The 114,071-nt window shown below is 44.3% G+C and overlaps 2 protein-coding genes across 2 annotated transcripts; one reads left to right on the top strand and one right to left on the bottom strand.

Moving 5' to 3' along the window:
- Positions 1-29,174: 29,174 nt before the first annotated feature.
- Positions 29,175-82,052, bottom strand: IWS1 (interacts with SUPT6H, CTD assembly factor 1). Its single transcript, XM_077290934.1, has 14 exons — positions 81,789-82,052; positions 66,842-66,954; positions 65,020-66,748; positions 63,743-63,935; positions 61,696-61,753; positions 55,527-55,627; positions 53,851-54,001; positions 45,873-45,955; positions 45,087-45,216; positions 43,136-43,253; positions 38,325-38,436; positions 32,547-32,603; positions 32,178-32,289; positions 29,175-29,604 (listed from the first exon to the last, which is right to left on the bottom strand). The coding sequence occupies exons 1-14, from the start codon at positions 81,820-81,822 to the stop codon at positions 29,479-29,481; spliced, it is 3,117 nt and encodes a 1,038-aa protein (XP_077147049.1). The 5' UTR covers positions 81,823-82,052; the 3' UTR covers positions 29,175-29,478.
- A 13,295-nt stretch (positions 82,053-95,347) lies between these two features.
- LOC143808368 (uncharacterized) lies at positions 95,348-98,347 on the top strand. The gene is made up of 5 exons (XM_077290933.1): positions 95,348-95,743; positions 95,825-95,893; positions 96,089-96,281; positions 96,442-96,598; positions 96,719-98,347. Exons 1-5 carry the CDS (start codon positions 95,672-95,674, stop codon positions 98,307-98,309), a joined length of 2,082 nt encoding a protein of 693 aa, XP_077147048.1. The 5' UTR covers positions 95,348-95,671; the 3' UTR covers positions 98,310-98,347.
- The last annotated feature ends 15,724 nt before the right edge of the window (positions 98,348-114,071 follow it).

Genomic DNA, 114,071 nt, shown 5'->3' with positions numbered 1-114,071 from the left:
CCTAACCCAAACATGCCCCTAACCCTAATCCCAACCACACCCCTAACCCCAACCACACCCCTAACCCCAACACACACCTAACGCTAATCCCAACCCTAACCACACCCCTAAATGCAACACACCCCTAACACTAATCCCAACCATAACCCTAACCACACCCCTAACCCTGACACACCCCTAACACTAATCCCAACTGTAAATGTAATCCAAACCCTAACTTTAGCCCCAACCCTAACCCTAACTTTAGCCCCAAGCCTAACTGTAGCCCTAACCCCAACCCTAGCCCCCACCCTAACCCTATTCCAACCCTAACCTAACCCTAGCCCTAACCCTAATGGGAAAATGGAAATAAATACATTTTTTTAATTTTATTATTTTTCCCTAACTAAGGGGGTGATGAAGAGGGGTTTGATTTACTTTTACAGCGGGATTTTTAGCGGATTTTTGTGATTGGCAGCTGTCACACACTAAAAGAAGCTTTTTATTGCAAAAAATAGTTTTTGCGTCTCCACATTTTGAGAGCTATAATTTTTCCCTATTTTGCTCCACAGGTCTTGTTTTTTGCAGGACAAGTTGACGTTTTATTGGTACCATTTTCAGGCATGTGACTTTTTTGATAGCTTTTTATTCCGATTTTTGTGAGGCAGAATGACCAAAAACCAGCTATTCATTAATTTCTTTTTTGGGGGGCGTTTATACCGTTCCACATTTGGTAAAATAGATAAAGGAGTTTTATTCTTCGGGTCAGTACAATTACAGCAATACCTCATTTATATAATTTTTTTATGTTTTGACGCTTTTATACTATAAAAACTATTTTATAGAAAAAAATTATTATTTTTTGCATCGCTTTATTCTGAGAACTATAACTTTTTTATTTTTCCGCTGATGATGCTGTATGGCGGGTCGTTTTTTGCGGGACAAGATGACGTTTTCAGCGGTACCATGGTTATTTATATCTGTATTTTTGATCGCGTTGTATTCCACTTTTTGTTCGGCGGTATGATAAAGCGTTTTTTGCCTCTTTTTTTTTACGGTGTTCACTGAAGGGGTTAAATAGTGGGACAGTTTTATAGGTCGGGTCGTTACGGACGTGGCAATACTAAATATGTGTACTTTTTTTTAATTTAGATAAAGAAATGTATTTATGGGAACAATATATATATTTTTTTCTTTATTTAGGATTTTTTTTTTTTTTTTTGCTCCGGGGGTCTGAGGGATGCACGCAGGGAGACCCCTCCGTGCGCGATGCTTCCCTATGCCGCCGGAACGCTGCAGTGTTCCGGGGGTTAGTGTGCCAGGAGTGGTCCGTGCCGGATGTCAGCTGCGATAGTAAGCCAACACCCGGCGGTGATCGGCCGCGCTTCCCCCGTGAGCGTGGCCGATCGCATATGACGTACTATCCCGTCACTGGGAATTTAGTCCCAGGTCACCTCGACGGGATAGTGCATCATATGGGATTTAAGGGGTTAAGGTTGAAGGAAGACTATAAGTCCATCTAGTTCAACCCATATCCTGACATGTTGATCCAGAGGAATGCCAAAAAAATCCCATGTGGCAAACAGTAACTCCACATTGGGGAAAAAAAATTCCTTCCAGACTCCACATACGCCAATCAGTTCCCTGGATTAACGCCCTATCAAGGAATCTAGTGTATATAACCTGTAACATTATACTTTTCAAGAAAGGCATCCAGTCTCTTCTTAAATTTTAGTAATGAATCACTCATTGCAAAATCACACGGCAGAGTTCCATAGTCTCACTGCTCTTAGGCTGGTTTCACATTTGCGTTCAGGAGGGCTGTGTACTTCCTCCCTTCTTCCTCCATGAAGCTCCGCCTACTTCTGTATGCGTCCTGCGTTCTTATCTTTAACATTGGGTATGCAGGGACTTGTGTTGTATGCAGATGCATCGATTTGACTTGTGCGGTGACCGCACGGAAATGCAAAATTTTTCATCCTCATCCACCCAGACTATTTTAAGGGGGCCAACACTATCATTTTTTAGTTTCTTACTATTTATGTAGTTAAAGAATATTTTGGGATTATTTTTACTCTCTCTGGCAATGAGTTTCTCTGTCTCAATCTTTGCTGCCTTGATTTATTTTTTACAGAATTTATTTAATTTTCTGTATTTATTTAATGCCTCCTCACTACCCTTACAGCTCTATTTAGCCATATTGGTTTCCTCCTATTTCTAGTATGTTTATTCCCAGACGGTATATACTGTGCACAGGTCCTATCCAGGATGCTAATAAACGTCTCCCATTTTCTTTGTGTATTTTTATGTCTCAGGATATCGTCCCAGTTAATTGCACCAAGATCCTCTCTCATCCGTTGGAAATTTGCCCTCCTGAAGTTTAGTGTCCTTGTCACCCCTCTACTACACATCTTATTAAAGGATACATGAAAACTTATTATTTTGTGATCACTATTCCCCAAGTGACCCCCAACCCTTATATTTGATATGCGGTCTGACCTGTTGGTTAATATTAGGTCTAGCAGTGCCCCCCTTCTTGTTGGGTCCTTAACCAGTTGTGAAAGGTAATTGTCTTTAGTTGTCAAAAACCGATTACCTTTGCTGGAACTGCAGGTTTCTGTTCCCCAATCTATTTCAGGGTAGTTGAAGTCCCCCATAATAATGACTGAAACAGACTAAGGGACCCTTTTAAATGCTTAGGAAGCCTTTGGAGGTGTTTTTTGTTAATCTAATTTACTGAGATAATGACTTTTGGGTTTTCATTGGCTGTAAGCCATAATCATCAACATTAACAGAAATAAACCCTTGAAATAGATCACTGTTTGTAATGACTCTATATAACATGAGTTTCACTGTATTGAAGAACAGAAAAAAAATAACATTAATTATATCTAATTTTGTGAGAAGCACCTGTATGTCTTTATAGGATCTAAAACGTTGCAAGGGCCCATATATCTGACCAACATGCAGGCCAGTGCCCAGGTTTAATTTTATCTGATAGCATTTTCTCCCACTCCCCAATTCATTAAAAGACCCTGATATCATCATAATTAATTAGGGGGTGGAAGAAGACATCAGGGACTTATAACGAATCTGTATGTGGGTACTGGACACAGGCCAGGGACTAAGTCTATGTGAACACGTTCAGGATTTGTAGCAGTAAAATTCTGCTGTAAATTCTGATGTGTTGGCAGGAAAAACACCGCATAAAATACTTTTTTTTACCATTTTTTTTTTTACATTTGTTTTTGTTACATATTTATCCCCACATGAAATATGCTGCCAAGAATTGACATTATGCAGATTTTAATCTGCTGTAAATCTGAAAAGAAAAAAAAGCAACATGTGCATGAGACTTCAGGGATCTCATTTACTTTGCTTGTACTGTAAAATGCTGCATATTTTCCACAAATCTGTGATGGAAAAAGCAACAAAAATGCTACATCTGCACAGTCTTCAAATAAATTGGGGGAGAGTGAGAGTGACAGATCAATTTTTATTTACTGGGCACCGGAAACTATAGTAAATGGGGGGTGGGGTACAGTGCTGGCTAATCAGTTTATATTTTGATTGGTGAGTGCCTAATATATTAATAGCGTAGTACATATTTGTACTCAAGGGTGCAGTGCACGGGAAACAAATGTATGTATACGATATATACAAGATGGCTATTTTCAGAGCTGCAGTGATCAGTGTGACAAGATGGGATGTGGCTGGAATATGTGGACATGAAGGTCTGACCAGATGGAGAAGAAACAACAGAAAACGTCTCTGATCAGACGAGACATCAGCGGTCATTATTATTCTTTATACTGTGAAACATGGAGTAATTCTGTCATCTGTAAATAACTTCCCTTAGGCCACATACTCACATTCGTGTGAAGTATCAGTGCCCTGTCAGATTTCTTTTTTTTATTGGGCAGTACACGGATTCACAAAGATCCATTGACAAGCCTACAACCGGCAGTAACCACCGATCCACCAAACCGCTGCAGGTCCAGCTCTACCCTCACCTATGGTATCCTCATCCCTTGTAGATTGTGAGCCCTCGTGGGCAGGGTCCTCTCTCCTCCTGTACCATCGTGACTTGTATTGTTTAAGATGATTGCACTTGTTTTTACTATGTATACCCCTCCTCACATGTAATGCGCCATGGAATAAATGGCGCTATATAATAATAAAAAATAATAATTCACACATCTGTGAAAATCACGCATCCGAGAACGAGATCTGCGAAACTCAGGACATGTCCTTTTTTGGTCCGATTTTGAGGACCGGATTAAGACATTCTGAAGGGGTCTGTGTGCTGTCCAGAGTGACAGGAGTCAGGTTTGAAAAAAATGGGGTTCAGTCAGGAAGGTCAAAACAGGCCTTGGTGGTAAGGGTTAATAAGCCAAAAGGTACAGAAAAATGCCACTTCTGTATTCAAGTGTCTATCTTGCCAAGAAACTCCCCAATGTTGTTCAAACAATTAAGAAATCCTTTAACAATATTCTGAAGATACAAATTTACATAGACCGCCAGGGCAGAGAGTACAGAATTAACTCCAGGTAGATTTTTGGCAAGAAGTCAAACAATGGCACCTTTGGAAATTTGTTGCCTCATGGCTTTCTAAGATGGATGTCAATAACACCACTTGTCTTTTAGCATACAATGGCTTGCATAAATATTCACCCCCTTCCCCGTGGCGTGTTTTGTCTTTTGCTACCTCACTTTAAGTTTTGCATCAGTTCACGTAAAAGAACATGCCTATAACTGTGAACATTTTGTTTTAATATTTGAATCAAATAGGACAAAACTAACTGAAAACTTCAGTGTGCAAAACTATTCACTCCTCCAAAGTCAATACTTTGTAAAGCCTCCTTTTGCTGCAATTACCGTATATAAAAAAAAAAATGGCACCATTTTCCCGAGACCTGTAGCGTCTCCATTTTTCGTGACCAGGGGCTGGGTGAAGGCTTAATTTTTGCATGCCAAGCTGAAGTTTTTATTGATACCATTTTGGTGTAGATACGATCTTTTGATCACCAGTTATTGCAATGTAGCGGTAATACGAAATATGTGTATATTTTATTTTTTAAATTATCTTATTTTGAGTGGGGCGAAAGGGGGGGGGTGATTTGAACTTTAATATGTTTAAAAACTTTTTTTTATTTTACTTTTTGCATGCTTCAATAGCCCATAGGAGACTAGAAGCTGCAGTTGTCTGGTCGCTTGTGCCACACACAGGTGATGATCAGATCACCTGTGTGTAGCAGAAATAATCACTTGCTATGAGCACTGACGACCGGGCAGCGCTCATAGCAATCCGGCTATGACAACCATAGACGTCTGCTGGAGACCTCTGGTTGTCATGCCAACCCATCGGTGACCCACGATCACATGACGAGGTCACCGATGGGCGGGATTTCTGGCACCCTTCCGGTAAGCGCGAGTTAAATGCCGCTGTCAGATTGACAGAAGCATTTAACAGCCGCGGGTGGATCACGATTCCACCTGCAGCTGTTAGAGGCACATGTCAGCTGTTCAAAACAGCCGACATGTGCCGGGAAAGATGTGGGCTCAGCGACGGAGACCACATCAAAGGGAGGGATTCCAACATGGGCGTACTATTAACCCCTTTACCCTCAAGGGTGGTTTGCACATTAATGACCGGGCCAATTTTCACAATTCTGACCAGTGTCCCTTTATGAGGTTATAACTCTGGAACGCATCAACGGATCCTGATGATTCGGACACTGTTTTCTCGTGACATATTGTACTTCATGATAGTGGTAAAATTTATTTGATATTACCTGCGTTTACTTGTGAAAAAAATGGAAATCTGGAGAAATTTTTGAAAATTTCGCAATTTTCCAACATTGAATTTTTATGCCCTTAAATCACCGAGATATATCACACAAAATACTTAATAAGTAACATTTCCCACATGTCTACTTTACATCAGCACAATTTTGGAACCAACATTTTTTTGTTAGGGAGTTATAAGGGTTAAAATTTGACCAGCAATTTCTCATTTTTACACCACCATTTTTTTTTTTAGGGACATCACATTTGAAGTCATTTTGAGGGGTCTATATGATAGAAAATACCCAAGTGTGACACCATTCTAAAAACTGCACATCTCAAGGTACTCAAAACTACATTCAAGATGTTTATTAACCCTTCAGGTGTTTCACAGGAATTTTTGGAATGTTTAAAAAAAAATAAAAAATGAACATTTCACTTTTTTTAAAACAAAAACTTTGCTTCAGCTCAAATTTGTTTTATTTTACCAAGGGTAACAGGACAAATTTGACAACAACTTTTGGGGTCCATATTCTCCGGAGTACGCTGATACCCCATATGTGGGGGGGGGGGGGGGGAAACCGTTTGGGCGCATGGCAGAGCTCGGAAGGGAAGGAGCGCCGTTTGGAATGCAGACTTCGATGGATTGGTCTGCAGGTGTCACGTTGCATTTGCAGAGCCCCTGATGTACCTAAACAGTAGAAACCCCCACAAGTGACCCCATATTGGATACTAGACCCCTCAAGGAACTTATCTAAATGTGTTGTGAGAACTTTGCACCCTCAAGTGTTTAACTACAGTTTATAACGCAGAGCCATGAAAATAAAAAAATCCTTTTTTTTTTCCACAAAAATTATTTTTTAGCCCCCGGTTTTGGACCCCAAAAGTTGTTGTCCAATTTGTCCTGAGTACGCTGATACCCCATATGTTGGGGTAAACCCCTGTTTGGGTGCACAGGAGAGCTTGGAAAGGAAAGAGCACTCTTTTACTTTTTCAACGCAGAATTGGCTGCAATGGAGATCGGACGCCATGTCGCGTTTGGAGAGCCCCTGATGTGCCTAAATAGTGGAAACCCCCCAATCTAATATATAAAGCTGAATGTGTGTGTGTGTGTATGTCCGGGATTGGCATCTGAACCGTCGCAGCTACAGCCACAAAATTTTGCACAGTCACACGTCTGGACCCCGAGAGCGTCATAGGCTATGTTGTGAGGTGAAATTTTAACCCCGCGCTTTCCAATTCACCAAACAATTTTGCCCCTATCTACATAATGGGGAAAAAGTGAAAGGAAAAGTGTTGGAGGCGTCGCAGCTACAGGCACAAAATTTTGCACAGTCACACGTCTGGACCCTGAGAGCGTCAAAGCTATGTTGTGAGGTGAAATTTTAACCCCGCGCTTTCCAATTCACCAAACAATTTTGCCCCTATCTACATAATGGGGAAAAAATGAAAGGAAAAGTGTTGGAGGCACATTAACAGCTGCCAGATGTGAACAAGGGGGACTTAAAGAATGACAGCGATGGCACCAAAGAGTATATACTGTACAGTTGCTAAGGTGGGGCCCCAACATGGGATAATCACCACACCACCACGGGGATATGAACACACACACAAAATGCGCCACACTACCACGTGCTCAAACACATATACCACCCTCAGCGCACATTTCACCACACATACACCAACCTCGCCATATAAAAGTAGAAACACAAAAGTCGCCGCTCAAAACGCGCCACGCGCAAAACTCTCCACATGCAAAACTCGCCACATGTGCAAAACTCACCTCATGGAAAACTCGCCACACGCAAAACTTGCACACGCAGAAAAATTGCCACATGCACAAAAGTTGCAACACATGCAAAAGTTGCCTCACACAAAACTTGCACATACTCAAAAGGCACCACACAAAACTCGCCACGTGCAAAACTCGCCATGCGCAAAACTTGCTGCACACAACTTGCTACACTAACCTGTCACATGCAACTCGACACACAAAAAGTTGCTACACGCATGTCGCCACACGCAACTCAACACACACAACTTGACACACGAAACTCGCCCTAAACCACACACAAGTCTGGTATTATCCTTCAAAAATAAAAATCTGATTAATAAGCAGACAAACTACAAGAGCAACAAATGTACCATATAGGAATCCGGCAGCTGTCAGTCACATGACCCGTCTATTATGTGTATGTGTGAGCTAATATATACTGCCAGGGGGTGGGCTTACTGTTGGCTGGGGATTTATCAGGCTGCCATTTTAGCTTACAAATACTGAGGTAAAAATACTGACCAAATAACGTGTGAACAAGGGCTAATACAGGAGGAGATGACATACAGATATATACTATATAAAGGAGGAGATGACACACAGGTATATACTATTTACAGGGGAGATGACACACAGGTATATACTATATACAGGAGAGATGACACACAGGTATATACTATATAGAGGAGGAGATGACATACAGGTACATACTACATACAGGAGGAGATGACATACAGGTATATACTATATACAGGAGGAGATGACACACAGGTATATACTATATACAGGAGCAGATTACCTACAGGTATATACAGGTCCTTCTCAAAAAATTAGCATATAGTGTTAAATTTCATTATTTACCATAATGTAATGATTACAATTAAACTTTCATATATTATAGATTCATTATCCACCAACTGAAATTTGTCAGGTCTTTTATTGTTTTAATACTGATGATTTTGGCATACAACTCCTGATAACCCAAAAAACCTGTCTCAATAAATTAGCATATTTCACCCGTCCAATCAAATAAAAGTGTTTTTTAATAACAAACCAAAAAACCAACAAATAATAATGTTCAGTTATGCACTCAATACTTGGTCGGGAATCCTTTGGCAGAAATGACTGCTTCAATGCGGCGTGGCATGGAGGCAATCAGCCTGTGACACTGCTGAGATGTTATGGAGGCCCAGGATGCTTCAATAGCGGCCTTAAGCTCATCCAGAGTGTTGGGTCTTGCGTCTCTCAACTTTCTCTTCACAATATCCCACAGATTCTCTATGGGGTTCAGGTCAGGAGAGTTGGCAGGCCAATTGAGCACAGTAATACCATGGACAGTAAACCCTTTACCAGTGGTTTTGGCACTGTGAGCAGGTGCCAGGTCGTGCTGAAAAATGAAATCTTCATCTCCATAAAGCATTTCAGCCGATGGAAGCATGAAGTGCTCCAAAATCTCCTGATAGCTAGCTGCATTGACCCTGCCCTTGATGAAACACAGTGGACCAACACCAGCAGCTGACATGGCACCCCACACCATCACTGACTGTGGGTACTTGACACTGGACTTCAGGCATTTTGGCATTTCCTTCTCCCCAGTCTTCCTCCAGACTCTGGCACCTTGATTTCCGAATGACATGCAAAATTTGCTTTCATCAGAAAAAAGTACTTGGGACCACTTAGCAACAGTCCAGTGCTGCTTCTCTGTAGCCCAGGTCAGGCGCTTCTGCCGCTGTTTATGGTTCAAAAGTGGCTTTACCTGGGGAATGCGGCACCTGTAGCCCATTTCCTGCACACGCCTGTGCACGGTGGCTCTGGATGTTTCCACACCAGACTCAGTCCACTGCTTCCTCAGCAATCTTCCTCAGGGTCCGGTCACCTCTTCTCGTTGTACAGCGTTTTCTGCCACATTGTTTCCTTCCAACAGACTTACCATTGAGGTGCCTTGATACAGCACTCTGGGAACAGCCTATTTGTTGAGAAATTTCTTTCTGGGTCTTACCCTCTTGCTTGAGGGTGTCAATGATGGCCTTCTTGACATCTGTCAGGTCGCTAGTCTTACCCATGATGGGGGTTTTGAGTAATGAACCAGGCAGGGAGTTTTTAAAAGCCTCAGGTATCTTTTGCATGTGTTTAGAGTTAATTAGTTGATTCAGAAGATTAGGGTAATAGGTCGTTTAGAGAACCTTTTCTTGATATGCTAATTTATTGAGACAGGTTTTTTGGGTTATCAGGAGTTGTATGCCAAAATCATCAGTATTAAAACAATAAAAGACCTGACAAATTTCAGTTGGTGGATAATGAATCTATAATATATGAAAGTTTAATTGTAATCATTACATTATGGTAAATAATGAAATTTAACACTATATGCTAATTTTTTGAGAAGGACCTGTAGTATATACAGGAGATGACATACAGGTATATGCTATGTATAGGAGGAGATGACACACAGATATATACTATATATAGGTGAGATGATACACAGGTATATACTATATACAGGAGATTACATACAGGTATATCTAATATCTAATATATAAAGCTGAATGTGTGTGTGTGTGTATGTATGTATGTATGTATGTATGTCCGGGATTGGCATCTGAACCGTAGCAGCTACAGCCACAAAATTTTGCACAGTCACACGTCTGGACCCCGAGAGCGTCATAGGCTATGTTGTGAGGTGAAATTTTAACCCCGCGCTTTCCAATTCACCAAACAATTTTGCCCCTATCTACATAATGGGGAAAAAGTGAAAGGAAAAGTGTTGGAGGCGTCGCAGCTACAGGCACAAAATTTTGCACAGTCACACGTCTGGACCCTGAGAGCGTCAAAGCTATATTGTGAGGTGAAATTTTAACCCCGCGCTTTCCAAGTCACCAAACAATTTTGCCCCTATCTACATAATGGGGAAAAAATGAAAGGAAAAGTGTTGGAGGCAAATTAACAGCTGCCAGATGTGAACAAGGGGGACTTAAAGAATGACAGCGATGGCACCAAAGAGTATATACTGTACAGTTGCTAAGGTGGGGCCCCAACATGGGATAATCACACCACCACGGGGATATGAACACACACACAAAATGCGCCACACACTACCACGTGCTCGAACACATATACCACCCTCAGTGCACATTTCACCACACATACACCAACCTCGCCACATAAAAGTAGAAACACAAAAGTCGCCGCTCAAAACTCGCCACGCGCAAAACTCTCCACATGCAAAACTCGCCACACGTGCAAAACTCGCCACACGCAAAACTTGCACACGCAGAAAAATTGCCACACGCAGAAAAATTGCCACATGCACAAAAGTTGCAACACATGCAAAAGTTGCCTCACACAAAACTTGCACATACTCAAAAGGCACCACACATAAAACTCGCCACGCGCAAAACTCGCCATGCGCAAAACTTGCTGCACACAACTTGCTACACTAACCTGTCACATGCAACTCGACACACAAAAAGTTGCTACACGCATGTCGCCACACAAAACTCATCTCACAAAAGTCCCTACATGCATGTCGCCACACGCAACTCAACACACACAACTTGACACACGAAACTCGCCCTAAAACACACACAAGTCTGGTATCCTTCAAAAATAAAAATCTGATTAATAAGCAGACAAACTACAAGAGCAACAAATGTACCATATAGGAATCCGGCAGCTGTCAGTCACATGACCAGTCTATTATGTGTATGTGTGAGCTAATATATACTGCCAGGGGGTGGGCTTACTGTTGGCTGGGGATTTATCAGGCTGCCATTTTAGCTTACAAATACTGAGGTAAAAATACTGACCAAATAACGTGTGAACGAGGGCTAATACAGGAGGAGATGGCATACAGCTATATACTATATACAGGAGATGACACACAGGTATATACTATTTACAGGGGAGATGACACACAGGTATATACTATATACAGGAGGAGATGACACACAGATATATACTATATACAGGAGAGATGACACACAGGTATATACTATATAGAGGAGGAGATGACATACAGGTACATACTACATACAGGAGGAGATGACATACAGGTATATACTATATACAGGAGGAGATGACACACAGGTATATACTATATACAGGAGCAGATTACCTACAGGTATATAGTATATACAGGAGGAGATGACACAGGTATATGCTATGTATAGGAGGAGATGACATACAGGTATATACTATATACAGGAGATGACACACAGATATATACTATATATAGGTGAGATGACACACAGGTATATACTATATACAGGAGATTACATACAGGTATATCTAATATATAAAGCTGAATGTGTGTATGTATGTATGTGTGTATGTCCGGGATTGGCATCTGTACCGTCGCAGCTACAGCCACAAAATTTTGCACAGTCACACGTCTGGACCCCGAGAGCGTCATAGGCTATGTTGTGAGGTGAAATTTTAACCCCGCGCGTTCCAATTCACCAAACAATTTTGCTCCTATCTACATAATGGGGAAAAAGTGAAGGGAAAAGTGTTGGAGGAAAATTGACAGCTGCCAGATGTGAACAATGAGGACTTAAAGAATGAGAGCGATGGCGACAAAGAGTATATACCGTACAGTTGCTAAGGTGGGGCCCCGACATGGGATACTCACCACACACGGGGATATGAACACAAACACAAAATGCGCCACACACTACCACGTGCTTGAACACATATACCACCCTCAGCACACATTTCACCACACACACACACCAACCTCGCCATATAAAAGTCGAAACACAAAAGTCACCACTCAAAACTCGCTACATGCAAAACTCGCCATATGCAAAACTAGGCTCACGCAAAACTCGCCACACGTGCAAAACTCACCTCATGGAAAACTCACCTCATGCAAAACTTGCACACACAGAAAAATTGCCACATGTACAAAAGTTGCACCACATGCAAAAGTTGCCTCACACAAAACTTGCACATACTCAAAATGCACCACACATAAAACTCGCCACGCGCAAAACTCGCCATGCACAAATCTTGCTGCACACAACTTGCTACACTAACCTGTCACATGCAACTCAACACACAAAATGTTGCTACACGCATGTCGCCACACAAAACTCATCTCACAAAAGTCGCTACATGCATGTCGCCACACGCAACTCAACACACACAACTTGACACATAAAACTCGCCCTAAAACACACACAAGTCTGGTATTGTCCTTCAAAAATAAAAATCTGATTAATAAGCAAACTACAAGAGCAACAAATGTACCATATAGGAAATACGGCAGCTGTCAGTCACATGACCTGTCTATTATGTGTATGTGTGAGCTAATATATACTGCCAGGGGGGAGGGCTTCCTGTTGGCTGGGGATTTATCAGGCTGCCAATAGCAACCAATCACAGCTCAGCTTCTATTTTGCTACAGTTAATTAACCTGAGCTCTGATTGGTTAATATAGGCAACAAAGACATTCTCAGTATAACAAAGCTAATATATGTTGTGAAATGCTTCTATTTGCTTAGTTTTTGCCTTTTAATAATTACATTTCTATCTATTTGTTTTGTGTTTTTTGTGTGCAGAATAAATTTTTGTTAACACATTCTATTTTGCTAACAGCAGTCATTAACCCGGGCGAAGCCGGGTAGTACAGCTAGTCTAATATATAAAGCTGAATGTGTGTATGTATGTATGTATGTATGTATGTGTGTATGTCCGGGATTGGCATCTGCACCGTCGCAGCTACAGCCACAAAATTTTGCACGGTCACACGTCTGGACCCCGAGAGCGTCATAGGCTATGTTGTGAGGTGAAATTTTAACCCCGTGCGTTCCAATTCACCAAACAATTTTGCCCCTATCTACATAATGGGGAAAAAGTGAAGGGAAAAGTGTTGGAGGAAAATTGACAGCTGCCAGATGTGAACAATGAGGACTTAAAGAATGAGAGCGATGGCGCCAAAGAGTATATACCGTACAGTTGCTAAGGTGGGGCCCTGACATGGGATACTCACCACACATGGGGATATGAACACAAACACAAAATGCGCCACACACTACCACGTGCTTGAACACATATACGACCCTCAGCACACATTTCACCACACACACACACCAACCTCGCAACACAAAAGTCACCACGCAAAACTCGCTACATGCAAAACTCGCCATATGCAAAACTAGGCTGACGCAAAACTCGCCACACGTGCAAAACTCACCTCATGGAAAACTCACCTCATGCAAAACTTGCACACACAGAAAAATTGCCAGATGTACAAAAGTTGCACCACATGCAAAAGTTGCCTCACACAAAACTTGCACATACTCAAAACGCACCACACATAAAACTCGCCACGCGCAAAACTCGCCATGCACAAATCTTGCTGCACACAACTTGCTACACTAACCTGTCACATGCATCTCGACACACAAAATGTTGCTACACGCATGTCGCCACACAAAACTCATCTCACAAAAGTCGCTACATGCATGTCGCCACACGCAACTCAACACACACAACTTGACACATGAAACTCGCCCTAAAACACACACGTCTGGTATTGACCTTCAAAAATAAAAATCTGATTAATAAGCAGACAAACTACAAGAGCAACAAATGTACCATATAGGAAATACGACAGCTGTCAGTCACATGACCTGTCTATTATGTGTATGTGTGAGCTAATATATACTGCCAGGGGGGAGGGCTTCCTGTTGGCTGGGGATTTATCAGGCTGCCAATAGCAACCAATCACAGCTCAGCTTCTATTTTGCTACAGTTAATTAACCTGAGCTCTGATTGGTTAATATAGGCAACAAAGACATTCTCAGTATAACAAAGCTAATATATGTTGTGAAATTCTTCTATTAGCTTAGTTTTTGCCTTTTAATAATTACATTTCTATCTATTTGTTTTGTGGTTTTTGTGTGCAGAATAAATTTTTGTTAACACATTCTATTTTGCTAACAGCAGTCATTAACCCGGGCGAAGCCGGGTAGTACAGCTAGTTCTAACTAAAACCCTAACCCAAACACACCCCTAACCCTAATCCCAACCATAACTCCAACCGTAAATGTAATCCAAACCCTAACCCTAATGGGAAAATGGAAATAAATATTTTTTTAAATTTTATTATTGTTCCCTAATTAAGGGGGTGATGAAGGGGGGTTTGATTTACTTTTATAGCGTTTTTTTTTTTGGTGGATTTTTATGATTGGCAGCCATCACACACTAAAAGATGCTTTTTATTGCAAAAAATAGTTTTTGCGTCTCCACATTTTGGTTCACAGAGTCATGTGAGATCTTGTTTTTTGTGGGACGAGTTGACGTTTTTATTGGTACCATTTTTGGGCACGTGACATTTTTTGATCGCTTTTTATTCCAATTTTTGTGAGGTAGAATGAACAAAAAGCAGCTATTCATGAATTTCTTTTGGAGGGCGCTTATACCGCCGTTCCACGTTTGGTAAAATTGATAAAGCAGTTTTATTCTTCGGGTCAGTACGATTACAGCGATACCTCATTTATATAACTTTTTATGTTTTGGCGCTTTTATACGATAAAAACTTTTATATATAAAATTATTTTTGCATCGCTTTATAAGAGAACTATAACTTTTTTATTTTTTAGCTGATGATGCTGTATGGCGGCTCGTTTTTTGCGGGACAAGATGACTTTTATTCATTTAGATAAAATATATTTATTTGAATAATATATATATTTTTTTCTTTATTTAGGAATTATTATTATTTTTTTACACATGTAAATATATATATTTAACTTTTTTACTTTGTCCCGGGGGGACATGACTACATAGGGTCATCAGATCGCTGATCTGACACTTTGCAATGCACGGTGTCAGATCAGTGATCTGACAGGCACAGCAGGGAGGCTTCCCGGCGGTTGCTCTGAGCAGGCGCTTGGAAGCCACCTCCCTGCAGGACCCGGAAGGCCCCCCACGGCCATTTTGGATCCGGGTCTGCAGGGAGGAGGTAAGAGACCCTCAGAGCAACGCAATCACATTGCGTTGCTCCGAGGGTCTCAGGGAAGTACACAGGGAGCTCATGTTTGATCGCAGTGTGCCGGGGGTTAATGTGCCAGGAGTGGTCCGCGACCGCTCCTGGCACATAGTGCCGATGTCAGCTGCGATAGTCAGCTGACACCCAGCCCCGATCAGCCGCACTCCCCCCGTGAGTGCAGCTGATCGGTGATGACGTACTATCCCGTCGGTGGTCATACGGGCCCATACCACCTCGACGGGATAGTACGTCCGATGTCAGAAAGGGGTTAATAACCCCTGACTTGTACTTCTCAACAATTTTGTCCCTGCCTTGTTTGGAGATCTCGTTGGTCTTCATGCAGTTTGGTTAGTGGTGCCTCTTGCTTAATGGTGTTGCAGCTTCTGTGGCCTTTCCGAAAAACCGTGTATATACTGACAGACATGTGACAAAGATTGCACACAGAGGGACGTCCATTCAATAAGCATGTGACTTAAGAAGGGAATTGCTTGAACTAGAAATTTTTAGGGGCTTCATAGCAAAAGTGGTGAATATACACTCACTGGCCACTTTATTAGGTACACCTGTCCAACTTCTTGTTAACACTTAATTTCTAATCAGCCAATCACATGGCGGCAACTCAGTGCATTTAGGCATGTAGACATGGTCAAGACAATCTCCTGCAGTTCAAACCGACCATCAGTATGGGGAAGAAAGGTGATTTGAGTGCCTTTGAATGTGGCATGGTTGTTGGTGCCAGAAGGGCTGGTCTGAGTATTTCAGAAACTGCTGATCTACTGGGATTTTCACGCACAACCATCTCTAGGGTTTACAGAGAATGGTCCGAAAAAGAAAAAAAATCCAGTGAGCGGCAGTTCTGTGGGCGGAAATGCCTTGTTGATGCCAGAGGTCAGAGGAGAATGGGCAGACTGGTTCGAGCTGATAGAAAGGCAACAGTGACTCAAATCGCCACCCGTTACAACCAAGGTAGGCCTAAGAGCATCTCTGAACGCACAGTGCGTCGAACTTTGAGGCAGATGGGCTACAGCAGCAGAAGACCACACCGGGTACCACTCCTTTCAGCTAAGAACAGGAAACTGAGGCTACAATTTGTACAAGCTCATCGAAATTGGACAGTAGAAGATTGGAAAAACGTTGCTTGGTCTGATGAGTCTCGATTTCTGCTGCGACATTCGGATGGTAGGGTCAGAATTTGGCGTAAACAACATGAAAGCATGGATCCATCCTGCCTTGTATGGAGCATCTTTGGGATGTGCAGCCGACAAATCTGCGGCAACTGTGTGATGCCATCATGTCAATATGGACCAAAATCTCTGAGGAATGCTTCCAGCACCTTGTTGAATCTATGCCACGAAGAATTGAGGCAGTTCTGAAGGCAAAAGGGGGTCCAACCCGTTACTAGCATGGTGTACCTAATAAAGTGGCCGGTGAGTGTATATGCACATGCCAGTTTCTAGTTATTTGATCCCAAAAATTTGATTTATGCCTAGATTTTTCTCACTTCACCAACTTAAGACTATTTAGGACTGATGCTAATGCATCCCACAAATCAGGCTAAAAAATATTTAAAAAGTTTGCAATGTAAAAATAAAAATGCATTGGTTGTATGGCTTAACTTGGGACGGATACCATTAAATGCTGCTGAATATGCAGTTATATTACCAAAGTGTAAATTCATTTCTTAACATGGTTTAATTAAAAATAAATGATTGTATTCTTGCGCATGTTAGATTCCCTTTAACATCCATATACAGCGGTTGGACAAAATAATGGAAACACCTGGAAACATCAACAAAAGTTAGTTTAATATGGTGTAGGTCCACCTTTTGCGGCGATTACAGCCTCAATTTTCCGAGGTATGGATTCATACAAGGTGTGAATTGTTTCCAAAGGAATTTTAGCCCATTCTGCAGTTAAAACACCCTCCAGTTCTTTGAGCGAAAAATGGCGGCGGAAATCGACGTCTAACTTGTATCTCTAAAATCGACCATAAATGCTAAATAATGTTGAGGTCTAGGGATTGTGGGGGCCAGATGAGATGCTCAACTTCATTAGAATGTTCCTCGTGCCATGCTTTAGCGATTCTAGCTGTATGAATTGGTGCATTATCATCCTGAAAGATGGCGTTCCCCTCCGGGAACAGTGCTTGAACCATTGGATGCACTTGGTCGCCCAAAATGCCTAAATAATCTTGGCTGTTAATTCTTCCATGAAGGGATATCATTGGGTGGATCTCCAAGAAATAGCACCCCAGATCATCACAGAACCTCCACCATGCTTTACGTTTGGGAGAAGGCAGTCTGGATGGAATGCTTCTTTCGGCTGTCTCCAAACGTACACTCGACCGGAGGTCGGAGATAGGGTAAATGATGATTCGTCTGAGAATATCATGTTTCCACTGCTCAGGGGACTGATTCTGGAGGTTTCTACACCACTCAAAATGCTTGGAAATATTTGTCATTGAGAGCAGTGGTTTTCTAATTGCAGCTCTTCCGTGGAATCCAGATATGTGCAGCTCCCGACGAACAGTTTTCGTGGAAACTGGGTTCTGTAGGTGTTCATTGAGCTCAGCAGTGATTTTGAGAGCCGTGGACTTGCGATCCTCTCTCACAATTCGCTTTAGAGTCCGACGGTCTCTCAGTCAACTTTGACTTTCGGCCGGACCTGTGCTTTGCTGCGGACGTTTTTCCTTCTCTTTCAAACGCAGTCATTACTTTGGAGACAGTACCTCTTGACACACCAAGCATTCGGGCACTTTGTTATACTAGCGCCTGCCATACGAGCACCAACAATATGGCCTCTTTGAAAATCCAAGAGGTCTGCCATTGGTATCAGGTTCTCATCAATGTTCTTACAATTATGCAAAACAAACAGTTAATTTACATACACATGTGGAGATCAGACTGAAAGAATCCATTGTGTCTTTCTCCTGAAACAGCTGGCTTATTTCAAGATAACTTAAGCAAAGTTGACATTTCCTTTTATGGACGCATTCCTTCTGTGTTGTAACCTTTTACCTACATACCAGAAATTGAATCTTATCTCTAGTATAGACTGTTATTGTATAAGGATGTGAAATATGAGCGCTTGTACGCATGTCTGTAAAATGTTTAACTTTTTTCTATATAAAAGGAGGGGGTACAGCCCAGTGAGTCAGACGTGCTCCTGGGCTTCCCCTGTATATGATCACACAACCTTTGTGCTGCGTGTCATTTCTATGGGATCCCTACCTCTAGTAAGCCAGGGACTGAGAAGGACTTAACATTACTCTGGCGCACCGAACAGGGACCTGAGGTGAGAGTATTTGCTCGAGATTTACCTGCGGATACGGACAACGGAGATCTGGGATAATGGACGGCAAATGAACTGAAAAACCTGGCCAGGTAAGAGACATTATTAGTTCTCTTTTATCTGCCCTGTATTATCCGAAAGATCTCTATGAGCCGTGTCACGCTGGGTTAGTCTAGTAGTGAGTAGATACCTATAAAACTCGGGTTACCATATTGTATAGACTTATGAGTCCTGTCCCTGGCAGTGTGTAAACAGTGTGAAGGTTGTGGTATGTTGTGAAAGAAGAGCAAAAGTGCGTAGAAAAATAAGCCGAAATAGTTGGGGTATAAGCCTTATACATGGAAGTCAGCCTAACTGGGTCATGTGGTTGCGTTCTTCTTCTCCGCCCATGCTTGACTCTTATTAAGTGCTTAAACCTCCTTCATTTCTGGATAAGGTTTGATAGAATGAGCCCAGGACGCGGAATCATGAGCCTGGGACAAGTATGCTAACTGACACAGAAAGTTTTGTGATCTGTATGGTGTTGCTGAGTCTGTTTGCGTGCATAATAGCACTTAAGTACGTCCTGCATATTAGAAGAAATGGAGCAGACGAGCCTTTCAATATTTTAGCTCCCTAGGAGAGAAGGCAACGAGACGCCACCAACAGAGGAAGTGGTTGTCCAAACGTCACCTAGGGTAGTCATAGCTAATATTGAAAAAGAAAAATGGGAAATAAACAGACAAAAACCGTCTTAGGACAAGTGGAAGCAGCAGATATCATACAGGAAAGATAGTCAGAAGGCAGATTAGGAGGGTAAGAGAAAAATTGGGAATTTCAGAAGCACTTATGTTCAGTACAGAATGGGAAAAACTGAGTAAAGAACGAGGTGGAATTATCAAAGACAATGGGTGGGAAGAAATCATACATTGTATGATAGAGGTCTCAAAAACAGCTAAAGAGGAGAATTGGAAGTACGATCCAGACACTTCCAAATGGATCATGGGGAAGGGAAAAAGTTGTGACATAATCCCGCCACCTTACCTAGATCCAAAAGCCCAATCATTTGTACCATCTGGAAGAGCAGAAGGAGGAAAACAATTTCCAGCCTTGTATCCCAATCTTGGTGGGGTAGGAGGATGGGAATGTTCACACTGTGGACAACAAAATCCAGATTGGAGAAATGATTGCCTAGCCTGTGGTACACCTAGATATGGCGCTGTACTTGCCCCTGTTAGGGTAGTACCAAGACCCTTTAGGGAACCTGGTGCTGACGGGGTAATGAACACCAGATATCACCAGACCAGACAATACTTTCCTTGGTCCCCTGCTGAGGGTATGTCCCTCCTGCATAATGCGCCTGATCCCACTCAATATCCTATCCGATTTGCGCAGTATATACAACAAATCATGCAGACTCATGCTGGGGTCTGGGCGGACGGGGAAGAATTATGTAGAATGAAAATGTCCCCCGGACTTTTTCAGGAATTATTGACACACCTACAGCCCAATAGACCAGTGGCAGAAGGGGGTGCCTTACAGACAGAAGCATCAGGTACCCAGTTCACAGAGGCATTAATAATTTTCATGAGAGGAAAACAGAGGGAAAGGGGGTCTACAGGTGTGATTATGCAGAAATTTGGGCAAAGTATTGAAGAATATAGTCAAGAACTAGAAAATAGCTTTAGGGATGAAGGATTGGATTTGACTGATGCTTCAGTAAGGAGACTTTTTACAAAACAATTGATAGAGGGGCTAGATCCGAAAATCAGAGAAAAATTTAAATCCTCTACTCCAGATTGGAGAACAATTGAACAACCAAATATTGTGAAACAACGATGTTTAGGAATAGTCATGGATATGAGAGAGAATCGTAAGCCTGTTAGAATAGCACAAGCTAATACAGGAGGAAGAGTGAGACACAATTTTTCTTGCCACTACTGTAAAAAGCCAGGTCATTTTCAAAGAGAGTGCAGGAAGAAGTTGGCAGATATAAAGTCAGGCAAATTTGTTCCCAGAAATAACCCTCCCCAAACGGACAACCAGCAGAAATCTACCATCATAGATGGTCCCATACCAGATTCAGATTGACTCGATGTGTTACAAACTTCCCTACCAGCTAGAAGACCTATGATACAGGTGAATGTGGGGGGGAGAGAGATTCCATTTTTGATAGATACAGGTGCAACTTCCTCAATTTTGAATCAAGATTTTCTTCCGAATCCGGAAGATATTTCAGAACAAACAACTTTTGCTGAGGGTTATGATGGGGTAATTCGAACACTGCCATATACTGTGCCCCTAGAGGTCTCATTAGGACCTAAATGTTTTGCATCCAGATTTTTGTATGCCAGAGGTGCCCCAACATGTCTGTTAGGAACTGATGTACTAAAGAAATTAGAAGCTAACATCAATTTTAGGGAAGATGGCACAGTTATGCTGACTATCCCTGATGATGCAGAATCATTAGAACAATATGTCAGAATTCAGGCTTTTGAGGATTATACTGAAGAAAAAGAGTACACTACAGATCTAGACCTCTCAATGATCCCAGAAACACTGTGGGCACAGGGTGACACTGATGTGAGATTATTGCATATTTCTCCTGTAAAACTATCTGTGCAACCAGGAACTGTTCTCCCACAGCTCAGACAATACCCTGTGAGTGCCCAGCAGGAATTAGCAATTACAAAACAGATAGAGGAATACAGAGAGAAAGGAGTTTTGGTAGAGATACAATCACCTGCTAACACTCCTCTGTATCCAGTCAAGAAGAGAACTCTTGATAAGGGTTCTATGCCCAAATATCGTATGGTACATGATCTAAGAGAAATAAACAAAGTTCTAGATCCAATCACCCCAGTTGTACCCAATCCTCATACGTTACTATCACAGATACCAGCCAGTTCTCAAGTGTTTACTGTAATAGATCTTTCAAATGCATTTTTCTCGGTTCCTTTACACCAAGATAGTTGGCATTTGTTTGCATTTACATTTAAGGGCAAACAGTTGGCGTGGACACGCCTTCCACAGGGAATGATACACTCCCCTACTCTTTATTCAAATGCCCTAGAAACAGTTCTTCAAAGGTTTGAACCTGAATCACAGGTAGTAATTTTGCAGTATGTGGATGACCTACTACTTTGCTGCCCAGATCTAGAAACTGCAGAAAGGTCCACTGTGAGTTTACTATGTTTTCTAGAAAAAGAAGGGTGTAAAGTGAATAGACAAAAGCTACAAGTTTGTCAGATCAAAGTGGTCTTTCTAGGTCATTGCATTTCTCAAGGTAAAAAGCATCTTACACCTCAAAGAACTGAAGCAATAAGACAGATGAATGAGCCTAGAAATCATAAACAGCTACGAGCATTTTTAGGAATAGTGTCTCATTGTAGACAATGGATTATACATGCCAGTCAACTAATGCAACCACTGTATGACTGTGTAAAAAGTGAACCTTATTTGTTGACAAAAGAAGGTCAGATTTCGTTCCAACAATTAAAAGATGCCCTTGTTTCAGCTCCAGCGTTAGGGCTACCAGACTACACCAAACCATTTCAGCTTATGGCTGCAGAAGTTGATTCCCATGCTACAGGAGTTCTTACCCAGAAGCATGCAGGGAAACAAAGACCAATTGCATATCTTTCAGCAAGGTTAGATCCCGTAGCTAGAGCAGCGCCAACCTGTGTACGTGTAGTTGTTGCTGTCTCACTATTGTTGGACAAAGCATCAGAAATTGTCTTAGAGCATCCACTCACAGTTCAAACTACACATGATGTTTATGGGATATTAAACCAGGTCCAACCAAAGCACATTTCCATGGCCAGACATTTGCGGCTACAGTGTTCTTTGCTGCTCCCCTCTACTATCACATTTGCAAGGCTTCAGACTCTTAATTTAGCAACACTGCTACCTCTCGAGTCTGAAGGGGGGAATAAGGACACTGATCCACACGCAAATTTTTTCCCTACAGACACACATGATTGTACAGAGCTCATTTTACAAGAAACAGCAGGCTTACCCAATGTATCCGAAACACCACTTCAAAATCCAGATTTAGAGCTGTTTATAGATGGTAGTAGGTTTGCAGATGACACAGGTAACTTCCATACAGGGTATGCAGTTGTGTCAGAATCTGAAACTCTCAAAGCAGAACCACTTCCACCAAAACAGTCTGCACAAGAAGCAGAACTAACAGCATTGATCGAAGCGCTAAAAATAGCTGAGAATCAGACAGCTAATATATACACTGATTCTAGCTATGCACATGGTATTGTGTTTGATTTTGGAGTAATCTGGAGAGCTAGAGGTTACATGACAGCATCAGGACAACCTGTAAAACATGCTTCTTTGATCAAACAGATCTTAGAGGCTGCACAAGAAACAAAAGAAGTAGCAGTAATTAAGGTAGCTGCACATGTGAGACTCGACACTAGGGAATCTAGGGGAAATGATAGGGCTGACAAAGCAGCCAAAGCAGCGGCAGTCAAACCCTTACGACAGGTTCATACTGTAAACCCCACAGAAAATACTGAAGATAGACTGAGACAAGCACAGGAAGATGCAGGAGAAGAGGAGAGGGATAGATGGAAAAAGGAAGGGGCAGAAGAACAAGCAGGAATTTGGAAGAAAGATGGACTAATATGTTTGCCTAGAGCCTGGTACCCGATTGTAGTTGGTGGATTGCACCACCCTACGCATGTGTCTGCAAATGCAATGACACTACTGGCAAAGCAAGTCTGGTTGGCTCCAGGTTTTGGCAACTATGCAAGAGACTATTGTGCTGCATGTGCTATATGCCTGGCACATAATCCCGGACAGACGACAAAGACCCCTATGAAGCACCACGTCCGACCTCTCTATCCGTTTCAGCGATTACAAATAGACTTTATCCAGCTGCCAAAAAGTAATGGGTATGAGTATGTGTTGGTGTGTGTGGACATGTTCTCAGGGTGGCCAGAGGCCTATCCAGTTCGGAAGGCTTCAGCTAAAAACACTGCTGCAAAGCTAGTTGCCGAACTGATACCCCGTTACGGTCTCCCTGAAGTGATCGAGTCAGATAGGGGTACTCATTTCACTGGAGAAATATTTCAAAATGTACTGAAAATGTTGGGTGTTGAAAGTCAGTTACACACTCCATATCATCCTCAAAGTTCTGGTAAGGTGGAACGCATGAATGGAACTTTAAAATTAAAAATACAGAAAGCCATGGCTGAAACAGGAAAGCCTTGGACAGAATGCCTTCCACTGGCCCTTTACTCAATACGCAATACCCCAAGGGGTAAGACTAAACTGTCTCCATATGAAATTTTGTTTGGTAGGACTGCCAATTTAGGATGTTATTTTCCACAGCAACTTGTGTTAAATATTGAGTCATTGACTTCTTATGTGCAAAATCTTCAGAAACAATTAACTAAGGTGCATGCACAAGTTTTTGCTTCCCTTCCAGATCCTGACAACATTGAAGGAAGTCACAAGTTGGAACCAGGTGATCAAGTCTATGTAAAAAGACACACCAGAAAGGCTCTAGAACCAAGGTTTGACGGACCCTTCCAAGTCCTGTTGACAACACCTACATCAGTCAAGCTTGAAGGAAAGGCATCATGGATACATGCAAGCCACTGCAAAAAAGCAGTACAAAACTCATGATATTGATGTTAATAATGTTAATCTCAACGGAGGCATGGGATAGACTAAAATCTCTAACCCCTTTGAACAATAGATTCGTACAACATCATAGAAAATTAGTGCATGACTTGTTAAACAATACACAAACCCTGACAGATTGTTGGATCTGTACCCATTCACCGGTATCAGCCACAAGTATACCTTTTCTAGCAGTTCCCGTATCAGCAGAAGAAATATTCGCTTGGCCTAATTGTTCAGACAAACTGGCCAATAACCAAACTGGTAATGCTAGGCTGTGGAATACTACAATCGCCATACCAATTGTGGGATGGGTAGAATTTCCTTGGTGGCAGGGTAATCTCTCAGGGAGTAATACACATCTACAATATTTAACATTCAAGGGAGGAAAATGGGTACCTAGGAATAAGACTGGATTAACTGATCTAGGACAGGTCCCCACTGAAAATCTACAGCTCAGTTTCAGTACAACCGTCCCTTCCTCTGATGCCTTCAAACCTGTAGTATTGGAAAGATACATACACAATAGAAATTGGGAACATTCTGAGTTGTTCCCTCAAGGTAATGCAAGTGATTGTACAAGCAAACCGGGGAACCTGGTTTGTAATGAATCTGATGAGTATGACATTTAAATTAAAGGACGTACAACGACTCAGAGATCAGTATGACAAAGATAATGACCAGAATAAGGATAACTGGTGGTCAGATACCTTTTCTTTTCTTAACCCAGCCAACTGGTTCAGAGGAATCGGTGGGTGGGTTGCTGGAATTATGCAGAGCATAATACATATAGTTATGATTATTGTAGTCATATACGTACTATTCCAGATTGTGCTCAAGGGTATCTCAGTATGCACAGATAAACTTTGTGTAATAGATGCAAGAGTATAAATTAATATTACCGTACTAATTTTTGTTTTTATATTTTAGTATACTGCTAAAGAAGAAAATAATTTGCGATAGAAGAATTAATACTAGATTTGATTCTCTTATTAATAATATAAGTGTGTACATGTGTAATACCAAAAATAAAGGCTTTGTCTTTAGCCCTGTGGTAATAAATAAAAGAATATGTCAAAGGGGGGAATTGTGGAGATCAGACTGAAAGAATCCATTGTGTCTTTCTCCTGAAACAGCTGGCTTATTTCAAGATAACTTAAGCAAAGTTGACATTTCCTTTTATGGACGCATTCCTTCTGTGTTGTAACCTTTTACCTACATACCAGAAATTGAATCTTATCTCTAGTATAGACTGTTATTGTATAAGGATGTGAAATATGAGCGCTTGTACGCATGTCTGTAAAATGTTTAACTTTTTTCTATATAAAAGGAGGGGGTACAGCCCAGTGAGTCAGACGTGCTCCTGGGCTTCCCCTGTATATGATCACACAACCTTTGTGCTGCGTGTCATTTCTATGGGATCCCTACCTCTAGTAAGCCAGGGACTGAGAAGGACTTAACACACATCACAACACAAATAATCAACTACAAAACATTACCATATGTCACGGTTTGCATGTTTATAAGTGTTCGAAGATTATGATGCCAAATGTTAGGTGTTTCCATTATGTTGTCCTACCCCTGTATGTCAGCAGGTTTTTGAAATGTAGCCAGAGCAGCATGATGTAAGGGCAGAGACCCTGATTGCAGCAATGCATCACTTACTGAACTGCTTGGTGTAGTTTATAGATATATTCCATTTTTTTCTGCTGTAGATGTAGCAATGCTCAGAAAGCTGAGCTGTGAAAAACCCCAGCCACACTCCTGAGTGGAAGCTGTGTACACTGTGCATTGTAATCAAGCTGCCAATCAGTAGTGGGGGCGGGGTTAGACAGATTAGCTGGACCGGCTTGCACACAACATCTAGTCCGGCAGTGATAATCTTCTGCTGGTACAACACTAATTGTATTGAAAATACAGCACACAGCCTAGTAAGTTACACATTGCTGGAATCAGTCTCTGCCCTACATTATGCTGCTTTCAGATTAAGTAGCCAAATACTGCCGCAGCCTCCCTCGAATGCCAGATAAAAAGAAATCAGTGAAGTTAAAAGGATCAATTTTTCTAAACTGTCTATATGAGCATAAAGGTCATAGGATCCTGAATAAAATGATATTTTTATATCTGTGATCCGATGTCATAAGAAAACTGTGGATTTCTCTGGAATATGTAAATGAGCTGTTCCAGGATACGGGCCGGACACTGATCTGCATGAGACCTCCAGAGCTTATTTTAAATGAAAGGCGGCATTACCAGTGTGATGTGTAATAGCTGCTCTCTGCCGAGCGGTGTGCGATTATAACCGACACGTGTGCCGCTTCCATCTCGCATGCAGCCAGTGCTGCACTACAGCAGAGCCGTGAGAACTGCAGACAAAGTTCAGTGCTAATGTCTCACACTTGTAATGCTGCTTTTCATTTAACCCCTTTCTGACCTCATAGTACGTCCGAGGTCAGATCCCCTGCTTTGATGCGGGCTCCGGCGTTGAGCCCGCATCAAAGCCGGGACATGTCAGCTGTTTTGTACAGCTGACATGTGCCCGCAATGGCGGCGGATGGAATCTCATTCCCCTCACCGCTATTAAATAGTTAAATGCCGCTGTCAAACGCTGACAGCGGCATTTAACTATCGCTTCCCGCCATCGGGCCGGAGGACATCGCTGACCCCCGTCACGTGATCGGGGGTCAGCAATGCGTTGGCATGACAACCAGAAGTCTATTGGAGACCTCTATGGTTGTTGATGCCGGATTGCTGTTAGCGCCACCCTGTGGTCAGCGCTCATATCAATGCAGGAATTCAGCTACATAGGTGCGATCTGAGCATTGCTCCTATGTAGCAGAGCCGATCAGGCTATGCCAGCTTCTAGCCTCCCATGGAAGCTATTGAAGCAAGGCAAAAGTAAATAAAAAAAAAAAAAAAAAAAAGGTTTTAAAAAATATGAAATAAAATATAAAAGTTTAAATCACCCCCCCTTTCGACCCATTCAAAATAAAACAACAACAAAAAAATCAAATATACACATATTTGGTATTGCCACGTTCAGAATCGCCCAATCTATCAACAAAAAAATAAGATTAACCTGATCGCTAAACAGCATAGGGGGAGAAAAAATTAGAAACACCAGAATTACGTTTTTTTGGTTGCCGCGACATATTAAAATGCATGTATTAAAATGCAATAACAGGCGATCAAAAGAACGTATCTGCACCAAAATGGTATCATTAAAAACATCAGGTCGGCACGCAAAAAATAAGCCCTCACCCAACCCCAGATCACGAAAAGTGGAGATGCTACGGGTATCGGAAAATGGCACAATTTTTTTTTACATTTTTTGTTTTTAGCAAAGTTAGCAATTTTTCTTTTTACCACTTAGATAAAAAAAATAACCTAGGCATGTTTGGTGTCTATGAACTCGTAATGACCTGGTAAATCGTAATGGCAGGTTTATTTTAGCATTTAGCGAACCTAGCAAAAAAGCCAAACAAAAAAGTGTGGGATTGCACTTTTTTTTTTTTTTGCAATTTCACCACACTTGGAATTTTTTTCGCGTTTCCTAGTACATGACATGCAAAAACCAATGAGGTCGTTCAAAAGTGCAACTTGTCCCACAAAAAAAAAAAAAAAGGCCTTACACGGCCATATTGACGGAAAAATTAAAAAAGTTATGGCTCTGGGAAGGAGGGGAGCGAAAAACAAAAACGCAAAACCGAAAAAAGTTGAGGTCATGAAGGCAGCAGGAGCCCCCTCCCATACTCTCTGGAGGCAGATTCTCAGGGAGATCAGTGCCCGGCCCACAGCCTGGAGGGGCTCATTTACATACAAAAAAAACATGGCTATCTCAGGAATAAGACATTGGATTGCAGATATGAATGTATCATTTTATTCAGCTTCCTATGACCTACATGTCCATACAGCCACCGTGAGAGGGTTGGTCCTACTGAGATTCCCTTTAACCACCTTCATGACTTCTGATGTACACGTATGGCAAAAGACATGTCCCTGCCGTTGATGCGGGCCCACGCCAAGCCAGCATTTTCCCACACATGATGGCTGATTAAATCACTTGTCCAACAGCCACGGGTGCAGCCTGCAGGGAGATGCGTCGTTCCGCGTGCCTGTGACGTAATAGATTGTCATGACAGGTGGGGGTCTGCTGAATATACCTGTATCTGTCATTATGATCCTCCTGTGAAAGGCAGTCAGTGGCTGGCATTCATAGGAGATCGGGATCTTGGCTATACATAGCATGCTGATGTAGTGGAATGTACAAGCTTATGACATATTGCAGCATCTATCTTTCTCCATTCTTCAAGAACCAAGCCTGGATGCTGGATGGAAAGTAATGCTCAACTTGTCTCTTCTAAACCCAACCAAACACTATAAGAAGTTCTGATCAGGACACTTTGTACCGCAGGGTTATGCAGACCACAGATTCTCCTAAGCATGAGCAAAATGAAGACAATATAGACAGTGAAAATAATTTATCAATCAAGCTAGGTGGCCGAAGATAGCGTTTAAGTACACTCAAAACCTGGCAGTGCATATCCGTATTCATAAAATTGTGCGAACCCAAAGGATTATAGAGTTACTCTGGTATGGATTTGCAAAATAAATACACCATCCTCATCAGGGCCACGTGATCCATTGTATGATACATCCAGCTTATATTGAAAGATCTAGTGACAGATCCTCTTTAAATACACCAGAACACAAGTAATTAAAAAATCCAAGATAGAATTTTATTGTCTGAAATCCAGACACTGAGGTACGAAGAGAAATTGATCTGTACAAACAGCATTAAATACGATCCAAAAATAAGGACCAGAGTTGGTTTCCAGAGCTGTGTGAATGGGGAAGCAGAAGAAACCTCGTCTCCTGAAGGAGATAGAACACATTTACAGGGACAGGGGAAACACATTAAAACTATTGCAAAAGGCTCTTTAGAGTCCAATTCATCAAATGCAACAGGACGACTTCATTAAAAGCCCTGTCCCGATATTGGCGTAGAAAAAGAAAAGAGCAGCAAGTGTCACAAAGGCATTTTATTCCCTTCTATGCTGATTTTAACTGCGTGGCCAAAGCGATTCTTTTTCCGGATATCTGTGAACTTCCTCATTTGTTTGTCCAATCGGCTCACCCCTTTCTTTGCGCTTCCCTGGAAAGAGAAAGGCATTTTTATGCTTGTGCAAAAATAAGTCCATTATCACAGATGTTAAAAGCCAATTATTAGAACATAAATCATTATCTAAGAAAAGTTCACGATCAAACAAACATGAAATCTGTTCTTTGTAACATTCTGTTGTGCATGCATAATTTACAAAGTCACAACATTCAATGTCAATGGTGCCCTGTAGAGAACACACATGCCTGGATGCCAGCCCCTCAGAAGATACACACACTTTGTACAGTATTATTGAGAAAACTGGACACAGCTCACACGATCACACAAGACTCCTTACACACACTCCATTTGCCAAACTGCTACATTTTTGGCAAACTCCGGCAAAATTTCAGCAACAAAAATGTGGTCCCCTTCATGTGAGCTGCACGATGACCATGCAAAGCATAGCTTGATTAATTAATATAGACTGGGGCGCAGCAAACTGGGAAATAAGATGCAGCTCAGCACATCCAAGTTAAAGATGCCAAATCCTAACATCATGCACACTGCCCCCATTATCTCACTGTTTTGCAAACAGCAGCAGTGTTAGTAAAGGGGAAAGGAACAGTTCAGACCAATTCAAAGCGCGGTGCGGGGGCCACATGAGGCCCTCTGGCTGCACACCGAGAGCCAAAAAGCTGAAAACACTTGCCCACGGTCTGCATGGTATGGCCCTGTTCCCTTGTCTGGCATCCCGATTTCACCGCTATCTGCATCCTTGAGATGCAGATAACAGGGAATATAACAGTGGAGGACAGTGCCGCCAGCTCGGTCTTCCACTAATCCGTGTGTGTGACTGAGACAGCAGACGCCATGACATCATTACATCGTGTCCACTGTGCGGAGCAGAGCGCTGGAGGAACGGGAAAAATGTGTCCCAGTATAGAGGGGAGGCAGTGTGCGGTGGGGGGCTCCTGCTGCACAGAGGGGAGGCAGTGTGTGGGGAGGGACTCCTGCTGCACAGAGGGGAGGCAGGGTGGAAGGGGGCTCCTGCTGCACAGAGGGGAGGCAGTGTGTGGGAGGAGGGGCTCCTGCTGCACAGAGGGGAGGCAGTGTGTGGGAGGAGGGGCTCCTGCTGCACAGAGGGGAGGCAGTGTGTGGGAGGAGGGGCTCCTGCTGCACAGAGGGGAGGCAGTGTCAGAGGGGGCTCCTGTTCCACAGAGGGGAGGCAGTGTGGGGGGGCTCCTTCTGCACAGAGGGGAGGCAGTGTGGGGTGGGGGGCTCCTGCTGCACAGAGGGGAGGCAGTGTGAGAGGGGGCTCCTGTTCCACAGAGGGGAGGCAGTGCGGGGTGGGGGGCAGTGTGGGGTGGGGGGCTCCTGCTGCACAGAGGGGAGGCAGTGTGGGGGGGCTCCTTCTGCACAGAGGGGAGGCAGTGTGTGGGAGGAGGGGCTCCTGCTGCACAGAGGGGAGGCAGTGTGAGAGGGGGCTCCTGTTCCACAGAGGGGAGGCAGTGCGGGGTGGGGGGCTCCTGCTGCACAGAGGGGAGGCAGTGTGGGGTTCCTGCTGCACACAGGGGAGGCAGTGTGGGGTGGGGGGCTCCTGCTCCACAGAGGGGAGGCAGTGCGGGAGGGGGCTCCTGCTGCACAGAGGGGAGGCAGTGTGTGGGGAGGGGCTCCTGCTGCACAGAGGGGAGGCAGTGTGGGAGACTCATAGCTCCCCATGTACAGTATGTGAGGGCTCATACTGTATCTAGGAGGCTATATTGGGAACATACTGTATATGGGAGGCTATGTGGGGCTCATACTGTACATAGGGAGGTTATGTGAGGCTCATACAGTGTATAAAGGTGCTGAGTGTGGGAACCTTCGGTATATAGGGGGGGGGGGTGTTGGAATACTGAATTTTGCTTCATATTAAGGAATATTGTATATTAATTGTAATTAATATGGTAATATTATTACTGGGCAGAATTCATTTTGGTTCAACCCTGCACAAGAGTCATGGTCTCACGTGGCCCATTAGGAAAATTGCTCACCCCTGGAACAGATGGTTGGCAGAGACATGTAAAGACCCCTTTTTTATTCTTAACTGAACAAAATGAGACCAGGCAGATTTACAAAAAGGAAGATAGCATGATGTCATTAGTATTCTTTTTACTCCATAAATCAACAGTTCATAGAATATAGCAAAGTACCTTTTTCATGTTTTGGGTTCTTAAATCATGCCTCAAATTGACAAATATTTGATGCAGAGAAGCATGTACCAGAGCATGCAGAGCACACCTGTATTCTTCACACTGGGGCATAGGTTAAGAATTACCAATATCACAAGGGCATTCGGTTGCCCTCAATGCTGAATTTGACGGCACGAGTGGTTTTAGTGAGCCTTCTCTGCTCAGCAAATCGTCTTTTGTGCTTTTCCAAACGAGATATGCCTTTATGGCCTCCAAACTAAATCAAAACATTGTGTGGCCAGTATAAAGATGTAAAAAAAAAACACAAAGAAGGATAGCAAAGAAATATAGTTTAAAAACAAAATGTATTTCTAAGAGAAAAGAAATTCAGAAAGATGAAAGTAAATATGACAACCTTCCCACATGTACACAGTAACCAAACCCTCAACTTACCCGGGACGATTCCATCTCTACATTCCATTTTGGACGGACAACATAATCCTTATTAGATGGCATAGGAACTCTAGCTCGAGCACAAAAACCAGGGTCACCTGGACGTAACGCCCTAAACAAAAATGAACGCTTGTAAATATCTACCAGTTCAAGCATTTTCTTTAGCATTTTGATGCCTTGTGTCACACAAAACTAGTAAGGAACTTTGCACGTGCATGCAACATAAATAGAGCAACTGCAAATGTTCTCATCGTCAATGGAATAACCTGTAAGAGCTGCTGATTTGATGGACATACCCACAGTATTACCATTCATTGCAACACTAAAATAGATGGGATACAAGGTACAAAGTGTCAATTTAATACTCACTTTTCTTCTCCAGTCAAAACTTTTTCCAAGTCTCTTCGTGGCGTCTGACCCCCGGAGCTAAAGATTAAATTAAGACAAATTTATACAATAGTTTATAGTAAATGTACACTTTCATTAAAAGAGGCCACTGTCACCCATAAGAATATCCATTTAAACAAACGAATCATGAGATATACAATAGTTTTAAGGATGAAACAAGACTGAAGTCCTTTGTGTTCAACCTATAACTAACATGTTTATCCAGAGAAAGCCAAAAACCCTATGAGGTAGCTGCCTCATATTAGGAGGAAAAATCCTTCCCGATTCCACATATGGCAATCAAACAAGTTCCTTGGACCAATGTCCCTCCTCCAGAGTCTAGTACACCTAACCAGTAATATACTTTAAGAAAGGCATCCAGGCCCTCTTAGTGAATCGACCGTAACATGCCGCAACAGAGCGTTTCAGAGTCTCACTGCTCATACAGAGAATTATGACGTATTCAATAAATAGATGCATTGTTCATCAGTCACAAATGGCAGGGAGACTAATTTCAAAAGGGCTCCCTTTTGGCATCCGTGTAACTATAGAATCCTGCTGAAATGTTTAGCATGAACTTTAAGAGTGCACACACTAAATGTAAACAATAAGTGATGCAAACAATAAAACCTTAGGCATCATCCGTCGCACATGTACGGAGGATGTGTTCACTACACGTATATAGTCAGGTCCTGAGCCTGCGCTATTATATGACCTGGAATGATGTGATCAGAGCCAACTCCGATCATTCCAGTGTAAAGAGGTCCCATCACCACTACAGTTTGCTTATTTTAGTCCGGCTGCTTCCCCAAATGTTACAGGGTTTTATTTATTTTTTTTTTTTTTTTTTTAAATCGTGTATGTCTTAAGATATGAGCCTCTATATTTAGGTGTAATTATTGTGATCTCGCTCACAGGATTCTCCGAGAGCGTGTCTTTAGTAGAGATGAGCAAACCTTTCAAGGTTGGGTTTGGATTCGCCGAACAGACTGCCATTCGCCAAACGTATCTGAACCCAGTTAGATTCAATGGGAGGTAAAAACAAACGCATAGACGACACTTTAAGGGGGGACAAAATGCTGCCTAAACAGCTATAAAATTAGGGGCATACACGATGAAAAGTGGCATCAATTTAACCACAGCAGAAATTTTATAATGCCGCAGAAGTAAGGCACGGGCCATGTATGAGACCGGGTCTGAGCCACCATTTGCAGCTTGGTATTGAAGGTTCAATTAGGAATTGGTGGTTAGGGGAGCAGTGTACACCTTCGTAGCTGGGAGACCTGATAACTGACGCAACACTTCCATTTTTTTTTTTTTTTTTTAAATTATTCCAGCCACAAACATCAGTTTCATACAGTACTATTGATAGAAAAAGTAAGAATAGTAACACAGGTAGTTGACTGAAAGTAAGAGCAGGGCTGCCTGTCTGGGAGCCCTACTTACACAGGCAACCCACAAGATGGAGACCCCACTTCGCGTTCCCACATTTTCAAAAAGATAATTGTCACTCACCACTAAAGTGGCATCAATTTCCACAGAGTAGAAACATTATAATAGGCCTCTGACATACCGCCTACTACAGACAACCCACCAAATGGAGACCCAACTTGGAGTCTCCACATTTCAAAAAGTTTTTTTATAACATCAGCAACATTAGCTACAGCAGACACAGAAGACACCGCAAAGATGGCACAGGCTGCAATAACGCAAGATCATTAGATAACACTAAAAAGAACACCATCTGCCTTATCTGCGATTGGGATGCAAAAGTCAGATCAGTGACTTGTTCATTTTGATGAAAGTTAGGAGGTCTACACTTTGAAGGGACAGCCAGATGCAATTATCTGTCAGGACACCACCAGCAGCGCTGAAGACACATTCTGAGAGAACACTGGCTGCAGGGCATGACAAAACCTCCAAGGCATGAAAGGTGAGCTCAGGCCACTCTTCTATTTTTGAAGGGTCCAAAACCCCTTGATGACATTGATATTGAGCTCCAGATACGCCTGCACCATCCTCTCCAGTCGTTCACAGAATGTCAGACTTGTACTCTGTTCTGCTGGTACACGGGCTGGTCTAAAAAAATGTGTTTAACGACTAACAGAAATTGCTTATGCCACTTACACTGGTGATGCTAATGTTTTGGCGACTACGCCTTGATGTTTCTCTGGTTGGATGTCTAGAACTAGGATGTACACTGTGTGCCTCAATGCTGCCTTGGGGAAAACCACTAATAAGATTGTCTACAAGCGTATTTCAATACTCCAACATGCACGCATCCTTGTCCGGGTGGAAAGTGTGTGGGGGGCATCTGGCTAAATTTACTCTTGCACCGTGGATCTCACAGGGTGGCAAGCCAGTAGTCAGGACTATTTCTAATTCTAAGAATCGTGTTGAAGATAGTGAAGAAAGAAGGCGCTTATGTGTCGGGTGCTTCCATGAGGTCCAAGTCCATGCTGTGTTGGTGCTGCGGCAACACTCAAGGTTGCTTCCTCCATCCCCTCCCACCAACCACGAACAACAGAGAGCGGGTCATTATCCTCTTCATCTCCTGACTGTTGCATGTCCATCACCTTGTCCTCCTCCATTTGTTCCTCGACTCCTACATCTTCATGAACAGTTTGCCTGGTACCATAAGCCCCCTTGATTGCTAGCCTCCAATGGAACCCGCCTGTGCAATGAAAGTCTGGAAATTTGAGATAGTTATTCCTTCTGCATTCTCCTCTGCTTCCAACTCTTCCTCTGCGACTATCACATCTTCACACAGACTATTCAAACTGTGACCGGAATAGGGATGCTGATGATGGCATAGTCAGTGCTAACCATCTTAATAGCCATTTCAAAACTGTGCAGAAGGGCGCAGGGGTCCTTCACTTGTGCTCACACCGCAAGCGTGATTTGCAGCACGTCCGGACTGTGTTTGACTAGGCTATGCAAAAGGACATACTGCACCCGGGCTCATGGATGCTGCCACAGCAACATATGCAGAGTGGAATGCCACAGTGTTGGAACATCGCTAAATAAACAGTTAACCGGTAGGCTGAAAGACCTCTGTAGCAATGCAAGTCGATTACCTGCGGGGTGGCTCCAGGCTTAGTGGAGACAGCTATAGCTCTAACTTGGCCTGGATATCTGTCCACACTCTTGAGCTGTGTGACTGATCTCCAAGGCATATTAATTTATACACTGCCTGATTGCGGTGAGCCATGGCTGTGCAGTACGAAGTGGGGGGATTCTATCTGCACTGTTGGAACGTGTGTCTGATTAAGGGAGAGGTTGAGGGAATAGGTGGAGAAGCATAACCATTGGAAGTGTTAGATACAGAGGAGATCCTTGACTGCCTGCCCACACAGCCATCAGAATACACCCAGTGCCCAGTCAGCGAGATGTAACGCTCTTGCCCATGTCTGCTCATCCAGGTGTCAGTTGTGAAATGCACCCTGGCAGACATTTTTTTTTCAGGGAATGGTTGGTGAAGTCTGCGACATGCTGGTGTAGCGCAGGCACAACTTTCTTAGAGAAGTAATGACGACTGGCAAAATGGTACTGGGAGACTTCGACGATCATCAACTTTCGGAAACCGTTTGTATCCACCAGACGGAAAGGCAGCATTTCCGTGACCAACAGACTGGAGATGATGGAGTTCAAGCTCTTAGCTTTGCCATGGATAGGAGGAAACATTCTTTAACGTGACCACAACTGCAGGACCAAGGGCTGGCTGCTGTGCTGAGAGAGGGCGGAGTACGGAGAATTGGACAAACTGCTGGACTGTGAGTGAGGTGCAGGCGTTCATGTTATCGTTGCAGGCGTTCTGTTACGGAAGTAGACATGACTGCTGCTTTAACATGATGACCGGCTCTCACTCACCCTGACTGTGGTGGGTTAACAACTGTAGTTTCTACGGCCGGATACCTGTGAGTGAAGACTTGGAATGGTGACAGAGGAGGAAGAAGCAGCAGATGGTGTTGATGGCCGGTGGTTGGTGAGACCCGCTATTGCGCATTTTAGCACACGGAGATCCCCACACTGAGGCATATTAATAGCGCATGTGCCAGCTCATACGTGTAGTTGTCAAATTATTGCAATTTTTGCTTCTAGTGAGTGTTTGCAAATTTGACAGAGAACATTTTGGATCATCCTTTGAGGTCTCAAAAAAATGCCCAGGCTAAGCAACCCTTGCTGCCCCTGTGAACTGCATACTCGCGACCGATACTGGCCACAGCAAGATTTGGGGCTGAGGATGCAGTGCTTGTCATGGTTGCATCACTTTGTCTTTGTGGGAAGCCACAACATAACCTTCTAATTTTCCTCCTCCTACACGAAGCTATTCAGCTGCATACCTCTGGGTTCACACCAAGTGGGATCTACAACCTCTGTCATCCTTTCTGTTCTCATACTCCTCACCCTGAGAGTCACCCTCCTCCTCTTCCTGCCCTAACACTACAGTACAGTCCACGTGCGCCTCTGGTATCAGTCTCATCAGGATCACCTCAACCCTTGTAGGTTAACATCTGGTGACAAGGGTGTGGATTCTGCTCTTACCCTACTTGGGCTGGCCCCGCTTCCAACATGAAAAAATTTGGGGTATCGGTGCAGATGCTTTCCTCCTTTAGATTCTGTGATTATCCGGAGCAGACCTCTGATGCCCATGGAATAGAATGTGTGAACAGCTCCTCAGAATAGCCCATCTGTGGTTCCCCACAGTCAGTTGGGCATTTGGAAATTTGTGACACCGTGGGGGGGGGGGGGGGGGGGAGAGACAAGGTTGATTGGGGTGCCACCTCTGATGATTGTACTATGTGTAATGTTAAAATGGAGAAAGAGTCAGCAACGCCACTTGATGTAGCGCTTACCATCCACTGGAGAATATGCTCTTTCTAAGCCCTATCTACAAGGAGTACTGCTGTGCGGCTGCCAAAGAAAGGGAGTCGAGTAGGCCGGCCAGCAACAGATGTTGTCAGTGGTCACAAAATAGAGAGGTTATCGCTTCTGCTGTGTCAAGACGCCAGACGCAGAGTGAGAATGATGGCGGAGGGAGTGTCAGCTGATGGCTCCCTCTCATCATTGCTTTTAACTGTACTGGCAGGCAACCTGCGGGCTATAAAAACATAAAAACTTTTGGCATCACCACCTGCTTAATTGTCCAGCTTAATGAAATATAGTATTAATTTGCTTCAAATAAAGAAATAAAACAGTATTTCCTAAATAAAAGTAATCCTATGAACGGTATTACTAGATTACATGTACACTTAGGGTCTGAATTATCAAGACCGTTGAATTTTGGAAGCATCTGAGAAAATCATGTATGCGTGCATGCCTCTTCATGAATCTGGAACGTCTGATTAGTAGCTTCTGCCTCCGTGCGGCATGCCAGAAATGGAGAGAGATTTCGGACTTTGAGTGTCAGAGCAAGTCATGAATTTGCTTGCTTTGAATTTTCATATCATGTCCCCACGTACCGCCCGTCCCGCACCAACCCCATCCATTTTGATGGACTTGAGAGAAACGGTCATTAAAACACCAAAACTTGCTTAAATGTTGTCGATATTCAGAGTTGCGCCAAAATTTCGTAACTTTTCAAAGCTTTTACATTTAACTACTTTCTGGAATTAAAATCTTTAATGAATCTGGGCCTTAGTGTCGAGAACAGTGAAAATAGTGAAATGGAAAATCCAAATGTTAACTTGTAAGATTTCTATTTCTTTATGTTACACATCTGCACACTTAGAAAGTCAGAGGTCTTGACATAGAACATACCTGCTCATTCTCCTTCGCTGTGGCATCTGTTCAAGATCTCTTTGTTCCCTCTCCTCTCTTGTCATCCCCTTGTAGTTGGATGTCAACCCAAAAATAGGTCGTGACCATTCATCTGTAGGTTTTACAAATATATAAAGTAGTTGCAGAAGTATTACATTTAAGTTACTGTATTTTTTTTAGACTAGAAGATGCACCTTACCATAACACACCCCAGGTTAAGACAGCAGAAAAACAGGAAAAAAACATTTTTCCTATTAAAACTTCCCAGGAGGTGTACAGTGGAGGGTTCATTATCACTAATTTTAATGTCCTAGGGAGGTAATAAATCTATTGTTATGGCCTCTCTGCAGTGTGTATTATACAATGTGCTGGCTACAATATAATCATGATAAACAGCACTGACTAAGTGTAAGTTCACACAGGGCGATTTTGATTTTTGGCAGGAAAGAAGCTGCGTCAAAAACGCAGGTTTAGGTGAGTTTTTTGTTGTGTATTTGCTGCGTTTTTTTGCTGCTTTTTTTTTTTCCTCTTTGTCCATGCTAATGTCCTTGGATTTTCAGGTATCATTATTTGCTGCATTTTTGCTGCTTTTTTTTCAACACCCATTCAAGTCAATGGGTGAAAATACGCACCAAAAATGCTGAAAGAAGTGACATGCTCTATGTCCAAAAAATGCAGAAAAGCACAAAATACTGATCAAACAAAAAACCAATGTGTGTGCATGAGATTTCTGAAATCTCATAGGCTTTACGGTACTGTAAAAAGCAGCTGAAAATAAGCATAAAAAACGCAGCAAAAACGTCTAATAATGAAGTTCACTGCAGCAACTACTGCCTCGCTTTTTATTATAGCTGACAATAGTAAGATTTCCTACCTCTGGCAATTGTATACAAGGGACCTTGGCTAGATTTACCTAAGCTATACAATACCCTGATTACTGCATATTGGCACTTTAGTGGCTCACAGTTGAATAGCAAATATTAGAATTGCTTAGCGTGCAGCAGTGATCCAATAAACATTCAGTGTAAGTAGTGAGTATATGATGCCTTAATATTACTTTATACATAAAAGCTATATTTTAATCACATACCTATTCCCTATATTATATACAGATACACACAATTCTGCTACATGCACATTTACATACACACGATATTACCACATCTTGCAGTTACTGATTGGGACCTGAAGAAAGGTTGCATGAGCTGGGCAGCTGAAGGAACTTACACACAATTAACACAAGGACCTTTCAGGGCTTGTGATGTCACATGACCTGAAAGGTCCTTGCATTACTCCAGTGGAAGGTCCTTCAGCTGGTCAGCTCGCGCAGCCAAACAAGAGATTTTCTTGTTAAAAATTGCGTCTTATAGATAAAAAAAATACAGTATTTATCACCAAATACTGAAAAGATTATGGCAAGAGCAAACAAGTATCAAAACCTTTTATATGCAGCTATAAAAAGATTTAAATTTATTTATTTAACTCACTTATATAGCGCAATTAATTCTACCGAGCTTTACAGACATTATCATCACTGTCCCCATTGGGACCCACAATCTATATTCCCCATCTGTGGGAGGAAACCCAGACAAACACAGGGAGAACAAACTCCTTGCAGATGTTGTGCTTGGTGGGATTTCAACCCAGGACCTCAGCGCTGGAAGGCGGCAGTGCTAACCACTGAGCCACCGTGCTCAATGAAGCTAGCCCAGAGATCAGTGGTATGGCTGTAAGAAATGCTGTGCCCCAGCTACTATTATCAGGAAGCTACAGCAAATGAACAGACTGCTAGGACAAGAGCTGTTTGAGTTTAAGTAGAAACAACTTGGTTTCACTTGTCAAATGTAGCAAGTTAACAGCCTCTCTAGCATTGCAGTATGGTTCCCCCCCCATCATTAACCCATTGTAACTGAGCAATTTTTAGTTTCTTTCATTTATTCCCCCTTTCTTCCAAATGCCATTATTTCAGTCACACTTATAAGGGCTTGTTTTCTTGCAGGACGAGTTATAGTTTTAAATTACGGTACCCTGTTCATTTTACCATATAATGTACTGAAAAAGAGGGGAAAAAATTCCAAGAGGCATGAAATGATGAAAATAATATAATTAACTATTGTTGTTTTTTTGTTTTGTTTTTTTTTGTTTTTTATTTACACTTCATTCTCTGTCTGGTAAGAAAAATAACCTGGAGTGATGATTCTCTACGTCAATGAGAATATGGAGAAACCAAAACTGCATTTTCTTATTTTTATTCCAATTCCCCCAAAAATTCAAATGTTTGGAAAAACAAAACAAAAAATTTTGATGCAATCTTAGGCTACTTTCACACTAGCGTTAACTGCATTACGTCTCAAAACGTCTTTTTTCAGAAAAAACGCATCCAGCAAAAGTTTTTGCTGGATGCGTTTTTTCCCCATAGACTTGTATTGGTGACGTATTGCGACGGATTGGCATACGTCGTGTCCGTTTTACGACGGATGCGTCGAAATTTGGCCACACGTCGTCGGCAAAAAACGTTGCTTGTAACATTTTTTGTCTCCGCCTAAAAAACGTGTCGCGACGCATCCTGTGGCATACGTCGTTGGCTACAATGGAAGCCTATGAGCGACGGATGCGTCGGGACACGTCGTACAACGCAATGCAGCGCTGCAATACGTTTTTTTGCACTGAGCATGCTCAGAAGCTGGATTTTGTTGCCAATTGGCCAGACACCCCCAAATCTATATAAACCTGGCCTGGGCCTTCAACCCCACATGTGCCAGCAAGACCCAGAGAGAAGACTGCCAGCCACAAGACCCCAGCCAGCCACGTATTTAAGTGCCACGTATTTCAGTGCCACGTACTATAAATACTATAACTACGTGGTTATACGTGGCACTTATATACGTGGCACTTATATACGTGGCACTGATATACGTGGCACTGATATACGTGGCACTGATATACGTGGCACTGATATACGTGGCACTGATATACGTGGCACTGATATACGTGGCACTGATATACGTGGCACTGATATACGTGGCACTGATATACGTGGCACTGATATACGTGGCACTGATATACGTGGCACTGATATACGTGGCACTGATATACGTGGCACTGATATACGTGGCACTGATATACGTGGCACTGATATACGTGGCACTGATATACGTGGCACTGATATACGTGGCACTGATATACGTGGCACTGATATACGTGGCACTGATATACGTGGCACTGATATACGTGGCACTGATATACGTGGCACTGATATACGTGGCACTGATATACGTGGCACTGATATACGTGGCACTGATATACGTGGCACTGATATACGTGGCACTGATATACGTGGCACTGAAATACGTGGCACTGAAATACGTGGCACTGAAATACGTGGCACTGAAATACGTGGCACTGAAATACGTGGCACTATGACTGTCAGAAAATGTTCATTAAACGGTTAGGGGTGAGGTTAGGGGTAGGGTTTGGATCCCTTTATCATCATCCGTAGTTAATTAATCGGATGCATCCAGAGTCGCCTCCGTCTCCGTTGCTGCAGAAGCATCCTACGTTTTTCCGCTGCCGCCTCCTTCTCCCGCACTATGATATCCAGGCGATTCGTCTCAAAGATAATGTCGGTAACCAAACTAGCAATGCTCACAAGAACACCTTCCATCGCTGCCACAAAACTAAAACCCTCAAAGATGGGCTGTAAAAACAGTAACTATATAGTTTTCCATATTTTCCAGTAGCCAATCAAATTTGGGAGCCTCCCTTTTAAAAACGGATCAGTCGTAAAAACGGATGCAACGGATGGTAAAAACGGATGCAACGTATGCAACGCATCCAGTATTTTCGACGGAAACGTTTAACGGATTTGCGACGGATCCGTCGAAATGCTGTATGCGTTGCATACGTTTTTCACTTTTTTGACGCATCCGTTTTTTCGGCAAAAAAACGGATTTGCGACGTAATGCAGTTAACGCTAGTGTGAAAGTAGCCTTAGACACATCGTTTATATTTTCCTGTAGATTGAGTAATGTGGGAGCTTGTTATTTGCGTGGCGAGCGGTTTTATAGATACCCATTTAGTGCATTTTGATTGCCGATTTTTTTTTCTAGGGAGGTGTGGTGACTGAAAAATGACAATTCTGGAGTTACTTTTTAAGCATTTACAGCGCTTATTGTGCTGCTTGGTTAATTTTATATCTATACAGACAGGACTTTTACACATCGTGATATCAATTTATTTTAACTGGAGAAAAATGGCTATTCATAGTCTTACGTCTTAGATATTTTTTTTTCCATTGAAATGGCAATGCTAAAATTGACATTTGGACCTAAATGGTAAAAACAAAGCAAAAAAAACAAACACATAAAACACTCATTTCAGCAAGCTACAGTGTCTGCTACTAGAAACACATTGTGGCTGTACAACATAGCCGGTATCTGCCGCTTGTGGAGCAGGCTCAGCTCCTACCACCGATATCAGTATGGATGGAATGGTACGTCCATTTGCAATAAGGGGTTAAATCTGCTTTGATTGTGCTCTTGCATATAAAAGGGAGGAATTAGAACTTGTCTACGTAGTGATGCAAACATGTACAGCAGACCACTGATGTCAAGGAGCCGCTTCAGCCATCTTGTTAATGTGAAGCACATCAAAACTGCAGGGAAAACAAGGAACCAAGTGGGACCAATTTATCATTAGGATTGTTTTTTGTCCTCCATTCTCTTTAATGCTTTTCCTCCTGATTTCCCCCCTTCCTCAAATTCAGAATAATGCCTTTAATTTCACAGAAAAATAGATATTAAAACACATACTTATCAGCTTGCCAGCAATATCTTTGTTTGGCCGGGACTCTTTCGGGTGTTTGTATAGGTACATAACAGCTCTGCCAATGCCACTGTGCTTTAGCGTCTCCTGACTCACACTAGGCAGCTGGAGATGGAGAAGAAATAATGTCACAAATACGCCACTCTATAACGGATAGGCTTAAAGGGATTGTTCCACAAACAAAGTTAATTTTAATCAATAGATCTGGGAATAATAATAATTTCCACAATTGGATGTGTTTAACCCCTTAGTGGCAGAACCAATTTGGTACTTAATTACCAAGCCAATTTTTACAATTCTGACCACTGTCACTTTATGAAGTTATAGCTGTAGAACGCTTCAATGGATCCCACTGATTGAGATTGTTTTTTCATGACATACTTCATGTTAATGGTAACATTTCTTTGATATAACTTGTGTTTAATTTATTAAAGAAAAAAAAAACACAACAAAAACGGGAATTTGGCAAAAATTTTGAACATTTTACTTTTTTCACAAAAAATGTACTTTGGAAACAATATGTTTTATTTTCACAAGGGTATCTGGTGAAAATGGACAACAAAATTTGTTATGCAATTTCTCCTGAGTACGCCAATACCCCTTATGTGGGGGAAATCCAGTTTGGGCACATGGCAGGGCTCAGAATGAAGGGAGCACAGTTTGACTTTTTGAACGCAAAATTGGCTGGAATCAATGGTGGCGCCATGTCGCATTTGGAGACCCCCTGATGTACCTAAACAGTGGAATCCCCCGCCCCCCCCAATTCTAACCACAACCCTATCCCCAACACACCCCTAAATCTAATCCCAACCCTCATCCCTAACCCTAACCCCAAGCCCTATCCCTAACGGAAATACTTTTTTTAATTTTTTTTACCTAACTAAGGGGGTGATAGAGGGGGGGGGTTAGATTACTATTTTTTTTTATCTTGATCACTGTGATAGGGTCTATCACAGTGATCAAAATGAACCAGCAGGAAAAATTTCCTATTGTTGCAGAGTGCCGGCCAGCAGATCTCAGCAGGCGCACTAAGCATGCGCCCACCATTGTTTTCCCGGAAGAAGACGCCGCTGGCCGGGGGATGCAGGGACACCGGAAGTACTGGGGTGGGATCGGGGAACCTCATTTCTCCCTCCTCTGATGTGCGATTACATCAGAGGAGAGAGAAATTAAATGGGAAATCGGACTTTTTTTTTTTGCAGTAACTGAATAATGGCGATCGCAACACTGGGGTAGATAGAAACAGAGCTGAATCATGTTCTCTGGGGTCTCAGCTACCCCCGAGAAATTCCGGCGCCGGGAGGCGCTATATACTTATTTCTCAGTGCCGTTAAAAAGCCGCACTGAGGAATAAGTACCCTTAGCCGCCATTAAAAGGCATATCGGCGGTCATTAAGGTGGTTGAAATAAAATGTTCCTGTGCTGAGATAATCTTATAACTGTGCCCCTGCTGTGTACTGTGTAATGGCCGTGTCCGACCGTACAGGAACATGGTCTGATCATACAGCTCAGGGCAGGGGAGGAAGCAAGAGAGTATATAGACAGGACAGCACAGGATCACAGCTGATTCCTTATTTGAAGTAAAACATTTTTTATAAACAGGCAGAGAAATGATTTACCTCACAAAAAGAATCAGCTGTAATCCTGTGCTGTCCTGTCTTTTACTTCCTCCCCTGCCCAGGAGCTGTGGTATGATTAGACCATGTTCCTACATGTCAGACACGGCCATTACACAGTACACAGCAGGGGCACATTTATAAGATCTCAGCACAGGAAATTTTTTTTTGCAAACACCTACAATCGTGGAAATAATCATTATTCCCAAATCTATTGATTACAATCAACTTTAAAATTAACTTTATTAAAGGGTTTTTTCCACAAAGAGCAGAAATTTCAAGTCCTAGCAGGAAGGCCTTTGATGTGCTGGGGTATTCTCACCTCTTGAAGTATCTTAAGCAGTTCCTCTCGAATCTTTAAAGCTGGCAAGCTGCGGTCAGGAAGAGGGGAAAGCCATTCTTTTATGGCAGACATCACTCCGCTGTCAATAAAGGTCTCTTTTAAATCTTGCCTGTTATAGAAGGACACAAATGAGTAAGTCTCATACTTTAAAGGAAATATTTTAAAGTTTTCCTTTCTTATGGTCTCAACCATTTCATACACAGACTAGAAAATGAAAATCTAATTTATTATTTTAGTGAGAGAAAGCACATTTACAGAACTGAAAAGCAGAAAACTTGCTTACATTAAAAAGAGTTACCGTCATTTTATTTTTCATAAATCAACAGCACGCATTAAAATAAGCAACTTTCTAAATATATCTTAAAGAAGTCTGCTTCTTCCACCTCCTGAACTGATCACTCTCAAAATTCTGAATTCACTGATAAAATCTGTCTTCATCAAAATAATAAAGATTATTTTCATCAGAGAAATTAACAACTCAATGCATCTCATATGTACTATTGATTTATTAAATAAAAACAACCCTTACTGTAACGTAAAAAGCTAAAATGAGGCAGAGTGTATTTTTCCATGTGCACTAAAGAACCCTTATATATTTGTTGTGGTAAACCTGACTTAACAACAGGATAGATTTTGAACATTAACAAAAGTGCCATAAGATTTTCTTGAAGCGTTCCTGAGATCCACAGCAGTACACGGACTGCTGGAAAAGTTGTGTTTATGCTTTGGCTCTCAAACAATACCTGTATATTATATAGTCCTTACTTTTTAAGATGCATCACTACAGTGGGAAGCAGTGTCAATTTCTTCAGAGCTGGCTTCTTGCTGGAGTTGAGATTTCTATCTTCCTGCATAGAGAAATAGAATATTTTGTTTCCAAAAATATAGAAGTACTGAAAGCTTTCTGATGATGTCAACTTTTGGGGACTTTTCTTTTCTTTCATGCATGTATTTTTGGCTAAAAGTAATTTTTGTAATTTAGTTACATTCAGAAGTTTGCCTTCTCTAGTATCTGTGTTGCATTGATGGCTGCAGAATGTGTTAATTAAGGATAGGTAAGAGAAGTCGATCCGATGATACAAAGGGAGCATTTGTAATTTTTCTGTCTACTTTGGAGCTGCTCTCAGCTGATATGTCACCAAAGACCACATCAAAGCTTGTGGAAGCAAAACGGTTCAAAATGTTTAATGACCTTATAGTAACAAAAACATTGTTTTGCCTCAACTACATGCATTTAAGGAAAAATACATGTCCCCAGAAGTGGACAACTTAAACAAAAAAAGTTTTCATTTTTTCCTAGGTGCCACACTTTCAGTTCAGTGGCAGCACACCTTCATAACCAGAAAATTAACCCTGTATCTGCAGGTCAGTAGCATTATTGCAAATGACAGATTCCCTTTTAATGCACTGCAGGCTTTGATGTAAAAGGTTGCATTAAAAAAAAAAAAAAGACCTGCAGCAAAAACTGGATGTGAGATTCAAGTCCCAAGGTGGCCACTAACAGATTAGTGTTGGCCAAATTTGGCGTGACTAGCTGACTGTTTAATAATGTGTATAGGGGTATTCTCACAACATCTTGAGGAAAATAAAAATCATGCTTCTTGGATTTGAACATGCTGATCCTTTTGGTTTGAGGAAAATTAAACTATTAGGCCCCTTTCACACATCAGTTTTTCGCCATCAGTCGCAATCCATTGAATTTGGAAAAAAAAACGGATCCAGCAACTGTTGCCGCTGGATCCGTTTTTTTCTCATAGACTTGTATTAGTGAAGGATTGCGACTGATGGCCTCAGGCTTCATCTGTCGCTCGAAGGGATCCATTGAAAATTGTTTGTCCGGTGGCTGGAGAAAATGGACAAAGTAACGTTTTTTGTGTATGCCGAAAAAACAAACAGCGACGGATCCGTTGCCGTCCGTCGTTTGCGCAAATGGAAGCCTATGGACGACAGATTCCATTTTTCTTTTTTAAACTGAGCATGCTCCGATTTTTTTAGGATCCAATTAGCCAGATCTGCTAGTCGGATGCGGTGAAAAACAGGGATTTTTGTGTACTCACCGTAAAATCCTTTTCTCTGAGCCAATCATTGGGGGACACAGAACTATGGGTGTTATGCTGCTGCCACTAGGAGGACACTAAATAATACAGAAAGAATAGCTCCTCCCCTGCAGTATACACCCTCCTGCTGGCTCCAAGTGAACTAGTTCGGTAACAAAGCAGTAGGAGCTTAACATTTAACCAGGATGAACTATGTCAAAACCAAGCCAACACAGAAAACCAAAGCTGTTAGGCTAACAGGGTGGGTGCTGTGTCCCCCAATGATTGGCTCGGAGAAAAGGATTTTACGGTGAGTACACAAAAATCCCTGTTTCTCCTACGCCTCATTGTGGGACACAGGACCATGGGACGTCCTAAAGCAGTCCCTGGGTGGGGAACAATCAACTGTAATTGCTTCTTGTACCCACAGGTTACAGCACAGCCGCCTGCAAAATTCGTCTGCTGACGGTCGCATCTGCTGAGGCCCGAGAATGAAAATGGTAATGTTTTGTAAACGTATGCAGACTGGACCAGGTTGCAGCTCTGCAAACTTGTGCTGCCGAAGCTTGGTGCCGGATGGCCCAAGACGCCACTGATCGAGTGGAATGAGCCTTAATCCCTGCTGGGACAGAATGACCTCTGACTTGGTAGGACTCCTGAATAGCTGAACGAATCCATTTGGCTATTGTTGCCTTGGAAGTGGAAAACCCCTTCCATGGCCCTTCCGGGAGCACAAACAGGGCATCCGGCCTGCAGAAGGACACCGTCCACGAGACGTATCTCTCGAGAGCTCTCACTAAATCCAGTGTGTGGAGGGCCTTCTCGATGCGGTGTACTGGTGCCGGACAGAGAGACAGTAAGACAATCTCCTGATTGAGATGAAAGGATGAGACAACTTTTGGCAAAAAGGACGGGGATGTTCTCAAAACTACCTTATCCTGATGAAAATTCAGGAACGGAACTTAACAAGACAGAGCTGCCAGCTCTGAGACTCGTCTAATGGACGTGACCGCAACCAGGAAGGCAACCTTCCATGAAAGAAAAGACAGGGAAACCTCCTGTAGAGGTTCAAAAGGAGCTTCTCGCAAGACTCCGAGGACCAGATTAAGGTCCCATGGTTCCAACGGCATCTATAGGGCGGCACCCTATGGGAGACTCCCTGAATGAACGTCTTCCTTGTAATCTGTTGGCAATCCTGCGTTGGAACAAAACGGACAGGGCTGAAATCTGCCCCTTGAGAGAACTAAGGCGAGACCTAAGTCCAAACCCGTTTGTAAAAATTTGAGGATGGAAGGAATGGAAAATTCAAGAGGAGAACGTCCCCGGTCGTTGCACCAGGAAAAGAAGGTTTGCCAAGTGCAATGATAAATGCGCATAGACGTAGGCTTTCTAGCGCTGATCATGGTAGACATGACTTCCGGAGAGAAACCTGCCTGGGTTAGAACCCAGGAGTTCTGGTGGTAAATGGGGCCCTGTGATAGGAGGTCTGGGCGATTCGATAATCGCCAGGGAACATCGGTGATTAGTTGAACTAGTTCCGCATACCACGCCTGGTGCGGCCAATCTAGCGCAATCAGGATTACCGGTACTCCCTCCGCTCTGATCTTCTTGATGACTCTCGGCAGTAAGGGGAGCGGGGGAAATATGTACGGAAGCCGAAAATGATTCCACAGGAGTACGAGTGCACCAGCCCCGATTGCTGCTGGATCGTGGGACCAAGCTACGAAGTCGGGAACCTTGGAATTTAGCCGTGAGGCCATCAGATCCACGTCCGGGATTCCCCAACGACAGCAGATCTGGTGGAAGATCTCCGGATGGAGAGACCACTCCCCAGAGTCGAGGCCTTGACGACAGAGGAAGAAATCTGCCTTCAAAATTGTCCACTCCCAGGATGTGAAAAGCGGAAATCATTGAGCAGTTTTCCTCGGCCCAACGGAGAATGTAGCCTACCTCGTTCATGCTGCGGGTTCCCCCTTGTCGGTTGATGTATGCCACTGCAGTGGCATTGTCGGACTGAATCATGATGGGACGACCCGCCAGGAAGGGATGGAATTGGAGGAGAGCTAACATGATTGCCCAAATTTCTAAGATCTTGATCGAAAGGCGTGATTCCTGAAGTGACCAGTGGCCCTGAGCAGTGTGATGTAAGAACACCGCTCCCCAGCCTAGAAGACTGGCATCTGTTGTCACAACTAGCCATGTACTGGAAGAAAAGACTTCCCTTGATTCAGGGAGGACTTTAATGTCCACCGCCTGAGAAACTGTGACTCGCTGGGGAAGGAAGAACCAACGGTCGAGGGAGAACGGGTTCCTGTCCCAAACAGCCAGGAGGGCATGCTGTAAGGGATGGAGGTGTATTTGAGCAAATGGAACCACCTGCAAGGCTGCTACCATCCTGCCGAGGACTCTCATACTGAAGCCCAGAGAGTGAGTGCGAGGTTGAGAGAGCTTCTGAGCTTCCCGCTGTAAGGCTGAGATCTTTTCCGGGGGAAGAAGCACCAACCCTTGGGACGAGTCCAGTATCATTCCTAGAAAGGAAATTTGCTGAGCGGATAATGGGGAAGATTTTTTAAAGTTTATCTTCCAACCCAGGCGAGAAAGAGAATCTATTGTGATATTCACAGCCTCCTTGCAGGCGCAGAAAGAGGGCCCTTTGATGACGATATCATCTAGATACGGTAGCAGCACCACTCGTCGGGTGTGGAGTATGGCCACGGCAGCCGCCATGACCTTGGTGAATACCCTGGGGGCAATGGCGAGGCCGAAGGGCAGAGCAACGAATTGGAAGTGTTGTTCCTAAACTGCAAATCGAAGAAACCTTTAGTGAGAAGGTAAAATAGGAATGTGGAGGTATGCGTCCTGGATGTCTATAGATGCCAGGAACTCGCCTTTTCCCATGGAGGTGATGACAGAACAAAGCAATTCCATCCGGAACCGTCTCACCCTGATGAACTTGTTCAGCAGTTTTAGGTCCAGTATGGGCCGTACTGTACCGTTCTTCTTTGGAACAATGAAGAGGTTTGAATAAAAACCTTGAAACCTTTCGCTTTGAGGGACCGGAATAATAACTCAGTCTTTTCTCAGAGAGCTTATAGCATGGAAGAACGCTGATGCTTTTGCCCTGGGAGAAGACAGGAAAAAACGTTTTGGAGGACGAGATAAGAAGTCTATCTTGTATCCGGAGAACACTAAGTCGCGGACCCACTCGTCGTGAATGACAGAGAGCCACGCAGCACTGAAGGAAAGCAGGCGGCCGCCTACTTTGAGGGTGTCCCCCGGATACCACAGGAAGTCATTTTGTGGAAGATCTGCCAGGTCTGGAGCCTCTGGATCCTGACTGCCTAGGCCTGCCTCTCCATCAAAGGGAATGTTTACAAGAGGCATGGGAACCTCTGTCTCCATGTTGTGCCCGGCCAGAACTGGGAGATGTGGAAGTAGAGGACCAGTTTGAGTTGTAACGAACAAATTGGGACCAAGCCTGTGGTTGTGGAAGAAATTTTATCTTCCCTCCAGTGACATCGGAGATTAATTGGTTGAGCTTTTCGCCAAAAAAGGCGACCGCTATGATATGGTAGAGAAGTCAATTACTTTTTTGGAAGCAGAATCCGCACGCCAGTCCCTGAGCCATAAGGATCTCCGGATGGTGATGGCATTTGCTGCTGCTTGAGAAACGCAGTTAGCAGCATCCAGGGACACGGTCATTACAAAATCTCCAGCTCTGGCTATTTGAATAGCGAGGTCTGCTATCTCGGGGGGGAAGATTGGTATCCATCACCGCTGAAGACAAGACCTCAGCCCAGTGGGTTCATAGCCTTAGCCACCCACGTAGCAGCAAAAGATGGGAAGAGTGCGGCTGCAGAGGCTTCAAAGGCTGAACGCGCCATAGTCGATCTGACGATCGGTTGAGATTTTAATAGAGGCGCCCTCCGAAGAGGATAAACAGATTTAGTAGCCAGGCGCGATCAAGGGGGACTGCGACCAATCTTTTCTTGGATCCTGGGCAAAGTGATATTTTGACTCCATGGGCTTTTGCCCTGTTAATCATTTATCTGGACGGATCTTGTGAGATTCAATGAATTCCTTAAATTCGGGATGAGAGGCGAACACTCTGTGAGCTCGCTTGGTCCTCTTAAAGGACACAGCATGATCCGTTTTAGATAAAGGTTCCTCCTCAAGCTTCAAAGCCTAATTCACTGACTCAGAGTCGAGAGTCTCCTGATCGTGATGAAATTCCTGATCTAGGGACGTATCAGAATCGTCCTCTGAAACAGGTTCTCTACTAGATCCAATGGAAGGGGAGTGAGAAATGGAGCTCTCAGAACCCGAATCCCGGTGATGGTCTGAGGATATGGCATGAGTCCTGTTCCTGGAAGAGCGAGAGCTCCTTGGCAAGGTACGACCCCTGGAGTACAAGGGGTTCTGATCATCGGAAGTGTCGTCCGAAATTGTGCCCTGGTTAGAGGAAGGGTCTCGGAACTAGTCTAACGTTTTTGCCAGGGATGCCATAGACCGGGTAAGGGAGGTAGCCCACTCAGGGGGGCTAGGCTCACTGGGTTCGGTATCAGTAACAGGTGGTTCCTGAGCAGTCACCGGTTCACAAGCTGTGCATAATTCAGTATTGTGACCCCGGGGTAATGACACCTCACAAGCGGTACATGCCGCAAAGAGCATAGTGTGAGTTTTCCCAGACTTTTGTGAGGCTTTGATTGAAGCATAGCATAGCCTTGAGGAGAGCGCTTACTAACAGGGGAAGGGTTAAGCTATGTTTCTGCAGCTTACCCAGGTCCTGTGTCTTGAGTCCCCAGGGGAGGTCCGCAGTGTATGCACAGAAATAGCTGCAGCATCAGCCCTGTGGGTGTACCAAGATGGCCGCCGAGATCAGGAAGTGAGAGCGCTTCTCGGGGAACAAGAAGTGCCAGAAAGAGTGGGGGAAGGTAACACAGTGGGCGTGGCCAAAACTCCAGCCTGTATGAAGGGGAAAAGCCGGGGGCTAAATTTTTAAACCTGTGGTTGCGGCCTGCAGCACCGCGACCGCTATTAGCGCCATTCTTAAGCCACATTCCATCATTGAATTGCCGCACTGCAGATCTCCCATACCCCAGGCTTTAAAGTGCAGACCTCCCATACCCCGGGGACCAGGACCCCCCCCCCCACGCCTCGGCCCCCGAAGTGTACTCACGGTAGATGCGGTGGGCCGGTGCTTAATCCACCGTCGCTGTAGTCAGGGAGGAGGTGGAGAGCTTCTGCCGCCTTGCGTCATCCGCTATATCAGTGGTGATGCAGTGGGGGCTGCACGGACGCCATACATACTTATGTATAGCTATGCACCTGGTTCCAGGAGAGGTAGATGGAGGGCTACTCCATGTGGTCGCCTGCTATGGAGGGGGAAGATCTGAACGTGAAGGAACCGTCACCCGTGACCTCAGGGCTGGCATCCAACGTTGCAGGAAAGGATCTTTATTTTTAATTATAATAATCTTTATTTTTTATATAGCGCTAACACATTCCGCAGCGCTTTACAGTTTGCACACATTATCGTCGCTGTCCCCGTTAGGGAATTTAGATTGTGAGCCCCATCAGTATGTCTTTGGAATGTGGGAGGAAACCGGAGTACCCGGAGGAAACCCACGCAAGCACGGAGAGAACATACAAACTCTTTGCAGATGTTGTCCTTAGTGGGGCTTGAACCCAGGACTCCAGCGCTGCAAGGCTGCTGTGCTATCCACTGCGCCACCATGCTGCCCTACACGGGAGGAACGCTCCAAGTACTTGCCTGTTGATGATTCGGGGGAGATCGGAACCTAGAAAGGATCCGTCGCCCCCATTCGCTCCATTAAGGGAAAAAATACAATAAAAAGTAAAAACTAAAATAAAAACGGTGGGGTCTGAAAGCAGACCCAATGCCTCCTACAGACACTAAGCAAGAACTGGTTCACTGAGAGCCAGCAGGAGGGTGTATACTGCAGGGGAGGAGCTATTCTTTCTGTATTACAGAGTGTCCTCCTAGTGGCAGCAGCATAACACCCATGGTCCTGTGTCCCCCAGTGAGGCGTAGGAGAAAACGAATCCGTCACATCAGTTTTTCGATCCAATGGATTGTGACTGACGGTAAAAAACTGATGTGTGCAAGGGGCCTTACTATTCAGTACACACAGGAGTGGGGTATCAAAATGAATAGCTGAAGTCAAAGTCTGTAACCAGCTTTACAGCGTGGTCAGAAGGCCGTATAAATCGTACCAAAATCTGCCCACGGTGCACTGACTGGCTTGCCGGTCTCCTGACCCGAGTGTGACAGATGCATGGAAATATATGCAGCTGTCACGCTCAGTTGAGCCGCCTGCCAATCCAAGCATTGCAGGCAGATTTTGATACATGACTCTAATGGCGGTATAAATTGTATCTATCTAATTACACCTTGCTGCACAGGGAGATGAACACTGAACAGACAACACAACTGTCTTGCAGTTCTAGGGCGTCAAAAACTGGACAAAGTTTTTATATTTTTTTAGTGTTTTTGATGCAAGTGCGACTGGGAAATTAAATTGCAATTAAAAATGAATTACAGCATTGGTAAATATATTGACCCCATATAAACATGTGACTGGTTGCAATATATATTCACTTTCTTTCACGCAATAGCGCAGAGCCAGCAACACCAATGAAAGTTTCAACAATTAAAATTAAAAGATTCAAGTTGTTAAACGTACCTCTGCGGCTTCAGTCATTTTCATTATCATAGCATTCACTACATCATCTGCATCACTTATGAAAGTGCCACCATCCCGATTCCGCCGCCTCTTACCGCTCATGCTCTTCTTTCTCTCTAACATAATTTCAAAGTCAGACTTAAAATCCATCCTGAAAGAATAAAACATAAGACATGTAAGTGTTCAGGCACTACATATTTCATTAAATAATTTCAGTATTTAAGACTGTATTGTGTAAGTTTTCGAGAGTGCTTTTCTACTATTTCAAAAGCTGCAATGTTGAATGTGGCAAGTGAAGATAGGCTAGAAAATTACATGCGTGTAAAGCATGAACATAAATATCAGAAAGCTGTTAAACATCCCTTCATTTCTAAATCAGGAACTCCAAGTATTAGAATATCATCACTAAAAGACCGTGGCTGAAGGGTTGCGGCCTAATTCTGGCTGCCCGAGGTGTTCGCAGTCTCGAGCAGGTATATTGCATATGCTTTGGCATTGTCCCAGATTATCTTCCTCTTGGATTGTGGTGTTGAACCGTATTGGAGTGGTATATGGGTGCACTGTCCCTAGAGACCCACTCACATGTACATTGGGGTATGTGGAGAAAATAAAAACAGACAGCACCATCAAAACAGTAATGGCAAAAAAATGAATAGCAAAATTTTGGATTAGAGAGGACCCCCGTCAGGACTGGAATTTATTGCTCAAACGAATTATATTATTCAACTGGAAAGAAATATTTACATTAAAAGGAATAAACAGGAATATTTCCATCGATTATGGCAGCCATGGTTGGATAGTATTAGACAAAGTAACATCTGTGTATTCTGTTGTAATGTAGTATTTATGGTGAATTGTATCATTGTGGAATACTGTCAATAGGCATGGCAGTAGCGTCTGTCGTTGGGGATCTCCATGGGAGGGGCGGGAGGGTTTGGTGTTATAATGAATAATGGAAAAGGAGTCATGTGTTTGTCATGTAATACTTGTGTTAGATTTTGCTATGTTTCAATAAACATTATCTGATTAAAAAAAAAAAAAGTGGCTGAAAAAAATATGTAGTTTTTTTCATCTTAAGAACACTCCACACATTCAGATTTGACATAATTTAATCTAATGTGTGAACATGTAATAAATCTGATATCTTTGTGAGCTTTGGTTTTTGGTCATTAGTATATATATTATATGGGGCTGCAAATTGCATTCAATATAAAGTCTGTTTGCTATTACTACTTTTAATAATGTAAGAAAAGTGTTCATCATGGTCCCAGATCAGGCAACAGGTAACTCAATGACTAATTATAATTGTGCCATATCTACACACCACTATTCCCTAAGATACTTCAAGTACTGAACTGTTCTCAAAGAAATAGGAGCCTTCTAGCATGTAGTCAATAGAAAACTACATTTCCCGCTGCTTCTGAGCCACTAGTAAATGGATTTACTTAGTTGTGCCTGTAAAAAAAAAAAAAAAACAACCTATACTGGGACATTTGCAGGACAAACTAAGTTATTTTGATATTAGTTTAGACTTCACGGCTGCCACCTTTTCTTTGCTGTATGGGGGGGTCAATGAAATATAGATTCTCCAAAGTAGACCAAAAATAAGAGTTTGTGCTTTAAGATGAAAGTTTACATTCCCAAGGTGGTATGGAATAAAATTAAAAAGTTCTTACATTTTTCTAGATTTTAGATCTATGTCAGAGTCTGAATCTTCATCTGCTCTTAGATTGAGCGCTGCCGGTTTTGCTCCTTCCAAATCCTCTTGATTAAAACCCTGTGTACAGAAGAGCATACATACTGGTCACTACCTGTAGCTCTTATACCCCACAGCCACATAAAGAGAACCTGTCAGCACGATTCGGTAATGTAACTGATATCTTTGGTGAAGAAATCCACTTTGCTGTTCGCCTGCGATTCTCCGACACCCCGTCGCCTGCCTCCAGTCTGCGATTCCCCGACACCCCGTCTCCTGCCTCCAGTTTGCGATTCCCCAACACCCCGTCGCCTGCCTCCAGTCTGCGATTCCCCGACACCCCGTCGCCTGCCTTCAGTCTGCGATTCCCCGACACCCCGTCGCCTGCCTCCAGTCTACGATTCCCCGACACCCCGTCGCCTGCCTCCAGTCTGCGATTCCCCGACACCCCGTCGCCTGCCTCCAGTCTGCGATTCCCCGACACCCCGTCGCCTGCCTTCAGTCTGCGATTCCCCGACACCCCGTCTCCTGCCTCCAGTCTGCGATTCCCCGACACCCCGTCTCCTGCCTCCAGTTTGCGATTCCCCGACACCCCGTCGCCTGCCTCCAGTCTGCGATTCCCCGACACCCCGTCGCCTGCCTTCAGTCTGCGATTCCCCGACACCCCGTCGCCTGCCTCCAGTCTACGATTCCCCGACACCCCGTCGCCTGCCTCCAGTCTGCGATTCCCCGACACCCCGTCGCCTGCCTCCAGTCTGTGATTCCCCGACACCCCGTCGCCTGCCTCCAGTCTGTGATTCCCCGACACCCCGTCGCCTGCCTCCAGTCTGCGATTCCCTGACAACGTCGCCTGCCTCCAGTCTGCGATTTCCCGACACCCCATCGCCTGCCTCCAGTCTGCAATTCCCCGACACGTCTCCTGCCTCCAGTCTGCAATTCCCTGACACCCCGTCGCCTGCCTCCAGTCTGCGATTCCCCGACACCCAGTCTCCTGCCTTTGACTTTTTCAGATTTAAAAAAAAAAAAAAAAAAAAATCTACAAAATAAAAAAAAAAAATTAATTGTAATTCTGACCATGTGGTCTATATTATTGAGTGCTCAGCATGTAAACTCCAATAAGTTGGTTCCACTATTCACTAATTAAAAAATAGAATAAGAACATTTATATGACATCTCACAACCAACTCTCTCTCCCCTCTGTACCAGTCTGTCACTGTAAACCTGTTTACTGCAAACGATATCTATAACCCTGTATGTAACCCCTTTCTCATGTACAGCACCATGGAATTAATGGTGCTATATAAATAATTATTATTATATTAACTACACATAATATTTCAAATTTATCAAAACATGAAGCATTTTGGATATATTTATTAAATACAAGTGTTCCATCAGGTTCGAACCTTTAAAAAGAAATTATGTTGCATTACTGTTTGTTTCATCGATATTAGTTTGACAAGTCCAGTTTTTAACATTTAGTTCATGGTCTTATACATTTGTTGAATGTGTGTTTTTTTTTCTTCCCCTCTTTCCACACCTGTTACAGTGCCTACAAGTAGTATTCATCCCCCTGCAGATTTAGCAGGTTTAATAAGATGCAAATAAGTTAGAGCCTTCAAACTTCAAACAAGAGCAGGATTTATTAACAGATGCATAAATCTTACAAACCAAAAAGTTTTGTTGCTCAGTTAAATTTTTATAAATTTTAAACATAAAAGTGTGGGTCAATTATTATTCAACCCCTAGGTTTAATATTTTGTGGAATAACCTTTGTTTGCAATTACTGCTAATAATCGTCTTTTATAAGACCTGATCAGGCCGGCACAGGTCTCTGGAGTTATCTTGGCCCACTCCTTCATGCAGATCTTCTCCAAGTTATCTAGGTTCTTTGGGTGTCTCATGTGGACTTTAATCTTGAGCTCCTTCCACAAGTTTTCAATTGGGTTAAGGTCAGGAGACTGACTAGGCCACTGCAACACCTTGATTTTTTGCCTCTTGAACCAGGCCTTGGTTTTCTTGGCTGTGTGCTTTGGGTTGTTGTCTTGTTGGAAGATGAAATGACGACCCATCTTAAGATCCTTGATGGAGGAGCGGAGGTTCTTGGCCAAAATCTCCAGGTAGGCCGTGCTATCCATCTTCCCATGGATGCGGACCAGATGGCCAGGCCCCTTGGCTGAGAAACAGCCCCACAGCATGATGCTGCCACCACCATGCTTGACTGTAGGGATGGTATTCTTGGGGTTGTATGCAGTGCCATCCAGTCTCCAAACATCACGTGTGTGGTTGGCACCAAAGATCTCGATCTTGGTCTCATCAGACCAGAGAACCTTGAACCAGTCAGTCTCAGAGTCCTCCAAGTGATCATAAGCAAACTGTAGACGAGCCTTGACATGACGCTTTGAAAGTAAAGGTACCTTACGGGCTCGTCTGGAACGGAGACCATTGCGGTGGAGTACGTTACTTATGGTATTGACTGAAACCAATGTCCCCACTGCCATGAGATCTTCCCGGAGCTCCTTCCTTGTTGTCCTTGGGTTAGCCTTGACTCTTCGGACAAGCCTGGCCTCGGCACGGGAGGAAACTTTCAAAGGCTGTCCAGGCCGTGGAAGGCTAACAGTAGTTCCATAAGCCTTCCACTTCCGGATGATGCTCCCAACAGTGGAGACAGGTAGGCCCAACTCCTTGGAAAGGGTTTTGTACCCCTTGCCAGCCTTGTGACCCTCCACGATCTTGTCTCTGATGGCCTTGGAATGCTCCTTTGTCTTTCCCATGTTGACCATGTTTGAGTGCTGTTCACAAGTTTGGGGAGGGTCTTAAATAGTCAGAAAAGGCTGGAAAAAGAGATAATTAATCCAAACATGTGAAGCTCATTGTTCTTTGTGCCTGAACTACTTCTTAATACTTTAGGGGAACCAAACAGAATTCTGGTGGGTTGAGGGGTTGAATAATAAATGACCCTCTGAAAAAACTTTTCCCAATTTAAAAAAAAAATAAACAAAGAAATAACATTCTTTTTTGCTGCAGTGCATTTCACACTTCCAGGCTGATCTACAGTCCAAATGTCACAATGCCAAGTTAATTCCAAATGTGTAAACCTGCTAAATCTGCAGGGGATTGAATACTACTTGTAGGCACTGTATGTCTTTGTATAAATTGGTGCTATGCCTGGTCAGAGCTAACAGACTAAGAACACTTGTGTGTTCGAAACAACAGTTTATACAGGCACTCTCCTTCCGCTATACCCGGTTTTTGCATGTCTCACAGCTTACTTCTATTTTAAATGAATGCTGTTAAAGTTAAGTGATGTTCTCTCTTGGAGCTGGATTCCCTTTTTCCCACATGTGCATCTCTAGGCGTCTGACAGACACGCGAATCCGTGCTCAAGATTCCTGGACTCATAAGAAAATTCATCTAAAGGGTGAGCTGAATATATCTTTTTCAGCAGACATTTCAATATACCACATATATCTTCTATTGACTGACATTTGAGAGTCTACCCTGAACTTTATGACCTTAAGCAACCCCTTTGACAGTTACTCAGGAATACTGTAACCTTCTAACCTGGAATCATTAACTGCCATAACCTCTCCGCAATGCACCGGGCGGTGGGCCTGGAACATTCAGCCAGAGTCCCGATATATTTTTAAATGTCTATTGCTTTTCTCTTTCTATATACCCCCTTTTCCAACCATAATGTATCCTATTTATTAATTCATTGACTGACATAGGCTGCGAGTCCAACCAACGCAATTATTTTGCGAGCTTTGTTTAGTATTCGTGATAATCCAACAGGTAACAGGGATTCCAAACCTGTCGACTCTCCCAGATACCCAAACACACATATCTTGGGGTCCGCCTGAAGTTGCACCCCGAAAAGCCTTTGTATTAGGGCCAAGGTATTTGTCCAATATGAGCCCAATCACCTACATTCCCAAAACATGTGCATTAAATATATGTGTCGCCCGCCCCACATTAGGGCATTCCACATTTGAGAGAACCATAATCTTAAAAAGGAAGATCAGCATTCTATACACACAGGGCCGGCTCCAAGGTTTTGTGGGCCCCAAGTGAAAGTCTCAGTGGGCCCCTTTAACACATACCACAATTCATGATGCACAGATACAGCAGAAAAATATAGGTACAGTACAATGCCAAAGATTTCACTTACTTCTTACATTACATGAGTGATATCTATTGTAAAATTCTACAATAGCTCAGAAATGCGACAGTATAGTCCTCCATACAGTATACAAGGGCCCCATATAAGGCTCCATACAGTAACAGTATACAATGGGCCCCATATAACGCTCCATACAGTATACAATGGGCCCCATATAACGCTCCATACAGTATACAATGGGCCCCATATAATGCTCCATACAGTATACGTTAAGCCCCATATAACGCTCCATACAGTATACAAGGGCCCCATATAAGGCTCCATACAGTATACAATGGGCCCCATATAACGCTCCATACAGTATACAATGGGCCCCATATAACGCTCCATACAGTATACAATGGGCCCCATATAATGCTCCATACAGTATACGTTAAGCCCCATATAACGCTCCATACAGTATACAATGGGCCCCATATAATGCTCCATACAGTATACGTTAAGCCCCATATAACGCTCCATACAGTATACAATGGGCCCCATATAACGCTCCATACAATATACAATGGGCCCCATATAATGCTCCATACAGTATACGATGGGCCCCATATAACGCTCCATACAGTATACGATGGGCCCCATATAATGCTCCATACAGTATACGTTAAGCCCCATATAACGCTCCATACAGTATACAAGGGCCCCATATAAGGCTCCATACAGTATACAATGGGCCCCATATAACGCTCCATACAGTATACAATGGGCCCCATATAACGCTCCATACAGTATACAATGGGCCCCATATAATGCTCCATACAGTATACGTTAAGCCCCATATAACGCTCCATACAGTATACAAGGGCCCCATATAAGGCTCCATACAGTATACAATGGGCCCCATATAACGCTCCATACAGTATACAATGGGCCCCATATAACGCTCCATACAATATACAATGGGCCCCATATAATGCTCCATACAGTATACGATGGGCCCCATATAACGCTCCATACAGTATACGATGGGCCCCATATAATGCTCCATACAGTATACGTTAAGCCCCATATAACGCTCCATATAGTATACAATGGGCCTCATATGACGCTCCATATATAATGGGCCCCAAATGATGCACCATATATGAGCCCCATATGACACTCCATATATACCAGGCCCCATACGACGCTCCATATATAATGGGCCCCATATGACGCTCCATATATAATGGGCCCCATATGACGCTCCATATATAATGGGCCCCATATGACGCTCTGCTCCAGACACCTCAGAGTCAGCGTCTTCCAGCTCTCTGCACTGACTGCTCAGGCAAACGGTGCACACTAGTCATGTCATCGTGCCCTCTGACCTGTACCGTCACAGTGAAAAGACGCCGCAGTGCTCCGGCACGTGCCCAGGTGCTGATGCCGGCCTTGTATACACACTATGAGGTATAGCTGTGAAGTCAGATTCACATGGAGACAATCTAGGAATATGCTCCGACAACTCCTTCCACTGCTGCTCTTCCGTAATTTACCTCATTTTAGTTTTATGGTACTGGAACGGGACTGCAGTAGTTCCTGATAATTTCTAGAAATTAGACCAGTCATACATTTTGCAGATGCTAATGACTCAAGTGCATAACTTTTTAGAATTCCAGGTGCTGAATCACAAAACAATCTGGAACGAGTCTCAATTGTAGGTATTGGAAAGAGGTAGCCGGGGAAAGTCCATACCCTTGAAGTTTATTGAAGCTCTTCAGTGTACCATTTTCTAATAAATTTTCCACCTTTTGTATTCCCCTCAGCTTCCATCTCACAAAGCCCTCTAATTTTCCAGACTCCACAAATTTATGATTGTTCCATAACGGAGTTAATTTGGAACAGCCGGTAATTCCCAACCATCTCTTACCCCTATCCCATACTTTGTACATTAGTGATAAAGTTTGACTGTACGTACATATTATATACACAAAAACCTAGGTCATTTTCTGACAATAAGGGAAAGCTATTAATTCTTCCTTACCGTAAACTCTTCCCCCTCTTCATCACCAGACTCTCCAAAAATGTCGGCAATTAGATTTCTGCATAAGAAAAATACAACATTAGTTTTGCTTATATAGCACTATCATATTCTGCAGTGCTTTACAAAAAAAAAGGAAAAAAAAAATAAGAAAAAACTGCATTTCTTGCACTAAAATGTTGCTTTAGCAACAATTGTTTTTCTTCTTACAGGAGGTAATCAGAAAGAGTGCCCAATATGTGGTAAAAAAAACAAAAAACAAAACTACATTTAGAGCACACTGCAAAGCCCCGAAGGGAAGGAGCTTGAAGCACCAAAACAGCAGACACCCCCTTCTTCCCCAAAAAGTGACCACCACATTTCACAAACTACACCCATCAAAGTATTTGTCTGGAAGTATAATGAGCATGTCAGCACAACATTTTTACAATTTAACTGCCGTTTTAGGCCCAAATTATTCACTTTCACAGAAGGTATTAGGTTAAAATGGACACCGACTTGTTATGCAAATTCTAGGGAACACTAATTTGCCTTATGGGTCATACAATTCTGTTTGGGAACATAGTAGGGCTTTGAAGGAGCACTTTTTTACATCTTGCTACTTTTCCACACTCTAAAAGTGGTTTTGTTTTTTTCTTTTATTTTTTTGAATCACTATTTTTTTTTAGCTGTAATATCTCTATTTCTCTGCTGACAGCTGTACGAAAGCTTATTTTTTGCAGGACTAAAGGCCCCGTCTCACATAGCGAGATCGCTAGCGAGATCGCTGCTGAGTCACTAGTTTTGTGACGCAACAGCGACCTCAGTAGCGATCTCGCTATGTGTGACACGTACCAGCGATCAGGCCCCTGCTGCGAGATCGCTGGTCGTGTCGGAATGGCCTGGACCTTTTTCCTTTTTTTGGTCGTTGAGGTCCCGCTGACATCGCTGAATCGGTGTGTGTGACACCGATCCAGCGATGTCTTCACTGGTAACCAGGGTAAACATCGGGTTACTAAGCGCAGGGCCGCGCTTAGTAACCCGATGTTTACCCTGGTTACCAGCGTAAATGTAAAAAAAAACAAACAGTACATACTCACCATCTGTTGCCCGTCAGGTCCCTTGGCGTCTGCTTCCTGCTCTGACTGAGCCGCCGTAAAGTGAGAGCACAGCAGTGACGTCACCGCTGCGCTCTGCTCTCACTGTACGGCACTCAGAGCAGGAAGCAGACGGCAAGGGACCTGACGGGCAACAGATGGTGAGTATGTACTGTTTGGTTTTTTTTACATTTACGCTGGTAACCAGGGTAAACATCGGGTTACTAAGCGCGGCCCTGCGCTTAGTAACCCGATGTTTACCCTGGTTACCCGGGTGCTGCAGGGGGACTTCGGCATCGTTGAAGACAGTTTCAACGATGCCGAAGTCGTTCCCCTGATCGTTGGTCGCTGGAGAGAGCTGTCTGTGTGACAGCTCCCCAGCGACCACACAGCGACGCTGCAGCGATCAGCATCGTTGTCTGTATCGCTGCAGCGTCGCTGTGTGAGACGGGGCCTTAAATGAAGTCTTTATTTGTCTAGCAATTATTGAATCCCTTTCTATTCTGATTTTTAGGAGGTAAATGAAAACAAAAAACAAACAAAAGAAATTCGAGCTTTTCTTCTTTACGCCATCCACTATGGTAATTCTTTGACCTTTGGCTGCCATGATAACCATCAGCACCGCACAATCACATTGGGGTGATAGATGGAGCGCCTTCTCTCTTAGAACCATCTGGATGCTGCAGTCGCTATTGATGGCAGTATGTAAAGGGTTGTACCGTCCACCATGGTACTGTGGCTGCAGAAATCTGCTGCCAGTCAAGCAGGAATACTGTGCCTCCATAATCACCATGAAGTACATGTACGTCTTAATGCAGGAAAACCTCTCTCAAACACATGTACATCAAATCTAGGGAAGGGGTTAAACAATAACATGTTTGTCACCTAACATCATAAGGATGTCAAAACATTGCAATAGCTACATATACACAGACTTGGCATGCCCTTGAATGGTCTATGTTGATGTTACTTACTCCTCATCATTTCCAGATTCACTGTCACTACCAAACAGCTTATTCTCTCCACCCTTTGGCTCGTCTTTGGATTTTTCTCCATCCTCTGCTTCACTATCAGATGACACTGCCTTCTTTTTTTGAGGAGTTTTCTTAGAGGACTCATCGCTGTCAGAGTCATCACCATCTGAGAGGATTCGACTCTTCTTAGCGGCTGCATTGGAAATAGAAAATGATTATGGACAATGCAAAGAAAGCTCATACCTCAATCATCGTTCATAGGGGAGTACAAGACTGTTCAATGCGGTGCTCCGCTCACAATAACCAAACGATTATATGATGGCATGGCGTAAAGTGCATATCTACGGGCTTCCGCACAAATCAGATAAAGGTCAACCGAACCTGTCGATTTCGGTGGGACTGTCTGATGTGTACAGGGACCTCCCATCTCTCTTGCTCTGGGACAGGAATTTCCATGCCTGCTCCTTTTATTGTCAGGGGAAATCACCTCTTTACCCATCGAAAACACATGAATGGTAAACAGAGCCAAGCGTTCACCTATATGGTGGAGTCGGGAGAGATGACTGTCACACGATCTCCATCTCATGTGTTTGACCATATCTCGCTATTCTGTACTAAATCATTGCCCCCCAGCCCTCCCCCCCCCCCAGAAACCTATGCGAAACGTGCGTAGGGGCTGGTATTCCACTTCCACACTACGACCATGATGGGTGAGGATCAGTCTTGTACATATTTATATGATTAGATGTCTGTTGGGACATATATTGCCTGTTATTATATGGCCTATATACTTTAAGAACCGGATACCTCGGGTCGGATACCTTTTACTAGTGTGGAGTTGTGGATGTATTACCTGTGTCCTTCATTTGTGTAGTTACCCTGAGATGATTATACGCTATTACTATATTGTTGTAAATGGTGACTTTAATATGTTATTTTGTTATTGAATAAATACTATCTTTCTATTTTCAAAAGACAGTTTTGACTCCAATTGTTCTAATTTTATATCTGTACTAAATCATGTACAGTATTTTATTTTATTTATTTATTTATTTTTTTAAACAAAGCTGGTCAGGTGTCAAAAGCACAAATTAAGTAAATAAGTTCTCAATATTTAAGAAGCAAAATATTCATAAGGGGAACTTCATAGAGGAGCAAAGTTTAATTTTGTACAGGAAATAAGAATCACTTTAGTTGTAAATTATAATTTTGGCTTGTAATTACATAGAGGTAAAGTAAGTAATAGGTGGTTATTTGCATAGTTTGGTCTTTTATACCTGGTTTATCAGATGTCTCTTCATCTTCACTGTCAGAAAGAACCGTTTTCTTCTTTACAACTTTCTTGTTGCCCTCCTCTTCACTCTCTGAAGCTACCTTCTTTTTGGCACTCTCACTTGCGCTGTCATCACTGCCTGAACTTTTTCGCTGTGCCCTTTTTCTTCTTCTCTTGGTAATTTTCCTTCCCATTTCATCATCACTATCATCTGATGACAAAATTTTTCTTTTCATCCTGGGAAATTCATCCTCTGAATTAGCAGCTGCTTGTTTAGCAGGTGTATCTTCTTCAGAATCACTGTGCACTGGTTTAGATGGACGTTCCTCATCTGAATCGCTAACGGCGCGCTTAGCAGGGGCTTCATCATCGGAGTCAACAATTTTTCGTTTAGCAGGGGCCTCTTCTTCTGAACCACTTGCCCTTTTTTTAGGGGCATCATCATCTGATCCACTAAGAGCACGCCTTGCAAGGCGCTTAACAGGTCTCTCATCCTCAGAGTCACTTGCCACTTGCTTGGCAGGAGCTTCATCTTCAGAGCTGGCTACATGCTTTTTAGGAACTTCCTCTTCCGAGTCACTGGCCACTCGCTTCTTTGGGGTTTCATCTTCCGAGTCACTGGCCACCCGCTTCTTTGGGGTTTCATCTTCTGAGTCACTGGCCACCCGCTTCTTTGGGGTTTCATCTTCTGAGTCACTGGCCACTCGCTTCTTTGGGGTTTCATCTTCCGAGTCACTGGCCACACTCTTCTTAGGTGTCTCATCTTCAGAGTCACTGGCCACACGTTTCTTAGGGGCTTCGTCTTCCGAATCACTGCCTGCATGCTTCTTTTGGGCTTCATCTTCCGAGTCACTGCCTGCATGCTTCTTTTGGGCTTCGTCTTCCGAGTCACTGCCTGCATGCTTCTTTGGGGCTTCATCTTCCGAGTCACTGCCTGCATGCTTCTTTGGGGCTTCGTCCTCCGAGTCACTGCCTGCATGCTTCTTTGGGGCTTCTTCTTCAGAGTCACTGCCTGCATGCTTCTTTGGGGCTTCGTCTTCGGAGTCACTGCCTGCATGCTTCTTTGGGGCTTCGTCTTCAGAGTCACTGCCAGCATGCTTCTTTGGGGCTTCGTCTTCAGAGTCACTGTCTGCATGCTTCTTTGGAGCTTCGTCTTCGGAGTCACTGCCTGCATGCTCCTTTGGGGCTTCGTCTTCAGAGTCACTGCCTGCATGCTCCTTTGGGGCTTCATCCTCCGAGTCACTACCTAAATGTTTGATTGGGGCCTCATCCTCTGAATCACTTCTGGCATGCCTTGCAGGGTTCTCATCCTCAGAATCACTGGCGATATGCCTTGCAGGGGGCTCATCCTCAGAATCGTTGCCAGAATGTTTGTCAGGGGCCTCATTGTCAGAGTCGTTGACTTTATCCCCCTTTCTTTTTGTAGGACTTTCCTCATCAGAATCACTGGCTGAGTGTCTAGACTGTACCTCTTCCTCAGAGTCACTCGCTGCACCTTTGAAGGGAGTGCCATCATCATCACTGTCCTTTTGACGGGGTGCTTCATCCTCTGAATCACTAGCAACATGATTATGAGCTCCTTCTGTTTCAGAGTCACTAGCATTGCGATTAAAACTATCATTCTCTATGTCACTGGAGTTACGTGGCCTATGTCCATCATCATCTGAATCATTGGCTTCATTTTCTGAACCGCTGCCTCGATCTTTGTTTCCTTCTGCATCACTGTTGTCATTCTAAGAAGTCAAAAATACCAATTTAATTAAAGCATAGAACACAAACTAACAGCTATTAGACATGACATGAGTACACATTTTTCATTTTCATACCTCATATCTATTTGCTGGACTTTCACCTTCTGATCCGTGCTGTTCATGATCATTTCCTTCATCGTCAGAGCCAGACTCCCGCTCATCTTGTACGGGGGTTGCACCTCCATCATCTGCAAATAGAAATGACAACAATTAGACGTGTACAATAAAAGGTAAACATGATATGTCTATACAGCTCTGGTTTAATCAGGGATACTCAAAGGGAATCTGTCGGTAGGTTTTTGCTATGTAAGATGTCGTGCCTCCTGGTCCAGCAACCTTCCCCTCCTGTTACAGACACCTCACTGCCTACAGACATTGTACATAGAGAACCTGGTGGTGGCAGCTTTCTCTGCTTCATTGCCAAATCTAAAACCTCTGATTGTGTGAGAACAGCTGCACCCAGGAATCAAAGTGATACATCGCTGGATTCAGCTTCTCTTTGCCTACATCAGTCTGATCTCAGTAGAGGGAGCAAAAACCTGGTGACAGATTTTCTTTAAAAACAATACGACAAATAAACTAGATGAAGTATAAGGCTGGGTGCCCACGATCCGAAACTAGCAGCACATTGGACACAGCGTATGTTTGCTGCGTCCAAAGCACTGCCTTCTATTGAACGCAGGTAAATCTGCATGTGTTCACTGAACCGTGCAGATTTACCACATCCAGTACATTCTATTGATGTAATTATTCTGGCGGAGACTAACATCTCTGCAAGAGAAGCTGATATGCTGCGGCCTGGAAAGACGCGGCGCATGTCAGTCTACATCGGCGATCAGCAGGTGTGGATGCATTGTGGACATGGGATTTCTTGAAATCCCATCCACTATGCTGTCACAGCTGGATGATGCGAGTTGGACGTTGCATAAATAAGCAGCATCATGCCTGCAGCAGTTCCTGATCGCTGGCACATACCCTAACTGCTGCTTTTCTTGCTGTGTTTTTTTAGGATCACAACGTTCAGTTTTGCTTCCAACATGCCAGCATGAATAATATAAGGTGTCAGGCCACTAATGCAAATATCAAAAAACTGAGTCACATCCAAACATAAATCAGGTCTGAACAGGTGCTTACCTAGAGTCGCCAACTCATATACAATGAAACAGATAAGGCAGTACTCTGTAGCGCTATAGCATGCAAACTAAAAAATATTAAAGCTGAATTGCATTACTGCACTAGAAATATGAAAAATTGAGAATGCTTAGCGCAAAAAAATCGGTATTAGTCTTACCGGTAATTATGTTTCCAGGAGTCCATACTGACAGCACCCAGGAGGACGTCCTCCTCCTCCTTGCTGGGACAGGAAACACACGAGAGTTCAAATATCCGGTACCTCCCACCGATCCTCAGTGTTGTAACAAGGACCAACTCATGGAATGATGCAAATAAAATTTTAATATTTGAAACTCAATACACAGAATATAGATAACATAACTCTGAATATATATATGTAATTTATAATAGATATGGGAGGGAACTACCGGTGCTGTCAGTATGGACTCCTGGAAACATAATTACCGGTAAGACTAATACCGATTTTCCAGGACGTCCCTCCTGACAGCACCCAGGAGAAGTACCAGATCATCTCCTTAGGGTGGGACTACCGCTTGGAGGACTTTCCTCCCAAAAGCCGTGTGCTGACCAGACATAACATCAAGCTTATAATGTTTACAGAAAGTGTCTGTCCTGGCCCAAGAAGCGGCCTTACAGATCTGCTCTACGGTAGCTCCCGCACGCTCAGCCCAAGAGGCAGACACCCCCCGGGTAGAATGGGCTTTTAAACCTGGAGGAGGGGATAAACCCTCGGACTGATAGGCGTGAGAGATTACCGCAGTAATCCAACGGGCGATAGAGGCTCTAGAGGCTTTCTTACCCTTATTTTTTCCCCCAAATAAAATAAAAAGGTTAGAATCTATACGCCAGGAGTTCGTGGCCTGTAAATAATCTAACACTCCTTGCCTAACATCGAGAGATTGCAGAGCCCTTTCTTTCTCGTTGGAGGGGTTATTACAAAAGGAAGGGAGAATTATTTCTTGGTTCCTATTTTTTGTGGAAGCTACCTTTGGTACAAAAGCTGGGTCTAATTTCAGTATTAGGCTATCCTCCCTGATTTGTAGGTAGGGATCTCTGATACATAGCGCCTGAATTTCTCCAATTCTTTTAGCCGTGGTGATCGCAACCAAGAAGGCCATTTTCCGAGTGCGAATAGCTATCGGCATATCATCACCCGGAGTGTAAATACCTTTACATAGTGCTCTAAGAACAAGGTTAAGGTCCCAGGCTGGGGACAAGTGCCGGATGGTGGGACGCATTCTCTGGGTGGCCCGAATAAAGCGTATTATCCATGGGTGTGATGCTAAGGGGTAGTCTAGATAAGAACTTAACGCTGACACTTGTACTTTTAATGTGCTAGGTCGAAGCCCCGAGTTGAACCCTTTCTGCAGAAAGTCCAAGATAACAGGAATGTTCGGTGAGCCTGATGCAACATCGGACCTGCCACTTTCTGAACAAAAACGTTTCCAAATCTTCCGGTATATGGCTGATGTAACCGGTTTCCTGCTGCTTTGTATAGTAGATATGACTTGGTCTGACAGGCCTTTGGACTTCAGGATGATCCTCTCAGGATCCAGGCTGAAAGACAGAGTCTGCTTGGATCTGGATGATAGACTGGACCTTGGTGGATGACTCTTCCGCTGGCAGGCAGAATGACTGGGTTGTCCATTGCTAGTGTTCCCAGCACTGGAAACCAACTCCTCTTTGGCCAATACGGAACTACTAGGATGACCGTTGTCTGATCCTCCTTGATCTTCCGAAGGACAGCTGGAATTAACGCCAACGGTGGGAAGGCGTATGAGAGGGAATGGTTCCATTTCTGACTCAGAGCATCTACCCCTTCTGGAAGATCCGATGGGTTCAGGGAGAAGAATCTTGGAGTCTTCGAGTTCCTTCTGCTTGCGAAGAGGTCGATGCTGGGAGTTCCCCAACGAAAGCATAGTTGCCGAAAAATGTTCTGGTCCAGTTCCCACTCTGTTGGACACAATTTTTGTCTGCTTAAGTAGTCTGCTACTATGTTCTGAGAACCTTCTAGGTGGATAGCTTTTAGGGAGAGTATAGTGTCTTCGGCCCAGCTGAAGATTTCTTCTGCTAAATCTTGCAGAGGTTGATATCTTGGTCCTCCCTGATGATTCAGGAATGAGACTGTCGTTACATTGTCGGAGAAAATTCTTACGTGCCGGTTTAGGAGGAAAGGGCGATTGTGTTTTAACGCCTGCCATACAGCGTACAGCTCTTTGTAATTTGATGATCTGTTCCTTATGCTTTCTGGCCACTTGCCTTGCAAGATTCTGCCCTGTAGATGAGCTCCCCAACCCCATGCACTGGCGTCTGTAGTGATAACTACATAGGGTGAGGAGATCCATAGAACGCCCACTTCTAGGTTTTTTGTGCGAGTCCACCAATGGAGGGATCTTCGAGTTGGACCCGTCAGCCTCAATGTAGCCTCTAGTGAAGATTTCCGGCGATCCCATACCGACAGGATTTGTCGTTGCAGACGTCTTGAGTGTGCCTGAGCCCACCTTACACATGGGATGCAAGCCGTCATAAGGCCGAGGACCTGCATAGCCATCCTTATAGAAGCTCGATGCTCCAGTAGGTACTTGACTCGATCTTGAATTATTCTTCTTTTGCCCTCCGGTAAGCAGGATATTCTGCGACTGGAGTCCAAAAGCACCCCTAGGTAGGTTACTCTTTAGTCTGGAAGAAGGCTGGACTTCTGCCGGTTTATTACCCAGCCTAGGTGTTCCATCGTTGCTATCGTTTGATTTCTGTGAACTTCCAAGATCTCCACTGAATCTGCTACTAAAAGGAAATCGTCCAGGTACGGGATTATTATGACTCCTTGTCTTCTCAGAAATGCCACCATTTCTGATATAAGCTTTGTAAAGATGCGAGGAGCAGAGGCCAGCCCGAAGGGAAGGCCCTGAAATTGGAAGTGGCAGGTCCGGGTTGGTAGTTTTACTGCGAACCTTAGCAGGTTTTGAGACATGGGATGTATTGGGACCTGGTAATAAGCCCTCTTTAGATCGATGGTACACATGACCGCGTTCTGATTTATTAGCTGAATCGCTGAGCGGATAGACTCCATGCGAAACCTTTTGTATCTCACCCAGACATTTAACGGCTTTAAGTTTATGATCGTGCGAGTGTCGCCCGATGGCCGTGAGATAGTGAATAGGGAGGAGTAGTGACCCGTTCCTATCTCTGAGTGAGGGACCGGAATGATTACTTCGGTTCTGAGCATGTTTTGTAAGTCTTTTAGAATGGCTGAATCTGCAGTGACGATAGTTGGTGTAATATACCTTTCTGGGGGAGGAGCGTAGAGTTCTATGTTGTATCCCCTGGAGACAATGCTGAGAACCCACTGATTCTGAGTGATCTGAGCCCAGTTTTCTGCGAACCTCCGAAGCCTCCCCCGATGCCTGTGGCGTCATAGTGATTTATTCTTGTATGCAGGGTTAAAGAAGGAACCTCTGTTCCTGTAGCTCTGTCCACGGGAGCCTCTGAAGGATCCTCTACTGGCCCGACCCTGACCTTTAGGCTCAAACTGTTTCTTGGGAAAGAAGAAGCCTCTCCGAAAGGACTGAGGACGCTTATTTTTGTCCTCAGGAAATCCTTTCTTTTTATCACTGGCTGATTCAAGGATAGTGTCTAAAGTAGGTCCAAACACTCTCTGTCCCGAGAATGGAATAGAGCAGAGTTTGGATTTAGAGGCGTTGTCGCCAGACCATGACCTCAACCACACAGCTCGCCTAGCTGCATTAGATAAGGAACTATTACGAGCTGCAAATCTAACTGATTCCGCTGTCATATCTGACAAGAAGGCCGTTGCCGATTTCATTAAAGGAAGGGAATTTAGTATATCTGCTCTAGGTGTCTTATTGGATAGCTGCTCTTCCAGCTGCCCCATCCATATGTACATTGACCTTGCCACAGAAGTGGCTGCAATGTTTGTTTTGATCAGGGCTGCGGAAGATTCCCAAGCCCTCTTAAGTAATATATCGGCCTTCTAGTCCATTGGGTCACGAAGGCTAGAGGAGTCCTCGAAGGGTATAGCAGTCTTCTTGGTGACCTTCGCAACCGGGACGTCGATTTTAGGGACCTCGTCCCATAACTTGGCTTCCTCAGAGTCAAATGGTAATCGACTTTTAAAGTCGCGGGATAGTACCAAACGGCGTTCGGCCTCCTTCCATTCCTCTAGGATCATGGCCTTGATATGCTCACTTATAGGAAATACAGTCAAATTTCGTGCCACTAGACCCCCGAACATCAAGTCCTGTCTGGACTGAGGTTTAGATGTATCTTCTATCTGCATAGTACTCCTAACAGCATGTACGAGTCCATCTGTTTCTTCAGATTGAAATAGATACTTCCTGGCTAATTCCTGATTCTCCACTATTTCACCTTCTTCCTCTGCGAGCGAATCCCTGAGCTCGGAATCTTCCTCCGATGAATAATCAGGTTCCCCCTGTATTTCCTCCCGCCTGGGACGCTTACGACCGGGTATGGGACTGGCGGGCCGAGACTGCGACAGGCTGGATATAGAGGCCTGTACTTCTTCCCTTATAAGGGATCTCATCTCGGAAAACAGGGTTGTCTGTTCATCTTTCATGACCTTGGAGGTACATGAGGCACAGAGGGTTTTGTTATAGGCTTCTGGGAGCTTAGCATGACATAAAGGACATCTGGCGCTCTTCATAGTAGCTTTTCCCGATCTTTTAACTGTAACAGTGGGAACAGCGGAGTTTCCCTTATCCTAGGTAATGTAAGATAGGGAGTAATAGGCGGGGAAATATGAGGAGGTTACGGGGCTTAGGTCGTACTGCTCCAGGCAGTCTTACCCTCTCCTCGTCGATTCTATCTTCCATCGTTGATCCTGGCAGCCGATCCTGGCAGACGGTGTGGCCACTGCAGATGCTGGATGCAAAGAACGTAGCGACCGCTCTGTACAGTGTGCTCCCATATGGAGCGTCTGCCTCCCCGCTGAAGCGAACGCCACCGGAAGTGACGTTCCGCCGGCTCTGCCGATACCGGAAGTGACTCGGCTACCTTACACCCGGAAGCCTCGCCTGTCTGTAATCTCTCCGGGACTGCGTGCTCTGCAGAACGGAGGCCGGATCCTGCTGCGTCCTGAACCGAGAGCCTCCCCACCGGGAGGAGCGGTTCAATCCCGGAGTATCGTCCACTCCGGGCCTCTGGGGTAGAGGGACTCCCCTCCGGGGAGTTTCGACCCTGAGCTGCTTGACAGGGGGAAGGATTGGAAAACCGCTCGATCCCCCTGAGCTCGGTAAGCATGTGCTGCTTCTCTACGTGTGTCCCTCCGTGCAGGGACAGGAAAAACACTGAGGATCGGTGGGAGGTACCGGATATTTGAACTCTCGTGTGTTTCCTGTCCCAGCAAGGAGGAGGAGGATGTCCTCCTGGGTGCTGTCAGGAGGGACGTCCTGGAAATTGGCCAATTCATGTATACCTAGCAGCCACGTTAAGGCTTTTCTCGTTGCCAGGACCTAATGCCAATCCTCTCTCAGACAGTCTAAAGGTACCGTTACACTAAACGATTTACCAATGATCATGACCAGCGATACGACCTGGCCGTGATCGTTGGTAAGTCGTTGTGTGGTCGCTGGGGAGCTGTCACACAGACAGCTCTCTCCAGCGACCAACGATCAGGGGAACGACTTCGGCATCGTTAAAACTGTCTTCAAGTCCCCCTGCAGCACCCGGGTAACCAGGGTAAACATCGGGTTAGTGCAGGGCCGCGCTTAGTAACCCGATATTTACCCTGGTTACCATTGTAAAAGTAAAAAAAAAACCCACTACATACTCACATTCTGATGTCTGTCACGTTCCCCGCCGGCGTCCACAGGGTTAAAACTGCTTTCGGCAGGAGCGCTTGCTAATGCTGCGCTGCTGCCGAGAGCTTCCTGCACTGAATGTGTCAGCGCCGGCCATAAAGCAGAGCACAGCGGTCAGCAGTTTTAACCCTGTGGATGCCGGGGGACGTGACAGACATCAGAATGTGAGTATGTACTGTTTTTTTTTTTTTACTTTTACAATGGTAACCAGGGTAAATATCGGGTTACTAAGCGCGGCCCTGCACTTAGTAACCCGATGTTTACCCTGGTTACAAGTGAACACATCGCTGGATCGGCGTCACACACGCCGATCCAGCGATGTCAGCGGGTGATCAGCGACCAAAAAAAATTCTGGACTTCTAGCTCCGACCAGCGATATCACAGCAGGATCCTGATCGCTGCTGCGTATCAAACACAACGAGATCGCTATCCAGGACGCTGCAACGTCACGGATCGCTGTCGTTCTCGTTGGAAAGTTGCTCAGTGTGAAGGTACCTTTCCACTGCTAATTTAATTAAACTGTACTAACATCTAACAGCCAACACTAGCATCCATGTGCATGTCATTACACCAAGACAACTTGGGAAAATCACAAAAATAAAAGGGTTTCGCATCCTGCTGTACCTGCGTTCTTTCACCAAAAGCGCTGCAAAAACTGATGGCAATGTTTTATTTGCTGCTGTAACTTATTGCTTTCAAAGGATGCAAAAACATTTACGGTAAATAAGAGACATGCTGCAATTTTCCAATTCAGTCAGGAAAAAAAAAAAAAAAAACAAGTGTGTGCATGAGATTACTGAAGTCTCAGATCTTTTGCTGGTACTGTAAAAAGCAGATTTAATTTGGATGTAATAAGTAGCAAAACCGCAACGTGTGAACACAGCCTTATGCTTCTTTCACACTAGCGTCGGCACGGGGCCGTCGCTATGCGTCGACCCGACGTGCGTTGTGAAAGTAATGCCCGACGTGGGCAGCAGAAGCAGTTTTACAACCCTTCCTCTGCCCCATTGTAATGTCCGGGGAGGCATGCGTGGTCGAAAATAGCGGACACGACGCCCAAAAAAAGTTACATGTAACTTTTTGTGCCGACGGTCCGCCAAATCACGACGCAACCGTCACACGACGGATGCGACGTGTGGCACTCCGTCGCAATGCGTCGCTAATGAAACTCTATGGAGAAAAAAACGCATCATGCGGGCAACTTTGCAGGATGCGTTTTTCTACATAACGACGCATTGCGATGTGCGTCGAACGATGCTAATGTGAAAGTAGCCTTAAGCTGTTATTGCACAAGCTCCTGCTCCCTAGGCAGCAGACTTTCTATTTGTGGGGAAGTGAGCTCTTAATTGACAATGAGGTCCAGTGGCATTGTCACACTGGTCCGAAAATAGAAAAGAACATGTAAGCTGTGTATGTTTTGAAACTGCAAACTAAAAAAAACAAACGAGCAAGAGATTTATAATCATTAAATGGGTTGTCCAAGCTTGGGGTTCACATCTGCAGTCACATTGCGTGCTGTCGGGATTCTCCGGTGTTGGCGCCAGGAGCAGGTGGGTGCGTGACAAGTGAATTGAGCGAGGCAGAACACATCTAGTCATAATGTGGCTAGAAGTATTCTCCCAGCACCGGAGAATCCTAACGGTGTGCACAATGTGAGGATTCCCAAATCTGCAGCCATAGAGAGTGACTGCAAACTCAAACCTCAAGACTGGACATCACTTTACATTTTAATTAAAAATAAATTGGAGAGCTGCTGATTTTTACAAGTGCCTGATACTATCTTTGAAGATGGAAATAACCCTTTAATTCCCCAAAGTTAACATGCTGTATAATTTTGATCCTATTTACAGCAACTGCAAACAAACTACCGTAGTTGCGTATGCCGGCTGTCATAGGCTATACTTAGCACCAACACAGCGGGTGACAGCTTAACACACACACAGTGAGCAAATGACAACTTACATAAAGGAGGATGCAGATGACAATAGCCATAGGTCAATAGGGCACAAGAAGTAGTCTGGAGGTCAGTGTCAGACCACACGGGGTAACGCAGGGTCATGCTACAGCCAAGGAACAATCTGATTGTATTTTATTAAGAAAGAAGCAATAAGACATCACTGGCTTCACACATCTTAAATGGTCACCTGATTGGCAGACTACGAGTGCAAAGAGATCTACAGCTATAACTAAAGCAAATATGATCACTATTAAAAAAACACCACTACTATTTACATTCAGCCATAGTAGTACCAACAGTAATTTATAGGTAAAAAGTTTCAAAGGAACCTGCAACATGCAGCCCAAACAGTGAGCAGCATGTCCCAGCCATGTATGTTTATCAGAGAAAAACAAACCTTAATAGGTGGCGGGCCGAGCTATTGACTAGACATACAGGCGGGTCCCTGGCGAATTCTCCCCACGAGCTGACAGTAGCTGACAAACCTCTGGCTATAAGCACACATAGTTTTAATAGTTGCTGAGAACCCAGCTGCAATAGGTTTTCCTCAGAAATGCCAAATCTGGGAAGCTACAGCCAGTGGCTGATGCTTGTTGCCCGCAGTTCCCTTTAAATAGGTTTGTTGTGTAACTGAAACCGCTTCTATGGGAGAGAAAGCTTGCCTCTAGTCATTGTGGCAGCATCGGGGGTGTAGGCTGTCTGTCAAGGTGCATGCAGTGATTATAGGCGTCACTGTGTAGTGGGAGGGTGACAGCTCACTGCTCCGATGACTGGAAGTGATTGGCTGCAGGGAGAAGAACACTGAATTTTCTCACTGCAACTGCTCTTCTAGCTAAACAGACGAGTACCCTGTGACCTGCAGATTACCACTATGGCTTTAATTAGATAGATGACTGTTTTAGCTGACAGGTCGCCTTTAACCCCTTAATGCAATATCACATATACACGATTGCAGGACTGATCACGTGTGGTGGGAAGGACTCAGGAGACGAGTGCCCTCCACGTGTGGCAAATATCAACTATGTTAAATAGCCAGACCTGTCTTTAAAAGCTGTGGCTGATGCCAAGCTCCGCCTGTGGCCACTAGCCATTTAGATGCCACTGTCAATTTCTGACAGCAGAAAAATTTCCATGGAAAGTGCGCTGCTGCTCGCGCTTATCGGCTCCATTCAGCGTCCCATGGCAAATTATAGGATACTATGACAGCAGCGGGCCTGCTGAAGGCTCCCCCTCCCCAATCGCCACCATCTTGGCCCTCCTCATACAGCTGAGCTTCAGCGGACACCATATACTGCAATATGCAATACTGTGGTATTGCCGTATAAGTGATCAGATGATCAAATAAAAAAGGTTATATATATTTGTACAGAATATGTAACATTTGGTATCACCGTGCTCATAAAAGTCTAATCAAAATATAAAATTAATTGACCCGATCAGTTAACAAACAAGAAAAAAACAAAAAAAACACAACTGGAGTCCTCAGTGGTTGATATCATTTAAAGACTCACTAAAAAGATGGTAATAAATAGAAGCTTTCCAGACCACTCAGGTCTCTCCATCAGGGATAGAATAACACAAAATATGAAGAGTCCCATTTTATCTACTGGGTAACAGTACAAAAACATATACGTAATAAAAGCAGATCAAAATGTATATCGCCAAAAATGGAATTAATAAAACTTTCTGCTTATCACGCAAAAAACAAGCCCTCACACAGATCAATGAATAACTCGAAAAATCAAGACAAAAATAAAAAAAGTTGTTTAATGAATTTCAAATTTATTTTTACTCCACTTAAAATGAAGAACAAAACAAATCTATTCAAGTTTGATACCACCGTAATTATTCTGGCCTGAAGAATCATGATTCACAGCAACTTTAACCACAAAATATTTGGGGTTTTGTTAGACAGCCGAACAAGTTGGAAACCCTAGTAATCTGCAGACTGCCACAATGGCTTCAGGCCTTTTTTTAGTTGACAGGTTCCCTTTCACATGTACCTTACTGCGGGGGGGGGGGGGGGGGGGGGGGGGGGGGGGTGTTGTTGGGGATAATCGCATGCGGAGAGGGCTCAAGAGCTGAGCTTTTTCCACATGCAACAGAAACTGGCTACAGTAAATTGCTGGTATATGTCTCTTAGTGATCATACAGACGCCCGTGTTTTCCACAAACAGAACAAGTACCCATTATCTATGCTGCTACTGACATATCCGTTTTGTTGTCCAGCAGCATGGATGAAAATTTCCGATACTATTCCACGGGTCTGTAAAAAATCCCATACACTACATGAGTGGCATCAGTGCGTACTCCTTGATTAACATTGCCAAAGATAGGAGAAGCTTTGTAATCCATTTATCCGCCTGTGAAAAACACTGATGGTTCTCGTCTCCAAAACACTGATTATACACGTCCCATTTTTTTTCTGCGTATGTGAAAAACACCAACATCTAAATGAAGCCTAAGGGTACCGTCACACAGTGGCATTTTTATCGCTACGACGGTACGATCCGTGACGTTCCAGCGATATCCATACGATCTCGCAGTGTCTGACACGCAGCAGCGATCAGGGACCCTGCTGAGAATCGTACGTCGTAGCAGATCGTTTGAAACTTTCTTTCGTCGCTGGATCTCCCGCTGTCATCGCTGGATCGTTGTGTGTGACAGCGATCCAGCGATGCGTTCGCTTGTAACCAGGGTAAACATCGGGTTACTAAGCGCAGGGCCACGCTTAGTAACCCGATGTTTACCGTGGTTACCAGCGTAAAAGTAAAAAAAAAAAAACCGTACATACTCACCATCTGATGTCCGTCAGGTCCCTTGCCGTCTGCTTCCCGCTCTGACTGACTGCCGGCCGGAAAGTGAGAGCAGATCACAGCGGTGACGTCACCGCTGCACTCTGCTCTCACTGTACGGCCGGATCTCAGTCAGAGCGGGAAGCAGACGGCAAGGGACCTGACGGACATCAGATGGTGAGTATGTACGGTTTTTTTTTTTTTACTTTTACGCTGGTAACCACGGTAAACATCGGGTTACTAAGCGCGGCCCTGCGCTTAGTAACCCGATGTTTACCCTGGTTACCAGCGAACCTCGGCATCGTTGGTCGCTGGAGAGCGGTCAGTGTGACAGCTCCCCAGCGACCACACAACCACTTACCAACGATCACGGCCAGGTCGTATCGCAGGTCGTGATCGTTGGTAAATCGTATAGTGAGACGGTACCCTAAGAGCCATGGCAGGAGCGGAGTTGCTAGCTACTTAGATGCCGCTGCCACCACAGAATTGTCAGAAAAACAAAAGCCACAGCAAAATAGCATTTTTTTTTTTATTTAAATTCCACTTGGATGTAGCCGAGTGTTCTGAAACTTAAAGGGGTTGTTCGGTCTAAAATGATAAGTCTGCAGTCAGTCTGTGTGACTGCAGACTTATGAATCCTCCAGCGCACGCACTGCGGGGATTCACCGATTTCTGAGCCAGGACCGGCAGGTATGTATAATAATAATCTTTATTTATTTATATAGCGCCAACATATTCCGCAGCGCTTTACAGTTTAACAGTTTCAAACACAACAGTCATAGGTAACAACGTTAACAATACAGTAATAAAGCAAAAATAAGACAAAATAAGACGACCCTGCTCGTGAGAGCTTACAATCTACAATGAGGTGGGGAGATACAAAGCACAGGTGTGTATTTACAATGGTGTATTTACAATGATGGTCCAGCCATCTTCAGGGAGTGGGGCTAGATGGAAGTAGTGAATGGGTTACACACGCACAAAAACATGTATACATTATGCATACTCCTGGCCAGAACCTGACTAGTGGGCGCAGCCTTGCTCCATACAGTTGTATGGAGCGACGCCGTGCCCCGTTTAGTGACGTGGCCATCCAGTGGGTGCGGCCTTGTGGCCACTAGTCTGGTTCTGGCCGAGAGCATGCCGGTCCCGACTCAGAAACCCACGAAACCTCGGAGCACACAGTGCATGTGCTGGGAGGATTCATAAGTCTGCAGTCACACACTGACTGCAGACTTATCATTTTAGACCTAACAACCCCTTTAACTAAGAATCTGACCATGAGCTGGATCTGACAGAGTTAGTAGCTGCTGGGCTACAGTCACACATCCTCGGGTGTTATCACCTGGGAAAAACTGACTGATTTTATTCAGGAGTCTCATCCAAGTTGCGTCAGTTTTTTTTTTCTCATCCTTTATCTTTCACTGAAGAAAGCAGACTGCATGAACGTTTTTACTCCATTGACCCTGAGGCTATGTTCACACGTTGCGTTTTTGCAGCAGGTTTTTTTAATGTAAATTTTAAGCTGCATTTTACAGTACCAGCAAAGGCTATGAGATTTCAGAAAGCTCATGCAAACAAACTGGGCTTTTTTTTCCCCGACTGATTTTGAAAACTTCTGAATTTTTGTGAACTGCAGCATGTCACTTTAGCATATTTCCAGCATTTTTTCACCCATAGGAAACAATAAGTAACTGCAAAAACACAGCAAAAAAACCCCAAAAAAACAAAAAAAAACAGGTAACAGTTTTTGCTGCGCTTCTGGTGCAAAAGCCTAAGGAAGTTAAAGGGGTATTCCCGTCTCTAAGATCCTATCCCAATATGTAGTAGGTATCATAATAATATTAGCAAATGCCTCCAATAATGTCTCTCCTCATGTACAGTCATTGCAGGACCTTAGGTATCCATGGTTACGACCACTAGCTATCACTATATCAGTGCTGTGAATCTTGAATCTGCTGCAGATATCCATGAACAATTCCACATATAACTCAAGTGAATTTTGGGGTTGATGTCACGTTTAGGTCAAACTCACTCCCCCAGGGGCACCACAGCCCGGCAGTGCGGGGGGTCACACACACACTCCCCCAGGGGCACCACAGCCCGGCAGTGCGGGGGTCACACACACACTCCCCCAGGGGCACCACAGCCCGGCAGTGCGGGGGTCACACACACACTCCCCTAGGGGCACCACAGCCCGGCAGTGCGGGGGTCACACAGACACACACACACCCTCAGGGGCACCACAGCCCGGCAGTGCGGGGGGTCACACACACACTCCCCCAGGGGCACCACAGCCCGGCAGTGCGGGGGGTCACACACACACTCCCCTAGGGGCACCACAGCCCGGCAGTGCGGGGGTCACACACACACTCCCCTAGGGGCACCACAGCCCGGCAGTGCGGGGGTCACACAGACACACTCCCCTAGGGGCACCACAGCCCAGCAGTGCGGGGGTCACACAGACACACTCCCCCAGGGGCACCACAGCCCGGCAGTGCGGGGGTCACACACACACACACACACACCCTCAGGGGCACCACAGCCCGGCAGTGCGGGGGTCACACACACACACACACACACACACACACACACACACCCTCAGGGGCACCACAGCCCGGCAGTGCGGGGGTCACACACACACACACACACACCCTCAGGGGCACCACAGCCCGGCAGTGCGGGGGTCACACAGACACACACACACCCTCAGGGGCACCACAGCCCGGCAGTGCGGGGGTCACACACACACTCCCCCAGGGGCACCACAGCCCGGCAGTGCGGGGGTCACACACACACTCCCCTAGGGGCACCACAGCCCGGCAGTGCGGGGGTCACACACACACTCCCCTAGGGGCACCACAGCCCGGCAGTGCGGGGGTCACACACACACTCCCCTAGGGGCACCACAGCCCGGCAGTGCGGGGGTCACACAGACACACTCCCCCAGGGGCACCACAGCCCGGCAGTGCGGGGGTCACACACACACACCCTCAGGGGCACCACAGCCCGGCAGTGCGGGGGTCACACACACACACACACACCCTCAGGGGCACCACAGCCCGGCAGTGCGGGGGTCACACAGACACACACACACCCTCAGGGGCACCACAGCCCGGCAGTGCGGGGGTCACACACACACTCCCCCAGGGGCACCACAGCCCGGCAGTGCGGGGGTCACACACACACACTCCCCCAGGGGCACCACAGCCCGGCAGTGCAGGGGTTACACACACCTCCCGGGGCACCGGGCTGCCCAGCTGTTAGGACACTCTTCACACACTCCCATGCCACCTTACCCGAGTGCTCTGGACTGTAGTAATCCGTTTCCATGGCTTGTGATTCACAAGCCTGGTTCCTCGAACTGCCCTTTAGCCAAAAGGACTTTCTCAATTTCTCCGCAGCTTCCCGTTTACCGTAAAGTGTAAAAAGAAAAATGGTAAACGCTAGAATGTAGGGGCTCCCTCTAGGTGTGATGTCATTTCCGGGGGCGTGTCAACATTCTAGCTACAACCAAGGAAAAAAATCGCTAGGTAGTAGGCCGCACACAAACTGGGAAGCGCATGCGCCGCAGGGACATTTCGGGAGATGACCCTGTGTACCTGGAAGAGGCGGAGCGATGCGTCACGTCGTAACCACGTGATCCAGAGAAGGGCGGGAAAATTGATGGGCGGAAGTAAAATTGAAGGAAAAAAGTCTTCGCACTGTACTGTAGTAGTTCCGTATATACAATGTACTGTGTACTGTGCAGTGCTGTGTATTGTGCACTTGTGCAGTGCTGTGTACTGTGCAGTGCTGTGTACTGTGCAGTGCTGTGTACTGTGCAGTGCTGTGTACTGTGCAGTGCTGTGTACTGTGCAGTGCTGTGTTTGGGGCAGTGTGCAGTGTGATTGCAGCACATACTCGCACAGCTGAGCCCCGCCATACCATGTACTCTATAATAAATCTTCACAGCTGACTTGTTAGTGGAGTTACCGACCTGATATTTTTTCACTCTTCAACCACGATGCTGAAGTTGGTTTCTTATTCAGCAGTTTCTTATTCGGCTACTTTTTATTTTCTGTTTTTTTCAGGTTTTTCAATAAAAATAAACCATTCTAAGTATATAATATTATGCGGTCATGTGCCCTCTTGTGAATACACTTAAAAACAGATAAAAATATTAGAAGGCTGGCACAAAAATGGGCATCAAAGTGGGCACTGAGGTATGGTATTAAAGGTGTTAAATGGCTTTGTGCCACTGATCTGACACCTGACTTGCATACCTTGTGATGCCACACATCAAGTTCCTGTCAATCCAGCCTGGCACAAATGGGTTCTGGGCATCAGAACTGGCATCAAAGTGGGCAGAGAACCAATTTTCACACATGCGAATAAGTAACAGCTATTTTTAAGGGGTTAAATGCCTTTGTGCCACTGATCTAACACCTGATTTACATACCTACTGATGCCCCACATGAAATACATGTCACTCCAGCCTGGCACAAATGTGTTCTGGGCATCAAAACTGGCATCAAAGGGGGCAAATCGCCCATTTTCACAGATTTGAATAAGTAACAGCTATTTTTAAGGGGTTAAATAGCTTTGTGCCACTGATCTAACACCTGATTTACATAACTACTGATGCCCCACATGAAATCCAAGTCACTGCAGCCTGGCACAAATGGGTTCTGGGCATCAGAACTGGCATCAAAGTGGGCAAATCGCCCATTTTCACAGATTTGAATAAGTAACAGCTATTTTTGAGGGGTTAAATGCCTTTGTGCCACTGATCTAACACCTGATTTACATACCTACTGATGCCCCACATGAAATCCATGTCACTGCAGCCTGGCACAAATGGGTTCTGGGCATCAGAACTGGCATCAAAGTGGGCAAATCGTACATTTTCACAGATTTGAATAAGTAACAGCAATTTTTAAGGGGTTAAATGCCTTTGTGCCACTGATCTAACACCTGATTTACATACCTAGTGATGCCCCACATCAAAGTCAAATCACTTCAGCCTGGCACAAATGGGTTCTGGGCATCAAAACTGGCATCAAAGGGGGCAAATCGCCCATTTTCACAGATTTGAATAAGTAACAGCTATTTTTAAGGGGTTAAATGCCTTTGTGCCACTGATTTAACACCTGATTTACATAACTACTGATGCCCCACATGAAATCCAAGTCACTGCAGCCTGGCACAAATCGGTTCGGGGCATCAAAACTGGCATCAAAGTGGGCAAATCACCCATTTTCACAGATTTGAATAAGTAACTGATGTTTTTAAGGGGTTAAATGCCTTTGGGCCAATGATCTGACACTTAAAATACACAGAAAGTGATGCCCTGCATCAAACCCAGGTCCCTTCAGCCTGGCCCAAATGGGTTCTGGGCACCAGAACTGGCATCAAAGTGGGCAAACAGCCCATTTTCACAGATTTGAATAAGTAACTGATGTTTTTAAGGGGTTAAATGCCTTTGGGCCACTAATACGACACTTAAAATACACAGACAGTGATGCCCTGCATCAAACCCAGGTCTCTCCAGCCTGGCCCAAATGGGTTCTGGGCACCAGAACTGGCATCAAAGTGGGCAAACAGCCCATTTTCACAGATTTGAATAAGTAACTGATGTTTTTAAGGGGTTAAATGCCTTTGGGCCACTAATACGACACTTAAAATACACAGACAGTGATGCCCTGCATCAAACCCAGGTCTCTCCAGCCTGGCCCAAATGGGTTCTGGGCACCAGAACTGGCATCAAAGTGGGCAAACAGCCCATTTTCACAGATTTGAATAAGTAACTGATGTTTTTAAGGGGTTAAATGCCTTTGGGCCACTAATACGACACTTAAAATACACAGACAGTGATGCCCTGCATCAAACCCAGGTCTCTCCAGCCTGGCCCAAATGGGTTCTGGGCACCAGAACTGGCATCAAAGTGGGCAAACAGCCCATTTTCACAGATTTGAATAAGTAAGTGGTGTTTTTAAGGGGTTAAATTCCTTTGTGCCACTGATACCAGAGTGCATACATATAGAACAGGGAGCCCCACAATAAAACCAGGTCTCTTCAGCCTGGCCCTAATTAGTTCTGGGCATCAGAACTGTCATCAAACTGGGCAAACAGCCAATTTTAACAGATTTGAATAGGGACCTGCTGTTTTTAAGGGGTTAAATGGCTTTGGGCCACTGATCTGACACTTAAAATACACAAATAGCGATGCCCTGCATCAAACCCAGGTCCCTCCAGCCTAGCCCAAATGGGTTCTGGGCACCAGAATTAGCATCAAAGTGGGCAAATATAGTGGGTTGGTGTCGGGAATGCCTTGGTTACAGCATCAAAACCCTGTTATTAACTGGGTTACTGAGGAAATTGTTCAATGGTCCTTATCACCTTGAAGTGTGTATCTGTGTTGTCTGTCGGTCTGGAAGCTATTCCGGAGTATCTGAAGGTCTTTGAAGACGTGTTCTCTGAAAGCGAGGCTGAGGTTCTACCGCCACATCCATCTTTTAATTGTGCCATCAATTTAATCTGTCTTGACCTGAGCGGCTGGCCATGAAGGAGTATATTGCCGAGAGTCTTCGTAAGGGGCATATCCGCCCTTATGTTTCTCCTATGGCAGCTGGCTTTTTCTTTGTAAAGAAAAAAGATGGTGGTTTGAGTCCTTGCCTCGACTTTCGGGAACTCAACAAAATCACTGTGAGAAACACTTACCCACTTCCTCTCATTCCTGACTTGTGTAACCAGTTGTCTGGGGCCAAATGATTTTCAAAGTTGGATTTGTGGGGAGCCTATAATTGGATAAGTGTTTGAGAGGGAGACGAGTGGAAGACGGCGTTTCTCACGTGAGAAGTTCTTTTTGAGAATCTTTTTACGTCCTTCGGGCTAACAAACACCCCTGGCCATTTTTCAAAATTTTATTAATATTGTGTTTGCTGATCTGATCGGTCACTTTGCGATTATTTACCTTGACGACATCTTGGTTTACTCCCCTGACAGTGAAACCCATTTTCACTATTCGCGTACTGTCCTTCATAGACTCAGGGAAAAACTACTTTTTTCAAAATTTGAAATGTTAATTTTTTGTACAGGAGTTATCATTTTTGGGTTTGATTGTTTCCAATGAGGGGTTTCACATGGATCCCAAGAAGGTGCAGGCTATTAGTGATTGGGTTCAGCCCCGTGACTTGAAGGGTTTGCAACTAGTGATGAGTGAGTATACTCGTTACTTCGGTTTTCCCGAGCACACTCGGGTGGTCTCCAAGTATTTATGTCTGATCAGAGATTTAGTTTTCCTTGCCGCAGCTGCATGATTTACAGCTACTAGACAGCTTGATTACATGTGGGGATTCCCTGGCAAACAGGCAACCCCCACATGTACTCAGGCTGGCTAGCAGCCATACATTATGCAGCTGCATCAACAAAAACTAAATCTCTGAGCAGTCACAAATACTCGGGAGACCACCCGAGCGTGCTCGGGAAAGCCCGAGCAACGAGTATACTCGCTCATCACTATTTGCAACGCTTCTTGGGGTTTGCAAACTACTATCGAAAGTTCATCAAGTGTTTTTTGCAGGTAGTTAATAGTGATGAGCGAATATACTTGTTGCTCGGGAAATCTCCGAGTATTTGTGACTGCTCAGAGATTTAGTTTTTGTTGACGCAGCTGCATGATTTATGGCAATTATGGCACTTAGCCTCTCTCTTCCCACTGCCCTGTAGCGGTGGCAATGGGGTAATAGTTGGGTGGTTGATGTGACCTTTGAATTGTAAGGTCACATCAAGCCCGGCTTAGTAATGGAGAGGTGTCAATAAGACAGCTATCCATTACTAATCCTATAGATCTCCTGTAATGAATAAAAAAAAAAAAAAACAACAATATACCTGTCCGTTGTTCTGTCCCACGCAGTAATCCATATCTGGGGAAAATACAGTTTGCAACCAGGACTGTGCTAAGATGCTACCAGCCCAGCTGCAAACTACTGGGGAATGAGGTGATGCTGCCAGCGCAGCCTCAGTGACTAGCGGTGAAGTCACTGAGTCTACCCTCCCTGCTTGCCTGACCCGCGCTGAACTCTGGAGCGTGGGAAAATGCCAGTTCATTTTCCCACGCTGCAGAGTTCATTGCAGTTCAAGCCGGAAGGGAGGGCAGACTATGTGACATCAGCACTAGTCTCTGTAGCTGCACTGGCAGCATCTCCTCATTCCCCAGTAGTTTGCAGCCATGGCGGTTGCATTTCAGCACCGCTCCTAGTTGCAAACTGTATTTTCCCCAGATATTGATTACTGCGTGGGACAGGACGACTGACAGGTATGGTATATTGTTGGGTTTTTGTTTTTGGTTTTTTTTAATTACAGGAGAACAAGGGCGTTGTATGTATTAGCTGCATAATAAGGATGAAAAACTGTGTTTAGTGTTTTATTTCATTAAAAGACTTTATCCTGGCTGCGTCTTTATTGAACCTGTAACAACTATAGGATTAGCAATGGATAGGTGTCTTCTTGACACTTCTCCATTACTAAGCCGGGCTTGATGTGACCTTACAATATAAAGGTCACATCAACCCCCAAACTATTACCCCATATACCACCGATACAGGGCAGCGGGAAGAGAGAGGCTAAGTGCTGAAATTGGTGAATCTTAAAAATGCGACATTTCTGGGGAGGCTGAGAGCTAGTGTTTGTAGCCATGAGGGGTCAATATCCATGGCCCCTTCCTAGGCTATGAATATCAGCCCGCAGCTGTCTGCATAGCTTTTTCTGGAATTTAATTATAAGGGTACCCCATGTAATTTTTGGGGGGCCACCCTATTTTAATAGCCAGTAAACACTAAAAATACAGCTGTGGGCTCATATTCATAGCCTGGGGAGATCCATGGGTATTAACCCCTTCTTAGGCTATAAACATTGGCCTCCAGTCGCTGGCTTTCCCTCTCTGGATTGGAAAATTATGCGGGAGCCCGCAACATTTTTCCCCCCCAAAATAATCTTTTATTAATTACATACATGTCCTCTAATTTGCACACACACTATACTAATTGTATTGATCACTGACATATACAGTACATATCTAACTATTCTGCATCTACTTAGTGTATGTAAACCATGTCTTCTATCCTGTCGGCTCCAGCAGTGATTTTAGAGAGGCTGACAAATGAATTACCGGCTATTCTTCTATGTATCTCTCTCTGCAATATAAAGACTATATATATACAGTGTGTATATATATATATATATATATATAACCATATGCAAGAAGAAAGAGAAGGCACTCACCAATCTAAATTTCCCAACTTTATTTCATTAATAATTTTAACTTAATGTTAAAAAAATTCCATGGCCGGGGGAGTGAGGAGCGGAGTTCTTGTGAGCAGGGATAGACGACGGCCGTTTGTGCTTGCGCTTCCACGGGTCAGTATTTTTTTAACATGAAGATGAAATAAAGTTGGGAATTTTAGATCGGTGAGTGCCTTCTCTTTCTTCTTGCATATGGTCATGGATTTTCGTGTATTTTCAGAAGAGCACCTATGATCTTGATGCATGGCTGATGCTAGGACTATTATTCATTAATACCTGAACCCGAAATTTTTGGATAACCTCGTTTCACAGACAGTGCCGTTTGTTTTTGGTCTTCTTGGCGTTAGATATATATATATATATATATATATATATATATATACACACACACCCACTAGCTATTGAACCTGTTCTACGCCCGGGTGGCGAGCATTTATATTGGTATATGGTCTCCATCCTGGTATGCGCCTCTTCCATCCTGCCCCCTAATCTTGTCATGTGCTGCTACCATCTTGCACCCCCATCCTGTCATACGCTGCTCCCATCCTGCGCCCCTGTTGTGAATTTGGATTCTGGGCTCCCCCGGTGGCTACTGGTGGAATTGAACTGTGTCTTCATCTTCTCTGTTCACCTGTTCCCATCAAGATGTGGGAGTCGCTATATAACCTTGCTGCTCTGTTAGTTGCTTGCCGGTCAACAATGTTATCAGAAGCCTCTCTGTGCTTGTTCCTGCTCCTAGACAACTACTAGATAATTTGGACTCTTGTCCATGTTTGTTTTTGCATTTTTGTTCCAGTTCACAGCTGTAGTTTCGTTACTGTGTCTGGAAAGCTCTTGTGAACAGGAATTGCCACTCTGGTGTTATGAGTTAATGCCAGAGTTTTAAAGTAATTTCTGGATGATGTTTTGATAGGGTTTTCAGCTGACCATGAAAGTGTCCTTTCTGTCTTCTGCTATATAGTAAGTGGACCTCAAATTTGCTAAACCTATTTTCATACTACGTTTGTTATTTCATCTTAATTCACCGCCAATACATGTGGGGGGCCTCTGTCTCCTTTCGGGGTATTTCTCTAGAGGTGAGCTAGGACTAATATTTTCCTCTGCTAGTATTATTTAGTCCTCCGGCTGGTGCTGGGCATCTAGAATCAACGTAGGCATGCTACCCGGCCACTGCTAGTTGTGTGTTAGGTTTAGTTCATGGTCAGCTCAGTTACCATCTTCCAAGAGCTAGTTCCTATATATGCTGATGCTATGTTCTCTTGCCATTGAGAACATGACAGTTTGACCGGCCCACTAAAGGGGGAAAATCCTTGGCTGAGAAAGGAGAGAAATAAGAAGTCTGCTGAGATTTTTTTTTTTTTTTTTTTCTCCTTCTAATCTTTGAATGGCTCTGTGTCCACCTGTTTGTAATGGATCTTCAGAGTGTAACTGCAGGTTTGAATAATCTCGCCACGAAGGTACAAAATTTGCAAGACTTTGTTTGTCATGCACCTGTATCTGAGCCGAGAATTCCTTTGCCGGAATTTTTCTCGGGGAATAGATCTGGGTTTCAGAATTTTCGAAATAATTGCAAATTATTTTTGTCCCTGAAATTTCGCTCTGCCGGAGATCCTGCACAGCAGGTCAGGATTGTGATTTCCTTGCTCCGGGGCGACCCTCAAGACTGGGCTTTCTCATTGACACCAGGGGATCCTGCGTTGCTCAATGTGGATGCGTTTTTTCTGGCCTTGGGGTTGCTTTATGACGAACCTCATTTGGAGCTTCAGGCAGAAAAAACTTTGATGTCCCTATCTCAGGGGCAAGATGAAGCGGAAATTTACTGCCAAAGATTCCGTAAATGGTCTGTGCTTACTCAGTGGAATGAGTGCGCCCTGGCGGCGACTTTCAGAGAGGGTCTTTCTGATGCCATTAAGGATGTTATGGTGGGGTTCCCTGTGCCTGCGGGTCTGAATGAGTCCATGACAATGGCTATTCAGATCGATAGGCGTTTGCGGGAGCGCAAACCAGTGCACCATCTGGCGGTGTCCACTGAGAAGTCGCCAGAGAGTATGCAGTGTGATAGAATTCTGTCCCGAAGCGAGCGGCAGAATTTTAGACGGAAAAATGGGTTGTGTTTCTATTGTGGTGATTCTACTCATGTTATATCAGCATGCTCTAAGCGCACTAAAAAGCTTGATAAATCTGTTTCCATTTGCACCTTACCGTCTAAGTTTATTCTATCTGTGACCCTGATTTGCTCTTTGTCATCTATTACCACGGACGCCTATGTCGACTCTGGCGCCGCTTTGAGTCTTATGGATTGGTCCTTTGCCAAACGCTGTGGGTATGATTTAGAGCCTTTGGAGACTCCTATTCCTCTGAAGGGGATTGACTCCACCCCATTGGCTAATAATAAACCACAATACTGGACACAAGTAACTATGCGTATTAATCCGGATCACCAGGAGATTATTCGCTTTCTGGTGCTGTATAATCTACATGATGATTTGGTGCTAGGATTGCCTTGGCTGCAATCTCACAACCCAGTCCTCGACTGGAGAGCTATGTCTGTGTTGAGCTGGGGATGTAAGGGGGCTCATGGGGATGTACCTGTGGTTTCCATTTCATCATCTATTCCCTCTGAAATTCCTGAGTTCCTGTCTGACTATCGTGACGTCTTTGAAGAATCCAAGCTTGGTTCGTTACCTCCTCACCGAGAGTGCGATTGTGCCATAGATTTAATCCCGGGTAGTAAATACCCAAAGGGTCGTTTGTTTAATCTGTCTGTGCCTGAACATGCTGCTATGCGAGAATATATAAAGGAGTCCTTGGAAAAGGGACATATTCGTCCATCGTCATCTCCCTTAGGAGCCGGTTTTTTCTTTGTGTCAAAAAAAGACGGCTCTTTGAGACCATGTATCGATTATCGGCTTTTGAACAAAATCACTGTTAAATATCAATACCCATTGCCGTTGCTGACTGATTTGTTTGCTCGCATAAAGGGGGCCAAGTGGTTCTCTAAGATTGACCTTCGTGGGGCGTATAATTTGGTGCGAATCAGGCAGGGGGATGAGTGGAAGACCGCATTTAATACGCCCGAGGGCCACTTTGAGTATTTAGTGATGCCTTTTGGTCTTTCAAATGCTCCGTCAGTTTTCCAGTCCTTTATGCATGATATTTTTCGCGATTATTTGGATAAATTTATGATTGTGTATCTGGATGATATTCTGATTTTTTCGGATGACTGGGACTCTCATGTCCAGCAAGTCAGGAGGGTTTTCCAGGTTTTGCGGTCTAATTCTTTGTGTGTGAAGGGTTCTAAGTGTGTTTTTGGGGTACAGAGGATTTCCTTTTTGGGATATATTTTTTCTCCCTCTTCCATTGAAATGGATCCTGTTAAGGTTCAAGCTATTTGTGATTGGACGCAGCCCTCTTCTCTTAAGAGTCTTCAGAAATTTTTGGGCTTTGCTAACTTTTATCGTCGATTTATTGCTGGTTTTTCGGATATTGCTAAGCCATTGACCGATTTGACTAAGAAGGGTGCTGATGTTGCTGATTGGTCCCCTGACGCTGTGGAGGCCTTTCGGGAGCTTAAGCGCCGTTTTTCCTCTGCCCCTGTGTTGCGTCAGCCTGATGTTACTCTACCTTTTCAGGTTGAGGTCGACGCTTCTGAGATCGGAGCTGGGGCAGTGTTGTCGCAGAAAAGTTCTGACTGCTCCGTGATGAGGCCTTGTGCCTTCTTTTCCCGTAAATTTTCGCCCGCTGAGCGGAATTATGATGTTGGGAATCGGGAGCTTTTGGCCATGAAGTGGGCTTTTGAGGAGTGGCGCCATTGGCTTGAGGGGGCCAGACATCAGGTGGTGGTATTGACTGACCACAAAAATTTGATTTATCTTGAGACTGCCAGGCGCCTGAATCCTAGACAGGCGCGCTGGTCATTATTTTTCTCTCGGTTTAATTTTGTGGTGTCATACCTACCGGGTTCTAAGAATGTTAAGGCGGATGCCCTTTCTAGGAGTTTTGAGCCTGACTCGCCTGGTAACTCTGAGCCCACAGGTATCCTTAAGGATGGAGTGGTATTGTCAGCCGTTTCTCCAGACCTGCGGCGGGCCTTGCAGGAGTTTCAGGCGGATAGACCGGATCGTTGCCCACCTGATAAACTGTTTGTTCCTGATGATTGGACCAGTAGAGTCATCTCTGAGGTTCATTCTTCTGCGTTGGCAGGTCATCCTGGCATTTTTGGTACCAGGGATTTGGTGGCAAGGTCCTTCTGGTGGCCTTCCCTGTCACGAGATGTGCGAGGCTTTGTGCAGTCTTGTGACGTTTGTGCTCGGGCCAAGCCTTGTTGTTCTCGGGCTAGTGGATTATTGTTGCCCTTGCCTATTCCTAAGAGGCCTTGGACGCACATCTCGATGGATTTTATTTCAGATCTGCCTGTTTCTCAGAAGATGTCTGTCATCTGGGTGGTGTGTGACCGTTTCTCTAAGATGGTCCATTTGGTTCCTCTGCCCAAGTTGCCTTCTTCTTCCGAGTTGGTTCCTCTGTTTTTTCAAAATGTTGTTCGTTTGCATGGTATTCCTGAGAATATCATTTCTGACAGAGGGACCCAATTCGTGTCTAGATTTTGGCGGGCATTCTGTGCTAGGATGGGCATAGATTTATCTTTTTCGTCCGCTTTCCATCCTCAGACGAATGGCCAGACCGAGCGGACTAATCAGACCCTGGAGACATATCTGAGGTGTTTTGTGTCTGCTGACCAGGATGATTGGGTTGCTTTTTTGCCATTGGCAGAGTTCGCTCTCAATAATCGGGCCAGCTCTGCCACTTTGGTGTCCCCGTTTTTCTGTAATTCGGGGTTTCATCCTCGATTTTCCTCTGGTCAGGTGGAATCTTCGGATTGTCCTGGAGTGGATGCTGTGGTGGAGAGATTGCATCAGATCTGGGAGCAGGTGGTGGACAATTTGAGGTTGTCCCAGGAGAAGACTCAGCTTTTTGCCAACCGCCACCGTCGTGTTGGTCCTCGGCTTTGTGTTGGGGACTTGGTGTGGTTGTCTTCTCGTTTTGTCCCTATGAGGGTCTCTTCTCCTAAGTTTAAGCCTCGGTTCATCGGCCCGTATAAGATATTGGAGATTCTTAACCCTGTTTCCTTCCGTTTGGACCTCCCTGCATCCTTTTCTATTCATAACGTTTTTCATCGGTCATTATTGCGCAGGTATGAGGTACCGGTTGTGCCTTCTGTTGAGCCTCCTGCTCCGGTGTTGGTTGAGGGTGAGTTGGAGTACGTTGTGGAGAAAATCTTAGACTCTCGGGTTTCCAGACGGAGACTCCAGTATCTGGTCAAGTGGAAGGGATACGGCCAGGAGGATAATTCTTGGGTGAATGCATCTGATGTTCATGCCTCTGATTTGGTTCGTGCCTTTCATAGGGCCCATCCTGATCGCCCTGGTGGTTCTGGTGAGGGTTCGGTGCCCCCTCCTTGAGGGGGGGGTACTGTTGTGAATTTGGATTCTGGGCTCCCCCGGTGGCTACTGGTGGAATTGAACTGTGTCTTCATCTTCTCTGTTCACCTGTTCCCATCAAGATGTGGGAGTCGCTATATAACCTTGCTGCTCTGTTAGTTGCTTGCCGGTCAACAATGTTATCAGAAGCCTCTCTGTGCTTGTTCCTGCTCCTAGACAACTACTAGATAAGTTGGACTCTTGTCCATGTTTGTTTTTGCATTTTTGTTCCAGTTCACAGCTGTAGTTTCGTTACTGTGTCTGGAAAGCTCTTGTGAACAGGAATTGCCACTCTGGTGTTATGAGTTAATGCCAGAGTTTTAAAGTAATTTCTGGATGATGTTTTGATAGGGTTTTCAGCTGACCATGAAAGTGTCCTTTCTGTCTTCTGCTATATAGTAAGTGGACCTCAAATTTGCTAAACCTATTTTCATACTACGTTTGTTATTTCATCTTAATTCACCGCCAATACATGTGGGGGGCCTCTGTCTCCTTTCGGGGTATTTCTCTAGAGGTGAGCTAGGACTAATATTTTCCTCTGCTAGTATTATTTAGTCCTCCGGCTGGTGCTGGGCATCTAGAATCAACGTAGGCATGCTACCCGGCCACTGCTAGTTGTGTGTTAGGTTTAGTTCATGGTCAGCTCAGTTACCATCTTCCAAGAGCTAGTTCCTATATATGCTGATGCTATGTTCTCTTGCCATTGAGAACATGACACGCCCCCTTCCTGTCATGTGCAGCCCCATCCTGCGCCCTCATCCTGTTTTGTGCGCCTCCATCTTGTCATGTGCTACTCTTTTCCTGTGCCCTCATCCTGTCATGTGCTGCTCCCATCCTGCGCCCCCATCCTGTCATGTGCTGCTTTCATCCTGCGCCCCATCCTGTCATGTGCTGCTCCCATTCTGCGCCCCCATTCTGTAATGTGCTGCTCCCATCCTGCGCCCCCATTCTGTCATGTGCTGCAACCATTCTGCGCCCCCATTCTGTCATGTGCTGCTCCCATCCTGTGCCCCCATTCTGTCATGTGCTGCTCCCATCCTGCGCCCCATTCTGTAATGTGCTGCACCCATTCTGCGCCCCCATTCTGTCATGTGCTGCTCCCATCGTTGATGGCCCCCATAAGATGCTCCATAGCATAATATGCCCCGTATGCTGATGCTGCGATTTAAAAAAAAAAAATGACAGACTCACCTCTCGTCGCTGGGCGCCGAGTGCCTAAGCAGGCGGGAACACCAGCGCACTATGGGGGTCAGGTGCTGGAGTCGCCGCTGGCTAAGGCCCCCGGTGTAACAGCGTGTCCCTCCCCCGGCCTGTGTCCCTGGACTGCTATGTAATCAGGCTTGAGTCAACAACCAGAAGGGGGAGCTTTCCCTCATGGAGGGATGGATCCCAGGACACAGAACAATAGACTCATGTGTTGGCTGATTCAATTGTGTGGTGACTTGCGAAGGGCTGGGATCGTATGCTGAGGCGAGATCCTGGTGCCCGTGTGTGGAGGATTAAAAGCTGCCACGTGGAATGGTGTTGTGTCCCTCATCTGCTGGATCCAGTAAACCCATCCCAGGATTATTTTTCTTTTCCCTGGCTTTGGATTGCCAGGTGGCGCCCCCGGATCTGCTCCCTTTGTGTGGACTCATTGTAGACTAATTACGGACGCTGCAGAATTACTTTGATTTGTGTTGTCCCAGTTCCCTGTTCCGATAAATTTTATTGGATTGATTACTGGCGTGGTGTCTCTTCCTGCTCTGTCGCATGCCCCGTCACACCCGGCACTTGCGATATTCACCTGTCCCTGTTCCACCGCCGCGCGCCACTCTGTCAGGCTGCTTTCACACTTGCGTTTTTGAACGCTGCGTTTTTTACCAAAAAAACGCATGCGTTTTTTCCCCTATATTTAACATTGAAAACGCATGCGTTTTTTGTTGTACGCGTTTGCACGCGTTTGTGAACGCATGCGTTTTTTAACTGCATGCGTTCATTTTATAAAATGCAACTTGTAGTATTTTGAGGGGCGTTTTTTTTTCCTAAAAAAACGCATGCGTTTACATGCGTTTTTTTTGGACATAAAAATGCATTGGAGTCAATGTAGACGCATGCGTTTTTTTTGACATGCGTTTGCATGCGTTTGCATGCGTTTTTTTGACGCATGCGTTTTTTTTGGCACCACTGAATTAACTGTAGATAAAGATGTCTAGACACTGATAAGACTCCCCCATAGCAGCAAGGTTATAAAGGGAAGGTGGGGGGAAGTTTCTGGTCACTTCTCATCAGACTCCAAAGAAGACAGCACCCTGCCCGGACGCATTCTTGGACAAGACACAGAGCAATGTGAGTATATCCTAGCCAATGCATTCATTTTCAATTTTTTGGATCTACATCTCCTAATTTCTTCTATTTTTTTTCTTTCAACACGCATCAGAATGTCTTCTCCGGTTTCCTCGTCTGATGAGGAGTTCCAGCCACGTCAATCAGAAGTGGATCACGTGAGCGAGGTATGTTTTTTGTACGTCAGCTTGGTAAGTATTGACTGTCACATCGACACATGAGGCAATTTTTTTTTTTTAATTTTATAGAGCACTTCAACAGAGGGACAGAGAGGTACTGAGCAGCGGAGTCAAGGTCCAGGTGGAAGACGGCAGCGGGTATGTATACCAGGCAGACTGTCCTTATTGTAATATTCTTTTAACTTCCTTTCTGTACCCTTGTTTTTCTATACATATTTCTTATATCATCCTTTTCTGAAAGTTGTCTTTCATATTCCTGCCCTTTCTCATCTTCGTGTCTTATTTTTTACAAATGTGGTTGAGCAAACTTAAATGATTTTGTTTTAATTTTAGGTTTCACAACGGGACGACGACCGGATTGATAATGACCTGCTGATCAGTCTGGTCCAGGAGCGAGTCCCGTTGTGGGACAGCCGGGATAAACAGCACGCCGTCAATACTGTTCTCCGTCGTTTGTGGAGTGAGGTGGCCCAAGCGTTGTGGGATGGCTGGGAGAATTCCACGCCACGGGTCCGTAATGCATTTGGTAAGTATTGCACGGTAGTGTGAAGCAACAGACCTTGGCCATGCTCTCTTGACTGTGTGTGATGAAAGAAACTTTTCGTAGTTTCTGTCATCACACACAGTCACAAGAGCACGGCCAAAAGTTCTTATTCTGACCATTATATTTTATTGTTATTTCACAGTGGAAAAAGTAAGGACACGTTGGCGTTCCATGAAGGACCGCTTCAACTGTGACCTACGTGCAGAGAAGAGTGCAGCTAGTGGTTCCGGAGCAAGGCACCGGCTCTACAAATACCACCGTGTGTTGGCCTTCCTGAGACCGGTCCTTCTCATGAGAACGTAAGTATTTCTCACATGCCTCCGGTTGTATTGCATTGACATAATCTGTCACTTTTAATTCCACAGGATGTACCGTCTTGTTATAGTTTGGTATTAATTTTCTGTTTTGTTTTTTCACAGCACACACTGCACGACTGTCGCCACAGGTGCTGGAGCGGTCCTTCAGCCGGAAGCCACGGACCCGTCACAGCCATCCAGCAGCGCAGCACCAGGTGGGTCTTCCACACTCACTGGAGACCAGGGGGCTGGCCCATCAGGTCTTCCCCTTTCGCAGTCCTCTTTCGCTGCACCCATTTTGGCGGGCTCATCCCGGCAGCGACAGAGGGCTTCGGATAGGTCCCTCATGCCCGAGTTTTTACACTTGAGCTCGGTTTTACATGATGCTATCAAGGCTTTAGGTGACAGAATGGATGTGAACCATAATCTCTTAAATTGCCGCATCCAGGATGTCGCCAAAAGCGTTGATCAATTGAAAGCCGACCTCAATAAGCCAGCTCATCATTTTTTCAATCAAATCCTAGAGGGCATGTCGGAACACCTTAGCCCTGATCTCCAGCTGAGTGTGATGCAGGCCTGCAATGTTGCTTTTGTGCAGGCTATGCAGCAGAGTCAGAGTCGTAATGTGGCGGCCTATCCAACTGTGCCGTCACTGTCACAAGTAAACACTATTCCTACCTCTGCTGCATACCACTGCACGGCCACCTCTATTCCCTCTACAGGTGTACTCCACTACAGCGCCAACACGATGACGAGTGCTGTTGGACATCCCACCGCCACCACCGTGACGACCGCTGCTCCGGCTTGGACCTCCTCCGCTGACACCACGAGGACGCAGGACCCTGGCATGGCTTATCGGGCCGGCACCCTCCCGATGCAGCAGGACCCATCCATGCAATATCGGACCGGCCCACCCCAGATGCAGCAGGACCGAGGCCTGGCATACCGGACCGGACCCACCCCGATGCAGCAGGACCGAGGCGTTGCATACCGGACCGGACCCACCCCGATGCAGCAGGACCGAGGCGTTGCTTTCCTGGCAGGACACCCCCCGATGCAGCAGGACCCATCCATGGCGTATCGCCCTGGGCCCCCCATGATGCAGCACGACCAAGCCATACCTTTCCAGGCAGGACCCACCCTGATGCAGCAGGACACATCCATGGCTTTATGTTCCCCCCCACCAGCAATGCAGCAGGACACTGTTATGGGATTTGTTTCCCCCCCCCCAACGAGGCACCAGGATCCTGGAAGGGTTTTTGTTTCCCCCCCCCCAACGAGGCACCAGGACCCAGGCGTGAGTTTATCTTTCCCCCCATTGGACTCAGACATTGCCGAGCGCTCCACAATGGAGACTGACTGTGTGGAGCCGGGTCCTGACGTGTCTCCCGCCCACACTTTACAACATAGCCCAAGAAGACTTCCCCCAACCCGGAAAACCCAACGTAAAACTGGCAAAACGCATAAAAAACAAAAAACTTTGATTATTCCTCCCCCATCACCTACCGATGTGTCTCAACATTCCAGTGTGTCTCAAGCCCCTCATGTTTTAAGCCCCATCCCCGAACTTCCAGACCCTTCAAGTTTTCTTGCCCATTCTCCTGCCACCTCTGCCTCCTCCATGGTGAGCCAGGCTTCAGTTCTGAATACCCCCCAGTTACGTTACTCAACCCCAAGCCGGCGTGGTTCAACCCGGCGCGGTACCAAAAAATAAATTTGTTTTCTTTTTCCTCAATAAAAAAAAAAGTTTATTTGAAAAAATTATGTTTGGTTTATTGTGTCTATCACCTTTCTCAATACACACCAATAAACTTCATCACACACTTATTCTTTTGGCCTACACATATCTCCAGTAGTATAAAATACAAGACAACATCTATATGTGTTTCTTTAGTATACAGATATGAGTTGGCCAAAAAAATAGTACTTATTTCCATACTCTTTTATTTTTGTACCTAGTGTAGTGTCACTGTACAAAGAGAAAATGGTGGAAATCAAGTTCAGAACTTAACTGAACCGGTCATATGTCAAAATATATACCTGACCGATTAAGTTGATTACTGCCTTGTATATTCACCATATTCTATATAGCTCATTATGTGACAATGGTTGTCAAACAGATGGGACAAGTGTTCTCACACTCTACATATCTATGCTCACCAGGCCAGGTGTAAGAAATTGTGAATTCATGATCATGTATATGTTTATCATGAATTTATTATTGCTTACACTTGACTTGATGGATATAGAGACCGTGACAGTCTTGACGCAATGACGTCAACAATATTAGAATTAATAAATAAAAATAAATAAAAATTTTGTACCATTATTATAAGTATGGGGCCCGTGGTTTATATCATTCTTTGAAAACCAAAATAGGGAGTGCAACATAGGTAAATTACGATGAAAAATTTAAAATTTATTACCTCAACAACTATCACCCACTCCTGGTTTTGGATTACAAAATATGATATACATATCTACTGCCCATCTTTGGTCAACCTTTGTTTAGAGAGGAAAAAGATATTAGACATGGTGAACACAAAAAAGTTTATTAATTAGAAAAATGTTTATCAGTGTTTAATAATTGGTAAACATAAACATACAACAGGACATTTAAACAACATTGTCCTGCCATGACACACGTCCAATATTGGACACAAAATAGGCCGCAAATTGGTCCCGCATAAGACCAACGGCTGCAGTTGACCGCATCGGGTGATGCTGAAAATCAGGCAATGGGTGTGCAACAGGTTCATCAAGTTCAATGTGGGGTCGCTCCTTAGCCATTATATAATTGTGTAGCACCACACAGGCTTTGACCACCTCGTCCACTGTTTCCACTTTTAGATTGATGGCTGTTGCAAGAATGCGCCATTTAGCAACAAGAATGCCAAAGCTGCACTCTACGGTTCTTCTGGCCCTGGTCAGTCTGTAGTTGAATATTCTTCTAGTGTGGTCCAAGTCCCTACTAGAATAGGGCTTCAGGAGATTTTCACACATTTGGAAGGCCTCATCCCCAACCATAACAAATGGCAGCGGTGGGCCTTGAGTGTTGGGGAGAGGCTGTGGAGGGGGAAAATTAAAATTGTTGCCATACAACCGACGGCCCATATCCGAGGTCTTGAAGGTTTGGGAATCATTGCCACGGCCAAAAGCTCCAATATCCACGGCGATGAAGCGACACTCCGCATCCGCTATTGCCATAAGCACTACCGAAAAATATTTTTTATAATTATAAAACTCAGATCCGGTTCTGGCCGGTTTGACAATGCGGATGTGCTTTCCATCCACCGCCCCTAAACAGTTTGGGAAATCACACACGTTCAAAAATGTCGTTGAAATTTCCCGCCACATGTCCACGGTGGGTACGGGTATAAACTCCTCACGGAGTGCATTCCATAACGCACGACAGGTGTCCACAACAATTCCGGAGAGGGTTGAGATTCCAAGGCGATATTGGAAGTGCAGGGAAGATAAACTCTCTCCTGTGGCAAGAAATCTAGAAGAAAAAGAAACAAAAACAAAAAAAAATAAAAATCGGCTCTAATGGTGTGTTTTAAAAAAAAATAAATAATAAAAAAAACAAAACATAGAAAACATGTCATAACAACAAAGTTGACGGTCATTGGTTTAGTTTAGGAACGTACCGTAATGTCACTAACAGACGTTCCTCAGGTGGAATCGCTCTACGGAGCCGTGTGTCCTGTCGCCTTATGGATCCTTCAACACGAGCCAGTAAATCCCGGAAAGAATCTTGAGACATTCTGGTATAATCCTGGAATTTCTCCGGGTTGGCATTCAGCTCCGCATAGAGCGTGTGATATGCTCCACGGCTCTCACGCACTTCAATGATGGGGTGCCTCCAAAAACGCCGACGCTGTCTCCTTCTCCATCTTTGGCGGTTTCGGTCTTGCTCCCAAGCAAAAACACAGGCAATGAAAATCTTGAAGCTGAACTCCAGTTTGAAATAAAAGTTATCCATAGAAAGATCCATCGTGACACCGGAAACAGTAGCAAGCTCTGAAAATTTCTGTTCCCCTAGGGTCAATATATTGAGAGACAATCATATACGCCCTCTCTATTCCCATTGGTTGTGTCTGGGTTTTTTTTTATTTATTTTTTTTTTTTTTGGAAAAATGTTAAAAAAAACGCAAACGCATGCAAAAACGCATGTAAACGCGTGTAAACGCTGCGTTTTTTGGACACACGCGTTTAACGCATGCGTCAAAAAAACGCAGCGTTTACATGCGTTTACATGCGTTTTTGCACCATGCGTTTTTTTTAAAAAACGCATGCGTTCAAAAACGCAAGTGTGAAACCAGCCTCATCCGTGTCCTCTGGCTGTGACTGTTGAGGCAGGGGGCGCGCACTGACCACGTCATCGCGCCCTATGACCTGAACGTCACAGCCAGAGGATGCGGAAGACCCGGCGGTGGAACGGGGACAGGTGAATATAGCATGGCTCACCCTCCCCCTTCATACTCACCCTCCTGGTGCGTCTCTGCTTCTCCGTTGGAGATAGCGGTATGCGTTCAGTGCTTACTCATACCGCGATCTCCTGGGCCACAATCCTCCTCCCCGGATGCGTCACACTGTGGGATCCAGACTGTTCAGACGCGTCGCGCTTGCGCAGTCTATAAAGGCTTTGGACAGAGTGACGCTATCAGCGTTATAATATATATATATATATATATATATATATATATATATATATATATACTAGACTGTGGCCCGATTCTAATGCATCGGGTATTCTAGAATATGCATGTCCCCGTAGTATGTGATTCGCGGCAGACTGTGCCCGTCGCTGATTGGTCGAGGCAACCTTTATGACATCATCGTCGCCATGGCAACCATTATGACATCATCGTCGCCATGCTGTGCCCGTCTCTGATTGGTCGAGGCCGCCCGACAAACCGTCGACCACTCCATATAAGGTATGGTCTACAAACCGCCAACCACTCCATATAAGGTATGGTCTACAAACCGCCGACCACTCCATATAAGGTATGGTCTACAAACCGCCGACCACTCCATATAAGGTATGGTCTACAAACCGCCGACCACTCCATATAAGGTATCCTGTTTGTAGACCATACCTTATATGGAGTGATTTCCAGGACAGACAGACAGACAGACAGACAGACAGACAGACAGACAGACAGACAGACAGACAGACAGACGGAAAAACCCTTAGACAATTATATATATAGATATATATATACAATGGTGTTCAAAAGTCCTGCATAGGCGTGAAGAAAACTATATGTTTCATACTTCTGCATCTCTACAGTGAAACTGGTGGGACATATATGTTTTTGTAATCCCTCATCGTATGCCATACTCATTTTTGAATGTCCCAAGTGTATAAATTGTTATGGTATGCGCATTTTTGATAAATTTTTTTACAGCATAACCATACCTACACCAGTACAGTGTGTAGAATGGTGAACAGGTTTCTAAGTTCATTAACTTCCAATGCAAGTTCACACAGACTTAAATTTAACTTTTTAAGATTTATTATTTTTTATTTAATTCAGAGTCCTGAAAAGGGCCTTTAGAGTGCATCTTTAGCTTCTAATACTTTATTGGCCAGCCTTTGCTCTTGAGCACCAGCTTGCATCTCTGTGGCATTGAGTGAACAAGCTTCTGCAGATGTTCACGAGTGATGATGTGGTTCCAGGCCTGTATCAGAGCCTCAATCAACTCACTCTTGGTCCTTGGCTGTTTTCTAGATATCTCTAATGATACCTTGTGCCACAAATTTTCAATTGGATTGAGGTCCGGGGACTGAGCTGGCCAGTCAATAGTAGCCACCTTGTTCTTTTTTTCCTTTCCGTTACTGTCTTAGCTCTGTGACAAGGAGCATTATCATCCTGGAAGATGTAATCCCCTGAAAAGAGCTGTTGAGCAGAAGGCAGCATTTTCTTATTAAGGATGTCTATGTATTTTTTTGCATTAACCATACCCTCCACAATATGAAGCCTTCCAACACCATTGGCTGCCATACAGCCCCAGACCATTACTTTCATCGGATGTTTCAGAGAAGCTCAAACACTCTGGCTTGTACTCTTCATGTGGGAACCTTCTCACATAAGACTTGCCATCATTTCCTAAAATGCAAAAAGTGCTTTCATCACTAAATAGCACTTTTTCCCACTCCTCTTTCCTCCATTTTAAATATTTCAATGCCCACAGTTTTCGCCTTTGTCTTTGTATGGCTGTCATCAATGGCTTCTTTCGGGCCTTGCACCCTCTCAATCCTGCTTCCAAACATCTCTTCCTAACAGTTGATGTTGCTACCTCAATATTGCACTTTTCTTGCCATTCTCGCAGAAGCTGAGGAGAGGTGAGTTTTCGATTGGCAAGGGATGTTCTTATGAGTACTCTATCCTCCCTTTTAGTTGACTTTCTGGGCCGACCAGATCTGGGCCTTTCCTGGGTAATTCCAAGCTGCTTATGTTTCTGCAAAATTCTTACGACTGTACTCTGATTACAGCCGACCTTCCTTGCGATCTGGGGGCCAGTATAACCCTCTTCATGTAGCACCACAACTCGCACACGATCCTCCGCTGACAAAAATCTGAAGGCTCCCATCATAAAACTCTACAGTATGATTCAGCTAGATAGACCAACAGATAAAACAAACAAACAAAGCAGCAGATGGGATGTAATGTGATTGGCTGCCATATCCAGGTTATGATTGGTCACAAGAACCTCATCTGTGATTGGCTAATTTTGGATCTGAAGCTGTACAATATTTAGTTGTGCTTTCAATTCCCATATTGTTGCAATAATATCAGGCAAAACTGCTTCAAAAGCTAAAAATATTACAGGGAGAGAATGCAAAATTGTATTCTGAACAAAACCATATATAATATGTCATATTAGCATTGAAGATATTCGACAGAAAACGTTTAAAACTTGAAAAATCAATTTATCCTATACCTATGCAGGACTTTTGAACACCACTGTATATATATACTAAACTAAGAAAAGAGAGATGCAGTCATATAATCCAAAAAAAACACCATTTTTTATTAGTAAACAGAAAATCACACCAATATATAAAAGACCAGACAGTATATGGAGAGACCAGTAGTTGGAAATTATGTCTTACAGCAACATAAAAAACTAGTCACCCGGGAACTGACGTCCCCAATGGTGGTCCGGAATCAGCCCATACAGATAGAGGGGCATATAGTATAATGCAGGGTCAGTGCACTAGTATACCCAGAAATATCCCACAGTATTGTAACTTATGAATAGAAAGAGGGCACTGAAATAAAGATATCAATATCACCTGCTGTAAAAAGTCCGGTCCAACCCAGGGGGCGTCAGATGTTTTTTATGTTGCTGTAAGACATAATTTCCAACTACTGGTCTCTCCATATACTGTCTGGTCTTTTATATATTGGTGTGATTTTCTGTTTACTAATAAAAAATTGTGTTTTTTTTGGATTATATGACTGCATCTCTCTTTTCTTAGTTTACTATGTATTGGCAGTAATCCGTATTGTCCATACACATGTGGCGCATTGATTTAGTATTATAACATTAATATTGGTGTGATCTATATGCGCCACTAATGTTGTCTATTGGAATCTTTATGCTTGTATATATATACTGTATATATGTATACACACACACACACCACACATTTATTCTATGTGTATATCTCTATTCTATCGTAATCTAACCTGTCACTCTGATTAAAATGTACGTGGCTGATCATTTGCCGGCTTTTAATCTATCTATCTATCTAGAATATATATATACATTTTGAAGAATATTACGTTTTAAAACTATGTGTAAATGATTAATAACATTTCTGTATGTAAAATCTCATGTTAAAATCGCACTGCAGTCGGATGTAGATCGGGTGTTAGGTGTGAAAAGTCAGATTGTACTCGCACAAAAACCGCCTGACACTCACATGACACTTGCATTGCACTCGTCAGACTTTCCTAGTGTGTAAATCGCTAGTGTGTCTCCAGCCTGTGTATGTAATAGTGGTGTGAGATCAGTGGCCAAGGTCATTTAACCCCTTAAAATTCAGATACTTATTCAAATCATTAAAATCAATGCCAACTTTGATGCCAATTCTCACGGCCAGAACCCATTTGGGAAAAGCTAAAGTGACATGAATTTCATGCAGGGCATCAAAATGCATGTAATAATGGTGTCAGATCAGTGGCCCAAAGTCATTTAACCTCTTAAAAAATCACTTACTTATTCAAATCTGCGAAAATGGGCTGTTTGCCTAAATTGATGCCAGTTCTGATGCCCAGAAAACATTTGGGCCAGGCTAAAGGGACCTGGGTTTGATGCAGGGCATCACTTTCTGTGTATTTTAAGTGTCAGATCAGTGGCCCAAAGGCAATTAACCCCTTAAAAACATCAGTTACTTATTCAAATCTGTGAAAATGGGCGATTTGCCCACTTTGATGCCAGTTTTGATGCCCAGAACCCATTTGTGCCAGGCTGGAGTGACATGGATTTCATGTGGGGCATCAGTAAATATGTAAATCAGGTGTTAAATCAGTGGCACAAAGCTATTTAACCCCTTAAAAATAGCTGTTACTTATTCAAATCTGTGAAAATGTGCAATTTGCCCACTTTGATGCCAGTTCTGATGCCCAGAACCCATTTGTGCCAGGCTGGAGTGACTTGGATTTCATGTGGGGCATCAGTAGGTATGTAAATCAGGTGTTATATCAGTGGCACAAAGGCATTTAACCCCTCAAAAATAGCTGTTACTTATTCAAATCTATGAAAATTGGTGATTTGAGTACTTTGATGCCAGTTTTGATGCCCAGAACCCATTTGTGCCAGGCTGTATTGACATGCATTTCATGTGGGGCATCATTAGGTATGTTAATCAGGTGTTAAATCAGTGGCACGAAGGCATTTAACCTCTTAAAAATAGCTGTTACTTATTCAAATCTGTGAAAATGGGCAATTTGCCCACTTTGATGCCAGTTTTGATGCCCAGAACCCATTTGTGCCAGGCTGGAGTGACATGGATTTCATGTGGGGCATCAGTAGGTATGTAAATCAGGTGTTAGATTAGTGGCACAAAGGCATTTAACCCCTTAAAAATAGCTGTTACTTATTCAAATCTGTGAAAATGTGCAATTTGCCCACTTTGATGCCAGTTCTGATGCCCAAAACCCATTTGTGCCAGGCTGGAGTGACATGGATTTCATGTGGGGCATCAGTAGGTATGTAAATCAGGTGTTATATCAGTGGCACAAAGGCATTTAACCCCTTAAAAATAGCTGGTTCTTATTCAAATCTGTGAAAATGGGCGATTTGCCCACTTTGATGCCAGTTTTGATGCCCAGAACCCATTTGTGCCAGGCTGGAGTGACATGGATTTCATGTGGGGCATCAGTAGGTATGTAAATCAGGTGTTAGATCAGTGGCACAAAGCTATTTAACCCCTTAAAAATAGCTGTTACTTATTCAAATCTGTGAAAATGGGTGATTTGCCCACTTTGATGCCAGTTTTGATGCCCCGAACCGATTTGTGCCAGGCTGCAGTGACTTGGATTTCATGTGGGGCATCAGTAGTTATGTAAATCAGGTGTTAGATCAGTGGCACAAAGCTATTTAACCCCTTAAAAATAGCTGTTACTTATTCAAATCTGTGAAAATGTGCAATTTGCCCACTTTGATGCCAGTTCTGATGCCCAGAACCCATTTGTGCCAGGCTGGAGTGACATGGATTTCATGTGGGGCATCAGTACGTATGTAAATCAGGTGTTATATCAGTGGCACAAAGGCATTTAACCCCTCAAAAATAGCTGTTACTTATTCAAATCTATGAAAATTGGTGATTTGAGTACTTTGATGCCAGTTTTGATGCCCAGAACCCATTTGTGCCAGGCTGTATTGACATGCATTTCATGTGGGGCATCATTAGGTATGTTAATCAGGTGTTAAATCAGTGGCACAAAGGCATTTAACCCCTTAAAAATAGCTGTTACTTATTCAAATCTGTGAAAATGGGCGATTTGCCCACTTTGATGCCAGTTTTGATGCCCAGAACCCATTTGTGCCAGGCTGAAGTGATTTGACTTTGATGTGGGGCATCACTAGGTATGTAAATCAGGTGTTAGATTAGTGGCACAAAGGCATTTAACCCCTTAAAAATTGCTGTTACTTATTCAAATTTGTGAAAATGTGCTATTTGCCCACTTTGATGCCAGTTCTGATGCCCAGAACCCATTTGTGCCAGGCTGCAGTGACATGGATTTCATGTGGGGCATCACTAGGTATGTAAATCAGGTGTTAGATTAGTGGCACAAAGGCATTTAACCCCTTAAAAATTGCTGTTACTTATTCAAATCTGTGAAAATGTGCTATTTGCCCCCTTTGATGCCAGTTCTGATGCCCAGAACTCATTTGTGCCAGGCTGGATTGACTTGGATTTCATGTGGGGCATCAGTAGGTATGTAAATCAGGTGTTAGATCAGTGGCACAAAGCTATTTAACCCCTTAAAAATAGCTGTTACTTATTCAAATCTGTGAAAATGGGTGATTTGCCCCATTTGATGCCAGTTTTGATGCCCCGAACCGATTTGTGCCAGGCTGCAGTGACTTGGATTTCATGTGGGGCATCAGTAGTTATGTATATCAGGTGTTAGATCAGTGGCACAAAGGCATTTAACCCCTTAAAAATAGCTGTTACTTATTCAAATCTGTGAAAATGGGCGATTTGCCCCCTTTGATGCCAGTTTTGATGCCCAGAACCCATTTGTGCCAGGCTGAAGTGATTTGACTTTGATGTGGGGCATCACTAGGTATGTAAATCACGTGTTAGATTAGTGGCACAAAGGCATTTAACCCCTTAAAAATTGCTGTTACTTATTCAAATCTGTGAAAATGTACGATTTGCCCACTTTGATGCCAGTTCTGATGCCCAGAACCCATTTGTGCCAGGCTGCAGTGACTTGGATTTCATGTGGGGCATCAGTAGTTATGTAAATCAGGTGTTAGATCAGTGGCACAAAGGCATTTAACCCCTTAAAAATTGCTGTTACTTATTCAAATCTGTGAAAATGTGCTATTTGCCCACTTTGATGCCAGTTCTGATGCCCAGAACCCATTTGTGCCAGGCTGGAGTGACATGGATTTCATGTGGGGCATCACTAGGTATGTAAATCAGGTGTTAGATTAGTGGCACAAAGGCATTTAACCCCTTAAAAATTGCTGTTACTTATTCAAATCTGTGAAAATGGGTGATTTGCCCACTTTGATGCCAATTTTGATGCCCCGAACCGATTTGTACCAGGCTGCAGTGACTTGGATTTCATGTGGGGCATCAGTAGTTATGTAAATCAGGTGTTAGATCAGTGGCACAAAGCTATATAACCCCTTAAAAATAGCTGTTACTTATTCAAATCTGTGAAAATGGGCGATTTGACCATTTTGATGCCAGTTCTGATGCCCAGAACCCATTTGTGCCAGGCTGGAGTGACATGTATTTCATGTGGGGCATCAGTAGGTATGTAAATCAGGTGTTAGATCAGTGGCACAAAGCTATTTAACCCCTTAAAATTAGCTGTTACTTATTCAAATCAGTGAAAATGGGCGATTTGCCCCATTTGATGCCAGTTTTGATGCCCAGAACACATTTGTGCCAGGCTGGAGTGACATGGATTTCATGTGGGGCATCAGTAGGTATGTAAATCAGGTGTTTAATAAGTGGCACAAAGGCATTTAACCCCTTAAAAATAGCTGTTACTTATTCGCATGTGTGAAAATTGGTTCTCTGCCCACTTTGATGCCAGTTCTGATGCCCAGAACCCATTTGTGCCAGGCTGGATTGACAGGAACTTGATGTGTGGCATCACAAGGTATGCAAGTCAGGTGTCAGATCAGTGGCACAAAGCCATTTAACACCTTTAATACCATACCTCAGTGCCCACTTTGATGCCCATTTTTGTGCCAGCCTTCTAATATTTTTATCTGTTTTTAAGTGTATTCACAAGAGGGCACATGACCGCATAATATTATATACTTAGAATGGTTTATTTTTATTGAAAAACCTGAAAAAAACAGAAAATAAAAAATAGCCGAATAAGAAACTGCTGAATAAGAAACCAACTTCAGCCCGAATAAGAAACTGAACGAATAAGAAACCAACTTCAGCATCGTTCTTCAACCTCCAGCAATACAACAGCCATTTTTTTGAGAGGCCAAATAGTAATACTGTAAGGTGATTATTCCTGGATTCTGGGGGAAAACACCTGGACATTTGCTACATTTTTGCAACACCCCAGTTCCTCCCATCTATTCTTCACCAAAATGGGCAGACCATGGTGTGGTAGTTAGGCCACCCTCTAATTCCTGGAGCTATAGCTATACATGTATCAGTACAGCAAGGGACAGTGCACCTAAACCCCCAACACTGTAGTATCAGGTATAGCAGGAAAGGTCTACTGCTCCAAGCTCATATTTAACCCCTTAGCGAGAGAGCCAATTTGGTACTTAATGACCGGGCCAATTTTTACAATTCTGACCACTGTCACTTTGAGGTTATAACTCTGGAACGCTTTAACGGATCCCACTCATTCTGAGATTGTTTTTTCGTGACATATTGTACTTCATGTTAGTGGTAACATTTCTTCGATATTACTTGCGATTATTTATGAAAAAAACGGAAATATGGCGAAAATTTTTAAAATTTAGCAATTTTCAAAATTTGTATTTTTATGCCCTTAAATCACAGAGATATGTTACGAAAAATAGTTAATAAATAACATTTCCCACATGTCTACTTTACATCAGCACAATTTTGGAAGCAAAATTTTTTTTGTTAGGGACTTATATGGGTTAAAAGTTGACCAGCAATTTTTCATTTTTACATCATTTTTTTTAGGGACCACATCACATTTGAAGTCATTTTGAGGGGTCTATATGATAGAAAATAACCAAGTGTGACACCATTCTAAAAACTGCACCCCTCAAGGTGCTCAAAACCACATTCAAGAAGTTAATTAACCCTTTACGTGCTTCACAGGAACTGAAACAATGTGGAAGGAAAAAATGAACATTTAACTTTTTTTTGCAAACATTTTACTTCAGAACCATTTTTTGTTATTTTCACAAGTGTAAAAACAGAAATTTAATTATAAATTTTGTTGTGCAATTTCTCCTGAATACGCCGATACCTCATATGTGGGGGTAAACTACTGTTTGGGCGCACCGCAGAGCTTGGAAGTGAAGGAGCGCCATTTGACTTTTTCAATGCAGAATTGGCTGGAATTGAGATTGGACGCCATATAACGTTTAGAGAGCCCCTGATGTGCCTAAACAGTGGAAACCCCCCACAAGTGACACCATTTTGGAAACTAGACCCCTTAAGGAACTTATCTAGATGTGTTGTGAGCACTTTGAACTCCCAAGTGCTTCACAGAAGTTTATAACGTAGAGCCGTGAAAATAAAAAATCGCATTTGTTTACACAAAAATGATCTTTTCGCCCAAAAATTCTTATTTTCACAAGGGTAACAGGAGAAATAAGACCACAAAAGTTGTTGGGCAATTTCTCCTGAGTACATCGATACCCCATATGTGGGGGTAAACCACTGTTTGGGCGCACCGCAGAGCTTGGAAGAGAAGGAGTGCCGTTTTACTTTTTCAATGTAGAATTGGCTGGAATTGAGATCAGACGCCATGTCGCGTTTGGAGAGCCCCTGATGTGCCTAAACAGTAGAAACCCCCACAAGTGACCCCATTTTGGAAACTAGAACCCCCAAGGAACTTATCTAGATATGTGGTGAGAACTTTGAATGCCCAAGTGCTTCACAGAAGTTTATAATGCAGAGTCGTGAAAATAAAAAATATTTTTTTTTCCACCAAAAATTTTTTTTAGCCCCCAATTTTTTATTTTCACAAGGGTAACAAGAGAAATCGGACCCCAAAAGTTGTTGTCCAATTTGTCCTGAGTATGCTAGTACCCCATATGTTGGGAAAACCACTGTTTGGGCGCACGGCAGAGCTTGGAAGGAAAGGAGCGCCGTTTTGGAATGCAGACTGTTGTGGATTCTGTTTTTGGGCTCCCTCTGGTGGTTACAACTGGTACTGGGTGACTTTGGTGGGTTGCGGTCTCTGGTTTCCACCTGTCCATCAGAGGCTGGGTGTTTCCTATTTAACCTGGCTTTCCTGTCATTCCCTTGCCGGCTATCAATGTATCAGTGTGTCTCTGTTACCTGCTTCTAAAGCCTTCAAGACAAGCTAAGTCTGGATTTCCCTGTTTCATGTTTGCTTTCATGTTTTTAGTCCAGCTTGCAGATATGTAATTCTCTGCCGCTGGTTGCTCTAGTGGGCTGAAATTACCACTCATGTACCATGAGTTGGCACATGAGTTCAAGTAATTTCAGGATGGTATTTTGAAGGGTTTTTAAGCTGACCGCGCAGTTCACCTTTTGTATCCTCTGCTATCTAGCTTAAGCGGGCCTCATTTTGCTGAATCTGTTTTCATAACTACGTTTGTGCCTTCCTCTCATTTCACCGTCATTATATGTGGGGGGCTACTATTTCTGTGGGAATATTTCTCTGGAGGCAAGAGAGGTCTATTATTCTTCTGATAGGGGAAGCTAGATCTCCGGCTGGCGCGAGACGTCTAGAGTCCCCCCAGGAACGTTCCCCGGCTGCTGTTAGTTGAGTGTTGAGGTTCAGGGTCGCGGTCAGCTCAGGTTCCATCACCCTAGAGCTCGTCCTGTTTTTGCCCGTGTTATGTGGACAAATTCCCTGCCATTGGGAACATGACAGCAGACTTTGATAGAATGGTCTGCGGGCATTATGTTGCGTTTGCAAAGCCCCTGATGTACCTAAACAGTAGAAACCCCCCACAAGTGACCTCATTTTGGAAACTAGACCCCCCAAGGAACTTATCTAGATATGTGGTGAGAACTTAGAATGCACAAGTGCTTCACAGAAGTTTATAATGAAGAGTCGTGAAAATAAAAAATATTTTTTTTTCCACAAAAAAGATTTTTTAGCCCCCAAATTTTTATTTTCACAAGGGTAACAAGAGAAATCGGACCCCAAAAGTTGTTGTCCAATTTGTCCTGAGTATGCTGGTACCCCATATGTGGGGGTAAACCACTGTTTGGGCGCACGGCAGAGCTCGGAAGGGAAGGAGCGCCATTTTGGAATGCAGACTTTGATAGAATGGTCTGCTGGCGTTATGTTGCGTTTGCAGAGCCCCTGATGTACCTAAACAGTAGAAACCCCCCACAAGTGACCCCATTTTGCAAACTAGACCCCCCAAGGAACTTATCTAGATATGTGGTGAGAACTTTGAATGCCCAAGAGCTTCACAGAAGTTTATAATGCAGAGTCGTGAAAATAAAAAATATTTTTTTTTCCACAAAAAAGATTTTTTAGCCCCCAAGTTTTTATTTTCGCAAGGGTAACAGGAGAAATTGGACCACAAAAATTGTTGTCCAATTTATCCCGAGTACGCTGATGCCCCATATGTGGGGGTAAACCATCGTTTGGGCGCACGGCAAAGCTCAGAAGGGAGGGAGCACCATTTGACTTTTTGAGCGCAAAATTGGCTGTCGTTTTTGGAGACCCCCTGATGTACCTAAACAGTGGAAACCCCCCAATTCTAACTCCAACCCTAACCCCAACGCACCCCTAACCCTAATCCCAACCCGATCCATAATCCTAATCACAACCCTAACGATAATCACAACCCTAACCCCAAAACAACCCTAATCTCAACCCTAACCATAACCCTAATCAAAACCCTAAATCCAACACACCCCTAATCCTAATCTCAACCCTAACCTCAAACCTAACCCTAATCCCAATACACCCCTAACCCTAATCCCAACCCTAACCTTAACCCTAATCCCAAACCTAACCCTAATCCCAAACGTAACCCTAATACCAACCCTAACCCTAATACCAACCCTAATCCAAACTCTAACCCTAACTTTAGCCTCAACCCTAGCCCTAACTTTAGCCCCAACCCTAGACCTAACTTTAGCCCCAACCCTAGCCCTAACCCTAACTGTAGCCCCAACCCTAACCCTAACCCTAACTTTAGCCCCAACCCTAGCCCTAGCCCTAACCCTAATTTTAGCCCCAACCCTAACCCTAACTTTAGCCCTAACCCTAACCCTAAATTTAGCCCCAACCCTAACCCTAAATTTAACCCTAACCCTAGCCCTAACTTTAGCCCCAACCCTAACCCTAGCCCTAAGGCTACTTTCACACTTGCGTCATGTGGCATCCGTCGCAATCCATCGTTTTGGTCAAAAAACGGATCCCGCAAATGTGCCCACAGGATGCCTTTTTTGCCCATAGACTTGTATTGCTGACGGATGGCCACACGTCGCGTCCGTCGTGCACTGGATCCGTTGTGTTTTGGCGGACCGTCGTCACAAAACGTTCAATGTAACCTTTTTTTGTACGTCGCGTCCGCCATTTCCACTCATGCGTGGCCGTACTCTGACCCCTCCTCCCCAGGACATAGACTGGGCAGCGGATGCATTGAAAAACTGCATCCGCTGCCCACGTTGTGCACAATTTTCACAACGTGCGCCGGGCCGACGCATTGCAACGGCCCCGTACCGACGCAAGTGTGAAAGAAGCATAACCCTAGCCCTAACCCTAAATTTAGCCCCAACCCTAACCCTAAATTAGCCCAAACCCTAACCCTAATTTTAGCCCCAACTCCTCTCTCCTGCCGGCCGGCAGATGGCAGCAGAGAGCGGGCGCACTGCGCATGCGCCCGCCATTTTCTTTCCATAGGAAGAAGCTGGCGGGCAGGAGGGGACGCAGGAGGACCCAGGGACACCGGTAAGTATAGCAGGGTCCCCGAATCCCCCTATTTCTCTGTCCTCTGATGTGCGATCACAACAGAGGACAGAGAATTACCGATCGCTTTTTTTTTTGTGACCGCCGGTAAACAGTTAATTACCGGCGATCGCAAAACAGGGGTCAGTAAGAACCGACCCCGATCATGTTCTTTGGGGTCTCGGCTATCCCCGGCAGCCGAGACCCCAAAGATGCTCCGGGTACCGGCTGGCGGGCGCACTGCGCATGCGCCCGCCATTTTTTTGCTGGAAGAAGATGGCGGCGCCCATCGGGAGCCACGAGGAGCACCGGGGGAGGGGGAGACAGGTGAGTATTGGGGGGCTATCGGGGACCCCATTTCTCTGTCCTCTGATGTGCAATCACATCGGAGGACAGAGAAATTAAAAGGGAGATCGCGTTTTTTGGGGTTTTTTTGCGATCGCCGGTAAACGGTTAATTACCGGCGATCACAACTCGGGGGTTGGTAAAAAAACCCCGAATCATGTTCTCTGGGGTCTCGGCTACCCCCGGCAACCGAGACCCCAGAGAAAATCCGACTCTGGGGGGCGCTATTCACTTTTTCCACAGCGCCGTTAATTAACGGCGCTGTGGTTTAAGTACCCTTAACGGCCGCCGTTAAAAGGCGTATC

The sequence above is a fragment of the Ranitomeya variabilis genome, chromosome 2 (assembly GCF_051348905.1).
Source record: "Ranitomeya variabilis isolate aRanVar5 chromosome 2, aRanVar5.hap1, whole genome shotgun sequence".
NCBI lineage: Eukaryota > Metazoa > Chordata > Amphibia > Anura > Dendrobatidae > Ranitomeya > Ranitomeya variabilis.
This window is presented reverse-complemented; position numbering and strand designations above follow the sequence as displayed.

What these genes read in the sequence shown, in the direction of transcription:
- IWS1 (XM_077290934.1), bottom strand. Translation starts at nt 81,822, where the DNA reads ATGGAAACGGATTACTACAGTCCAGAGCACTCGG. An exon ending in TGCTTAAGATACTTCAAGAG is followed by an intron (nt 43,254 to 45,086) that starts GTGAGAATACCC and finishes CTCCATCTCCAG; the next exon opens with CTGCCTAGTGTGAGTCAGGA. An exon ending in CAGCGAAGGAGAATGAGCAG is followed by an intron (nt 32,604 to 38,324) that starts GTATGTTCTATG and finishes TTTAATCTTTAG; the next exon opens with CTCCGGGGGTCAGACGCCAC.
- LOC143808368 (XM_077290933.1), top strand. Translation starts at nt 95,672, where the DNA reads ATGTCTTCTCCGGTTTCCTCGTCTGATGAGGAGTTCCAGCCACGTCAA. An exon ending in AAGTGGATCACGTGAGCGAG is followed by an intron (nt 95,744 to 95,824) that starts GTATGTTTTTTG and finishes TTAATTTTATAG; the next exon opens with AGCACTTCAACAGAGGGACA. An exon ending in CCGGTCCTTCTCATGAGAAC is followed by an intron (nt 96,599 to 96,718) that starts GTAAGTATTTCT and finishes GTTTTTTCACAG; the next exon opens with CACACACTGCACGACTGTCG.